This window comes from Poecile atricapillus, chromosome 1 (genome assembly GCF_030490865.1).
Source record: "Poecile atricapillus isolate bPoeAtr1 chromosome 1, bPoeAtr1.hap1, whole genome shotgun sequence".
Lineage (NCBI taxonomy): Eukaryota > Metazoa > Chordata > Aves > Passeriformes > Paridae > Poecile > Poecile atricapillus.
The window spans coordinates 5,309,913-5,450,074 of record NC_081249.1 but is presented as its reverse complement, the minus strand read 5'-3'; the positions used below and the strand labels follow the sequence as shown (position 1 = coordinate 5,450,074).

Genomic DNA, 140,162 nt, shown 5'->3' with positions numbered 1-140,162 from the left:
GGCTACCTGGGATAGTGGGAGGTGTCCCTGCCCATGGCAGGGGGGTGGGATGAGATGATCTCCAAGGTTCATTCCAACCCCTTAACATTCTGACATTCTGTGCTTCTCTGGCCCTTATAGGACAAGACTGAAAGACCTGAGAGTCTGATAACTTTTCCTACACCTTCACACTGAATACCAGGGAAAAAAGGATCTTCTGAAGTGAATTACTTCAGACAATCAGAAAAACATATAGGCTAGAAGTTAGTTTTGAAGACTGAGGAGGTTTTGAAACATTTTCTAAAATGAAAGAGAAGCATCAAGACCCTCCCTCTTCTCTTCCCCCCAGCATTTCTGGGCTGCAGTGTGGTAAATTTATGTAAGTGCTTATGGGACTTGGCTGTCTGCCACAGCAGGGGCACAAATTCAGTGACCCAGGAGTTCCCCCCACCTCTGTGCTTTGTATGTGCCTCTGACACACAAAACGGTGATGGCCCTCAGAGCTTGTAAAAATGCTTCTGTTAATCCATTAATAAATTCTGCTTAGTGACCACAATGCAGGGTCTTAAAAGCTTTGGGTTTTCAGAAGGAGGTTGTGTCCTGGGCTCAGACAACAGGAGGCAGCCAAATCTGCAAGAGCCAAAGGTCATTGGTTTTTGCAGAGCCCCAGCATTCCTATATTGACTGCCAGGGAAAAGCTCCCTTGATTCATGGAGATTTCTACAAACTTAAATGGCACTGGTTATATTTTGGGGTTTGCTCCTCTATGAGAAATAACCAGGTACTAGAGAGTGCCAGAATGGTGTAGAGAGGAAAGAGAAACTAAGAAAATTACATTTCTTTTTAAAGACAGGGTAAATGGGGAAGATGGAAATCAGACACTTTGCCATTGCTTAAAATGCCTTTGAAACAGACAAGAAAACTGGAGGTCAGTAATACCAAACCAAAAAGAGCCTCTTTGGAAAAACATTCAGATCCACTGGAGTCATAAGCTAAGCAAGGTAATAGTATTTTACATATTAATACAATGAATATTTATCACATTCATTACACACATAAAATGTATTTAAATATAAAACATACATGTGTGTGTGTAATTAATCATATTTCGCTAAGGAGACTGTGTTAGAGAACTTTGTTTTCTCAGGAAAGCCACAAAGGAATTAAAATCCAGAAAAAACAAATGCTTTTAACTGTGTGTTTTCATATGAAAGACAATAAACTCCAAACACAACTTTTTTTCATCTTTAGTTAAAGGTAGAGCCTTTTTTGGTTTTTTTTGGTCTTTGTAGTGGCCTTTGCATGTGTGCCCTTCCCTGCCAGACTAATCTGTCTGCTGCCTTTCTGCCATTCTACAAAGATAATGCATATTCTTGATCCCTCTTTTTTGAAAAGCCCTTAGGAAAACATGACTCAAAGGAGGAATAAAAAGCTGCAGCAAAGGACTCAATTTCTAGGTAATTTCTTCTAAATCCTGCTCTCAGTTTATTACCCTGACAAAGAGTCTCTCAGCTGCAGAGCAGAGCCCAACCTCCCGCAGGGGATATACCGAGGATTATCTACCCTGAAATGAAAGTCTGTTGACCTAGGGAAAACATTTCACTAAATAACAGCAGTTGTGAATTGAAGGGACCTGTGGGGCATTAGACACGGTGTAAAAGCAATTTGAACAGAGTAAAGAAAATAAGTGGAAACGGTTTGGGGTAGGAAGGATAGGTAAGGCATGCAAATGAATGCATTTTTGGGGTGGGTAAATGAAAACACACTCGATTTTCCACTGCTGCCTGGCAACTGCAGAGGGATTCCAGCCCAGAGTCCCACAGCTTGCAAAGGCTTCACCCAGAGGTGGCCCCACCACACTTGCTGCTGTCCAGCAGGACTCACAGGTCCTGGGATGCTCCCTGCACCTCCACCAGCATCTCCCCACCTGCATCACCTGCTGCACCACCCTGCATCCCAGACTCCCGTGGCTGTGCCTCTGGATAACCTGCCTTGGCCAGGAGGCTGTTCTCAGGGAAATTAGGTAGTCAGCAATGCTTGAGCTATAGCAAATTAAAATTAACAAAAAGAAAAAAAAAATCATTCCATTTCTAATCTTGATCTGATCTTCCCAGCCCACAGCCCGGCAGAAACGCAGACCTATTGGCAACTTTGGCTAAAGTGACTTTAATGTTAACAAACCAAAGAGTTGGGATGGTGCCTGATGCTCTCTCTTTGGTTCATTAAGAGCAGGAGCAAATAATTGCTGGCATCCCACCTGGCCCTGGGCCACAGGAATAAAAGCATTTTTGCTGTTCTGGGGAGAGTTATGTAGATCCTGTTGCCCTTTTGTCCTGTGTTCCAGTGATATTCTGGCAATTTTTATTAAACCACCCTCTCCTCCCCTGCCCAGAGTAAATTGGTTGCTTTCTCCAGGGTAAAGGAGAGTTTCTGAAGGGTGGCATCACAGAGGGGAGAATGGCAGGGGATCTCCTAGACTCAGTCTGCACGCCCATAAACTTTTTTTTAAAATCCTACATAAAACAAAAGGTGATGTGAAATATGTCATTGGACTGGGGAATATCTCTGGCAGGAAAATTTTTTAGTTGTTGAATAACAATCTGAGGCAGTGATGGAATTGCTGCAGCCTAAGACATACAAAATGAGAGTAGAAATAAAGACCTTGACTATTTTATGGAGTTTCTGCAAATCCAGGGCTCAGCTGTGCTAGGCAATGTGAGTTACAGTGGTGGCAAAAGCTCTTAGAAGTGACCAGTGATGCTCACACTCCTCAGATTTTGGGGAGCTTCCAAGAACCCTTTATTTTTTTCAAACCAGATTTTATTTTCCCAGCTACAGCAGACCTGTGAGTAATAAACCCCTCCATGTGCTAGGTGGATACCAGAGATTTAACAATCTCCAGTCATTGCTGCCCCTTGATCAGAGCTTTTGTAAAAAAAAAAAGCCATTTGAGAAAAGGGTGAGATTGTGGTGTTTCTACACCTCCCTGGCAAGGCTGGTGTAAGAGATGCTTTTGTGCCCCACTTGTCCAGATTAAGGCCATATTATTGACCCCATGCAACAGTTTGTACATCCATTGAATTCCCCAGTTCGAAGGAATAGCTATAAATCTTATATTTCGGCTCCAGGTGATGCAGTGGGACACCTGCCCCATGAGCTTGTGCCATGGCACAGCCATGGGGAGTGGAGCAGTGGGAAAGGAAGGGTTTGGGAATGGCAGGACCCTGCCAGGGCAGGGCAGGGCAGCTCCCCAGGGATGGTGCAGACCCCTGGGTGCTCCTCCAGCCCTGCTCTCTCCGAGCTTGTTGCTGTCCTTGCTGCACCTCCTCACATTCGGGACGGTTTCCATGACTCAGCCAGGGATGAGTTGGAAAAGGGATGTCATCAGTTTGATCTAGTTAAAAATAATTTATCTGCTGCTTTCTCTCTATGCTGTCTCGTCATCCCTTCCCCCTCCCCTTTTTTTTCTCTTGTTTTTTTCTTTTTTTTTCTTGAGGAGAACTATTAGCATATGTTTTGGAAGGTAAATCGTCCCCTGAGTTAAATTAGCACCTGATCAAATGCGTGCAAAGTGCTAATTGAGCTTTGCAAGCAAACCCGACTGAAAACGAGCTTGTGAGACTCCAGCAAGCAGGCATGAGAACTGAGGCCATCCCAAAGGCAGGGGAGCGTTCTCAGCCAGCTGCCTGCAGGATTGCTCAGGGACAGAATCCAGAGCATTTCAGCCCGGACAGTGAGAGAACACGGCCGGCATCTCTAACCTGGGCAGCTCCTTTGGCCCCGCTGTCCACTTCCAGGGGACAAACCTCTTCTTGCAGGGAGAAGCAGCTCCATCCGTCTGGTCCCAGGTGTCAGACACGTGTATTCCTCGTGGTCTGTGCACTCAGGGAGTGTTTCCTCCAGGGATAATGCTGGTTCTTGCACCCTCCCGTTCCTGGTGGGCTGGGACTATCCCCAGCACTGCAGCAGGAGCTGTGGGGAGGACACAGGGCAAGGCAGCACAGCCACTTCCCAGCCTGGAGCCCACTGGGATGCCTCAAAAATAACAGAGGACACTGCCAGGACCCTCCAGCTCTTGGCTTCTGGCAGAACTACACGTCTGCATTTATTTTAAAAAGATATCAGATGGTTTGAGGGAACTGCTGTGGTTTTCTGGGAGGAAAGGTATGGAAGCTTTTGTTCCTTGGACAGTGCAGGCAGGAGAAGAAAATGGAGCCATAGATTTAGGGGCCATTGAGGACAGCAGAGATGCTCCAGGAAACAGAAGAGATGAAGGTTGTTGCTCCCAGAGGGGTGGGACAGCCAATGGGGCTGGCTGAGCCCTTTGCTTGGGAAAGAGGAGCAGGAGATATCCACTAGTGCAGCAAGTGGGTTTTGCTGATATGGAAAGTGCTGAAAAACTGCTGTTTCCTTTCTGTCCCCTGGGCTCCTTCTAAAAAACTGTGACTTTATCCTAAAGAGGGGGAAAAAAAAAAAAAGGCAAGAAATCTTGGGAATTTTCAATCAAATAACAGTTTTAAAATGGTGATTAGACAGCAAAGCCTCCTCATGAATACCTGTGGCTGTACAGGGGAGCTGCTCTCAGTGCCACCCTTACAGCAGCCAGTCAATATGACAGCATTGATACTTGTGGTTTGTTGTTTTTTTTTAAGCCATCCCTTCTCCTAATTTGATATAATTGCTTTGATAATTAACCAAACGACGACATTACTACTTCTCCCCCCTCCAAGCAATCTCCACCTCTGTGCAGGAAGCATGCTAATTTGCCAGGGAGCTAGCTACACAGCATTTGCATGTTTTTTCCATCTAATTTGGTAGCCTTGGTGCTTAAAGCAGGTGTGATGCTAATAAGGCAACTTGAGCAATCAGCCCAGGCAGAGATTTGTGGATTGCACAAGGATTTGTCTGGAGTGTCTTTCCATGTCTGCTGCTCAGACTAAATATAGCTGGAAGGGGGGAAGGAGGGAACCTGAGTAATATGGGCTAGGAGGAAGGCTGTGGCGTTTGCTTTTCCTGAAAGCCTTTGAACAGAGGGTACCTGTCCCTCAACTCAGCCTGAACATCTTTGTGTTCAAGGAATGACTGGACGTGGCATTCAGTGCCATGGCTGATAGGGTGGTGTTCAGTCAAAGCTTGGACTCTGTCTCAGAGGTCTTTTCCAGCCTCACTGATTCTGTGATTCTGTGATTTTCCTCTATGGCCATGCTCAAGAGTGATGTTTCCAGAGAAATGGAGGGTCCCTGTCCCTGTCTCCTCCTGCCTTTGGTGCTGAGCAAAGCACACAGAGCAATAGGGGCAGTGGCAGAATAAGGCTGGGAGTTTTGGCACCTGCAGTCTGTGTTTCTCCTGGGCCCCACAGACATTACTCTTTAACTCCTTGAACCCCTGATGTGCAGCACAGAGGTCTTGCAGGAGTTTCCAGCATGTGGAGCTCAGTCCTGCTCTGCTCTGGCAGCGTGGGGAGGTTCCCCAGGCTCAGCCTTGTCGCCATGGCACAAGGTTGTTCCTCAGCTTCCTCCAGCCTGGGAGCACCTCGTCCCTCCCTGTGCCCCCCCCTTCACCCCTCTCCTCCCTTCTGAGCTGTTCAGCCCCATGGATGAGTGATCCATGCTCTGGGATGGATGTGGAGTCTCCCAGGGGAGGGATGTGTGCAGCTTCCCTGGCTGAGGGCCTGGGTTCAGGACCTTCCACCCATCCCATTAACAAGAGCATCCTTTGGGCAGGCAGGGATGTCAGGGCTGTCTGGGAAAATTAAAATCACTTCAGTCTTAGCTGTCACATCAGCTCTTGCTTTGCCTTCTCACTTTTCCTACTTGGCTCCTGTTGGCACTGGAGCGCTTGAAGTTAGAGAGGCATTGCAGAAGTTTTCCAGAATCAAGACTTTATTTTGCTGTGGGTGGGAACTGCATTTCTCAAGACAAAGAATTTGATTTTCCCCATCATCTCTATTACATTTGGTTTGTTGTTGTTCATACAGTTATTTATACTGTTACTATTACTACTGCTACTGCTTTTTACTATTACTATTATTAGTTTATTCCAGCCAAGCTGGGCTATGAGTTGAGAAAGCACTCAAGGATATCTCCTGTGTGCCTGTTGTCACCCCAGGAGCTACAGATGGAGAACTCTGGGTTTGGGGAGGAAAGGGCCTGTATCAAGACACAGAAATTACTCTTGAAGGTGGTCCTGTTTTAGGTGGTTTAGATGTTCCTGACCACTGATGGTGGTGGGGACATCTGAGTCAGTTGCCCAGATGACCTCTGTGATTCCAGTACTGATGAGGTGGATCAATCCCTGGACCTGGATCCCACCTTGCACTGCCGTGTTTGCCATCTGGAGCTGCACATGGATTGCACTGTACATCAGCATTAGCAGAGAAAATCTGAGGAACTGGCTGCTTCCAGACACCCTCTGGGAAAAAACATCTCTTTTCTAAATCAGAAAATGCTCCCACCCTGTACAGAGATGTGGAGTAGAGGGTCACTCTCCCTCTTGTCTCCCTGTTCTCTTTTGGGACAGAGCAACAACCCCAAATCAGCTAGGAAGGGACCTTTTCCCATGGAGTTCCTGGCTCTGTGGAGAGCAGGAATAACTGGGTATTTCATGGAAAACTCCTTCCCTTCCTGCTTCCTCCTGGGGTGTGCTGGACCGGGGTGTCACAGCCACCACATCCCACACTGCCAGCCCTGCAGACACTCCCACTGCTCCCAGGACTGTTCCAAGGTTAAATCCTGCTTGACTTAAATTTCCTTCCACTGCAAACATTTCCTTGAATTAATAGTGTCTCAACAATAGATAATCAAAACATTTGCCTGTATTTTATTGTTAAATAAAGCAGGTGAGAGTCAAAAGCAGATAGAAAACAGATTATGATTAATGAAAGAGGGTGCTGGGGAGTTTTTTTTGACTTTCAACAGATGGAAAAACAATTAATTTTTGGTCTGATTTTGTTATTTTGATTTATTCTTCATGGGAATCCTTAGAAAGGCTTCCAGCAACTTGTGGCCCCAGTCAAAACTGGGAAGGAGGCCACAGCCCAGCACAGTGCAGGAGGGCCAGCAGGGCTCTCTGGGGAGGAGGAGAGTGGATGGGATGTGTCAGACAGTTGAAGCAATGCAGGAACCTTCATTTGTTTCAAATACCTTCTCTAAACAAGTCAGAGGATTGTGGGCAGGGACACAATTAAAAGGAATCTCTCTCTCTCTCTCTCTCTCTCTCTCTCTTTTCAAATCCTAAGGATTTTTACCTCCATCTGCCCAAATGTCACCTGGAAAGTTTTGTCTCAGCAAAGGGCAGGCAGAAACTGTGTCAGAGTGCTGGGCCCTGGAATTCTGGCCCCACTCCAGCAGCACATCAGCACCCAGCCTGCCTGAGACTCCACAGGCACACAGCGAGTGTGGCCCATCCTTGGCTCAATACTGGGAGCTGCCAGGCTCCATTTGAAGTCATACACATGCTTAGGGCAGGTGGAGGTGCCCAGCATTTCACTCAGAAACCCCAAATGCACATTTTTTGCCCTGATTTCGGTGGGGAATAAGCCACCTGAACATTTCTGAGCACAGGTGCTTTTAAATGGGAAATAGTTTTTTCCAGGTTGTCCCAGCCAGACACTGTCAGCCAGTGGAGTGGGAGCAAGAGAAAACAGAGCAGAGGCTGCCTGCCTTCTCAAAAAATTTGTCTGGCTCTAACTTCTGCCCTTCTTCAGAGAAAAGACGAGCCCTGATTTTAGTCTGCCTAAACTCACTGACCTTCACTGAGCTGACCTTGCCCATGACCCTGAGCCAGAGGAATCTCCAGGCTCTCCCACGTCATATTTGTGCCCATAAACACCTGCATTAAATGACCTGTGTCAAATACAAAGTGACAGCAACGTGGTTTGCTCAGCACTGACCCGTGGCCATGTACTGCACCCTTCTAAAGAGGGAGGTAGCATTCAGCAGGCAAAAACACCTGTGGATTGCTCTGGGAGAGCTTTGCAGTGCCAAGCCTGGATGGCCAGGGATGGAAACACCCTGGTTGCCCCTGCATGTGCAGTTCAAGAAGCAGCATCTGCTCCCAGCTCCCGATGGCTGGTGACAGGAGCTGGGCTCGTGCCCCCGAGCCAGGGTCAGCACTGTTTTTCTTTCCCAAAGAGCAGGAGCTGGCTGGTGAGTTGTCACAGATTTGCAGTACCAGGAATTAGGGGCATTTTTTAATATGAACACAGTGTTATCTCATTATGTGTGCTGTCAGGGCACCGCAGCGTGAGGGAAGCCATGGAAACATCTCTGCCCTCAGGGCAAGGCGATTTTCTAACTGGGACAAGAGAAGAGTTGTCCTGGGCCCAAGCCAGGCACAAGGGATTGCTGGCTAAGGGAGAAGCTTTAGTCCTCTAAAGTCTCTCCAAAATCCCATTGGCAAGGCTGGGTTATACCATGGAGAAGGAAACATCCTCATTTTCAGATGAGCAGCAGCACCCAAAGCTGCACAAAGCACAGGCAATGGCCACTTGGCACATGCCTCACATTCCACTCTGCCTCACTCAGACCTTCAGCCTGGCCCAAGGTACCTTCCCAAGAACCAGAGAGATTTCTTACACTTGGCCTAGACTGGTGTGATCCTCACCTCAGGGTCACTGAACCTTTGCAGTCCTTTGTAAGGCACCTCAAGGGTTGTACCTGAAACCTGCAGAGCACGGCTCAAAGCAGGAACAGAACCTTCAGCCTGTCCACTGGGAGATTCCTACCAAGACCTAAGGCTGCCCTGGGGAAACTCAATAACTAAACTCCTGCCTATGCTAAAGCCACAATGCAGATATATTACTTGTGTTGCTTTAAAAAAAGAAAATACTTTATCCTTTTAAATTTAAATGCAGGGATGTATCTTTCCCTATCAGTGAAAAGCACCCAACTGTCTATTTTAGCTGGCAGACTTGCTGCCAGAAAGGAAATGAGAATATTATCCCTAATGAGTCTTCTCATAATGGTAATTTTCCAAAAAGAGGTACCAATTCTAGGTTTGTGTCAACAGTCCCACATCTGCAAGACTTGGAATAAACCTTCCAAGCCTGTTACAGTATGCAAGCTCACTGCTCCACAGTCGATGTGGTAATGTCTTGTCAGAGCAGCAGTTCCTGTTTCAATACTGATATAGATCCTTCCCTTGTGTGTACAAACACAGCTAAGTCCTCGCTGTGCCCTGGTCTCCTCTAAAGCTACCAGTCTAACCCACATTTCTCTTCCCCACTTAGCTCTTGGTCCTTTGCCACATTCAGGCTGCCCCCAGGGATGGCATCCTGCCTCATTTCTGGGACGCCCCTCATTTTAAGTCATTTGACCACTGTCTGCCAAAGCCATTTGAGGGAATCAAAGCCTGGCCTCTGTGGGAAGCACAAACCCACAATGTTCCCCTACATCTGCAAGAGAGCCAAAGCATCCACCTGCCTCCTTCTGGATCTTGGCAGAATACAGCCCTGATCAAATATCCCTCTGGCTTTCAGGCTTTGAAGAACCAAGACTGATCTCTTTTTAAGCCTGTCTCCAGGAACGGCTGGGATGTGTCAAAAAATCCTTGCACCATGTGGCAGGTGAGGTGATGTGCTGATTTTGGCTAGGGTAGAGTTAATTTTCATCACAGTGGCTGGTTTGGGCTTCCATTGGCTTTTATTTGCCAGCTGAAGCTAAACCACAAAAAGTGAAAAATCAAGAATGAAAGTCTGCAAACTACTTCCACTGTTTTCAATTCGTGTTTGGTAAGATTTTTACAAAACCATCTCTGTGCCTAGCATTTGCACAAAAAGGCTGTGCTTAGCTGAATGCCTCACTGGTTCAGCTGGTCAAGGTTTGATCCTTTTCTCCATTTCTTAAGTGTATGTGTGTTAAAAAATTAAGAAATTCTTGGGGGATACTGAGAAATTTGGAGGTCCTATATAACCCTGTGTGGAGAAGGATGTCTGAAATATGGCAGAACTGTCATTATAAAGGATGCAGCTGAAAAGGCAGGATTTTTGAAGTAGAAATTCCACCCTTGGAATACACACATGCCATTGACTTCTTTATCTCAGTGTGCAAAGACCCTGGCAATCTAACCCACATTGTCCCCTCACTCTGCCTTGGTTTCCCAGGAGTTTTGTCTCCAGGTCATCACTCAGAAAATGTTGAGCCAGCCTCAGACCAAAGAGGGAAAGCACCTTTCCTATGGGAACCTCTGCTTTAAACTTCCAAGGAAAAACAGATTCAAGAAAAAAGTGGAAGCCCAGGGTCAGGCTCTCCATGGGAACAGGAGTCACAGAGCAAGGGGCTGCACAATGGCCCAGGGGTTCCAGACCCACCCTTGCCAACATTGCTCTGGCATACCTGGCTGTGCGTTTGGAAAATGCTCTCAGGCCTTGTTGGGATTCTTGGGGCTGCCCCACGCAGGGCCAGGAGCTGGGCTGTGAGGATTCCTGTGGGTCCCTTCCAGCTCAGAGCAGTCTGTCATCAATGCAGCAGCGAATTTCTTGTGCTTTGTCAGGAGCCTGTAAAACGAGTGAAGCAAAGCTGAAGGGCTTTAGAGATTCTGTCAGACAAGTTGAGGCCAAGTCTCAAGCAAACCTGAGCCCATGCCTTTCACTTGGAAAGCTCAGGGTAACCTTAGACTCTGATGGAGCTTAACACCACAGAGGCATTAAAAGTACAAATCCACCAGGATGCCTTAAGACCCTTCCAGGACCAAAGACTGTGTCCAAGACCATTTCCAAGTCAAGATTTGTTTCTCTGCTGTAGGAAACAATGCTGCAATGTGAATAAAAATGCAATAAAGTTCAACACCAGATCTGGTAAGCGAAGAAGAGCGATTTATTTTTAAACAAAATGAAAGTCACTCCCTCATACTGTCATAACCCTAAGCACTGAGGAGTTTGTATCCATGAGATCTGGTGATGATTCCTCATGCTGGCATTGGGGACCAGGAGCAGTGGCTGCCCAGTCCTCACCAAGTCTCCTGAGTGACACTGTCCAGGTTCAGAGATAGTGTTTTTCACTCATCAGGCAATGATGAGTCTCTCCATCCTGCCACACCTCCCCGTGAGTCATCAGAATTTTGTCTCCTGAGTCCTTTCTCTCCTGATCTGGGTGTTCTGAGGAGCTGTCCTTAGCTGTACTTCTCAAAGACCTGCCAGTCCAGGTGCCACCAACATCTGCCATCCCTCCTGTCCCCCTCCTGCCAGTTACTCCTTTGGCAGTTTTACATACCAATATTCCCATTTATTCTCCTTTCATACCAATCTTCACATTTCTCTCACAACTTCCTCTACCACCACAATGGCTGTGCATGAGTCTGTGCTTGTGCACACCTCTCATCTGAACTCCAGGATGCTACCATGAGGGTACTCACTCAACCCAGAAGGAAGGTTTCAAGGCACTCAGATGAGGAGCAAAGTCATCCATCAGGTCTTCTGAACTCAGGTCTTCCTGAGTGCCAGGTGGATGCTTTGGATAAGATTTATCCACTCATCAGATGTAGATTAATTATCTCCTCCTGAGCTCCCTGGCCCCAGGACAGAGCCCATCCTGGTAGCAATACCTCCCTTCCTGCTGGAGATGGCTTAGAATGGTTTAGCTGGAGTGTGTCCAGGAGCAGCTACTCCTGCCCAGGGAGAAAAGGACAGCAAGCTCAGACTGAGATGTTTACCCTAGGCCTTCAAGTTTGGAGAGCTGAGCCCTTGCAGCCTGGAGAAGAGTAATTAATAGTGGTGGGTAATGCATGGATAGTGGGGCTTGCCATTCACAACCTAATCCCAAATCCTTTCTGACCTGCTCAATGCATGAGAATTTGAGCTTCCCCACACTTCCTACAAACTTCCTAAAAGCATGAGCAAGCTGAAAGCAGGATTAATCCTCTGCTCCCTGCATTTTCATCTCCAAGCATCCCTTTCCTGCTGGGATGCTGGCAAGGCCCTTGAGCTGATCTGCAGCCCCCCTCTAGAGCAGCAGAGTTTGGGTCCTTTGATCTTTCATCCTACTGATCTAAGTTTGCTCAAGAGTGGTCAGGAAGTGTTTTGCATTCTAGAGAGCACTGAGGCTTGGGAAGAAAATCTTCTGTGAGCTGTGCTGGGCAGGACAGGCTTCCAAGTTGCTGTTCATGACAGGAGGGGACTGGATGGAGTGGAGCAGGAGGTTCTTTCCCCACTGACATTCCCAGGTGCACCAGTAGGGCAGGCCAGCAGCTTGGCAGCCTCCACATTACCTGTTCCACTGGTGTGCAACCTTCTGGTTCTTCCCTGGGGTTTTGTTTCTTAAAAAAGCAAAGGGAAACTCACATAACTGCTGGGGGAGTTCTGTTGCCAAGCCAGATCCAACTGCAAGCAAAATAAATGTGCAGGCAGGGTCCAAGGGAAGCCCCAGACACCTGCCAGCGTGTTGGTGGCAGCTGGAAAATTTGTGGGCTCTGAAGTGTTGCAGGAGACCTTGATAACTCCATACCTCTCTGATGCATGTGAGTGCATTGGTTAACTCAGTAACAGGTGTCCAAATGTCCCAGCTTGCTGGGAATAGGCTTTGTCACCCTCCCTCTCCTCGTAAATCCTATTCTCAGCATGCTGGCAATAAATAACCCCCTTGTCATGCACCGTGGGCACACCAAGGGCTCAAACAGGGCCATCCTTTGGGAGGGAGGGTTATTTTCAGCTGTGATTTTAGCTGGAAAGGGGAAGCTCTGGGTGGAGTTGCGACATTTTGCAAGGCTCAGATGAATTGTAGGTGCCTGCTGGTGCCCACAGTGCTCCCGGCCATGGTGGTGTCACTGTGTCCATACAACCAAGGGTAAAGTGACAGTTTGATTAATGCCAGCAGTCTGGCTGGACATAGATGATTTGTAGGGTGCTTTTCAACCCAAACCACTCTGTGAGTCTATGATGCTGTTGCTTCTTTGGCACTCCCCCTGCACGTGTGCAGCACAGAGACCAGAGCCTTCCTTTGCACACACCAGATGTGTCTGTTCACTGCCCTCCCAGCTCAGAACTGACTCTTTTGGAAAGCATTGCTGCCAAATTGACCTGGCTGAGCAGCTGCCCCAGGGGTGCAACATCTGGAGTTAATCCCACAGGTGAGCAGGAGCGAGCTGCTGGAGGCAGCTGGGAGCTGGCTGAAGAAGGGACGTGACACAGAGTGAGAGCTGGAGTCACCTTGGATACAGACCAGTGCCAGGGACTAGTGGATGGACCAAAAGGCAGTGGCCTTTAGGGGGAAGACACTGGCCAGAAGAGAGATGGATTCAAAGGGAACCCAGTAAAAAAATCCTCTGGGTTTCTCTGGAGTGGGGAAAGTTGGTGCTTTGCTGTGGAGCAGATAACTCATATTTGTAACAAAACCCAACCAACCACCAAAAAAAGTGGCTGTTGTTCCCTCTCTTCATGTTCTCCCTGCAGGAGCCCAGCTAATGCCCTGGAGATGCCCCAGGTAGTGTTCCTGGGCCCCCAGCCCAAAGCCAGGCTCTGGTCCCTCCCTTTGGGGTGAGTAGGGGGTTTCCACTGAGGCACACCCTCATCTCCTCCCCTGAGGCCTCTTCTCCACCACCTCATGCTGGGGATAGTCTGGGGCTTTCCCAAGGACTCTTTGGCTCTCTAGCTACAGGGACTTTCCCCAGGAGATTTTTCTCCACAACAGGACAAGTGTGCATTTTGTCCACCCTCTGTGAGCAGATGCTGCCAAGGAGTTCTAACAAGAGTAAGAACACCCACAGGGCACCCACCCATCAGGCCCAAAATACCACAGGAGCCTCCTCCAGGCACAGATCCTGGCACACAGCCCTCACCCCTTGAGTATTCCCAGCTGATGTCAGTGCCAGTGTCCTGTGGTTGCTTATCTCAGAATCCTGGGATGGTTTGGAAGGGAACTTAAGGAACATCTCACTCCAACCCCATCCCACATGCAGGGACACCTCCCACTGTCCCAGGTGCTCCCAGCCCCAATGTCCAGCCTGGCCTTGGGCACTGCCAGGGATCCAGAGGCAGCCCCAGCTGCTCTGGGCACCCTGTGCCAGGGCCTGCCCACCCTCACAGAGAATTTCTTCTTAATATCTGATCTAAACCTACTCTCTTTTAGTTTGAATCACTGCCCCTTGTCCTTGCTCTTGCAAATGTTCCTTCCTCATGTACCTTCTCTTCTGCCCCTCCTCTGTCTTCTTCAATCTTGTCACGCTTAAACTTTGGTCCCCACTATCAAGGGGCTCAATAATTCCCTCTCCCTGTCCCAGCCCTGCCTGTGCAAGGCTCATGAAGCCACCTGAGCTCATGTAATCTGTCTGCCCAGGGCCACCCAAGCAGCTTTTGCACCCAAAACATCCAGTCTTAAAGCAATCCCATGGCCTAAAAGAGTTTTCTGCCAGGTTTCTGTGCTCTGTATGTCTGCAGTGCACTTTTTAACATAAAGAATCATACCAAATTTTCATGCTTAGCTCATAACAAGAAGTAATAACAGTTTAACTGTATCCTACCCACCTCTTTACCCCTCTGTAATGTCCAGACTTCCATCTTCTCTTTCTTTAAGGTTTATCAGAGAAGGGAACTTAACAGACAAGTGGTTAAACCAGATTGCTGCTGCTGTTGCATGGTCTCCCAACCCTGTTCCCATTCACTGGCAGACACATGAGTGCTGGCAGCACCTGTGAGCCCAGGGAAGGGCTGCAGCACAGGCACTGAGCAGGAAAATGTTGGCAGAAAGTCTGGGAAATGTGGCTGCTGCCACTGTCCTCCCCTGCAGACCAGCCACAGCAGTGGAAGGGGGGAATGTCAAACCTGCCATAACAACCTCAGTCAAGGCTCATCTCTCAAAGTCCCCACTGATTGTAGATTGGCTTCAGAGCTCAAAATCTCCTCTAATTTTTCCAGCTGTGCTAGTGGATATAATGAAAAATATTCCCTCTGTCTACGACCCTTTGACCTGGCTGTGTCCTGAGACATTGCAGCTGCAGCAAAATATGCCAGAGACCTCTGTGCCTGGTTCTGTTCCAAGGTAAGGAGAGCATTTCACCTCAGAGGCCTGAGAAACGTGAGTTCACATCTGATTTATTGGGGGACTTTATTCTGTGGTGCAAGAAACCCCTCTCTGACCCAAGTGCTGTGGTGGTCACAGGGAAAAGGGTTTTTTTGGCACAGTGACTGCTCACCTCAGTGATTCCTGTCACCACATTACCCCTGCTGCAAACCCCTCCTTCAAGGGCTGGCAAGAGAAACTCTGAGCAAATGAAATCACAAGTGCTGTGGGTATGAGTTTTTCCTTCCATTTATGCTGTCTTACTCCAAAACATGCAGGTAAAATTCTGTCAGACTCTTCTGTCTTATTTTAATTACTTTTTTGGTTGGTTGGTTTTCTTTTGTTTTTTGGGGGGGGATTTTTAATTCTTTGATACGGGGGGGATTTTTCATCTCTTGGTTTAATTAATGCATTTTCAGCTGCTTCCAAACATGGAAGTCACGGAGTGAGGCAACCTCCTGCAATTTGCCAGGCACAAATGTGAATGAGAAGCTCAAAATGCCAGTTCAGTCCCCCTCAGTGGCTGACTCTGAGCATCAGTTGGTGGGAGGGAGAGCAGCACAGTGCAGCTGCACCAGGACCACAGCTGAATTCTGCTACACTCCACTGGAAAGACTTTACAAGCATTTCAGGTGCTACAGTGGCTCCTGCACTTCATCTTATCAAAGGAGAAAAAAAAAATATATATATAGACTCTAATCTGTGTTTTGGTTTGGATTTTTTTTAAAGTTTGTGTTAGTGAAGCACAAAGGAGTTGATCTGTAGGTAATATTTTAGCTGGAGACTTTGTATGAGTTATCTGCCAGTCCTCCAGAAGAGAGGTGGAGTGTGGCTGCACTGTTTTTTGACAAGGGAGATGGAAATATTGTTATAGCCAACTTCTCCAGCCCACCCATTGATACCAATTCTTGTTTGAGCCTTCTATGCATCCCATCTTACTCTGTGCTGCCTTTTTTATTAGGCTGAAATGATAGGGAGATAAAATGATAGGGCATTAGCAGTGCCTGGAAGAGAAAAGCCAGCCTGGCAGGTTTGCAAGTCAGCTCTGCTGTGTGCTGCTAGAGAAACTACAGCCCAGCAAAAAATTGTGAACAATTGCTTTCCTCTAAAAAATCCTTTCCCAGACTCTGCTGAACCACCCTGCCACAGATAATTAAGTTCATCGTATTCCATTTTCCCTGTGCTGATGTGACAGGGTATTTGTTTTGCATTAAATTCAGGTGAGCCTTTGAGCTGACAGGTTGAAAATCAATGAGAAGCAGAAATCACCTCAGGGGAAGCCAAATTGCTACGGGGCTGAATGAGCCTGCTGGGCTTCCTGGTTTCAGTCCCATGGACAGGGTCATAGATCCTCACAGGGGAAATAATGACATATCCAGAGACTGAAACAAAGCTATGTATAGCTTTTCTTACCCCCATGGCCTGCTGAAGCACATAAATAAGTCAGGCTTTTTGCATTACTGTTTTGTGAAGGGTTTAGAAGTAGTTCATAAATTATTGGAGAAGAAAGGTCAGGCTCTTGAAGAATGCTTTGGAAAATCAGCATCCTTGGGAGGGATTTGACACGCTTTGTTTACAGTGTGAGAGAGTTCAACATGCAAATCCTCCGAAAAGCCCAAGGAGCCTTCCAGCAAAACCAGCGGAGACAAGGCTAGACATTCCAAATAGTTCCCTTTAAGTAAAAACAAACAACAATAACAACAAAACCAGCAGGAAATTAAACCCCAGACCTTCTTTAGTCAGCACTGAGAACTATGAAGCAGACTTGCAAAGGCCTTTACAGCTCAGCTCTGAAATTATCTTAATATCAACATCATCAGAGGCAAATGTTGCTCTGTGCAAGACTCAGCTGGGTGTCCTGGGCTCATGCAAGGGACAAGGGGGGGATAAAAGGGACCTCTTTGACCCTCAGTGGCCTGCAAAACACTTTGGGGGGCCTATTCCCCTGGGCTCCCCCTTGTTTCCTCTTTGGTGACTCAGTGGCAGGGTGATCCTGCATGTCCCATCCTCCAGCAGGGAAGAAAAGGGCATCAGAGGTGGGAGCCAGGCTTTGGCTCTGAGATTTCCCCAGCAGATGGAAAGAAAAGGGAAACAAAAAGTTGTTGAAATAAGCAGTGTGGAAGGCAGACAGCAATGCATTAAATCCTGCAGCGAGGGGCTGACATCAGCCTGAGTGGGTGGAAAACGGAGACAGAGCAGACAATGGTGCTGCTCTGCTCCCTCTGAGCGCCTCGTCAAAGAAAAGAGAGAAAAGAAAACTGGAATAATTGTTGTTGAGGGTCGGGGAGGGGGGCGGAAAAGAAAGGAAAAGAGGAAACCCCGGCATTCTCCGGAGGAACAGACAGGAGATGCTCGGCAAGAGCGGAGTGTGACCTCTCCAAGGCGAGGGGCTGCTGCCACCTCCCGGGAGCGGAGCGGAGCCGGAGCCGGTCCTGCCGAGCAGGAGAGCATCGGGAATGGACCGAGATGCGAGACCAGAGCTGGTTCCTGGGAACAACGCAGGAATTCTTGGATGAGTGTGTAAATATCCTCGGGTGAAGCATCTCAGAGCGCATTATTTAGGAGATAAAACTGTTCCTGTGCAAGGGCTGTGTTGGGCACTACAGGATCTGTGTACACCAAAATGCACAAGTGCAGACCTTCACTGATGTCCTGAAGGCAGAGCAGACTCTGAATTAAGCAATGCTCCTTTCCCCCCGATCAGAGGGTAATGACATGATCGACCAGCTGTGAGATTTTAACAGAGAAAGCACCACAAGCAAATCCTGGAAATTGCCTTTCTCCTGACTGGCAGCTGAGCTGCTGTTTCCTCTGGGACACAGCAGCCCACGCCAGGCAATGCCACACTGTCCATGAGCCCCTCCAGAGCTCTGTGCTGAACCCACCCCATGCACGGCCTCCCCACCTCTGGACCCCTCCACAGAGCAACCCTCAGCCATCCCAAACAGCTCCAGAGAGACATCACAGCCCCCTCTGGAAGCAATGAGTGCTTCAAGGAGGCTCCAGGGCCTTGTGGATCAGCCTCTGCCTATACCCCAGGGCAGCAGGGTCTCACCCTCCCCAAGCAGACAGACAATTTTCTCTCTCGGAGGAGTTCAGGGCCCTCGTGCTGTGTGGTAGATCTCTGCAAGTCAGCTGGAGGATGAACTTGGAGGCAGAGACAAGTCTCCTGAGCTTTGGTCGACTTGCGTCACTCCATCATCTCGCCTCAGCCTCTCTGCCTGGGATTTCATTTTTATTCCACTTGTGCTGCTCTCTCAGAAGGGCCACAAACATCTGTGCCTGTCCCAAGCTCTCATTTTTCATTAAAAGGGCCAGTTAATTGCAAGTGAAGCCCCAGTCGTGTATCCAGGCTCCAGCCCTGATCTGTGGGTCCTGGATGGACCCTGACTGCCTTTCCCCTGGGAAAAGCCCCACAGCCACATCAGGAGCTGGGCAATGAGGCAGGCACCTGCTCTTCCCGTGTGAGCTGCTGCCTTCCCAAGCCAGTCCTGACAAGAGGACACAGCAGAGGGACAAAGTCCAAGTTAGGGGGGACAGAGCCCACGTCATTCTCCTCTGGCTGCATCTCCCAGACTAATGTGCCCAGCACTGCAGCAATAAACTGCAGAGATGTGCCCAGTGTTCTTTTGAGAAAATTCTGAGGTTTCTTGAAATGTGTTTGGAGCTTTTTTTTTTTTTTTTTTTTTTTGCCAAGAGAGGCAGCTACTGCTGTTTTAATTCTTAGAGACCTGAATGGCAGAGCCCAAATCCTGATGATGATGCCAAGGAGATGAGGGGTTATGGAGATTGCACGTAGCAGAATTTGCTTTGGGTGAAAAATGCTGGTGAACTTTCAGGCTACTCCCAGTTTTTATGCAGCACTGGCTAACTTGTAAATCAATCAGAAAGCAAGGAATGCCAGAGTTGTGCAACTCTGGTTGGGTCCATGTGCCTGCTTGCCTTGTGCTCTGGGTCCCATCTCGCTGGGGAGATGTTGAAACCTGGTGAGAAGGGAGCCCTGCAGAGTGCCAGAGCACAGGAAAGGCTGCCACCCCGTGGGGACACAGCTTTGCCAGGCCATTCCTCCCTGTTTCCAGGGCTGTCCTTCTGCCAGGATACAGGGGACAACATTCCAAAACTAAAGGATCAGTGTGGGAAGGATTCAGCATCCCTTAACTGCCCGATTCCTTGCAGAGAGGGCTGTGTGAGCTCTGGGTGCCTTCTCCAGAGCAGGATGAGGAGAAGCCTCCTTATCCCCCTGCCAAGAAAGGTGACCCAAATGCTCAGGGACAGCTTCCTGGCTGGTGGCTGCAGGTTGGATCCTGCCAGTTCTTGCTCCTGGATTTTTCTTGGATGAAGCAGGATCCTGACAGAGGTGCCCTGCCCAAGCAGGGCAGTGCCAAGGAGGGCAGGGGACAGGTGCAGCACCAGAAGCTGCTGCTGTCCCCCATGTCCCCCACTGCCACCCTCTCTGAGTCACTGAGGCCCAAGGGAAGGAGGGGAATTACTTGGAGAAGGCTGCATGTCCCTGGACCACCATCTGCTGCATCCTCCTGAGATCCCTCTCATACTTCCTCTGGAGGAGAAGCTAAAGTCATTTCTGCTTTGCTGTAGGGAAGCAAGATGATCAGTCTGGATGGAAATGGAGGGTAGATAATTAAAAAACACACTGCAAAAAGGATGAATAGTCACCCTGAGCAGAAGCCCCTGGTAAAAGTCCATGCTTCACAAACTGCCCAGACACTTGGAAAGTTCCCTGTGGGCAGGGTCCTTTGCTGCCTTTCCCCCCACCATAAAACTACCGACTAATTCACAACCAAAAAACCCCCAAGAAATTTTGTTAATCCTTAAAGAGTCTTATTAACACCTTATTAACAGATGAATTTGCAAAGAAAATTGTGGCGAAGAGCTCCTTCCTGAAACCACCATAGGTTATGAATAACAAGAATTTCTTTAAATGACAATTAATCTCAGCAAAGGCAAACAAGAATTTTTGCAGAGAAGAGCAGGAAGAGGACTATCCTGTACAGATGTGACTGGGAAGACTTCTGGCTGACAGAAGTGAAATATTTTGAGTGACACACAGACATTAGTGGCAGTGCTCAGGCTGTTCTGCAAGTGGATGAATCTTTTGGGGTCAGAGGGGCTCTGGGTTTGAGGACAGGCTGGGGAGCCTTCAGTGACATTCCCAGGCCCACACAAAACACCACCAGACACTCCAGTGTCCTTGCACAGAGGCTTTCAGAGCTGCTTATGGTTTTAATTAGCTGATGGATTGCAAAAGGCTTTAAAATCATCCCTTCTCAGAGCAGGGAGACAGTCATGGTCTGGTGTCCCCAAAAGTGAGGGGCAGCATGGGTCCTGAGCTGCTGCCCCCTCTGCGTGGCTCTTTGCTTGCCTCAAACCTGCCCTGATTTCCTGTCAAAACTCTCTCTTTCTGCCAGCCAGGCACAAAAAGGAGTCCACAAATGGCTCAAATGTCATTTCATGGCCCTGACAGACACACAGGATGCTCAGGCACCTGCAGGTAACATCTTCTGCACACAGATCACGCACAAAATATGTTTCCCTGTTTTTACACCTCTGAGAGGTTTGAGTGGGGGTCAAATGTCTGGAATTTGATGGGTTTTTTCCTCCTGGCTTTACTGGGTTCCTGTCAGGAAGGAGAGAGATGTCAGCACATGGCAGGGATGTTCTGGCAAGAAGATGCATCTGAAGCGAAAGCAGCAGAGGCTGGGGACCTGTTAGCACCAGGCAAAGAAACGAGGCAGCTTCAGTTCAAATGCCCTTTCCATGCCTGCAGCTACAGCTCCCTCCTGGAATGAAATTGCCCTTTCCCAAAGTGCACTCATTCACACCTTTCCCCCAGAGAGGAAAACACAATTTCCCCCAGAGAGGCTGCACAATTTGTGGAAGAAAGCTCTGAGATTGCCCAGTAATTAATCTCAGTAAAAAATTGGTTTAAAAGACTGTCAGACGCTGAGGGGATTTATTGCTTTCTAATTACCAGACAGTAATCTCCCTCCTTTGCCCCCTTTCTCCTGCATGTGCAGCACTTTCCCTCTCCTGCAGCCTTGTCCCACTCCCAGCCTCTGCCACAGGTGCTGTGATGCTGGTCCCAGCAATGACCCCTCAGGGGATGCAGGTGGGGCACTGGGATGAGCCCTGGGCACACTCACTTTCTCTGGATAAGAGGTGATGCCTCTATTCCTGAACTCCCAGCCCTCCCTGAGTTTTAGCTGGGATATGGCAGAAGCAAGTGGCTTTTAAATTTAAATAGTCTCAGAGCTTCTGTGTTTATGGCTCATATTAATATTTAAGCCCACGCCTTGAGAATTCAAAAGAAAAAAACCTACAACGAACAAACAACTGCATTTATTTCCTCTGTTTCTCACAGCTAATCAGCATCAAAGAGGAGGAGGTTGGTGGGCTCAGCTTTTTGGCAGAGCAAAAGCTGTTTGAGATGATTATACCTATGTGGCAAATGATGGGGATGTGGGGGCCTTTGCTGAACACCCTGGAAATCCACATCTGTGTGGAAAGTTGAGTAGAGCATGAGTGCTGAAACCTTTAGTCTTGGGTATTCAGGTGTACACAGGCACTGGAGCTGTGGATTTCATGCGTGGCAACTGCAGGGAGAGCTCGGACCTTCACCCCACCCACCTTGACATCAAACAACTTCAATAATTTATTTCAGATTAAATCTGTCATGTGGTTCCATGGACGTGAGGTCTGAACTGCTGCTTGTGCTGACCCAATGATCTGAAGGAATGGTGTGGTGGTCAGGCTGCTGAATTTTGTTCTTTCTCTGATCCTTTGGGTTTTGCTTGCACAAGGGATAGCGGGAACGTGAAAGAAAGGGCGAGTCATCCTCACAAAACGTACTTGCAGAGGTGGAAAACACATCCTCCCGGTGGTGCTGGGCACCACACTGACCTTCAAAAGCCTCACAAAGGAACAAATAAAGCCCCCAACACCGGTTGCATGTTTCCTATATCACTTTATTGACCGCCACTGACCACGTTCTCAGGTTGAGCGCCAGATACCAGCGGGAGAGGTGGAGCTAGCCGAGGGTTACAGGGAGGGAGCAAGGGAAACTGTGTGTCACACACAGGCTGGGGAGAGCTGGCTGGGGGTGAGAAGCCTCTGCACTGCGGTGAGCCCCCCTCTCTCCCCCCACAAGGGCCTACAAAGACAGTGGAAAGACGTGCTTGTCCTCCTGCCAGTTGTCCCGAAGGGAAATGACAGGGCAGAGGTGTGAACAGAGACACAACACTTTGCTGAAAAGGAAGAAAATACACGTTGCAACCCCCCGAAGGTGAGATAGTATTAATTATTATCATTATCATTATTTCTCCTGCGGCAGGTTCGTCACATGGATGCGGGGTCTTGAGTGTGGGGCTTGGCTCTGTTGCTGTTTGAGAGTAACCAGTTTAACTCTGAGTGGGGTGCAGCAATTCTGCAGGGCTTTTCCCCTGCTCCAAGCCTCGCCTCAAGGCTTGGTGCACCAGGAGCCAGCGTTACTCACGCACTCCTTCCTACCTGATGGTGGATATGGCTACAGCACCGGACGAAGACCCTTTCAGCAAGTACAGCAGCATGGCAGCATTGCCATCCCCACAAGGTTTAAGCTTCCAAGTCCACCAGCCACTCACCCAGCCCCTCGTTCCATCCAAGGGGAAAGGGGGAAAACAAAAAAAAAAAAAAAAAAAAAAAGAAAACAAAAAAAAACAAGAGAGGAAACAAAGTGGGAGAGGAACCAACAGAAGAAACCCCTCTAGATATTCACTGATATCTACGCAAAGGCTCTGGGAGTGAGACCTGCAGGTGGTGGCAGCCTGCACAGCGCGGTGGCCGGCGGGCTTAGGAGGAGGGAGCGGAGGTGGGCTTCTCCTCGCGGGACACGGGGATGGGCCTCTCGCTGTGGCTGGCGTCCATGTTGGAGGGGACCTTGGGGCCCGAGAAGGTCAGCATGCCATCGTTGGACAGGGAGCAGGTGATGGCAGCCTGGTCCACGTTGGCGGGCAGGCGGTACCGGCGGTGGAACTCCCGGGAGATGTAGCCATGGTCGTCCTGAGAGGCAGTGGGGAAAGGGGGGAAGGCGTGTCAGAAACCCGCCGGCACCGCGCCGTGCCTCCCTTTGTCCGGCTCCCTCGGAGCAGGAGATCCACAATCTCCCTGGCGGATCGTGACACTGCTCTGCCAGGACTGCCGGGCACGCCTCTGCTGGGTTTAGTTTTACAGGTTTGTAGGGGCAGGTGTCCCCCCCTGACACTTGTGACGCTGCAAGAGCTGAGCAGAGCAGCAGGGAGTGATTTTGGCCATAGGTTTGATCCCAGGATGGGATCTGATTTGGACCTCTGATTTCCAAGGATGATTGGAGACAAAGTCTGGAGGCCTGGGAAGGTAAAAGCAAGGCAGACGTGTGCACCCATATATTTATTTACTAGGCTGCAATGCTGTGTCAGCCAAAGTACACAATCCTGGCCCCCTTATTTTTCTGGCCAAAAGGATGAGAAATGCAATTATTTTTTTAAAGTTGGCCATGAGAATAATAGCTATATTAAAAAATACATACTGTTTCCAGGCTAGAGCTTTGTCTGGCCAAAAATGTGTATGAGAAGAATTAAACCCCTGCTGGTATAATTCACTTTTCGACCCCCACAGATATTTCCATGACATCCGTGTTAAAAGTTTCCAAGCCTGAGGCACTTGGTTGGTTTTCCTTTGTTTTGTTTGCTCTTGCTTTTCTCTCCCAGATTGGCATATGAAAACTCTGTTTTCACTAAGGATTCTGGCTTATGAAAACTCAGCCATGCTTCAGCAGCGCCAGATGATGTTCTGTGTCTGGCCCAGTGTTATTAGTGAACAATGGACATCGTCATCTGACGGTTATGGAAGATGATGATTGAAAATAAACAAAAGAGGGGTGGATTAGCTTGTTATTGTCAGATATCAGGTGGGGGCTCTATGGGAACAGGCCATGCCAATAATGACAATTCATAATTAACTCCTTCTTCTGATAAATTCTTTTTTTTTTCCTTCAGCTGAGAACCATTGGAAAGAAGGAAAACGGAGCTGGACTCCCCAGTTGCTCCATCATCACCGTCACTTCCACTTACCTGCCTTTCACTGTGCTTGCCATGGATTTCCACAAAGTCATCAATAATCTTCACACTCAGGTCTTCGGGAGAGAAGTGTTTTACATCCAGCATGATTGTGAACTTGTCCCGATCAGACCTCACCTGAAACGAGCATTGTCACACAGTGAGGCCCGAGCTCCGGGTGTGGAGGCAGCGCCATCACCACAGATTAGAGGTGGTCTGGCACTTTGTCCTTCTGTGGCTATGGGCCTCAGCAGGTGCCTTCTTCCCATTTTGGGGACCCAGGGACATTGAGAGGCCGTGGGAGGTGTCAGGGTCACCGGGAGGCTGTGGGAGGTGTCTGCACCTTGGCTATTGCTTTGGGGACAGTTGTTTCTCCTTGCTGCTACTCTTGTGCCAGGGACCTTTTAGCACTCAGTGACCTGCCAGACAGACCAGGCACAGAGGGGGGATGGAAACCAGTGTAAGACTCGCTGGTAGCACATGTTTTGTGCTTTCAGTGGTTTAGTTTTGTTGTGGTTGTAGCTTTGGGAGGAAAACAATAAGAGAGGGCTACAGAAAGCACCTGAATTTCAGATCACGGCCCTCACAGCTACACATTCCCCTACAGTTCCCTTCAGAAAATTGCTCCAGGGTCCTTTAGTGAAGGACTGCTAAAACCACCAAGCTCCCAAGGTGGAGGAGAAGGTGGAGAAAGCTCCCACTAGCCAGGGTGCTCTCCCATGTCGAGCTGCCCTCACAGGCACTTACTCTGGGAGCAACCTTGCTCTTCTTCACTACACAGGTGGCAGGCACAGAGCAGCAAACCCAGCCTTCTTGTGTTGGAAATAACCCTCAAAAGGAGCCAAAAAGGTTCCTGTTTCTCAAAGGGAAGCTTTGTTCCCAGCAAGGGCGAGGGTTTCCCTTTGTGCCCGAGAAGGGGTGGGTGGGCTGTGCCTGGCAGTGGGATCGGAGTCTTCCTCATCCCCTCTCGTGGGGCCATAGCAGTGTGTGATGTGGGTGGAGAGGAGCAGCTGGAGGCATAAGGAGGGAGAGGAAGGAAAAGGAGAGGAAATCAAAGGGCCCTTACCTCTGAAATGCCCGACTCCAGCACGCTGCGGAAGAGGGACTGCCTGTAGTAGGGGCTGATAGTGGACGAGAACAAAGGCAGGAGGTCATACTCAAGGAGACCCTCTCCAAAAAACTGGTCAAACAAACGGCTTGGAATGAGGGGTCCCAGAGCACGCTTGAACCAGGGGTGCTGGATGGTAATGTCCATGCTGCTGCTGCTGCTGCTGCTGCTGCTGCTGCTGCTGCTGAGACCTGTGGCTGCAAGGGGAGAGCAGAAGGGGCAGTGCCGCTGCTGGGGAGACGGCGGTGCCTTGGCTGGACTGCACGGTGCAGCCCCAGGGAAGCTCCCCCTATATATACCGGCCTCGCAGAATGAAGGCATTAGCAGGATTCCTCTGGAAAGACATGATCTCATGATGGAGGCAACGCGGTCAGCAGAAATGCGGAGACTGACCTGGAAATGACAGTCTGGTTGGAATCGGTGCCAGATGTCCTGGAGGGATGATGCCAGGCAGCAGGCTGTGAGGCATGGGGTGCCCAGGGGTGCTGGCATGCCCCTTGTGGAATCGAGCAGGCTGAACAGGACACCCTGGTGGGCATCTCAAAGAGGCTTGTGAAAGAGATCTGCTCCGTGGGTCTTCATAACCTGACCTTGGGTTTCATTAATTTGCTTCTTTTCTTCCCCTCCTTGAAGCAGAAACTCAACATTTCTTCCAAATAAATGAAACAGCTTTTTTCCAAGCAAGGAAAAAGGGTCTGATTCAGGTTGAAGAAGGGGAAAGTTTTTTCTAACATGCTACAAAGTGCTCCTGCCACTCAAGAGGGGCCTGATGCCCCTGGCACAGGGATCGTGGCAGGACTATCAGGGAAGCAGAACTAACAAATGATGCAGAGCATCGTTTTTTGTCTGACAAAACAAAAACTTTTAACAAAAAATACTTTGGCAAAAGAAAGAAAGAAAAATAAGCTTGGTCTCTGACCGTAACATCAGTCCCAAAGCTGCTCTTGAGAGTGTCCTTGTTTTGATTTAGGAGTGATGTGGGAGATCCATTTATCTCATGGTGTCACAGCACAGATCCTGCTTAACATGCATTTCTGGTTATAGCTGTTTTTCATTTCTGTTTCACTTAAAGCCTCCTTTAAGGGGTCATCTGGCACCCTGGGCTGCCGGGCAATGGGCACCGTGCCCGCCGCCAGAGCCGCAGGCTCTGCCAGAGAGCTGAGGTGGCTGGGCAGTGAAAGGGCAGCCAGGCTGCCCAGCTCCACAGCAAGGCTCACAGGCTGTGGCCACAGCTGAATCCCTATTCCCATCACACCCAGAGATGCAGGGATTGTGTTCCAGGAGCCTCTGAGCAGCAGAGGCACCCATGTTGGGAGTCGTGCACTTCAGATATGAGGGGCTGAATCATCTTCTCACATTGTCAGGGACTAAAGAAACCAAGGGTGGCTGAGATCCTGCCCTGTTCTTGGGGAGAAACCAGATCATTCCAGGCCAGAGGAGCTAAACTGAGAAAAGCACTGAGGCTTTTCTATCACTGAGTGATATTCAGCTGAGAATGGCCTGGCATCCAGGCACCATGTGGTCTTGGAAAATCCTCGGACTTGGAGGAATTGTAGGAACCAGAAGACCCTGTTACAGAGGCTTTCCTTCATGAAAAGCAAAAACTTCAGCAGAAAAACACCCAAAACCACAGTAAAGACTGCAAAGAAGACAGACAAAAGCTTAGGTTCCACCTTACGTAGCTCCAGCAAGAAAAGGCCCCATCATCTGGCCTTGGCTCTCAGGCATGAAGGATTTTCTAAAATCAGGTGTCGAAAAGAGATCAATCCCTCCTCAAGGGAATGGAGGGGAAAAAACACAAGAGAGAGACCTAACCCCTCATTTATTCCCATTATACCAAATCTGTCATTTTGTTTGAGAAATTAAGGGAAAGCAAATGAGTCATAAAGCACTACCAAGATTTTTCTTCAAGAACTCTGTGAGATTTGTCCTGGCGGAGAAAAAAAAAAATCTCTCCTCAGCCAGCCAGTTCCAGAGACCTGCTAACCTGCATTTAGCCAACTGGCAGCAATGAGCTGATGCAGAATGCATCACCTGATGGGCAGGATAAGAGGAAAAGTGAGAGGAGACACACAGGAACAAGTTCAAATCCCAAAGCACTCACTGGAACACACAAAGCAAGTTATTTATTTGACTGGTAGAGGAACTGTGGGAATGCTGTTCACACAGAAAGTGAGAGAAATTTGGGCAGACATGATGACAAATGGTGACAGGCCATTTGGGCCCCAGGTGAGGGGTGAATGCCATCCCTGAAGTGTGTTGGGAACATCCTCTTTGTGTTTCCCAAGCCAGGGGTTATGGCAGGAGCAGAGGGAGCAATGCACACAATGGCAGAATCCTCTCTGGGCATCCTTCAGTCCTTACAAAACTGCCAAACCCTTCAGCTCTGACCTTCAGCGTGTTCCCCAGATTATTCCCTGGATTACTGAGGCCAGGAGGAAGGAGGGAGCTCAGGTTGCTCTAAGCCAGATCCAACCAGGCTTTGAACACTGCCAGGGATGGGGCAACTTCTCTGGGCACCCTGTGCCAGTGGGAAACATCCAGGTAAACCAGAGCACTCTGTATGTTCACTGAGATGAAAGGAATTGGCTCTTCAGAGAAGAATGAGAAATATTTCTTCAACTGAATTTTATCTGAAGTTATGTATACTACCACACACTCGAATAATTGAAAAGCGGCAGCCAACTTTGTGGTTTTATGGCTTTACTTTCTTCTGGATGCACATTTTCATGGCTTTCCCTAGAATTATCATATCCATATGTCTTGGACAGACATTTTTGTCTTTTGCGGGCAAAAATATTTCACTGAAATGTAAATTTTATTTACAGGGGTTTTTTTCTGATGCAGACTTCACACTGCCTGCATGCCTCTGGGGAAAAAAACAATCTCCTGAGATGCATCACATGTGACTTCCAATGGTCTAAAACTTCTGTGTCCTGTTCATATGAGTTGTCCATACTGCCTGTCCAGTCAGTGGAGGGACAGATGCCTCCAGATCCCATCATCATGTGGGTGGGTAGGAAAGGTGAAAGGAGACCCCTTTCAGCAGTGTCTCTGTCTCAGGAGGGAGCTGAGGAGGCAATTGTAATTCTAATCTCTTTCTGGACAAGCAAAGCTGGTGAGATGAATCCCATCCAGTGGGAATCTGGTATGAGAAGAGAAAGTGATCATTTTGCATCAGTTCAGCAGGCCAGACCTCACAAGACACGCAACATTTGAGCATCATTATCACCTGCTGAGCAAAAGCAGTGAGATTTGTTGGTGGAAATTGAATGGAAGAAAATTAATGAATATGGTCATGAGCACATCCAAGAGCAATGCATCAAAGGCAGTTTTTTCCAAAGCTTCACTGCAAGTTTAGAATCTGAGTCAAACTGAGAAAGTCCTCCAGAAAGTTCTACTTACCTTTGAAATAATCCCTTCCTAAACTATGATGTGTAATTGCCAGCATGTGAGTGAGACATTTGGTAAAGGATATTGCCCAGGACAAACTGAAGGAACCCCAGACCACGTTCCTGAGTAAAGCTGCCCTCAGCAAACAAGCACAGACCCTGCTTGTGTTTAGATGCTCTGAGTTTGTCTGCATGACTGACACCCAGGTCCCATTTCCAGGTGAGCCCAGGGCTGTCTCCAACCCCTTTGCCAAGCTCAGGGTGAAGAAAAAAAGCAAATATTGAAGCAGAGGAGTCACCAGTCAGGTGTAGTGACTAATCAGCAGTGACTGTGGAGGGTTTGTAGGAGATTCTGAAGTGCTGATAGAACGGGGGTTCCTGTTCCCAATTGGTTTGTTGCAGCCCCAGGAGAGCCAAGAAAGGCAGACTCTGCTCTGATCTGCATTTCCACTCAAGTCAGGTGTACCCTGTCACCCTGCAGAGGATGCAACTCATGGAAAACAGGAATTCATCCCTGATGAATTTTTCTTTCAAACACACATATCAACCCCCAAAATACAACTATACTCATTTAAAAGGTCCTCAGTGTTTGTACCAGCTGTTTAGTGATAAGGGATTGAGCAACCTGTGGCAATATTTGATGATAAAATTGTTGCAGCATGCCGGTCAGACTGTTTCCACTTCATAGAAATCTATGAGTTACAAAAACAAGATCATGAGAGGGACAAGAAGCTAGAGTAAATAATAATGATTTTTTTGCAAGTTTTCCTCCTGTCACTCTTGCTGTGGTGGAAAATACCACCTAACGTGTGTAAGAAAGCTGGTGAGCAGGGAAAAGAAACAAAAGACCATGTTTTTCTTACTCTTGAATAGACCAAGCTTTGGAAAGGATGCACGAAGTCAGTATGAAGTCATAGAAGTCAGAATGCAAGCAGTCAAGCAGAAAGGGCAAGCTCACTCCTGGTTATCAGTTTTGGATGCTAAGCTTAGTAAAACTTAGTAAAAGCTTTCCCTAGAAATGATGACAGAACATTTGTTTCTTTCTTTCTTTTTCAGAGAAGAGCCTTTTCTTTATAAGACTCATTTCCTGTTCCTCATGACCAGGAGCTTCGAGCCTTTCCACCATGGCAGGCCTGGGATGCTGATGGAGGAAGGAGCAGGTGATTATAACAGCAGTGATACTCATTTTCCTCCCCACCACACAGGAAAAATCCTGTCCATTTTCCTCCATGGAAAGCAGGAAAGCAGTGATTCTGATGAGTTCTGAATGCTGTGGATATCTTGCTGAAATTTATAAAGGATGGGAGGAGGGCTGGCCACATTATCAGTGCAGTTTGCACGATGCTTATCTGGGCTTGGGGCTGCAGGGGAATGCAGTGGGAGGTCTGGGATGAGAAATGGCAGGTGCTGTTTTTAAAAAAAATTAGATTAATTAGTGATTCTTATTAAAAGCAAAGAACACTTGAAAATAACTCTTGGGGGATAGCTCACAGCAAAAAAGAAGCCAGTTAGTGGGAGGGTCACTACATGCTGAGCACCTTTGAAAAAACAAACAAACAGCCACCAAACTGGGCTTGCTTTCCTTTTAAAGAGAGACCAGCACATCCCTAGAGAACCCTGCAAATTCTCATTTCTCTCAAACAGCCCTGAGCTGCCCAGCTGGGAGCAGGTGAGCAGCCCCTGTCCTCCAGACTCTTGGCTGAGCTTGTCCTGATGCAAAGCACCACAAATCTCCCTTCTCTTGCCTCTGCAGCTCCTGCTTAATGAATGGTCAACCCTGTACCCCAAGTTTTGTCCCAGGAGGTCCCCACTCATGCTGACAATGCTTCTGTCCCACAGGGACTGTGGCTGCAAAGTTGCTGAACACCAGAGCCAGGGAGGGAACAATCACAGTGGGGACAAGTCATGGAGGGGACATTTTTAGTTTTCTGACAAAGAAATCTTCACCTCACCATTTTTAAGGCGTAATCCTCTGTTTTATTGCTGCCCTTTGTGATTCTTTTTTTACTCCAACATCTCCTTTTTGCCAGTTTTGGAGGGATGGGGCAATTTTCATTTTACAGTATACAGCAATCCACAGTCAGCTTTACAATTCAGCTGTACACTGGAAAAGTTAAACATCCACTCTACTTATCCTAAGACTGATATTTATTTTATCTAAAGAATTTATATAATATCAACAGTCTGCCTTGGTGCAGCCAAAGAGGCTTAAAAAATTACTAGCAATCCCTTTTTTCCACATCAGAGCCCACATCCTAAACACTGAACAAATCCCATCAGTGTTTAGGGCACATAATATCATTGTTGTCAAATCAATGGTGAATTTACGTGCTGCTAATCCTTGGCACTTAGTCAAACAAGCTCAGCAAGTTTTAGCAGCACAATGCATTTTATGTTTTCATCAATGGATTTGCATAGGGAATGAGGGATGCTCTTTGCTTCCCAGCGTGCAGCAGCTCCCAGAGAGTGGGAGATGTGGAGAGAGCATCTCACACACACCCAGAGAGCAGGAGAACAGGACAGGAGCAGGTTTGGAAGTTTACAGCTGCTAAGCAGTGATGCTTCTCCCCATCTGTAGATCTCAGGTGAGTATTATCCTGTAAAACGATTTGGCAGAGGCACAATTTCAGCCCTTTTCACTCCCCTGGTCCTTTCTTGATGTAAAACCATCTTGCTTGCAACTCCACAGAGCTTTCTGCTGAGAGTTCCCCTGCCTTGCAGCCAGATCTCATCTCCCTTAGCTTTCCATGGCCCCTTGTGCTGCTGTGTGAAATATTCCCTTGGCTCTGGAAATTTGACCCATTTTTATTTTCAGACCAGAGAGTTTGAGAGTGTATGGTTGTTTTGTAACGTGATGTTTACTCCTCTAAAGCAAATAATTATGGCAAGTGATGCAACACCTTGAGGAACTAAAATCTTGGCTATTTTTCAGAAGAAATGAGAAGTTATGTCCATTCTTGGTTTGGTGTGAACCTTAAAAATTAAAAAAAAAAATAAAAAAATAAAGATATCTCTTCAGATAAAGACGTCTTCAAAAATAAATCACAACTTGCTACAACTTTGAATTCATAGATTAATTTTCTTTTTCTTCCAGTGTTCTTGACTGTTTACATGTGGGTTATTTCTTCTCAGTCCACATGAGCATTCCTGCACTGAGCAGATTGCAGAGCCCATTGCAGGGTGATCATACAGAATTTTCTTCTCCTAATGATTGATACCCAGCCTTTGCACTGGGAAAGTATGGAATACAGGCAGGAGTGGGTAGCCAGGAAGAAGAGTGAATAGCCAGAAAGAAAAGTGCCTTTATCTGCTGATGCAGGAGAAGTGGTGCTGATGTCGTGGGGAAGGAGAGGCAGGAGGAGGAGGAGGAGGAGGTCTGGAGGAAAGAAGATTGGAAGAGAAGATAGCATGGAAAGAGAGTGGTCTGATCAGGACAAGCAGCTCAGTAAAAGGCATTCTGCAAACCCTGTAGCCCCTTGGTGATTGTGCAGTGACAGCCCAGTCCTGGTCAGAGTCTGACTCTCTGTCTGAGCAGGGCTTGGAGGGAGGCATTAAACATTGAATGCAGACATCATTGCATGAATCATGAAGCCATCCAGGAAAGCTCCAGAAACTGCCTGACTGCAGGTGATGTGCAGTAGCTGTTCAGTGCTCAGGTGCAGTGTGGGACTGGGAATTGAGCTGTTTGTCAGTGCAGATGCTTGCAGAGATGGTGGACAGGGCAAGAAGGCAGTATCAGATCTATCAGGGACACTGATGAAGGGGGTTTGGACAGGCAAGGCTTGTTATTGACCCAGGCTAGAGAGGTATTAAGAGAGGCTAGGGAGGTATTGAGAGACCTGCTGGTACTACAGACACTGAAACCAACTCAATTCTCCACTAGCTTCTGTGTGTACCAAGGCTACCTGTATAATTCTAAAAGTTCTTTAAACTTAAACTAGAAAACCTGCAGTGATTGAACAGCACACATCCAGAGACTGCCCCAGGGAGCATGTCCTTTCACAGGAGTGAATCTCTCTGAACCTCCAACAGGTGCAGCACCACAGGATCTGCAGCTCTCCCCGTGCTGAGGAGAAACACAAAATAATTACAGCTTTTATCTGGCTCGCAGGGACCCACTCTGTTCATCCAGCAGCCGAACTGAGAGCAAAAAAAAAAGCCAACTCTTGATAGGATAATGATCCTTGTCCCTCACGCCTCAATGCCAGATGAGTCTGTTAGGGTGGCAGCTGTCTGGTGACTTGGAGAATTTATTTTTACAGTAGCTCAGTGATGGGAGCCCCGGGAAGAAAAAAGAAAAAACAAAAAACCAAACAACACCCCTTGGCAGAGAAAAGACCCTAATGAACCATTTGTCTAAGCTGCTCCCAAATCCTCTTGCTGGATTTGTGTGCACTCATGTGAGGATGAGCATTAGCAGGAGGGTGGTGGAGGTTAGTGGAGGAAAGATTAGCGGCGAGCAGAACGCTGAGCCCGGCTCTCGTGCGTCACTGCGCCCAGGCCTGACCCAGCAGCGCTCCTCAGCTGCTGCACACCACAGCTTCGTGGCTGCTTTGCATCCCCAGAGCACGGGAAAGAGTCACAATGAGCCAAAATTCCCCCTGACGTCTCTTCAAGAGCTTGTGAGGCAAATGGAGCACACGGGCCAGACTGGAGCACGCTCCGGGGGAGAAGACGCAAGCTAAGGGATAATGAAACTGGAGAGCAGCACATTTCCCAGGCTTTAACCCACAGCAAAGTGCTGTGCTCAGGCACAGCAGATGGGATCATTGGTGCTGCTGACGCCACACCAATGGCCATGGCTCTACTGTGTATAATTAAGGTTCAATGATAAAGATCGTCACAGCATCTGCAGTCTGAAACATCTCCTCTTTTCAATTTCCTTATTTTTTTATTTATTTTTTTTTCTTTCCCAGATGTTTTATGCATTTTATCAAAAGGTCAGAGCTGAAGGACCAAATGCAGTGAGAGAAAACAAGCAAACAGAAAAATCCCCGCTGCAGCTGATGAGTAAAAGAATTTTTGTGTTCGTTCTGGGAAAAGTGGTGCAGTAGAGGGGAGTTGCAATTGTGGGTGCAATAACAGAAGGGAATTTCAGAACAATCATTTTTAAATGCAAGGCCCCAAATCTAAACTCGCAGCATGCAAACATAAAAGTATTTGAATAACATTTCTCACTCCCTAGGCTGACACAGAGACCTCTAGATCACAGAGGGGCTTTTCAGTGACCCAAAGAGGGTGCTCTCAGTTAGAAAGGTTTAAATAATGCACTTTATGATAAGCTGTGGATGGAGGAGAATGGTTCTGGAGCCTTCTCATAGCCTGCAGGCAGATGAGCAAATAAAACTGCAGTCCTTGGCCCAAGGCTTGGCGTTCTTTCTCCACCTAGAGCACAACAGGAGGAATGTTCTGCAGCCACACAGAGAGATCTGAGAGGTAACTGTCCTTCAATGATAACCATTGTTTTGCCACTGATCGAGTGTGTTTGACCTTCCTTTCTACCTCCGAAGTATCGTCCTGCTCTCACTCTGACTCTCTCGTTTTACTCACCAGGATATCTGTGTATTTCCATGCTGTGCAGTGATTAAAACCTGCCAGTGATGTTCAGTCTTCCTCTGGGTCTGTGTTGCTTCATAGACCTGTTCCAGGGTTCCTAAAAGAACTGGTGCTTCTAAAGAGCTGCCTGCTCCTCCCAATCCATCATTCTCTGAAGGGCATGAAGATTTCACTGCTTCTGTGTCCCTGTTGTGCCCATCCTCTTCCAGTCCCAGCCTGGCAGGAAGCTGGCTCCTGCCCCAGGGATGACCCAAGCATAAGGGGGATGAGAGAAGGAGGGCAGACATTAAACCATCCCTGTGGTAACAAAATGTGCTCCTGGGGGCTCCATCAGCTCAGCACCTCTCGAGGGTGGGCACTGCTTCCCAGGTGGGAGGAGACATTTCTCACCTGCAAGGAGACACTCACACTTTGGTGATGATTACCCTGGAAAGGGGCAAAGGGGACCCAGGCATGACCACATTGGCTGTAGTACTGGGCCTACTCAAAAGGTGTGTAAAGAAAGCATCCACAGAGGGCAAAGGGACGTTTCCCTGTGGGAAAAGTATTCCTGAGAGTTTCACAACTCACTCTGACACACAGCACCCTTCTTCTGGCCCTTCCAACCCATAGCACTGAACTCAGCCAGTCCCTGTGCACTGTTTCTCCTCTCATGCACGACCTTCTTGTGGAATTCGGGGGAGTTCTTTATTTTCTGAAAAGAGTTTCAAGAGGCTGTAACTGTGATGGAGCCAGTCCTTCAGCCACTGTGCACTGCTGCAGCTGTGACACCTTATTTGCAAAGCCTCTGCCCTGATCCAGGGGGATGGGTTATCTTGACCTTCAAAGATGCACTTTGGTTGAAGAAATAAAAAGTCAGCCAACAGAATATCTGCTGTGATCAATAAAAAATCAAAAAATACTGGCATGTATCTTTAAGAAAATGAGGACAGCCTTCCCAAAAACTGCATCTGTCCCTCTGGGATTCCCAGAACCTGAGAATTCCAGACCATGTGAGAAGAGCAGCCCTTGTAAGGACATGTGATAAATGTCTTCACGTTGCCCTTCTCCAGTGAATGTTATTCCAAGGGTTTGGACATGGCTGCTCCATGGCTTACAGCATTTGGCAAGGGCTTTTTATCCCCATAAACTGTAGCGCAGGCAATTTTTCCAGTGGGTTCACAGCATATCAGATGTAATGTGCAGCCCTCAGTTGAGATCACAATATGCTCTACATCAATTTAACATCTATTCCCAGAGGTTGCCACACTGCAGAGTTGGTTTTTCCTTTACAAAGCACTCAGGCAAAACATGCTCCGGGGTCTGAAAATCTGCAGGGCTCTGGAAGGGGTTCAGTGGGGTCGTTGTTACCATTCCCAGGCACGTGTAAAAGGCTTTTCCAAACCTCTGAAAAGCACCAACACCCAAAGTGCCAACAAGGTGACCTGAATTAGTCAGGAATCTCATCCATCCCAGCGACTTGCTCTGTCATTCCCTACATAAGGGACAAACATAGGTGCCTCGTTCTCACCCTTTAAATCACATCTGATTTTCAAAGTGTTCATCTCCCAGCTCATTTTGGTCTATAGACAATTAGATTTTCCCAAGCAGCCCCCAGGAAATCAGCCATATTCTTCTAATTCCTGGCACAAACAGGCAAGAGGCAGGGAAAACCGCATTATTGATGAAACAAAAGAAGGTGCAAAAAAAAGAGCTGAGGTTTCACAGGTGCTGCTACCTTGTTTCACACCTCTTTAGCTTATCTCGAAGACAGCAGCACTCTTTGGAGGTAAGCACTGGTTTTAACGAGCCCCTGCAGGGTGACTTCTCAACCTGAGCTTATTCCCTAAACCCTTCCAACTGCAATGCCAAGTTCAGCTCCAGAGCAAAGCCCTGTGACCCTCAGTCTAAACGCCCTACATTGTACAGAATCCAGAGCTGAAAGGTACAGCCTGAGCTCTCCTCAGCCTCCTGCATGCACAGCCAGGGAGCCTCGTGTCCTCCCACATGTGGCATGTTCTGACCTTTGCACCAAGTGCTCCACTAGCCCAAAAGTGGCGCACACACACACACACACACACACACACACGCACACACACCCTGCAGCTGGATCTGTGCTGCAGATGGCACTCTGTGCTCCACAGGGATAGACTAGGGATGGGGAATCACCAGGGAAAATGAACAGAGCAGCAAACTTTGCTTTCCAGACCTTTAGCTGGATGTAGGAGTGCTCAGGACCAGACACACAATATTTGCCACATCAAAACAGAGTGAGGAATGCCAGCCTGTAGGATTTGACCTTGTTAGTCCAGCTGTTTAGTAGAATGTGTAATTAGACAGCAGCAGTAGGGGAGCCTGCACTGACATACCTGCTCAATACCCAAGCACTGCTAAGAGGACACTTTTTGCAGCCATGATTTCAGGACCACTTCTGGTCTAGAAACACAGCAAAATTCCCATGACATTCCAGTGAAGACAAATGCTTAGGAAAGCAGTTTATATGGGGGGAAAAAAACAAGCAGGCTCTTTTGTAGGCATTGGCATACTGATTAAAGTGCCATGGATCTTGCCTTAGGGTGCTCACTGCAGCTGCTCATTTGTTGAGAGAGACAAAGGGCACAGAGAGCCTCTGTAGAAAAGGGTTGAGATGGGCATGTGCTGCTGCTCTGTCACTGCAGAGATGGAAGTGGCTGGGTTTAATGACTGCCACAGAGGCAGACCAGCAATCCCTCTTCACCTCATGGAGGTGATTCCCCCATCCACAGAAACACAGAACGGTTTGGGTTGGAAGGGACCTTAAAGATCATCTTGTTCCAACCCCCTGCCATGGGCAGAGATACCTTCCACTAGACCAGGCTGCTCAAAGTCCCATCCAGCCTGAACACTTGGCCTTGAACACTTTGAAGGATGGGGCAGCCATGTAAATGTAAATCTTTTCTGGGCAACCTGTGCCAGGGCCTCACCACCCTCACATAAATAATTTCTTCCTAATATCTAATCTAAATCCCTCCTCTTTTAGTTTAAAACCAATCCACCTTGTCCTATCACTGTCTGCTCATAAACAAAATCAGACTCCATCCTTTTTATGAGCTCACTTTAAATACTGGAAGGCCACAATAAGTTCTCCCCAGAACTTTCTCCAGGTTGAACAAGCCCAGCTCTCTCAGACTGTTTCTACAGCAAAAGTGCTCCTGTCCCTGCATCATCTTTGTGGCCTCCTCTGGACCTGCTCCAACAGGTCCCCAGCTTTCTTTTGCCAAGGACCCCAAATCTGGATCCAGCACTGGAGGGGATCTTGTGAGGGCAGAGTAGAGTGGGAGAATCACCTCCCTTGGCCTGCTGGACACCCCTTCTTTAGCAGCCCAGGACATGGGGGGCTCTTTGGCTGCCAGTACACATGGCCAGCTCATGTCCAGCAGCATCCCCAAGTCTTTCTCCACGGAGCTGCTCTCAATGAATTCTTCTTCCAGTCTGGAATTGCCTGACCCAGGTGCAGCACTTTGCACTTGGCCTTGTTGAACCCCCTGAGGTTCTTGTAGTTTCACTTCCCAAGCTTGCTCAGGTCCCTCTGCATGGCCCTGTCCTTCCATGGTGTCACCATGGTGTCACTGCTCAGCTTCCCATCCCCTGTGAATGTGCTGAGGGTGAGCTGGATCCACTGTCTGTGTCACTGGGGCAGCCAGGCAAGAGCCCCGGGGCCAAGGCAGAGCCCTGAGGGACACCCCTCGTCCCCGTCCTGCAGCCGGACATGGAGCCACTGCCCACAACTCCCTGGCTGCATCCAGTCAAGATCCACTTCAAGGTGGTGAACAACCTGGTTACACACCACAGATGCCACTTCCTTCAAAAGAACTTCTTTTACACCAGGCTTCCAAAAACTGTAGTTAATGCACACACTTCTTGGGCCAGCAACTGTTCAATTTTTTTTTAATAATGTCTAATGTTCTGTGTCAGGTGAGGGTACAGCCAGACACTTCCAGCCCTCTGGTTAACAACATCTTCCCTAGAGGTGTGTCAGGCCCATGGAGAGATCACAGTCAGGGGCAAGGACTCAGGTGGATCCTGGGAGCCCCTTGCTGCAGGCTCCCTCCAGTCTAACTGCATCTTCAGTGCTTTTATCTCTTGTTTTGTTAAGGACAGTAAAGAAACAAAATTCAGGCCCTTTTTGGGTAGATGAGACCTGGAAAAATCACTGGGACCTGTGAGACCAGCTCACTGAGATTGCAACACCACAGTTCTTTAGTCCCCTGACCTCTGTGGGGTGATCCTGGCCCCCCTTTGGAATCTCTCTGGGATCAGGTTGGAGGGTGTCTGCAGTCTGGGAGCAGCGAGGTGTGGGCAGCTGAGGTGAGGGACCCCCAGGTCCCTTGGCAGCTGCCAGCCCAGAGCCAGCAGCTGCCCAGGCTCCTCCACAGGGTCCCTGGGGAGGCTTTTGGCCATTCAGTACAAGAGGCAAAATGGGCCAGAGAACTGAAATCAGCAGTGCACATCTGAGCCCAGCGAGTGCCAGGGGCTGCAGGAAAGCTGTTCCAGGTGCAGTGGTAAAAAAACCTTTCAGCAGCATTAATGAATGCCCAGGGAGACTGTTTAATTTGGGCTAAATGGTTGAGCTGTGTCTTCAGCTGCCTTGCCCTAGCACAGTTCAGGTTCCTTCTTTGTGACACTGTCACCTTCCAGCTCTCTCATACCAACAAAGTTAACAGGAACTAGTGCTCTTGCTTGTGGTTGTTTCAAACAGATTTTAATCTTGTGGGAAAACTGCTGTCTAGTATTACTCCAGCATTCAGTATTGCTCTGCTCTGAAATCTAACTCCACAGCTGAGCTCCTGGGAAACTCCCTTTGTCTTTTGCTAATGCAGAGTAAAGTAGATCCTTCCCAGGACCCAGGTTGTGCAAAACCCAAAGAAGATTTCAGCAGCCATCCAGTGCTGCATGGGTTTCCTGTAACAGATTTACACCCCAAGTGTCACTTCCTGAGCTGGTGTTACTTCAGTTAGAGCTGCTTCACAGAGCAGCATTCACCATTGCTGTGAATATTATCAGTCTTGGGCCCTGCTTTGCAAAAACACACTTCTTCACTTCTTGCTAAGCTCCAGGGAAACACTTTAAGACTATATAGCTTAGCAACAACATTGACTTCTTTTTTTTTTTCCCCCTAAGCCTCATTGCTTCCTCAGTCAGGTGGCAGCAAAATCTGTTGTTGCAGTGACTGGCCTGAAATTAAGAGTTAAAACAACAATGGGAAGAATTCACACGAGGCACCGCAGCTCCTGAGCTGCGTCAGAGGCAGCAGCTTTGATGCCTGTGCTTCCACAGGGCTGACTAAACAGATCGATTAGATCTGCATCAGCCATCCTGCGAGTCATAATTGGAAAATAGTGTTTTCACAGGATTAGAGCTCTCCTTGCTTTGAAAATAAGCAGCTTGATTTCGGGTAAAATTTTCCAAGGCACCTCTGAGGTGCAGAGAGCAGAGCCTGACTTCAGCTCAGGTCATCAGCGGCTTACCTGGCTCTAGAGGGTGATGCTGGCAGCGCAGAAATGAGCTTGGGCTCAGGCTTCACCTCAGGCTGCCCCTCTGAACCTGTTTGCTGGCAGGTTTCCACTCCTTTTGCAGGTGTAACTCCTCCTCTGCCTCTTCACCTGTGGTCACTAAGGCCACAAACACAGCCCCATGTGCAAGTTTGTCTGCTGTGCGTGTTGTACATCTGTGTGTTCACATCAGACAGGGACAGTCTGAGCAGCACTGACCCCCACCAGCACTGGCCACCACTGCTCACACTGGGAATGATTTGTGCCGTCAGGAAAATTAATCCACGAACACCAGAGGTCTATGTCCAAAAAGGAGACAAAGGAGTCCTTTATTCAAATAAAGGGAGAGGCCATGGGGCATTCCCCTGGGGTCTCTCAAATTTTTGGAGGACACAGCCTCCTTTTTATCCTATTTTCCCGGCCACATGTGCCTCTCTGTTTCCCTGTTGGGTGAGGTACTTGAGAGGTACAGACTACCCGGAATGCCTGATATCTATGATTCCCCTCTAATGTATAACTCTCCCTCTTAATTTTTAATTCTTATGGAATTTGGTTTTTTCCCCCCATTGTTTCTTTCATCTTTCAATATCCCATTTCATTTACCAGCAATCCTACAGTCTGTTTGTAAAGGCAAATATCTTTTTTTCCATTCATCAATCAGTGGAGTCTTTCCCAGAGTTTCTTTTATCTCTCAGTGCCAGTTTTATCTACCAGCAGATCCACAGCTTGTTGGTAAAGACAAACCCATCATTCCTCTCAGTGTGAAGGCAGGATGAGCACACCACAGCATGGATACCAGGACAGTGCAGCTGTGCAGGGCAGAGGGAAGCCCTGGGAGCTGAACAAAACCCCATGGCAAATCTGCAGTGTCCTTGCCCATTTCTGGCTCCCTGGAGAGGCAGGAGGGGTTCCAAGCAGTGTCCATGTTGCTCACTGGCTTCCAGAGGGGCTGCTGGGTGTCTCAGGATGCTGCTGGGTGTCTCAGGATGCTGCTGGGTGTCTCAGGATGCTGCTGAGAGCCAGGAGAGCAGGGCTCACACACCACAGCCGCCCTTACCCAGGCACTCCACACAAAGCAATAAATATATATGTTATAAATGAAATAGAGCCAAATTTATCAATAATAATTTTATTGAAAAATTTGTAAACTTTAGTTATGGAAACAATCACAATCATTGTCAGTGTCTGTTACCTCTGTCTCTCTCTTCTTTGCCTCCTTTGGGCTCTGTTCTCTGTGGATATAACTTTCTCTAGTCTCCCAGCCTTTTTTGGGCTGAATTTTCTGTAGATACAGCTTTTCTATAGTTTCCCAGCCTTCTCTGGGCTGAATTCTTCTGGGATCCTCCCTCGTGGGGAGTTCCACTTATCTCAATTCTCATTATTCGAAGTAAACTCTCAAGCTCGTTAGAATCTTGTTTCTCGTGTTTATTGAAGGATCCTTACAAAACTTAACAGGTCTCTCCAGGCTGGTTACAAGGTTAATCTTTGCAATCTGGTACATTTCTTTCTTCTGATGGTACAAACAAGGCCTTGTGGCTCACTTCATGTCTGATACACAAAATGGCCCCGAACTACGCAGTTCTTTAATCTTTATACCTCTTTTTATCCAATTAACAATAGACACGTATATTATTTTTCTTAATGACCCAATGACCCATCACCTCTGTGATGCACTGCGGCATTTTCTATCCAATCACTAACTACTACTCAAAAACCTCTAGGAGAAGAACATGAAGAAGAAAGAAAAAGGACAAGAGACAACACCCTAAATCCTCCATCTTGTCTCCTGTTCTCTAAACTACTTTTTCACTCAGTGATTTAAGAAACTTTTTAATCTACACACCTACCTTTCTTATCTAACTTTAGCATTTGTTTTCATGTATCACTATGAAAACATGCTCATGAATTTCATATTATATGAAATTCAGTGTTTTCTTGAATCTTAGAACTAAACACTAAAAACAAGGGCACACAGTCTGTATTTCAGACTCCAACGAGTGTCGAGCCCAGGATCGACACTGGGTGAACTCTGAATCAGCTTCTGTTGCGCTGATTCCCCCAAGTTCACGTTTGTTCTTTGGACGAGTGGGTTTTTATACAGTTTCTGCAGCTTGAGGCTGTACAGTTTTTTCTCTTAGGGTTTGTTGCATATTCATATTTACTGTAGATTTGTTAACTAGATTTTCGAGAAGGGAGTAAATGTTTGAGTGGCTTTACAGGAACTGGGTATTGAAATGCATGGTCCTGAGAATCAGATCAGTTCGGTATCAGGTGAAAATCACTGAGGTTAGTACGCTGATCTTCCTTGGGTGGGTCTTGTTCTCTTTGGTGCCATTTTGTTCTTTTCCAAATGACTCTTCTCCTCTGGCTTTTGGCTGTCCTCTTGCAACTTCTTGCTATGTATGTGTGTTTGATACTTGTAACTAGTTTTTATTTCTTCTTACTGCTTATATACATATACAATAAAACACGAATTATACATATATTACACAAGGGACTCCTGTTTTCACCCCAAGGGGATTCCCATTCCCTCTCAGGGCCTCTCTGTAACCATCCCATTTCTCTGTCTGCAGCAGGAGATGTCACCCCACAACTCAGGCTGGTCTGGGAACGCTTTCCTAAGGGCTGCCATGCCAGCAGCTTTTCCCAAGTTATCCCTCCCTCTCCCCTTGAGTGAATCCCACTCCTGGGTCCCCTCACAAGCATCTTCTGTTCCCCCAGGATCCCCAGAGCTCCAAGATGACACAGCAGGTGCCCCTGGCATCGCCCAACGTCTGTACTGAGGGGAATGTAGGCAGCACAACCCCTGGCACCTTGTTCCACATGCTAGCAAGAGAGATGGAGGCATAAAATTCCTTGTGGGATGCACATTCCGAGGGTCCCTGCTGCTCAGAGGGTTCCTGGTGGGGACAGGGCAGCAGCAGCTGCACTGGGGAGAGTCCACACTGTAGAAACCATCCGGCTGAAGCAAATCTCCTGCTTCTGGGGGTCACTCACAACCCTGCTCTGGGCTCTGCTGTCCCCTTAATGCCCATCCCGAGCATCTCATGCCAACAGCAGGGTCCCGGTGGGAAACGCTGCCCTGGGTAATGCCCAGCTCAGCTCCTGCCAAGGATTTGCAGCACTGCGGGCTCCGAGCCCTTCCAGCCAGATGCCACCGGAGGGAGCCTCAGGAAAGGGAATGGAAAGCTCCTGCATGGGTCTGAAACGGGAGCTTCCACTGCCGGCCGTGATTTGCTGTGGGGCTCACGGAAAGCAGCAGCTCTGCTGTCAGGAGGGGCCCTCCACACACCTCAGGCCGCTTCTTTACTCAACCACAGGGCAGAGCGATGCAGAAAAGCTTCAGAGCCCCCTGGAGTAGCTGAGTACCGGAGCCACAGCCTCTTCACCTGCACTTCCTACCCTGGCCTGGCCCAGGACATCTCCCAGTGGATTTGGGGCAGGCTTGTCTGAGCCGGGGGAGCAGCAATGAGCCTGCTGTGGGTGTATTGTGCCTTGCCTTTCTGCAGGCTGTTATGACTGGGCTCTTTCCCTAAACAAAGAATTTTCTGTATATTTCAGGATAAGTCTGGCAAGAACCCTTTTTTTGTGAAACTGGAATTATGAGCAAAGTTCAACTGCAGACAGCAAAGGGAATGTGCAGGAGGTTTATCTCCCTTTCCTACAACAACTTTCTCTGATACCCCTGCTCTGGTTCTCTGGCAGAAACACCTGCTATTTTTAGATGTAATATTTGCTGATAAAAAAGCTCCACTGTGAGGGTACAGTCCCATGACGGGCTTGAGCTGAACAACTTGGCTGCTACAGAAAGGGAGAAGCCTTCTGTCTTTCTCTTTCTACCCCATCCTTCCTGATGTCCCTCCCTCCTCCCGCTGTGTGCTCCCATCTGTGCAGTGCAGTTTCATTTCCCTGCCCTGATTGCAAGAGAAAATGATTCAGCTTATTAACTTGGCCATTTGAGCCAGTTCAAGGCGCTCACGATGCAGCCAGGCAAGTGTGGGAGATGGAACAAAAAAAGAGCTGGGAGGGGTGGAGGGAAAGCTGCCCCTTGCACCCAGGCTGAGCTCATGTGAGCCAAGGTCCTGCTGCACCAGGAAACCACAACCAAATGGAGAGAGGCTGAAAACAAACAAAATTATGGGATGGGCATAGCAGATCTGCAAGATGCTTTGCAAAGAGCTTACATAGGCTCAGGGGGCACTGGACAAGTCATTGGTGGAGAGACGAAATAAGATATTTCCACCAAACTCACTCCTTTCAATGCCTTGGTGTCCTCTTGGTCCTCAAAGTACCCAAGGGCAGCAAGAAAGCAATAGCAGGAGAATTTTTCAAAGAATACTCAGAAAGGTCAAAAGGCATCAGCTGCTCCTACGAAATGCTTCATCCAAACTGCCCACGACAGCCCAGAGAGGAATTTCCCTCAAAGGAGCAGCTGTGTTTGCTTATGAGATGGACTTTGATTATTTTCCAGTGAATCCTCTTGGCCCTCGGAGTGTGGAGATGGATCAGGGACAGCCCTGGAGCAGCACTTCAGAAGGCTGGGAGAGGAGTTCTGAGACAGGAGAGCCAGGATTGCATTCACAGGGGCAGACAGTGAAAGCTGAAGAAAAGAGGTTTTTCTTCTTTTCATGGCAAATAGGGATGCCATCCCCCCATGGCCACAGCACAGTGACGCTGCCCAGTTGCCCACATTTGGGCAAAGCACAGGGATCAGCAGAGGGAGAGGCCAAGGGATGGGGTTCACCTTGAAAAAACACCTACATGGTTTTAGAGCTCTCCTGCCAGGCTGGTATCGCTACAGTCTCTACTGACATCTTCTCTTCTGGGCCAGGCTAGCACATATCCTAAATGAAACTTGGAATTCCTGCCTAGCAAGGGGGGCTGGAAGGCTACAGGGAGGCAGAAGAAAGGGAGAAAACAAGTGATTTACACCCAGGTAAGGTGAGTGTTAACAATGGGGGGGGGGGGGAACCCAACAAAAAACAAGAAGTGGTTCTAGAGGAGCCAGAAGTGAAGCTGCAGCTGTGGGAACCAGATGTTCCCTGTGCACTGAGGCATGAAGGAGGGGAGGCCACTACTGAGTGCAGAATATTCCCCTTTCTGTACCCTGCCAAGGCACTCCACCCTCACTGCCAGCTAAGAGGTCCAGCTGCCTGTTGTGTGAGCAAGAAGACTGCATCTGCAGCCTGGTGAACCCTCCATCTGAACCAACAAGGCTATCCCTAAATTCTTACCCTGATTCTGCTCATCTCCTGTCCACCTTGATGTTTGGAAATTCCCTGCTCCCTATGTCTCCTCTGTAAAGTGGGGAGGATGGCATTTTTGGTTCGTCGCTTGCCTGGGCAAGGAGAGAGGGCTTTTTACAAACAGCAACTGCCATAATGATGGCCTTGACCCCAGACTGCACAGAAGCTTGCTGGATGAAAGTTTAATCACATCAAATATTGTGCTGAACTTAAAAGCCCTGCAACTTTATTAATTTTCCTGGTTTGCAATTGTAAAGCTTTAACAGCAACAGATAATAAATCAGCAGTGTCCTAATCAGGGGTTGGATCTCAAAGCCTCTCCAAGGAAAAGCTTCCCTAAGACACACAAATCCCTCAGCCACGCTCTGCAGTGTCTGCACTGCACTCCAAGGCTCTGACTCAGCGTTTCCTCTCCTTTTCCCTTCCACACATCCAACCCCAGGGACTGCCCTTGGTGCCAGGCTGGTCCAAAACACCTTCAGTCACAGCATCTGAGCAGTGCCCTCACAGCAGTGGCAGGGTCAGGGATCAGCTGAGGGTGGCCTGGGCACCTCAGACAGGGTCTGTCCCCCTGTGCTTGGTGGCAGAGTCCTTCACACCAGCGCATGGTGACCCAAGAGATGAAACAAAGCCACAGCCACTCCTCCCCAGACCCATATGGAAGCTACGGCTCCAAAGACCTCACCATTCTCTCTGCTCTGCTGTGCAGACTTCCCTGGGTTGCTATAATTAAGTATCTTATCAAAGATCTGCTTATATAACCATGGTGATTAGTGAAGTATAGGCATGCAAGTAGAGTAGATGAGGTTGCCAGCTACAGCTCTGTTCTAATGTACACGGACTGCCTTCTCAGATTAATTTTTTGACATTACATCTTAAATTGGTTCTTTTTCCTCACAGTTGTGCCTTGTTCCAAGAGGTGTCAAGCAGAGCTGGCAAAATTGTTCAAAGGGCTTGCTGGCTGTGGGTCAGTAATTATCTCTGCATATGCAGTGTTAGCAAAATCCCTTTAACCTGAGAAACCAAGTCCTGTGCACTGGCCTGGAACTCCAGGTACCTCTTTAGCACATAGTTCTAAGCACTGGCAAAAAGAAAATGCTATTTTCCAGTGAATACTTTAAGTACTTCATGTACAGACCCCCTAGATGAGTTTCTGTGATTGTTTTAATCTTTTTTTCTGTATCCATGCACTGCTTTCTTTTGCTTCAAAATTATTTTTTTTTCTGCCTTTCCTCCTAGTTCTGCCTCTCAAAACCAGCTGTTTCCCTCCTCATTTTTCCTCTCAGCCCTTTTATCTCCAAACCAGATCTGGGTGTGACCATTTTGTCCTGGGTTGATACCCAGTGATGACAGTGTGCCTTAAGTAGGCAGAGCAAAGCAGAGGAGAGGTTGTGGCAGCATTTAACTCAATAGATCTGAACAATTTGGGGCAGGGAATAACCTGCAGTAAATCATTAACCTGAGATTTATAGACAGCTACTAAAAAAGAAAAAAAAGGAAACATGGAAAAAGACTGGCTGCTGCTACCATGCCAGGCAGAGATCCCCTCCCCTGACTCACACCACCATACAACCCAGCGTGTTTCAAATACTGGAAACGTGTTTTGATTGCCCAGTAAAAATGTATTTTGACATATTTCAGCTGAAGGATTTAACAAAAACATTGGAGCAAAAATCAGTGCAGGTTTGTTGGAAGGAGCAGGGAGCAGCAGGGAGCAGGTGAGCTTTACATCCCTAAAGAGCACAGAAAGAACATGGCAGGACATGAAGCAGTGTCAGGAGGACTGTCCCTGTCCTGAGAGAGGTCACAGCTCAAACCAAATCAGGAACTGCAGGAGCTGTAGGGTTGGATGGGGCTTGGAGCGGAACCTGGTCTAGAGAAAGGTGTCCTTGCCCATGGCAGGGGCTTGGAACAGATTATCTTTAAGGTCCCTTCCACCCCAAACTATTCCATAGTTCTGTGAACGGTCCAACTGGAGCTGTGAGCTCTTGTAGAGTGTATTTGTTACTGCTTCAGGAAAAAGCATCTGAGATGAATTTCACTTGTCTCACACTGAGTTCTCAGTCTTGTTTTCTGAATCAGCAGAACGAGGAAGTTTATTTCCTGATGTGGTTTTCTGTGATACACCATATTGGAATCTTCCACATGCATTGCTACTCCATTGCAAAAATTTCAGTTCACTGGGCTCAGACTTGAAGCTTTTGGCCCATGAAACCTCCCAAAACAACGATCAGAAAAAATTTGGTTTTACTCTTCACTGTGCTTCTAACTCAAAAGTGCACTTTACCATTTTTAATTTTTTTTTTAATTTAAAAACGTGCACGCCCGCCTTCGACCGAATCCCTTTACTCCAGCATTTGGAAGCCACGAGCCCCCGAACAGCTCCATTCCCTCAGACCCCGCCGGGGGCGGGACTCGAACCCGCGCCCTTCAGGTTCCACCCCCCCCCCCCCCCGGCCCCGCCCCGCCGCCCCTGAGCGGGCGCCGCGGCGACCCCGCGTGGGGCGCGCGCCCCGCCTCCTCTTCCCCCCCCTCCCCTCTTCCCTCAGCGCGGCGTTTCCGGCGCGGTCGCAGTGACGCGGCGGCGGCGCCGGGGCGGTCCGGCGGGCGGGCGGGCGGTGGGAGATGGCGGAGTACCTGGCCTCCATCTTCGGCACCGAGAAGGACAAGTGAGTGGCCCCATTCCCCCGCTTCCCGCGCCGATCCCGCGGCTCCGGTACCCCCGGGAGGGAGGGGGGAAACTCGAGGGGAGGCCGGAGGCCCGTAAGCGGGTTGCGCGGGGACGCGGCCTGTTCCGATCGCGGCGGTCAGCCCTGCCTCCCTTCTCCCTGCCCCTCCTTCCCTGCGGGGGGACCCCCGGCCCGTTTCGCCCATTTCTTCCACTCCCGCCTCGGGGGCGCCGCCCGGGACCACGTCTCCCGCCTTTCCCATCCCGCTGGAACGCGGCGGGAAGAGGGAAGCGAGAGGCGGCCGCGCTCCCCGTCCCCCCCCTCCCCACCCCCCCCCCGTCATTGCCTCCCTCAGGCCCTTCCCCTCCCCCCCCCACCCCAGGAGCGCGCGCCCGGCGGCGCGTGGGTCTCGCGCGTTCCCGCGCGCGCGCCCGGCGGCCCCGCCCACGCGCTTCCCCTTCCCCCCCCTCCCGGGCCGGGGCCGTTCTCGGGCACTCCCTCCCCCACTTCTTCCTCCTCTTTCTCTTCCTCCTCTCCCAACCCTTCCCTTCCCTCCCCTCCCTCGGCCGCCATGAGGGTGTGCCCGCGCCTCGTGGCGCCCTGCCGCCCTCCCCCGTCCTCCCTCCGCCCTCCCCCCTTCCCCCCGCGGCTGCGCCTTCCTGTCGGGGCCGCTGGGTGCCGGAGCTTCCCGCCGCCTCCTGCCAGAAAGCGCCTCCTCCTCCTCCTGTTCCCCTTTTGTTCGTGTCCCTGAGCCTCGCAGCAGCCTGAGAGCTCCCGCTCTGCTGCAAGGACAGCGACTGGTTATTTCTCCCCCCTCCCCAGGGTGCGGAGGATTTCCCCGACTGCTGCATCCTGATCCTACAGGCTTCTGCCTGCAGCCTTCCACGCGTCCGGGAACGCCTCTAGTTTCTCTGGTTGTTGGAAGCACACACACAAAACCCTCCTAACGAAAATTTGGTCACCATCGGCCTGACCAAACCGGCGTGTTTTTCCACTCGTAAAAATGAAAAGGGGGCATCGATGTGCTGCTGGACTAAATTACTCTTGTCAGCCCCTGGCCGTGGGGCTTCTGCTCTGCTCTGTAGTGCTGCCATTCCAGGAAAGCAGTGTCGGCAGCCTCTCTTTTGAGCTCTGTTACTGTAGCATCCTTTCACACAAAGGAGATACATAGGAATTTAATGCATTGCAGTTTCAGAGTTTTAATCAGGCATGAAATTCCTGTGCAGCTCTTGTTTTCTGTTAAAAAAGCAAACGGAACCTTCCAGAAGGTGCTGAAGTTGGAGGCACTATTGGAAATTTTGTAGTTAGGTGTTTCTTTTTGTTTCAGGTTAGAGTTCAGAAAAGACAGTAAGTATTTTATAATGCTAAGTGTTTGTTTTCAAAAACATAATGAAGAGTGAGCATGTTGCAATTTTACACTAGAATGCTTTGCTAGAGATCAGATGTGCTTTAGTACTTTAATAATTCTCCCCTCCATGAGTTCATGTTGGTTACACAGGATTGTGGAAAACAATTGGTGTTAAATATGGGAATAATAATTTTTCTTCCAGGAGAATTCTAATATTTCACTTACCCATATATAGCCCATAATAGTTTACTTGCCCTTCAGAATTTTGCATTTGCCTGTCAAGGTAACTAAACTCCTTGTGGTTTTCTTTGATCATTCTATGTGAGTTACACCTTTTTGTGGGAGTTTCAGTAGCATTTCTAAACCCAGATCATTCGAGAAAAGCTTGTGGTTTAAAACAGAAAGCAGCTTACTCTTAAAATCATTAATTATATTAATGGAAATGGCTTAACTTAATGAATTTATTTTGTTTATGTGTATTCTTTCTGTAACATGATTTTCTCTTCCCTGAATTATTTCGGTTACTGTGTTGGTCACAGCCTGAGTTACCCTTAGAGTATAACTTAAACAGGTGGTTTATAAAACATGAGAGAGGTGCAACTGTGTCAGTTTCAAAGCAGATTTTATTGTCTGGACCGGGGCTGCATCAACTCAGCCACAGAGCTCCCAGGGTAAATTTTCAGACCGTTTTTCTCGTTATTTTCCATCCTATCACCCACTGAAACTGATGTAAAGACAAGAATGGAGAAACGGAAGAGTAAAACAGAGATCGCTTCTGTGCGGTGGATCATGAAACCACTTTGGGGGAAATTGGTCAGACACTGGCTGTAAATTAGGGGTAAAAGGAATGAATATGGACAGGTTTGTTGGAATGCTTTCCTGTATAGTTTTGATGTGGGTTTTTTTTCTGTGTTACTTCTCCACATCAAGATAAAGACATTTAGGGCATATGCTTTATTGCAAATTAATGTTTTCTGTGCCAGTATGTAACTACCTTATTAATTTTTTTCTTGCAGAGTCAACTGCTCATTTTATTTCAAAATTGGAGCATGTCGCCATGGAGACAGATGTTCTCGGTTGCACAACAAACCAACATTTAGCCAGGTTTGTTTCCCTTTTTTCTTTTTCATGTGGAAGTATATTCTGGCTTCTTTAAAACATAGATTCTCAGATACAAGTGAATAATTACCAAGCTCCAGATTAACTAGTTCAGTTTTAGCCCCAGTTTATCTGGGTCTTTGCTTTTTTGGGGGTATTCCATTTACTTCTCCCAGCATTTCTAATTATCTCCTGTCACCCTTAATGGCTGCAGGAAGCGATCCTGTTGTAAGCTTGCCTGTAGTAGAGACCAACCAGTGCTAACTTTCAGGTGAGTGTGCCTTCTCAGTGGTGTTCAGGCACTTAAACCATCCCAGAGTTTTTAAATCACAGAAAATGGCAGCGAATTCCACCTGTCCCAAAGGTGGGAACCTCAATCTTTTATACATATAATAGAAGAAAATTAATTAATCAATAAAAGTGACTCATCTGTCATTACATTTGCTCTCTGACCCAGGCTCTTAAGCTTCAAGAGTAACTTGTGTACTTCTTTGACTGTGGAAGAAATGGTTTATTGAAAACAACTTGCCTGGTTGCTGAGGGTGAATTGTCAATTGGCATGACAGATTATTTAATCTTTGGCTCAGTGAATATTGTTTAGAGACATGATGTGTGACTGCATGTCTGCCAAAGATAAATTTGAAAAGGTGCAGGGAGTGACAGGGTTTTCATTATTGTTATTATGAGCTGTACACAATTCAGAAATTACATTCCTGGAGAAACATGTTTTTCACTCTTTCTATCAATGCTGATTGTCAAGGTACACACATGAATTTCTTTGGGAGTTTTGTTCATGAGCAATAGTGCCTTTGAAAGTTACTGCATTTTTAACTACAGCAGCTTCAACTGCAGTGGTTTTAACTAGAGAGAAAAAGTTCATAAAACAGCAGAGTCTTCTGCAAAGTTCATTTAATCTGCTTAGGAGCCGAGTTGATGGGAAATGTGGGCTGATGTTGGTTTGGGAGTACAATCAATATGATGGGTTCAGAGCTATGATCAAGTTAAACCATGAGTGGGCAGGGGGACTTCTAGGGGAGAATGTCAAGGTTACTGGAGGATAGGGACTTGTGATACTTAAGCAAGAAAAAACACTCTTTGCTTCTGGGATTTTACATTTTTTTAATGCAGATATTGTATTTCAAAAGAGTATTGTCCATTTTCAAAACTATCCCATGTTGCTGACCTACATGGAACACAAGTTGAAGTGCAGTTGGTTATTTAGAGACCTAAATTCAGGTCATTGGCTACAAAAAAATATTTCTAAAGCAGACAGCTTCCAGAGTAGTTGTCTTTTAAGTTAGAAAACCCCAAAAACCTAACAAAAAACCCTATGACACTTACATCTTATTTTTTTTATCAATAAAAGTTTGTGTAAAACTAGAGTTTTCTGTCAGAGCGGCCTTTAGCTTTGCTTTAGACTCTGGTTAGCAACACCAGCTGAAGTGGGTTAGCAGGGCACATCCCATTCATCCAGGGATGTCTGGGACTGCACAGCCTCGTACCTGGCAGCTGTGCTGTGACATCTCCCAGGTCCTGGCAGTGTGTGGGGTCTGCAGAAACCTTTATTTGTGTGCAGGTTGACAATCAGCAGTGATAGAAAATAGAGCAGAGATCTTGCAAAGGGGAAGTTACTGGCACAATGTTTTAACCTTGTGCAGCTCTTGCTGGTGCAGCTACTTCACAGAAGAGCTGTGTTAGGAAAGGTCACACAATCCAGGGTGATCAAATTACCCCCAGTCAGCAGAAACACGCTAACGAGATGCCCCTTTCTGGCACTCTCTAGTTTTAGGCTAAAGCATAGATAGTTGAAACCTGGGCCACGGAAGCACAAAGCTTTGGTTGGTATGGCTGGACCCTAAATAAAACAAGTGTGTGATTTTAAATGTGATGTTACAACTGTATTTTTTTTACATGTTAAATAGATAGCGTATGTAGGTGTGACATTGCTGGTCCTGTGACTTCTTTAAGCTCTGAATTATTTTTGTGACTAATAATAATAATAATAATGTCTAAGCTAAAGTTACTTGGGGATTGCCATTCTTACTGACTAACATTGAGCTTGTATTTTAAGTAATCAGATCTCAATTTTTGAGCTACTTACAGTGATATGGACGTTTGGAATTTTTTTGTAATATTAGTTTACTAACTTAAACATGGTTTGTTTTTTCAGACAACTTGATTTTAAGAAGAACGGTACAAATGTAAGGTTTCAAGTCTGCCTGGGCTAATTCTTCAAGTAAAAAGCAGAAGGGCTAAAAGGATATTGTCCTTGTTTGAAGGATCGGAAACATGTGAACCTATGATGCTATTATATTATTTAAACAGAAATTCCACCAAGAAAATCCTGATGCACAAAACGAGATGTAGCAGTTGCCTAAAGGCCTTGTGGTCTGGTGTAGCATTTTGGACACTGTGGCATTATGTATTACATGCTGTGCACATAACACTTATTTTTTTCCCCCCTAGACTTGCAGTAGCGAATCTGGTCTCGAAAGTTTAGGCATCTCTAGAATACCTCGTGTGACTTTTTAGGTTACTGGGCCTCACACCTCCCATTTTGAGGATAGCTGTTGAGACAAACGCAGCTCTTTCTTGGTGGTTAATTAAAACTGTTTTCATAATATGATGGTCTGGATGCAATTTTGGAAGATACTCTGCAAATACAAAAGGAAGTCTTAAGGATAAAATATGACTTTTAGCTGTTTGCAAACAAGTTGTCTCTTTGCAATTGTCTATTATATGCACAGCAGCCAGTAGAATTCCCCTTTTTATTTTTTTTCCCCGCAGACCATCTTGATTCAAAACATCTATCGTAACCCCCAAAACAGTGCACAGACGGCTGACGGCTCACACTGTAAGTCCCACAGTTGGAGAAATTTTTTTAAAGAATGGTGTTAAAGAGCCCACTCCTAATTATGAGAAAATAATGTTGGCTTCTGAGCTGCTGACATAAAGCTGTTGCAAACAGGACAAGTGACGGAACTCTTCTTGCGCACAGATCAAGAATTTGTGGAATGTGTGCAACTCTGAATGCAGAAAGGACTGCACAAATTGGACTTGATGCAGATTCCCTTTTGTGTTGCAAAGTGAAACTTGGTTACTTGGTAACACTGCATTCCTTTGAAAGGGTTAAGCTGCAGACATTTCTCAAATTCTTGATTTAACACCCAAAAAAAAAAAAAAAAAATAGGTCTATATGTGATGTACGGTAAGTCCCAAAACTGGGTTTTCTTTCATCTTAACTTTTTTAGGAAAATGGAGATTTCATGTTGTGCTCTAATTATTGTATTACTTCCTTTCCTGGGATTTTGCTGCTAAGAAGCCATTCAGTAATAACAAATTCAAATTATTATGCTTGTAATGTGACTGCTGTGTTTATATACCACCTATTTTCAGAGCTGTCTGAAATCATGCAAAACCCCTCTACAGTAATACTGGGGAATGGAGTGAAATTAAGAATACAATAATGGAGTATCATGAGATCTCTATTACTTTACAGTGTTAGGTTGATATAGAAAGGTCACCAGCTAAGTGCAAGTTCTCCTGCTTGGGAGAGAATAACCACCTCTCTTTCAGCACAGACTCGGCTAAAGCGACCCTAAAGGAAACCAGTTTCTTGTTAAAATTATTTTCCATAATATAAAGTTGTTGCGTTTTGTATTTCAGACCATTGCCCTCTTGAACATTTACCGTAACCCTCAAAACTCTTCCCAGTCTGCTGACGGTTTGCGCTGTAAGTTCATACAAGTTCCTTCACTGGTTCCCTGGGCTTGATTGTCAGAGCTCAGTGTCGACTTAAGCTGGTCTGCCATTTTAGTTTAACAGATCAAACTGACCACATTTCCTTACATGTGTTCAAAAAAAAAACACAAACAAAAAATAAACCCAACAAACTTTGTCCCACTACCTTCCTTCCTACTCCCAAAACTGAGGGGAATCTGAATACCAAATACTAAATCAAAAAGGGTTGAAATTGTACTTCCCCTGTGAAGCGGTGTTGGTTGCACTGCTTTCTTCTGTCACCTCCCTGCCAGTTGCCTGCATCCTAGGAATGGTTTTCTGTATGTCTTGTGCCATCCATTAGGTTCTACTGTCGAAAAGAGCAGGACAATGACACATTGACTTCATCCAGAACAAATGTCCTGCTCTGTAAATGTTAAGAGAACTTTAACTGAAACTTTTCAGACTGCATGCATAAATTTGTCCTAGGTTAATGCAGCTTCCATTTAGGGAATGTACTTTGGAAGAACACACCATGACTGACTAACCCCTTCTGCAGCTGTCCTTTTTGGATGGGTGCATGTTTAAAATTCTTTCCATGCTTTGGAAATTCAAATTCCAATGCCATTTGGCATATTTACCTAAGACAAGTATTTTTATTAAAGTACTTTTGAGGAGGGGAAGGCATTTGGGTATGGTCATGAAGTAATTTAATGACTCCTCCTGAGATACAAATGGGCATAAACAAACACACCTCCTGTGAGACTGGCAGCACTTAATGCCCAGGATTGTTGATCGGCGATTAACTGATTTATCATTGTAATTGAATCATCACTATTAGAGTAAGATTTAAAAAAAAAAAAAAAGTTGTAGAACTAAAAAAGGGTCGGTGTTCTTTTCTAACTAATATTTATTGTTGAAGTGAGTATTGACTGTGTGGTAATAAAGCTTTGTTTGGCTACTTTTTTTTTTTTTTTTTTTTTTTTGACTGTTGGTTTATAGACTAGTTCAGATTAGTTACCAGCATTTGATTAGAAGTGCTTTGTGAATCAGCCACTAACTTGAAAGTCAACACTGTCTCTCTTGCTTCTAAAAGGAATAATGGCTCGATTATGCAATTTGTGTTTTTGTCCCACAATCAAGCTGGACATGTAAATGAGCTGTGTCATTTTGTTGAGATGCTTGACCAGTTCCATTGGTTTGTAGGCTCTCTCCTTGCAGCTGCTTAGTAGTTAACGCTGTTTCAGTAGACCAAAACATTTCCAGCTGGGTGTTTCCACTCTGTCCCTGAACTCTAAATGCGCTGGTAACTAATTTGCACAGAGTTACAGCAGTTTGGTCTGTGGAGCTGTTTAGATTTACAGCTGCAAGAGTCCTGTACAGATCCTCCAGTGCTGTAAATGCTGGTATCCAACTCTAGTTTGTCATGACAAGCAAGTAGCTGTGTGCCAGAGCCTGACTGTACCTCCTGGGGTAGAGCTGGAGCTCTGCAAGCAGTAGGTTTGCTGAAACTCCTGGCTCCTTGGTTTCTGATATTTGTCCCTACTTAAATATTGCATGTATTTTAAATGGTTAACTTGGGTAGCTATTTAATGCCTTGTCATTGTTGCTTAACTGTCTTCCTTTCTATTGCCGTCGTAGAGGATTAACCTTAGTTTGGAACAGCAATAGTTTTCCTGAGTATTTGAATTAGTAATTGGGCTTCTCATGGTTCAGATACCAGTAGCCCTGGAAAATGGATGTTTGTAAAGCCTGTGCATATGTATGCTTCCCACTTTAGAAGGTCATTGAAATAGTCATTAACTAACTGTTGCCTGTGATATCCTAATTGGACCAAAAAAAAGTTTTTAACACTTGTCCCTCTGGTAAAAAGTAGTTGTTCCCACTGAGGCTCACAGGGCCTGTCTGATACCTTTAAAAACAAAACCAAAAAATCCTTAGGTGTTAGTAAGCTGTTATCAGTGGTGTTGGCAGAACCTTGGGAATATAGTTAAGTATTAAGCTGCCTGGAATTACTGGTTTAATGTTTGATATTCCTTAATTTGCTATAACCATGGAGGAGAAGAAATTTCTTAAAAGCAAACATGTCTCAAATGCAGAAACGTTGTTAGCCTAAGCTATAAACCAAATGCCCCTTAGCCTCTTGTGGAGGTGAGCTGGATGGAAGAGCAGGAACTGCAGTTCCAGAGAGTGTGGCTGGTTAATATTAGAACCTTTGAAGAAAAACATAAAGTTTATCCAAGTGGTAATGCTAGCCAAAAATTTTTTCATAATAGCCTTAAAATGAATGAACTCAGCTTTATTGGCTCAGTTTCTTGTCTTTCACATTCTGTGAATTAAACCAATCTGGTTTGTAATTTTAAACACTAGCATATTTTTCTAGCATAAAATGCAGGGTTTGTTGTAAAACTGCTCCTCTTGATCCTAATAAACCACTTAACTGCTGAAGAGCTGATCTAATGGCTTTAATGTATACAAGCTTGTTTCAAGTGCTGTAGACTGGAAGAAATAAATGAAACTCATTTTTATACTTTTAATGGTTTGAAAAATAAGCCACACTTATGTTGGGTTTTGTAGCAGCAGGCAAGCAGCACTCATTTATGAAGTCCAGCTTATAGCATGAAAATAATCTTGATTTGAGGCTGGCTTGTCTTGCACTGAAAGGTGTTCTGCAGGACTGCAGAAAAATGAAGTGACACTCAAACTAGAAAATGGTGCTCTGTTGCAAAGCATTGAGGGCACTGAGAAAAGTGTGTCATTTCAATAATTGTTTTCAGCAAATTTAAAACAAGATTCTGGGCTATTTTACATTGTGAGCTCTCAAATTCTAGTGGATATGCTGGAGAAGTGGCCATAAATTTCTGCCTTTAGGAAGAGGAATATGATAAATTGTCAATATTTTAAAGTATGGAATTGTAACAAAGCACTTGCCTTCTGTTTAGGTAAAATTGTTGGTAGTTAGAGAGTGGGACTGTACATTAAATTTTAAGTGATATTTCAAAGTAATTCTTTTCCCCTTTAAATTTGTGGCATACAAGCTTGGCTCTGATTAAAACTTGCTTTGATTTGATCATATCAATGTAATGTTTTGACAGATACTTTGGGGACTCAAAGCTCTTCACAGATCCTTATTTTGCAACATTCCTGTTAGTTAGCTCCATGCTATATGATGTCTCTTATGCTCCAGACGGCCTCTCTAGATTGTTTTGTAGTTTGATCAAAATCTCCTATTCCTTACTGGCAGGCTCTAATCGATCTGACTCTTTGACTTTTGCAGGTGCTGTGAGCGATGTTGAGATGCAGGAACATTATGATGAGTTCTTTGAGGTATGTAAAGGTGCATTGCAATGTCACTGCATTTGTCACCACAGATAAGTTAAATGGATGTAGTGGATAGCACAGTTAGATGGATTGATGGAAAAAAACCACTTATTTCCTCAGGTGTTCGTTTAAAGCATACAGCTTTGTATTAAATATTTCCTGATGTAACCATTGGTTTGTTTGGCCTTAATTTTACTGCTTGAAATAGACTTTGTTTAACATCAGCAGCTTAAGTGATGTAGCATTTTGATTGTATAATCTAATTTTTTTCTAAATTTAAAGTATTCTTAATTATTTATATGGAAACAAGTACCTGAAGCTAGCATCAGGGTTTCTGTGTTGTGTTTTCAGTGCATTCTGTGTATTCTGTATATGCTGTGCGTGTTTTCCATAGGTTTTTATTGTATATTGGTAGTGCTCTGCTTACAGATGGCCAAGCAAGTACTAACTTTAAACCCAAAAATGTAAAAAAAAAATGAAGTGGTCTTGCTTTTTTCCAAGGAAGGTTTTTTTTTAATATTTAATTAGAGTTAGATGCAATATTTCTGTGCTTACAAATAATGTGCTGCAAACTTCTGCTGGGTTGCTTTGTGCTTAGGAGGTCTTCACAGAAATGGAGGAGAAATACGGCGAAGTTGAGGAGATGAACGTTTGTGATAACCTTGGAGATCATTTAGTTGGAAATGTATACGTAAAGGTAGGACAAAGAGATGCTCATGTAATCAGGAGGGGGGTGGTATTTACTGATTTAGAATTTTAAAAGCTACTGTGTGATTGTAGATTTTATTTTGCTAGGAAAACTCTTCAGTGTATAAGCTCCTCTCCAACTTCACAGTTTAAAGTAGAGTAAAAATGTTAAAGAAATCCAAAAGAAGTTCTAATGAATTTTGAGAAAATTTCTTGATAGTTCAAATTATGTAATTTTCAGAAAGATTTACACTTTGATTTTCTTTTACATAAACAATCACTGTTGCTGGACTGTTCAGTTTGTCAGGATTAATTTGGGATCTGTCTTAGTATCATGCTGCCCTTTAAGCACATCAGTATGAGAGAGGTTTATATGCCACAGGTGCATTAATTTTCCAACTTTTTAGTTAAACACAATATCTGTGACCAGGTTGGATTTGGCAGTAGCTGGGTGGTTCAAGGTGCAAACTGGAGCACTTAGGTTTAACCTTTAAAAGTCATTGGTTTCTCTTGAATAACAAGTACAGAGTTGTCACCTGCAGAAATTCTACTGTGTGTTCACAGTGTGGAGGTGGTGTGTGAGAGTTCCTTTGAATATTTTGGCTGTACATTGCCTCAGCTGGAAAGTATTTTCACACCTAAAATTCTTGACTGTAGGTCATAATCAGAAAAAAACATTGTTTAAAAAAAAAATCAGCTGTGAAAAGGCATTTCAAATTTAAGTTTTACATTCATCGTAAAACAGGATCTGATTTTTGTAAATTCTCATTTAAATTAATGCGACCTCCAGTTTTTATATAAATTTCTCTTAAATGTTTGAAAAAATGCATTACATCAGGACTTTTGGTGTTCCAGAAAGTGTTTATAAGCATTCTCTTGGTTTAAAGCTGTACTAAGAAAATACAATATCTTCGTATCTTCTATTGACTAACTTTCCCACTTGAAAGACGAAACAGAGCATAATGAAGAGGAAAATCAATGTTTTGATTAGCCCTTGAGTCCCAGCTAATGAAAAGCTGGCATATTTACCCTTAATTTGATGGACTGTCCAAGAAATCTCGGGTAGCATCTTGGTTTCATTACTAGTCCTGAGCCTCAGATATCACACAACTGATTTGATAGGAATCTTCTCTGTTCCAGTTGCTTCACTGAAAATGTTAATTGTGCTTTCAGTTCCGCCGTGAAGAAGATGCAGAAAAGGCGGTGATCGACCTGAACAATCGCTGGTTTAATGGGCAGCCCATCCATGCCGAGCTCTCCCCTGTGACTGACTTCAGAGAGGCCTGTTGCCGTCAATACGAGATGGGGTAAAGCAGGGGCTTCCTCTTGCCTCCACAGCTGGGAGGTGTTTGCACAGCAGGGAGGGTGCTTGGGGGTGGATTTGACGTAGCTGAGTGCAGGAAGAACACAGGTACCAGTAGTGTGTAGGACCTGCAGTGAACTCTCCTGACTTTTGCCATCTTTTGGGGATTTTCTCCTAGAAGTGAGGTGTTAGAGGTCAACAGAGGTTAGCAGATAGTGTTGAGCTGGAAGTTCTAACTGTGCCTCTTGAATTCTGTTTCAGAGAGTGTACACGAGGAGGTTTCTGCAACTTTATGCATTTGAAGCCCATTTCTCGAGAGTTAAGGCGCGAGTTGTATGGCCGGCGTCGTAAAAAGTAAGTTTATTGTTAAACACTACTAAAACAAGTGATTTAAGGATCAGTTGCTGAAAAATCTGAAGGCAAATCTTTAAACTTGTGCCAAATCCTCTTGCTTTTTCTGACACGCTTCTGGCACATGCCAAAGGGCATCAAGTGGCCAGTTTGGAATAAGGGAGTAGGGCTCTAAAAATGCAGTGCTTCTTGCTCTGCAGCGCTGAGGATTCTGAAGGTGTGGAAGGCTCAAGGAGAAGACTCAGAGTTACTGAGTACATAGGCCCTACCTGTTCAGATCTCCAAACTGTAAAGTGTACAAGATGGATGTTATTTGGGAGAAGTTGCTTTATGCTTCTTCCTGTTTCATTCTCATTTAAATATGTTTGCTCATGGCCTTTGTTAGATGCAGGCTACCTTGCCAATGGGTATTTTGGCAGCTTTCAGCATTATGTGCAGTCAGGCATATCTATAGATCAAACTCAGGACCCAACCTTACTTGCTTTTAACTGTTAATGGTGGAATGTTGCAATCTGTATTCATTTCTTACTGTTAATACCAGCCAGTCATTGTATGGAGCTCGCTTTTAGCTTTACAGTGTGTCCCTTCTTGATAGGAATTCCCAGTAGGAGAAAGAAGTGATTTTGCTTAATGGAAAAAAAAATTTGATAAATACATTTTATTATATATTAAATTATTCATTTAGTGAGGTACCTCGTAGAAAGGCTTTTACCACTGCTTGTTACTATGGTGGTTCACTTGGAACTGGATTCAATCTGCTTGCATTTAAGACTTTGCTATTTGGGATAGGCATATAAAATTTTTGATCTGGCTTATATATAGAGTATGATTTTTGTAGATTTCTATCAGTCAGAAGGAGCCTGGTATTGTGAATGTGTTTTTCCTATAAACATCTCTTAATTGGCAGTGTTTCAGAATCTGCGAGGATGAATTTAACTTTGAAAAACACAGATTGTGCTGCTTAGCCACACGTATTTGTGTCTAAGTAATTTTTTCAGATATTTGAATGCTTTATGAAAAGACCAAGTGTGCTTTTTATATTAACCTTTTGGTCACTGTTACAAATCTGGAACTCCCAGATGTAGTAACTCTGATTGACAGTAGCTGTGGTAGCAATATGTTCTGTCTGGGTGGTTTTAGCTCCCTTCCTGAATTTATCAACTTAAGAGCCAGGGTAGAAGATTTGCCAGTGCTGATGTCCTGGGGGAGGGTAGAAATCATGTAGAGGGAACAGCAAGAGAGAATAGGGTTGTAATTGCTAATTAATGCAATTGATTTAATATGAGTGGACTTAGAAGCAGCTGTAGGCTTTCGGTGTGTGTTGCTAAGAGCTATTCCTGTCTGCCAAAGCAGGTGTCCCCTTCTCCTGCTTTATATAACAGCACTGTAGCCATGCCTTTCCTTAGGGTTTGCACATCCATTGGAACAGATGACTGCAGGGAACAGCCAATTCTTGTACCTGTTTGTGCTGACTCCCCAGTATGAAATTCGGGCAGTTTGTAAATACACTGGGTTTGCAGCCCAAGTGCCAATTAACCAATCCTTCTAATGACACGCTGCCTTTCTTCTCCCTCATCACTCCCATTCTTAATTATGTGTTCCTCTGTGTGGTGCTGCCTGGGATGAAACAATAAAATGTCCAAACTTTCTTTGAAGGCATAGATCCAGGTCGAGGTCCCGTGAACGCCGGTCTAGATCCAGAGATCGCGGCCGTGGCGGTGGAGGAGGAGGAGGAGGAGGCCGTGAGCGTGACAGGAGGCGGTCAAGAGATCGTGAACGATCCGGTCGATTCTGAGCCATGCCATTTTTACTGTATGTCTGCTAGAAAGTGTTGTAGTTTGACCAAACAAGTTCATAATGACATTTTTTTTAAAGATGGGCTTCTGAATAAAAAATTTGTAGTGATACAGTATTCTTTGTGTAACTTGTTTCTTGTGGGGGGAGTCTTTTTAACTGTCATTCCTCTATCTTGACAAATACCTGGATTAAGTCTGCCTGAGGGAAAGGTGGTAAATGTATTGGAGGAGCGCCAGTTTTGGTTTGGGTTTTTTTTTATTTTATTTTATTCGGGTATAATTTGAACTGTTGATGAAAATGTGTGTGTATATAATATAAAATATTATATACATAGTAAAAATAATATACTGCTTAAGAAACAGTTACTCACATAAGTTTCCCTTTTCTGCTAATGCTGTCTGCTTACTTAGGTTAGTTTAGGCACATTTAAGAGGAAGGCTGTGCGAAATGCATTTATTTACTGAGTAGAAACGCTTAGTTACAAAAATGTATGTTTGTTTGTTACCAGAAGTCTGTGCTCTGTCTATCAATGTGACTGTGGCATTTACAATAAATCCAATTTCTTGGTGTAAAATCTAAAGCCTATTTTCTAAGCACTCCGGAGTAGTTGAGTTGCTACTCCTGGCTGCCTATTTTCTAAGCACTCTGGCATAGTTGAGTGGCTGCTCCTGGATATGCCAGAGTTCATAGTTCAGGTTTTTATAATTCTTGACTAAATTCCTTTCTTTAGCTGGAAAGAAAGTTGCCTAGTGCAGTGTGGAAAAAATATTTTTATTGCAATGACTCATAATAGGCAGGTGAGGGTTTTGTGAAAAAAACCCACCAAAATTAAGCTCCATGCAGCATGATAGAGAAGTGCTGTTGAAGGAAATGCAAGGTCCTAAATACAAGGATCAATTTTCTTAACAGATTTTTTTTTTTCTAAGCTATGCTCTCTCACCTGTCATTTATTGAAAAGCATTTTGTTAGCATTCAAGGTCATAGAAAACTGATTGGATGCTAGTGGAAAATAAATCTTTTTTCCACCTTTCTGATGGTCTGGAGTGTGATGAAAACTAATGGACAGATGGCAGTTCCTTCACAAATACTTTTTTTTTCTTTTGAGCTTGAATTGCACAATCACTGAATATCATAGGTTGTGTCCCAAAGTGTTAAAGCTCCAGTGGAAATATTGGAATATCCTGAGACAGTTTGTACAATGGTTGACTTGCAGTTTCACCTCATTCGTGTCTGCTTTTATTCAAACTGTAAAGTAGCAAGAACTTTGAGTCATCAATCATATTTCTGCAAAATAGAACTTTATTACACAAAGCTACGCAATAAAACACAGCTTTCCAGTTGGGGAGAGAATTTGCTAGAGCTTCCTTAGTTCTGAGCCAGATAACTTCCTAAATGATAAATCTGCTCCTTGGTGATTCTTCTAAAAAAAATGGAAATAGGATACGGATGCATCACATAGTCAGATGATTAACAAACCAGCTTCTTTCTGCCTCTTAAGTATAAAACCATTTTTCTCACTGGAACTTAAAATGAGTTTTTCTAAATTAATCTGCTTTGCTTCTTAAACTAAATTCTTGCACCAGTTCAATTTGAATTTTTTTGTTCCCACTGGATGGTTTGGCCAACCAGACTTTGGAACTTGGTGTGCCAGGACCCTTTTTGAAGAAATATTACTCAAGCAGTGAAGCCCATCTCCACATGATGTTTTGTTGTAAGTACATAAATGATGCTTTACTGGAAGAAATTGAGCAGTGCCTGGCATTAAATTGAGCTGAAATGTATTTCTTCTGGGCATTAGGAATTTCATATTGATAATCTAGTTCTTAGAGTTTACAGGATATTTACCCAGTTCCATATTTCTCTTAAATGAGATTCAGGATTATTGGTGAGCTAATTTCAATCTCAAACTACAAAAGGTGAGGATAGTTTTTGGTTTTTAAACAGTATCTAATACAATGTGGATGCTATTTAAAAGGTTTAAGATTTGCTCTATAAAGCTAGTTTAAAAGTTAGTTGTTCTATAAAGTTAGTTTAAAACAAGTACAAATGCGTCCCTGTAATGGCTTTAAATGGATCTAAATCCTGTTTCACTGCAGGTATATTTTTGCATGAACAGACAGTGGAAGGTTGCTTTTTGTCTCTCCACCAATACAATTTTACTTAAGAAAGCATTCAAGAATTTAACCAAATGTATAATTTTATGATCTGATTGCACAGCTGCCCAGAAATTCCCCATGTAACTGGAATATGTCAGAATGGGCACTGAAAGCAGCAGATTTTACTGGAGACTCTAATGGGTGCCTAGTGACAGCATTCAGCATATAAACTCAGCTCATGACATGTCTTGTTAGGTTCACCTTTTGGGATTGTGCTACCAGTAAAATTCATCAAATTTGAAATTTAAACTGCACCAACATTTAACATGGTTAAACATTTACATCTGATAGACCCAAGTGTTGGCTCACCAATACAAACCAAGTGGAAATCCTACCTCCCCCTTCCCTTGTTGCCCCCAATGTCTTTTAAGATTTGTTTTTTTCCTCCTCAAGGTTCCTACTTCTCAAATATTTCATTGTTGACTCTTGTTGAACAGTGGATCATAATCTATGGAATTCCTTTACCTCAAATAAGTGACAGCATACAGGATTTTCTGAAGTCTGAGTCAATTAGGTTGAAACTGTTAATCCCAAGTGGCTTTCTCTTCTTTGTATTTGGCTCTTATTCTGTGAAAATGCTGCTTGTCCATGAATATGATGTATGTTGAGACTGTAAAACCAAATGGAGAAAACTTGTTCAAAATAAAGCCTTTTTTTATAAGAATCTGACAAAAATTATCCCTTTCCTTTAGATTGGATGCCGCTCTCTAAATATCTAATGAGGACACAGACTAAAGTTTCAAATTCTTAGCTCTTAAGCTATTTTTTGAGCAATTCTTTGCCTTCTGTTTCTCAGAGCTGGTGAAGCATGTCTTCAGCTAAAATAATCCCAGCCTCTCCATATTTACAAGATCAAGTTGAATTTTAAGAGTGCAACTTGGGGTTAGGAGTTGGGGGGGTTGGTTTGGGTTCTTTTCATTGAAATTTTAATAAATTTGGTAAGGTTAGGAGGAACGTGCAAATTTCTGTTGTGGTGGTCTGCAGAGGACAAGAAAGCTCATTTTTACAGAAGTAATGTGCTTAAATGAAAAAATAGGTTATCAAAGGGGGTCATGACTTTTTAAAGATGATTCCTCCTGGTGTTGTGCCATCCAGGCTGCAAAATTTTGGGTGTTGTACATCAGCACCTTAAACTACATCTGTTGTCTTTAATATATTAAAAATGAAACTGCTTTCATAGCAGCTGGGGAGGGTGTGGGTAAATAATTTAATTCTCCAGCCACTGCTACACTGCAGATTCCCTAAAAACAGTCCTGGCCAGGAAAAGTTCCAGCTGAGAAGCAGAACTGGGTTGGTGTTTTTAGCTGGTAAGGAAGTAATGGCTGAGTGTCAAGGCTGTCACAGGAGAAAATATTTGCAGCTGTATTTATCACTTACTGCAAGGCTGAAGCTGAGCTGTGTTACTGTACCGTCTTACCCTGGAGCAAATGGATTTCAGTTTTAAAAAAAATTACATCTAGATGTCTGTAGAGCAAGTTAATGCATCTTCACGTTGAATTGATACATGATGCTTTCTGAAGCCATCCAGAAGTATTTCTGAATTCATCCAATAAGCTCTTTTTTGCTAATCATAGAATAATTTGAGTTGGAAGGAACCTGAATGACCTGCCTTGGGCAGGGATGCTTTCCACTAGACCAGGTTGTTCAGAGCCCTTTCCAGGTCTTGAACACCCAGGGGCAGGGAGTGCACAACTGTTCTGGGCAGCCCGTGTTGCACTGTCAGTGGTGAGAGTGTCTCCAAATTGTTTTTATTGTTTTGTAATTTTCATTGTGTTAAATGCACTTGTATGAAAAATTCAGCATATTCCCTCAGCTCTGTAGACAGTCCCTCCGTTATCAGCACTGTGCTCATCAGCCAAAAAACCTCTGATCCCCTGTTTCCATGTTTTATTTTTTACAAAATTACAACCTTAGCAAGAAGAGCCACGAGCGAGAGAACAGCACAGCCCCACTCTGCAGTCCTGTGGTTCAGCAGCAGCAGCACCGCTTTAGAAGGTTCCTGTTTCCCTGCTGGTGTTTTCTGCCAGGAATGGCGTTAATTCAACTGATCTCAAGTTTCAACTGTAAATTGGATGTGTGGGATCGGGTGGAAGAGCCCAGGTCAGCTGCCAGCAGCCCGGCTCCGGTAGCCAGCGGCTCGTTTGAGGTATCAAAGGCGGGAGGGGGCAGGGTGTGCTTATCTCTGACTGTTCAGATGCAAATGCCGACTTCTTGGTGCTCTGATAAGCATCGGGTACTTTTGCGTAATTTGTGTTGTTTAGGTGTTCGCTTTCCACCAAGGCTGTTTTTACAGGACAACTGATGAAGTGGTGGGATGTGAGTGAGGGGTGGGCAGCAGCCTGTGTGTGTGGCTGCCCCTTTGATCCAAGCGCCCTGACAGCATTCTTCGAGCTGTTCCCACTAGGCAGAGACAATTGCTGTGATCCAGCTGCTCCTCTGGGACAAACCCGTGTGTTAATGACAAAGGTCTGCAGAAGAGTTTTCCCAAGCACTGCAGGCCTCTTCCAGATCTGCACTTCTGCGAGGGCACATGCAGTTAAGGCTGGAGGAAAAGAAAAAGTTTCTTCTCTGGCTGAGCAGTGAGACAAAGTGGGGACAAAGGCAGCAGGGAGCAATGGAGTCTTCCTCCTCCTTGTTTTTCAGGGAAAAGCCTTTAGTCTGCCAGGCTGAGGCCTCCTCTGCTTTTGCCAGCACCTGGCTTCATTTCAAGTCTTGCTACCTATTCAGCTGAATATTGGATGTGTTTCAGATCCTTCTCACCGTCTTCCTGGAGCTGTCTGGGATTCTGGCCAGGCAGAGGGAGGGAGGGAGCTGCTCCCACTGCAGGCTCTGCACCAGCCTGTTCCTGGGTCTGGGAGCTCTGGGAAGAGCCAAGGAAAGCGACTGCTCCTCCCTTCTCTACCACCCATTTTCCTTGAGAGCTAGTATTGCTCCTGTCCCAGAGAGAAATGAGAACCTCACAGATCAAAACAGTCCTGCATCTTCCATCCTTTTTCCTTCCTCTTCAGTGACCAGGCAAAATGTTCACTCTTGTGTTGTAGGAAAAGAATCCTGGAGAAGGGAGGTGATAAAGGGGCTCTAGGCAGGACATGAAGAACTGATTTCTGGACAAAACACCAGTGGAGAGTGAGCAGCCAGCCCTTACTGCCTTGGGGATTGCATGCAACATTAATTATTGCAGTGCTGGACTGGAGATGGGTGAGGAAAATTCCAAAGTCTGACAGACCAAAATCTGACCAAGTAACAGTCTCATTAATGTCTGGGCCATTTTTGCCTTCTGCAAGAGATTGACTCGTTATATTTTACCCTTTCATGTGACCACAACAAAAATACATTTAATTGCCTTCCTTGCTCAGTTTCCAAGGAGGACAGCTTTTGGTCTTTTGGACAATCCTGGAATCCTCAAGCACACGTGTGGTGGCAGCTGTTACACCTCACTGAAAAAGCACCTTCAGCAAAGGGAATAGATCTGCAGTCCAGAGCAAGCAGCAAATTATATTCTTTCTCCTTGTAGTACTTGTAGCTGATTTGAGCAAGGTTTCTGACAGTCTGTCTTCTCTGACAGCTTCCCTTCTTTCAGACTTTACTCCTGGCCTGTATTTCCCTCTACAACTTCTTGTGTCACATGTGGGCCACGTTATTCCAGGTGGGACAAGGTACCTCCCCACAGCACATGGGTGCTGGGAGTGCCATGTGTCCTGCAGGCTGGATCCTGTTTGCTTAACCCTGTATAATGTTTGCTTTTTACACAACAGCAGGGCCTTGTTGACTCACATTGAGCCTTCCTGGCACTGTAGTCATCCCTTCCACTCCACACAATTACTGTCCAGGTAATGGCCACTCAAGCAGATTATTCCTTCTGCCTGGCTGCAAAATTTAGCACTTGCCCTTATCGGCCACCTTCCTATTTTACTTTCTCTTCTGATTTCTCCAGTCTGCCAGAGATCATTTTGAAGTATGATTCTGTCCAAATTGTGGCTTATCCCATTCAGTTAAAATGAGTGATTCTTTTTGGGCTGTGTTTTCTTCCCTTTGCATAAAAACATTGCCATGAACTTATGCAACAGGCTTATGCTGTCCCTTCCCAAAAGGGTTCTGGGTACCACCAAAATTCCATTGGCGCTTTTGGTGATTTCAGTTGCTGCTCACAAAAAGCCTCCTCCACTTGATCTCCTCCTTCAGTGATGTTACCACAACAGCATTTACCTTTTTCTCCCCCTTTCTTTGATCACTGACTGTGCTTCTCCAAGGGGTTCCTTTCCTTGACCTTTCAGCTTTCAGCATGTCTGCTAGTCACTGGTACCAGAAGCATCATTCTCTGCTTGCCATTCCTAAACAAGTTGTTTATTTCCATGTTAATATTTCAGCTGGTGTCACTTCACTGCTAGGCTGATCAGATCATAATTTTGCTTTTATACCAACCCTCACTGCAGCTCCTCTTGTCCCTTGTGAGAGAAAGAGCCTAAATCATAGCCAGATCTCAGGAAATGGATTAAGTGGTTCTCCTCATGAAATTGGTGCTGATTTATGGGAATTATTCTCAAGGCTGGGATGAAAAGTAATCTGTGTCCCACTGATTGTGCTAAGCCCTAATGGAGCTAATTAGTGGTGTGTATTCATTCCCAGCCACCATGATTGATTTTAATGGCTTTAAATGTCAGTGGCACAGTCTGGGTTGGTGTTGCTGTGGAGATCTTTTAAATCAGTTTATTATGTATACCAAAACTCCCTTGTAGTGGAGAGGGACTTTCCAGAAGAGCATGTAGTGACAGAACAATGGGGAATGGCCTTAAGCTGGAAGAGGGCAGGGTTAGATTGGATGTTAGGAAGAAATTCTTCCCTGTGAGGGTGGGCAGGCCCTGGCACAGGGTGCCCAGGGAAGCTGTGGCTGCCCCATCCCTGGAAGTGTTCAAGGTCAGGATGTTTGGGGCTCTGAGCAACCTGGAATAGTGGAAGCTGTCCCTGCATGTGGAAGGGAGGTTTGAACTAAGATGTTCTTTAAGGTCCCTTCCAGCCCAAACCATTCTTCACCTGGCTGCTGCCTTGGCGAAGGAAATTGAATCTTGAGTGCGGAGCTGTGCTGCAATTACAAATCCCTCTAATTTGCCTCACACATTATGTTCAGATAGTTTCCAACACACTTGGCGCTGTCACTTGGTCTTACAAGTTTCCTCTGAGGTGTCTGTCTTACATCTCTCAGGATCTGGCACATCCATCTGTGCTGACGATTCCATACCTCGACACCCATCTGTCTGAAGTTGCAGTGGTTGCTGCAAGGCTGGCACTTCTTCAGACAGAACAGCTGACTCAGGGCCTCTTCCCCAGTCCCTCCTGACAGGCACGAAAGGTATGGATATCCCTCCTCAGCTACGACTGCAGTTTGTCAGTGCTTGTACTCCTGTTCCAAATACTCATCCATTTTTGCATAGCTTCACCTCATGTATGCCCTGGCATCTCGTGGTTTTCTGAGACCCAAATCAAAGGCCAGGCCTTCTTCACATCACCAGTTTCACATTCTGCATCGCTCCTGTGCCATCCCATAATTTATCTGCTACCAGATGCAAGCCACAATCTTACTCTGCATGTTTTCCCAACTGATGTTTTTACCAGTGGGGCTAATGGTTGTGCAAATGTCACTTTATAGCATCTTTCAGATGTAATTAACTAAGCAAACTATGATTTAGAGTAAATAATTGTTCTGTTTAAGAACACTATTTTCTACTAAACTCTTCTGTAGTAAAATTAGAATGTGGAGGGTAAGGAAAAAAGAGAGTTATTTCAATCAGAAATTGTATTTTGACAATCCTTGTGGGTCCCATCCAACTCAGAATTTTCTGTGACTGTGATTCTGTGGATGTTTCTCTGCAAGTTGTGAATTTTTAACAATATAGCGAGACAGCTGCTTCAGTGTCTCTATTTATGGCAAATACAAAATATCTGGCTCTTCTCTTGATTTGTTTTTAGTTGCTTAGTGCTTTTCCTGCATTTTTTTCATAAATTTCACCCCACATTCTAGTCATGGTCCATTTTCTTACCAGACAGATGGACCCTTGACTTTTTAACACTGAAACTGGTCCCTCAGCTTTAGACCAGTCACATCCAGGTGGGAAGTCTTTTCTGTCACTTTTACTTGATTCAAGCATCCTCTTTCTCATTTTTCCTATTTCTACAGCGTGCAATACTCTCCATTTAGCTCTATATACTATATAATATATGTGCAGATGGAGACATCCAGCTGTCCCAACTCCTTCAATGGCCTGAAACACATGGAACACTTCGGGGTGAATCTCATGTCCCAAAATAAACTACCTGGAACTGCTTTTCTCTGTATTGGTACTTTTTATAGATACAGAAGAAATTGCTGCTTGGACTTCCCAGAGCCACAGTCTGTGCTCCTGAGGAACTTCTCTCTAGTAAGGCCTTTCAGTATCTTCTGCTTTCAGGCAAGGATTTCTGTGGTGTTTTTTGTTTTTAACTTTCTGCATAATCTAGAGCAACATTTTAAGAACTGCTGTGAGATAATTTGCATGGAGTGTATTAAATTCACCTGCACGCTGTGTTCTACATCATCAAGCCGTGTTCACAACAGTGAGGATGCAGCTGTTGTGACACTGAGCTGTTTCCCAGGTGAATTGTCACATTCTCAGGCACCATCAGAATGGCCTTAGGCTGAAGGAGGGTTTGAATACGTATTAGGAAGAAATTCTTTACTGTGAGGGTGGTGAGGACCTGGCACAGGTTTCCTGAAGCTGTGGCTGCCCCATCCCTGGAAGTGTCTAAGACCAGGTTGGATGTGGCTCTGATCATCCTGGTCTAGTGGCAGGTGTCCCTGCCCACGACAGGGTGTTAGAACATGATGGTCATTAAGGTCCCTTCCAACCCAAACCATTCCACGATTACCAGGCTCCCTGCCCTGAGATGGGCATTTCTAGGGCTATCTGCCCCTCTCCCTCCTGTTGCTGGTCTGGGCAAGCTGAGATGCCTGGGCAATGCCTGCACAACCCCAAGGCCTTTTTAGGGAGAGCACCTGACGGCTGCCCCAGCCATGAAGCCCCTCTCAGACCCCTCAGATGCAGTGGGTGTTCTACCCCCAAACCAGAGAAGCGGCCACTGCCACAGGAGCCACTGGCAGCCACATGTGTGTCCCCACTATGGCCACTGCCCATGGGGACATGAGTAAAACATCTTCAAACCTGGCAGAGCCCTTTCTCCAGGGTCCCAGGATTAGGCTGGAAAACACCTCTGAGATCATAAAGTCCAACCTTTGACTGATCTCCACCATGTCAACTAGACCATGGCACTGACACATGCAGCCTCTTCGGGGACCGTGACCCCACCACGCCCCTCGGCAGCCCATTCCAATGTCTAATTACCTGTTCTGTGAAGAACCTCTTCCTAATGTCCAACGTGAACCTCTCCTGGTGCAGCTTGAGGCCATTTTCTCTTGTCCTGTTGCTGTTTAGGGGAGAAGAGGCTGACCCCCCACCTGGCTACAACGTGTCAGGCAGTTGTAGAGATTGATAAGGTCATCCCTGCACCTCCTTTCCTCCGGGTTAAACAAACCCCCATCTCCCTCAGCTGCTCCAGACTCTTCTCCACATCCTTTACCCTGGTCTGGACATGCTCCATCACCTGGATGTCCTTCCTGAACTGAAGCCACCAGAAATGGGCACAGTCTCTGGAGGCCCTGTAAGGGCCCTGTAAAGGCCAGGTAAGCCCTGGGTGTTTCTCCCTGGCTCTCCTTCAGTGATCTGGCCGGACATCCTCGGACATCCTCGGACATCCCTGAACATCTCAGATATTGCTGGGCGTCCCCGGACTTCCCTGGACTTCTCTGGACATCCCCGGACATCCCCGGGCATCCCCGGACCTCCCCGGACATCTCTGAACATCTCTGGACATCCCCGGACATCCCGTACATCCCCGGACATCCTCGGACATCCCCGGACATCTCCGGACATCCCGGACATCCCCGGACATCTCTGGACCTCCCCGGACATCTCTGGACATCCCGGACATCCCGGACATCTCTGGACATCCCCGGACATCCCGGACATCCTCGGACATCTCTGGACATCCCCGGACATCCCGGACATCTCTGGACATCCCCGGACATCTCCGGGCGCTCCGGCCCCGCGCACCGCGCTCCCATTGGCTGGCTCGGACTCGCCGACGCCCCCGCGTTGACCAATCAGCGCTCGCCTCGCCGGTCTCGCCCCACCGAGTGGGCGTGGCCGTGGGCGTGGCCAGAGGGGGCGGAGCCGGCGGCTCGCGGGCTCCTCTTAAACCCCGCGCATCCTCCGCACCTTCATCCTCCTCCTCCTCATCACCGTCCTCCTCATCATCATCGTCCTCATCCTCCTCACAGTGTCCATCGCCGCCATCCCCACAGCGGCCGTGTCCTGGCAGCGTCCGGATCGCGCGGGTGAGGAGGGCTGGGCGGGGGCCGCCGCATCCCGGTGGCCGCGCGTTGCATCATCCGCGGGATGGGGTGGGGAGAGCTGCGGCCGGCCGTGCCCCACGTCCCCGAGGGGATGGAGGGCTGCGGACTGGAGCGGGCTGCCCGCAGGGGCTGCGGAGTGTGGCTGGGTGAAGGTGTTCCAGAAGCGTCTGGATGCGGTCCCGTGCCATGTGCTCCGGGACGGCTCCGCTTGCGCGGGGAGCTCGGAGCAGATGTGGCACCGTGGTCCCCTCCGTGCCGCACAGCTGGGCTGCTGCTTCGCTTTTGCGATGCTGGGAAGAGGCAGCTGCGGCTCAGGGGAGCCCCGGAGCCGCCCCCGGGCTCTGCTGCGGATGCCCAGAACGGGCCGGAGGGTGCCTGGGAGCGCCTCCTCTGAGCCCGGGGCAGAGATGGGCTCTCTGCTTTTCCTACAGCTTCACAAGATGATTTTGTGCCTTTTGGGTTTCACGCGGGGTTTGGCACCGCCGCTCCAGCTGGTCTCGGCTCGCTGCCCATTGTTCTCCTGGGTGCCGTGAGGTTCTCCCGCGAGCTTTTTTTTGGCTGATGCACTGGACCATGAAGCTTATGTTCTACATTTGATTCCATTTACTACCCCTCGCCAGCTGAGAGGGATCTGAACTTGACTAGGACCTGAGGGAGCTGTTCAGTAGCAGGGTTAATAATGCTCCCGGTGACTCGAAGCAGCCCCAAGTTGAAAGACGAGTGATTCTTCTGTTCCAGGTTGAGTATCTAGTCTGCTGTGTATCTCTGTAATCCTAAAGCCTTTGGCCATGGAGGTTTTGGAGCGCTGGGCCCGGTTCCAGCAGAGTTGCTCACTGTGTTTACCCTTGCCAGGAGTCTGTTTGCTGATTTGAGGCGTCAGAGCTCCGTGTTCTGCAACGCTTGCGCTGTGGAAAGGCGGAAAAACACAGAACGTGGGGACAGAGAAACGTGGGGTTGTGAGAGTGAAAAGGCATTTCCTGAGAAACTGCGACCTGCTCAGAACCTGGCATTTTTCTTCTCTAGGGAGATCAGCACTGATGAAGTGTGGTTTAGGTGCCCAGTACTGGGGTGTTTACACTCAGCATCCTTTTCCATACTAGCTGGTGGCTCCTGGTATCCTGCCATCCCCTCTGTGTGGGAGTTACCAGCTTTCCTGAGGCCAGGGACTGCTTCTAACGAGGGTGGTGGCAGCCAGGAGCACGAGTGTCCCATGTCCTGGAGTGTGCAGGCTCAGGGATGTCACTGGCAGCACGGCAGCCTGCCAGGGTGGCTGCCATGGGCTGGCCTCTGGCTACTGGCCTGTGGCCTGTGTGTGAACACAGGAACCGGGCACACAGCAGTGCTGTGCTCCTGGCTGCTCTGGGGATCCTGCTGAAAGCTCCACGGGTGCAGTCACAGTGGTGGCAGCTGGTCTTTCCCACAAAACACTTGTCAGCCAAAAAGCTGCCTTCCTGCCCAGCTCTCTGCCAGCCTTTATCAGAGGTGCCTGGGCTAACAAAAGTTGAGAAGCCTTGCAAGAGGCACCAGAATTCTGAGGAAGGGGTTCTGTGCTTCTGCCTGTCTTACAGACCTGGTCAGAAATTGAGCAGCTCCCTCTTTTTGTCATGCTGGGAAACTTGTCTAATATCTGAGCTTCTGTCTCCCTCCCTGGAATCCTCCTCTCCCTGGGCTTGGCGAGCTGGGCAGATGAGGAGCACTGCTGCAGTGTTGGTCCATCTCTGTGTGCTAAGGAGGGGGAATTAGAAACAGGGAAAGAAATACTGAAAGCTTCTGGCTGCAAGAGGTAAAAACACAGCTAAAGCATTCTCCAGTCTTTTCTCTAATGCTGCTGTGCTCCTGAAGACATCAGTCTTCCCTCAGAAGGCTGAGTCCAGGCAGGGTTGGAGTGAACTCAGGTAATGGAGCTGTCAGACACCTGTGGGAGGGCTGCAGGCACAGCTTCCCTCCTTGGGGGCACAGCAAAATGAACACTCCCCTGTTCTCCCTGGCTGGTTTCTAAAATAACAATTACCACAGCAGTGGAAGTTGCTTTTCTGCCAGGGTTTAATCTTTTCAATGTTACAGAGGTGAGGGCATTAAAGAACTTCTCTTTTCATTTCAGAAAGTTATGAGTGTGCCAGTCTGGCTTTTAAAGAGGGATCATCAAGAGGACATGCATGTCCTCACCTGCTCTGTAGGAGAAAATGGAAATAAGACTTTGGATTCTTGAAGGATCTCTTCCTAGAGCCAAAGTTAATTTATTCCCCTGTTACTTCAGGTCACTTGATATCTCCTGACACAGGAGGGATGACTGCTCCTGAGGAAGTAGCAAGGACACACACACACACACTCTCACAGAAAAACCACAGCAGCAAAACAACCCGAACGTTTGACCTTCTCCTTAATCTGTTACAGCTATGGTGTTTCCAAAGGCTGGATGGGTGCTGCTGCATCTGGTTATCCACAAAGATCCTGCAGCTCTGTGGTACTCAGGCTGAGCAGAACAACTGTTCTCCAGTGGTTTATTTGTACCTGCTTCACATCAACTTTCCCTTTCTCAGGCTGCAGCATAATGGAATTCTGTATCTGGTTCCTCCCTGAGCAGTCACCCCTGGGGCCATCTCCCTCTGATTCAGCTCTCACTCCTGCCTTTTAGACAGCTCTCTGTGCTCCAGGCAGACTCCAGTTAATGTGGTTGTTGCACATGGGATGTTTAAATAGTTGAGTACATTAGTGCTGATATCACACACTCTGCACAGCCACAGAAACTGTAGCTCCTGACTCATCTGTGCAGTGAGTTCAGCTCAGGCTGCTCAGGGATTAATTTCACTCACTGGCCTTCTCTAGGAGCTGGAAAATAATTCAGATCTTGGGTTCCCTGTGGAGATGGATCCAGGGGTGTGAGCCTTGCCCATGAGACTTTCTGGATCTTGTACCTCTGAGTCCCACTCCCCTTCATGACTTAGGTTTAAGTGGCTTTGTAAATTGTCTTTCTGATTATTTATTTTTTTCCATGTGTTATCTGCAGATATAATGGCAGGAGCTAGTCAGGCTTTTCTAGTTAGACTCTACCCACACTCCCAACTAGTTTTGGCAGTGTTCCCCTTTACAGGAAAATTAAATTCAGGCTGCCAGAATTTTTTTCCTAAAGATGGGCAGCTCTTCCTGCAGCTTTTCTCCCTTGGCCTCTGCTGAGCAGTGTTGAGCTGCAGCTACAGAAGCAGAGTTGCCATCCTCCAGTGCTGCCTCTCCAGAAAAAAAGGCAATTTTGGGCCTGCAGGGAGGATCAGGGTGGGGATTTGGATGTCCTAGACCACCTCTGCCCCTCATTTTGCTGAGGTTGTGTCACCTTGGGCTGCAAGCAATGAATTATGTTGCTGAAGGTCAGTATTTGGTGACCTTTTTGTCACCATTTGTTGTTGTTTAGCTTTTTGACCATCTCCTTGTTTTTGCTCAGAGCTGAAGCCCCATTATTGAAGCTTTGATCAAACATCAAGTACTGCCATTATAAAATATGAGAGAATTTCACAGCTTATTTGAGGGCAATAAATAAGCTTTTTCTCAGCTTTTGCTGTTCAAGAAGTAATGAGAGTTGCTGTTAGTATATTATTAATATTTTTGCCTTACCATAAAGGAAATCAGATGCTATTGCCTTGCCAAGTCCAGAGGGAATCCTCCAAAAAGCAGCTTTTTAAGAGCCACATTAATTTTTTTTCCTGCCATTAATATGAAGAACAAATACTGTAAACCTCTTAATTTTTTGTTTTACTGCAGCGAATTTCTCCCTCTTTCATCTCAGTTTTTGGATGCTCTTGAAAGACACCAAGAGCTTTAAAACTGAGTGTTTTAAAGCTTTTACAGGTTTTGTGCTCCTATTTTATAATAACTTGGAAGCAGAATGAAATTTGCATTTTCCTGTCTCTAAACCCTTGCTGCTTTTCTCCTGCATTTTGAAATTATTTGATCCTTTGGCAGCAGGGCCCCCTTTTCAGCTGGACTTTGTCAATATTGTCAGTGTTACCTGTGGCAGAGGCAGCCACTGTCTGTGTCCAGTGTTTCATGCCAGCTCTCTCAGGGAGCATATGCCTCATAGGAAACCTTGAAATTCCTCCAGTAATTTTCCTTTACAAAAAAAACCAAACAGTGATACTCTGGACTGTGAACCAGACTATCCTAGAAAGAGAAATGAAGGCTGGGTTTCTCTGGAACTGGAAGTAAGCTGATTTCTGGTGGCAAAGGCAGGTTGGTGTTAGATTTTGTGTATTTATGGGATCTTTGCTTTTTCTGACTGCTGTTCCTCATTCTAACCCTGGTCAGTAGTCTATGACAGGTTATAGTCCATCCTGGCTCTTGGGCATGTATTAACCTGATTAAATAGAATTCTATCATTTTGGTGGCGTGGAAATCTTTTTATCTGGAAGGAAAATTATTTCAAGTCCTAGTCTGGAAAGTTGATCTTTTCAGAGGTTTTTTTTTCCCCTAGAGGAGAGCAGTTTAAATGCTTTGGGCATTTTCTTCAAGGCAGCATGCAGGAGGGGCACTGGTGTGCCTGAGGCAGCAGTGGTTAGTGGCCCGTGTTAACTTTGCAGCATCAAACACTAAAGGTCACTGATGCTGTGATCCAGATTTTTTTTCTCCAGCTTTCTCACCAGACCATCAGCTCTGTGAGATCTTAAATATGTGTTTTGTGTGCATCTGTCAGGAGGATGAGGCCAGGGACCCTTTCCAGAACAGTTCAGTAATGGAAAGAGCTGAACCTTGCTGCAAAACAGTGATGAAGAAAACAAATATTGTGGGGGGGGAAAAAAACCCCTCATGCTTTCCAAGATTTCAGCCAGATTTTTGTCTTTAATTGATAGGAAACAGCCAGGCTCTGTGAACAACTGGTAGGAGAAATGAAGTTACTATTTTGTATTTACTAATTTCTGGAGCAAAAAGCTGCTAGAAGCATGGGCCATTTGCTGTGTGTGTTTTGTGCAGCATCACTGTAGCTGTGAGTGCAACACTAATTAATTTTGGGTAGGAACATGTGAGATTTTGTTCTCCTCAAGGGTGGAGAGGCCCCTGTTCCTGGATAAAACTTTTTCCAAAGTTGTGTGCAGGGTCTTTTGGGGACATCACCATGAAACCCTTTCACCTTTGGTGTCTCTAGGACTGTATTTCCTGTCAACTGAAGTATTTCCTATTATTTCCTGTGTCTTTCAAGCTCCTGGAGTTGCAGAAGGTCTGCTAAAAGATGTTTTGTGCTTACTTTCTGGTTCTGAGCTGTGGAGGAAAGGGCAGAGGGAAGATTAGGTAATGCAGGAAGGGCAGAGTCAGGGGACCCTCCATCAGTCTTGCACAATACCTCTGTTGCATGATTTATTTTTAATCCTGCTTATAGAAGTAATCTTGTTTTGCAGCTTCTTTTTTTCCCTATGAAAAAGATGTGTTTTGCCACTGTGAGTTTCCTGACAGTTTGCTGGTTTTTTTTCTTCCTCTAACTTGTATGATCTGCAGCTTTGAAGAGGATTCCATTCTTGTGACCCACAGCAGTCGTTCTCCTGAAGAAAATCGAGTTTCCTGTACCACCACCCCCACCAAAATCCATGGAGAAGTTTGTGTCAGAAAGGCCTGTGTCTAAGGTACTCACAGGTCTTTGGGGAATACTGTTTGCCCATCTTTCCATCACCAGCATCTGGGAGAGCCCTGCCTGTTTCCAGGGAGATTTCTAGTTTGTTTGGCTGAAATTCTGTTGAGGCAAGAGGTTAATAAGTAAAAATAAATAAAATAAACTAAAGGGATTGATGCTGGGCATACTGGAGTGAAAGTTCTGAACAAGGGGAGAAACTTCCAGTTTTATCAGAAGCTCTTTGGCTGGAGAACTTTTCAGGGAAGGGCCAAGACCAAGAGGCTTCAAGGCCAGGTTGGATGGGGCTCTGAGCTGCTGTGGAGGAAGGTGCTGTTGAAAACTTTCTGGAAGAGATCTCTGTGACCACCAGCAGCAGTGCAGAGTCTCCTGGCACAGTTTTCTAATCAGACACCAAGCAGTCTTACTGTATTCCAGCCTGCTTGGAACGGGGAGGTTTCATTTCTGAGAGCTTTTGGTGTGGGAGGGGTGTCTGCCATGAGAATAGTCCTGGTTTGTTTTTGTATCTGTGGAGGTTTGTGACAGTGAGCACATGTGTGTTTAAATTACCTTTGTGCAGAGCACTCGTGGTGAGCCTTTGCTCCCAAACTCGCAGTGCAAGATTCTCATGTTGGTGATAAGGATTTGGCAAATCAAGATGATGCTGAAACACTTCCCCATCCTCACAGTACTACGAAAACATCAACTACTTTTTTTTTTCTTCTTTTTGTTTTTCTTTCCTCTTCCTTCTCCCTCCCCCAAGAATGAAATCCCTACTCTTCCTTCCCAGAAGAAGCCAGATACAAACTCATGCCCTCATGCACCTGCCAATTATCTTGTCCCTGGTGGGGTGGACACTGAGAAATGCAAGGCTAACGAGAAGGAAAGGCACTGGATCCGTCCTGATACACCCAGCAAATGCACCTGGAAACTTGGGAAACCCCTCTCTGCCTCCCCCCATCATCATGCCACCCTGTAAGTGTTATCTTATTTCCTGATTAATCCATGTTTTGGATCAAGGACTTGATCTTGTGAGTTTGTACCCAATGGATATTCCTTTGAGCTAAAATAACCAGCCTGATAAGAGAGAAGGAGAAAGCTGGTTGAAATAAAAAGCAATAAATGCTGTGTGGTTGTTGTGTGACCCTTCTGTGAATCCACTGACTTTGTTTGTGTTTGTACCAGGCCAGAGCCTCCGAAGATCCTGCCAAACATCCTGAATAAAGTTGGCAATACACCTTTGGTGCGGATCAACAAGATTGGGAAGCACTTTGGGCTCAAGTGTGAACTCTGTGAGTTGCTGCAGGCAGAGAACCAAATAACAAATGCTGTTTAAGTAGCTTGGGTAGCTCAGGTTAGTAGTGTCCTGTAACCTGGCCACAGGAGTGCAGGTAATTGGCAGGAAATGATGAGGAAAAATTCCTGGTTTTCCTTGGCAGATTTTCTGCTTTTCAGGATTTGGTCATCTAAACCATCTTTCAGTTTGTACCTCATGAGAACAATTCCTGCAGCTTTTCCACTTCTGTACAAAACGCTAAATGTTTTTCATAGAAAATATTATTTTTAAATTTAAAGAAGTTGTGTGAGGTTTTTGACTGCTTCTCCTATTCAGAGTATTCGTCATTGTGTGCAAAATTCAGCTCTGCAGTTATCACTAAAGATCACTGAAAGTGACTGAAGGGGTGAAACTGTCGGTGAATCTTTTTTTTGTTTGTTTGGGTTTTTAAACCCAGCCATACTGTAGATATTAGGAGGCTCTGATCAGAGTCCTGAAGGGTGGTGAAGGGATTGATGCTGGGAGAACTGGAGTGAAAATTCAGGCTGAGCATGGCGAGAAACTTCAGTTTAATCAGAACTTTATTGGCTGGAGAACTTACCAGGAAAGGGCAAGACCAGGTTTTAAAGCCAGGTTGGATGGGGCTTGGAGCAACCTGTTCTGGTGGAAGGGTGCCCAGGACAGGGAGTGGAGCTGGATGAGCTTTGAAATCCCTGCCAGCCCTGCTGTTGTGTGTTTGCAGTGGCCAAGTGCGAGTACTTCAACGCCGGGGGCAGCGTGAAGGACCGCATCAGCCTCAGGATGGTGGAGGATGCTGAGAAGGCTGGGATCCTGAAACCTGGGGACACCATCATAGAGCCAACCTCTGGCAACACAGGTAGGGGATGGAGAGAGCAAAGTGTGGGGGAAATGCTGTGGGGGTTTTCCTGGAAAAGGCAGGTTTGGGGTGGCAGCCTGTGCAAGGGAGAAAGGGAATCTCTTCCTGCCTGCGTGGTGCAGGGAGCAGTGCCTCTTCCATCTCACAGGTTCTGATAAATTGCAGAGCCTCTTTGCTTTAAAATAAAAGAAGTGCTAGGCCAGACTCACAAGAGTCTTTAGGAATTCAAGTCTGACTGAAATTATTGTGAAAAACTCACACCATAAGACTGGTGTGAATCTGGATCTTCCCCTTCATTCTGTTGGAGAAGTCCCATAGTTCCTCTGTCAGGTTTGAGGAACAGCCCTTTCCATGGTGATGCAGCTGAGATGGGAGATGAGCTGCATCCTTACAGCACTGCCTGACAGAGCCCCTGCACACCTGGATTGTCAGCAGATTCCACCTGGGTCCACCTTTCCTCTTTGGAGGGCTGGAGGAAGGAACAGTCCCTTAAGTCAGGGGCCAGGGCAGAGCATCTGATGATCTGAGCAGTCTGGAGTTAACTCTGGGCTCCTGTGGCAAAGCTGTAATTGTGTGAAGCTGCTCTACTCATGGGGAGTCAAACACACCAGGAATGTTCCCCTTCAAGTCAAATATAAAATACACAATGTAGGTAAAGAGAAATAGTTAAATATCTAATACACTGCCTCCTCTGAGGAGGTTCATGGGGTGAGCTACAAGCTGCCCTTTTCCCTGATGTGTTCAGTGTCTGGTCCTGTTCCTGAATTCTTCTCTGGACTTCACCCTCTGCTGTTTTGTGACAGACACAGGGCAGGCAGATCTTTATTCTGCTGTTCCTGGAGGGCCTGGGGGATGAGCTGATCTGTGACCAGCTCCCCAGCCTGCAGCAGAAAAGGAGAAATCCCATCCATTGCTGTTTGCTCAGCAGCTGCTCTGGGAGGGAATCAGGGGGTTCTGGGGGCATTCAGGGCAGCTGAAGCCTTTGTGAGTGTGGCTGAACCTCCTGCCTGAACAATGGCATGGAGTGGAAAATATCCTTGTGTGTTGCATTCCTCCAGTATCCAAGGTCTTACCATGACACCCCTCTCTCTGGGTCAGTACCTGATAAATGATTCTCATTGCCACAGCATCCAAAAAGGCAGAACTGAAGGAGACACAGGACAATTACTTCAGAAAGCTGATTTTTTTTTTTTTTTTTGTCACATAAGAGCAAAGACCAGGGCACACAGTAACCTGAGAAAATTGGTTTTTGCTCTCTACTGCTCAGAGCTACTGAGTATGTTGAATGTGAGAGATAATGTGTTATATTTTTATCCTCTCTGCATCCCAGTTCTCCCTCAGCCAAAGTCCTATTTTGATGTTTGCTGCATTTCCAGGTCAGTAGCAGAAAGTACAAAGTATTAGAGTTCAGGTCTCAAAATTATTTCTTCATCAGACCATGATGCAGATCTGGATGACTTTAGCCTTTGGCTTTTATGAGGCTGCTGCTGTCTTATTTATTTGTGTATTTGGGCATCCATATTTATCTATAATATACTGAGAAAACTTTCCCTTATATTAAACTTTCCCAATATATTAAACACTGCTTGAGTTGTTTGGGGTGTGAGTTATGCTTCTTTTACAGCAAGAATTAAAAGATTATTCAGGTGGGGTTTTTCTCTCCCCTATGCAACCCACACAGAAACAGAGCCAGTTTTGAACAAGCAAGCCTCTGTGTAGGGTGAGCTGCATGTGTTGGTGCCCAGAAGAGCAGGGGAGCTGCAGCCTGACCTCTCACACCTCTGAGCCAACCTGATCAGCTCAGCCTGTCCAGCAGAGGTGATCTGATAGCAGGTGTAAGCTTCTCTTCCACAGGGACAGCACCCCTGAGCTCAGCTCGTCAGGTGCAGCCAGGGACCAGGCAGGAATCAGGCTGGAGGTGCAGATTTTCAGGGTGCTTCACTGTGGTAGCAAGCTGACACAGTGGATTCGAACCTCAACCACCAACAGCATCTAAATAATTTATTTTTAGACAGGACTTCAGTGCATTGCAAATAGGGATTTATGCAGAAGTGAGTCAATAGAGGTTCTATGGAACTTTTGGCAGAATCCAAGTGATTCCTCTAGGTCCTCTGGCTTAAAGCACTGTTCCTTTCCCAAATTACTTCTGGACAAATGAAGTGGGTGAGACAGGAGGAAGGTGATGTGCATGTGGTAAAGCTTTGTTAAAGTTTCCCCACCCTTGTCTAAACTTTCTCTGGGCTGTGAACCTCCAACAAGTATCAGCATCTGTAAACCCTACAGGCAGAAACATTCCCTTTGCCACCCCTCTAGAGACACTCCACTCAAGCCTCTGGTGAAGATCTGATGAAAGCCAGGGCATGCCAAAGCTGGCACTGTGGGTTTTGTGCTTTGCTGCTGCTCACTGAGTGCTCTGCGTGCCTTTGCTTGCAGGGATCGGGCTGGCCTTGGCGGCGGCAGTGAAGGGTTACCGCTGCATCATCGTCATGCCAGAGAAAATGAGCATGGAGAAGGTCAGAGCTGCCTCTGTTTTCAAAAATTTAAAGATAAACGTGTTTGCACTCGCAGAGTTCCCGGTGCAGATGAGTGCTGGGGCTTCAGCAACAAAGGTGCAGGCTCTTGGCCAGGGAAAGCTGTGCTGAGGCGCTGTTGCCAGTGCCCAGAGAAATCCAGGCTGGCTAGCCATGGAGAGAAAATGTCTTTAAGACCCATCCCCACAGCACTGCCACTTTGAAAACTCCCATTATTGTCTTAAATACAGATGTCAGGACAACCCGAGGTTTGCCTGGCACGTAGAAGTGGTTACCTGTGCCCCAGGTTAGCTGTCCCTCACTGAGCAGAGGGCGAAGGAAGACAGTGCTGAAGCTTTGAACAGTCTGCAAGTATTCTGGCCTCGGGGCTGAGTGTGAAGGGAGCCTGTTGAGGGTGTTTCGGGGTTTTGTGACCACCTTTATTTGGTGCAGGTGGATGTCCTGAGAGCTCTGGGTGCTGAGATTGTGAGGACCCCAACTACGGCCAGATTTGATTCTCCTGAATCTCACGTGGGAGTGGCCTGGAGATTGAAGAATGAAATCCCCAATGCACACATCCTGGACCAGGTAAGAGCCAAGGTGCCAGAGGTGCACGTGTAGCATGGAGGAGGCTCTGTGGTGTTCTGGGTTGTCTGTTCAACACTCTCCATGTGTCTCTGGAGGAGAAGATGCCCCAAATCTGGAGCTGGAGCTGAGCAGTCACCACATTGTAGGAAAGGAAATTATGACAGTCACTAGAGAGCAGCAATGAGCTGGTGTTTGTCAGAACTACAGCACTTAGTGTATTTCCACTGAGTTGGCAATCCTGTGAAGAAGAATGGACACAGAGCTCATGCTGCTAAGAGTGCTGTCCCACTGACAGGACTAATTTTGGCATGGGAGGGTGCTGGCACTTTAGGACTGCACTTAAATTAGGTCACTTAGGAGGCCTAGTTCCAGATAACACACAATGCAACATTCTGCAGAGAGTATGTTTAGGTGTTGTGGGGCTTGGGGATTGTTCAAAATGTTTTTGAACTCCCTCAAAATGTGATTTTTGTGTTTCTGATCTATTTTGTGGCTGATCTGTCTTTCAATTTAGTACCGCAATGCCAGCAACCCCCTGACGCACTACGACACCACAGCTGAGGAGATCCTGCAGCAGTGTGATGGTAGGTCTGCTCTACTGCTAAACCCCTTCAAAGAGCCCCTGGTAGTGCCCTGTTGTTGTGTACTTGGAGAATGAGACCTCAGCTGAGGAAAACATGGATTTTGATGAAGCAAACCCCATGCACGTGCTGTGTGTTGTTAGAGAGTTACCTTATTTCAGTAGTCACAGTAATGATGATTCTTTTTTTTTCCCTTAAAGAGGAATTCTTTGGTTTTTAGATTTCTCTGCCTGTGAGCAGGTGGAGAAAGCAGTGGTGTTTAAGTTGCCTTAAAAAATACCCCCAGAGGTAGACTGGTATGGAATAGGGTCATTCTTTGATCACAAAACCAGAAATAGGCGTTGTAACATTCCCAGAGCAAATACTCCTGGATTCCTGGTACTGGAAGCATCTTCACTTAGCAGTCCTCAGGAGCACAAAGTGCTGTGTCTCAGCTGTCACCAGCAGGACCCTCTGGCTCTGCAGGGCTCTCTCAGTGTTGGCTCTGAGCAGCTGAGCACCAGAAGGGGCTGAGCTGTGGCAGCAGAGCTTCAGCTGGGCTCATTCCTCAGCTCTGGAGCTGGTTTGAGAGCTGTTGGATGTTGTGATGCTGCAGCCACATGGGCTTTTCCACAGGGGACAGAAGGGGGTCATACAGAAGGCTCCAGACCTGCCTTATTAAACAGTTTCTGATTGGGCCCTCTGATGAGAAAATCAGCAATTAAATTAATTCACATTAAGGCAAAGACCACGTGAAAGGTTCTTCTCCCTCCTAAAACTCGAGCTGTTGAGAGGATTTGGCTTGTCTTTCTGTGGCAAACTTTGAGTTAAAGTCAGTATGCTTTTACAAGCTGCTATCCCACAAACTGAGGGTCCAGATGAGTTCCAGATTTAGGCTTCTTGTTTCTATTTACTTCTCCTTTCAGCCCAGGCACAGTTCAGTTACCCCTGTTTGGTAGGGTGTTATTCTTTTGGCTGGTAAGCAATTGATTTTGTGAGTGAATTGGTGATCTTTTAAAAATCCATTTTTTTTTTTTTTTTTAATTAACAAAGCTGTCATGTGGATGCACCAGAGAAGCTGCAGGTGGTGACACAGGGATGAACTATCATATCCACAGTCACTCTGAGTGCTAGTGACCAAAACTGTCTTTTTGATACAAAAATGAGGGAGTAGTTGTGTTAACATTTCTCTCCAGGGATGCCTACCCCATGCTCTTGGCACTCACTCAGTTAATTAACAAACATAATGGGCTGCTCAGTTTAACTTAGAGAATGGATTATCTGTATCAGCAAATACAGTAACAGGAAAACTGCAGCTGTCAGCTCTGTGGGCCACCTCCAGCTGTGTCCAAAGTGCCACAGATTGGTGCCTTGCCAGGCCTTTGGGTGGACATTTCAAAACCCTTGTGGGAGAAAATGATGATTGAGCAATGCATTTTCAAGGCAGGTCTCACAACAGCCCCTGGGAAGCAAAGAGCCCTTTTCAGCCATTTTGTGCATTTTTGTTGAAGAAAGTCCATCCTTAGGTGTAAGTGAGCTTTCAATCCATAATTCTGTTGGAGATTTCACACTTCTGTCGCAACACCCTTAAACAGGAAAGGTGGACATGGTGGTGGCCACGGCTGGCACAGGAGGTACCATCACTGGCATCTCCAGGAAGCTGAAGGAGAAGTGTCCAGGGTGCAAAGTAAGTGAGAAGTCCACTGTTTCTCTCTCTAGTGTCTCCTCAAGCTGCTTGGCACATCCCACTCCTTTGCAAGCCTGCCCTGGGTCTCTGGGAAGCTCCTGGGTGTTCTCAGTTAAAAGGTAGTTCTGGCTACATCAGAGTGTCTGAAATCATTGTGCTCTGGTCCCACTGGTGACCAGAGTTGAGGTTTGGCTCAGCAGATAACCATTGACCCTCAGATCCCTCAACAGGGTGCTTTGGAGACTTCCCTCTCTGGTGTGTGCTCTGCAGCCCTGAGTTTCCTCCCTGGCTGTCCCTTCCCCAGCTGCTCTGGAGCTGCTGAGGTTTTTCCCCGTGGAATTGTCTCTGCACACACCAACTTGTGTGTTTTCCTGTGTGATGTGTTAGATTTCCTCACAGAACTTGGAATCCTGCTTCAAGCATGAGAATTTTCCTACACAAGCAGGGAGTGGTAAAGAAAACAAAACGGATCTGCCTGCACTTGGCACAAAATGAGTTGTCTGTAATGATGCCTGGCATGATGTGAATGAGGGCAGCCTTGTCAGAGAAACCCTGCTTTCTGTTTAAACCAAGCAAAACCTGTGTAGAACAAGTGGTGCCATCAGTGTCCACAGCCTGAGGAGGTGGGATGGGTTTCCAAGGGGGCCAGAAGCAGCAGAGCATTTTGCACCCAGGGGAGGTGAATGCTGCCAGGAGGAATTGCACAGGAGAGCAGGTTGGCTGTGTGCCACCAGCAGCTGTGACAAGGCCAGTGCTCACAGGGGCTGTGCTCTCCAAAGCTGTGTGTCTTGGTGGCCTGAGTGGAAACTGCTTCTCCAGATTATAGGTGTGGATCCTGAAGGCTCCATCCTTGCTGAACCAGAAGAACTGAACAAGACTGACAAGACAATGTATGAAGTGGAAGGAATTGGATATGATTTTGTCCCCACAGTGTTGGATAGATCTGTAAGTCATGCTGCTTGTTTTGCTGCCCTTTGTCCTCTGCTGGGATGCAGGACTGAGATTAAAGACAGAGGAAAAATTTGGGGAAGTACTTCTTCAAGCTGAAATGGAAGGGGTAGCAGACAGAACTATTCCTGTTCTTTCCATCAGCATAAACAGCCCTTGAAAGGCTTCTGAACTGGCCACATTAGTTTTACAATGCCAGGTCAAAATGCAAGTAGATAAAATTTTTAAAGCACATTTATTTTTGTGCTTAAAAAAATTCCAAAACACACCCAAAAAGCCAATCATGAAACACACACAATAAAAACAGACGCACAACAAAGAACACCAACTTACCAATCACAAAAAACCCACAAAGCTACAAAACAAAACCTTCCAGCCGAGCATCCCAGGCCCTCCTGGACAAAGTGGTTAAGACTGTTCTGTGCAGAGCCTGTGTCTCTAGGAAGCCTTCCAAGAGGGGAGGAAGCTGATGCTGTCTGAGGCTCACTCACAGCAGCCTACTCTCACAGGAAGGTTCCAATAAGGAGCCTTTTGTGCTGATGTGATCATCTTACCTTGGCAAAAAAACCCCACTTGGCATTTGGAGGAGGATGGAAACCCCGGGCTCAGCAGGGAAGCTGTTCCCTCCAAGAGCCAGGGCTGAATTCACACCGGTTGTGTAGTTCCCCTGTCCCTCCTCATTTAAACAGAGCCTTGTTTCTGTCTCCTGCCCCTCCCCAGACAGTGGACCAGTGGTACAAGAGCAATGATGAGGAGTCATTTGCCTTAGCACGGATGATGATCCGCGAGGAGGGGCTGCTGTGTGGTAAGAGCAGGCGGGAATCCTCTGCCTTTCTCCGAGGAGTCTGTGGGAGGCTGAAATCTCGTGCAGATCAGAGACCTCTTTCCACTTCAGAGCTTATCCTCCTCGCTCTGGGCTCCTCTGCTTTTTCTCCTCCTCTCTTTTGATGGCCTTCATTTCGTGGTTTGACTGTTTTGGCCCTGCTGTGTGTCCTGGCAGGTGGCAGCTCGGGCAGTGCCATGTCTGTGGCTGTGAAGGCAGCCAAGGAGCTGAAGGAGGGTCAGCGCTGTGTTGTCATCTGCCCTGACTCCATCAGGAACTACATGTAAGGACCTGCAGAGGTTTTTCCTCTGGGAGAGGGGTGAGGGAGTCCCTCAGACCCTCTAACACCCAGTTATCCCAGCAAGGAGTGTCTTTGGGGCACAAGTTCTGAGCTGCCTCAAAGGGGTCTGACATGGAGCAGGGAGGATCTTTCCCCTTTTGAAGCTGAGCTCTGATTTCAGTAGATAATCATCACTGGTTAGCACTTTTCACAAGACAGGCTTTGCATTCACTGTGTTATTTGTGGGAGATCACTGGTTATCCCATTCCTGGGAGGGTTCCCACAGCAGGATCCAGCAGTCCTGCAGCAGCAGCAGCCGCATCAGGGGGAGTTTGCAGGTGGAAGTGCCAGGGCTTTGAGCTGTGCTGAGAAGTTTTTCTCCAGCCACACTGAAACACACACCAAAACATGGTATTTTTATGTGAATTTCCTGACTTCTCCTGCATCCATCTCAATATTAGACAAATAGAAGCTGCAGACAGACACATCTTCATTCCAGGCTGTGCCTCTATCGTATTCCAAGGGGCTGATGCAGTTGGAATTTTGCTTCCTATGGGATTCCTTTTTCTTCCCATGAGTATTTCTTCTCCATGTCCCTGGCTGCTAAGCTTGGATGGCAGATGATGGTCTATTTCCAATCACACTGTAGCTGTTGGTGACAGTGAGCTGTGAACAGTTGCCTCTGTTTGCTGTCAGATGTTCAACCCCTGCAAATGAGCTTTTCACTTCCTGGTGCTCTGCAGGTCCAAGTTCTTGAGTGACAAATGGATGATTCAGAAAGGGTTCATGAAAGAGGAAGACTTTGGCAACAAACCTTGGTAAGCCAATCAGATCCAATTGGATTTCCATCGGTCTATTCAATTGAGTTTATGGCAATTGCTAATTTAAAGCAATTTAAATTATTTTCATTTCAATTTACACTTCTCCTTTGATTTAGCTGATCTTCCATGCTATTGTCTTGATGTATAATTGCAGCTGTTAATCAAATCTGCTTTAATTAACAATTAACTTTAATTGACATCCTTCCTTGAGTTGTATGGCAGCAGAACAAAATTTGGTATTTAATGACTGGTTTTTTAAATGAAAAGCATTATGTCTGGAATTAAAAAAAAAAGAAGGAAATATGCAAAGAATCCTTCCAAAATCAGAGTTCATGAGTGCAAAGCACTGCAAATCTGGATAGGTAGAAGGGAATCTTTCCCAAATTGTTGTCTATTATGACTGTAAATACGGATGGGTCTTTGAGTAGGAGCACAAAATTTTCTCTGTGAGAGATAAATAATGAAATTGGGGAGATTAGTGCTCTCTATTGACTGTCTGTAACCATAGAAAGCAGATGAAATGAGGAAAAGGGTTTTGATTTTCAAACCTTCTCACACTTCAGTGACTTTCTAATATTGGGAATAACACCTGAGGGCCCTGAAGCTTTATTGAATCTGGCTGAATCCTGACTCTTCCTTGCAGCCTTTTGTCATTCCTGTGGTGCTGGAGGCCACTGTGCATGAAGGACTGGTTCTGTGTGCTCCATAAGACTTGCATGGGTTTGTTTCTCATTCCATCCCCAGGTGGTGGAACATCAGTGTTCAGGAACTGAGGCTCTCTGCCCCCCTGACTGTGCTTCCAACTGTTACCTGTGCAAAGACTGTGGAAATTCTCCGGGAGAAGGGATTCGACCAGGTACCAGTTGTTGATGAATCTGGGTATGTCCACATATATCACTCTTCATCCATATGTATCACTTCCCTCAGCAGGTCCTCAGGGATGTCTTTTACATGTCTTGCTGGAAATACAATGTCTTCTCACTCATCCTTCTTAATTTATTAACACAGCTCAGAAATGTTGCCTTGAACACACCAATGCTGGACTTTGTGTTTTCATGCCAGGATTGTCGTGTCCTTCACATGTTTCTAATGATTAATGTGACATACTTACTCATTGTGTCTCTGCAGGATAATTTAATTTCTTTTAATAATACCAGTTTAACTTAAAAAAGCAAAAAATTCCTATTTAAAACAGCCAACCCCAATAGTGCCCACCTCTATCAGAGCTTTCACAGAGCTTCTTCAGCACCCTGTGTTGTAGTGCAGAGCTGCAGTGACCCCAATAAACCAGGGTGTCCCCAGGAAGCTGGAATGTGCCTTGTCACCCTGCAGGTCTCCTGCAGTCAGGCTGAGTATTGAAGAGTTGCAGAGTGGTGCTGACCTGAGGGATGAATTGTTGTAGATCCTCACAGGGAGAAGGGAAATGAGCCAAACTGGGGTGAGCTTGTCTCTGGCTGTCACACCTTTCAAAAGGACAGATGGGAGTGTGAAAAAATGAAGTAGTCTGTGCTTTCCAAAAGCTCTCTGAGATTGCAGGTAGCTCTCTCCAGTTGCAAGGACATGAAAATGTCCTGGTGCTCAGAAGGACCCGCAGCACCTGCTGCCCTGTGTGTGGGTCTCCAGAACCTCTGAGAACTGCACTCTGTCTCCTGCAGACACACAGAATCCGAGAATACCATTGATAATGCTGCATTATTACCATGAAGTAGCTGAACTGACTCCTCCAGGCTGACTGGAGTGGAGGTTTTTTTCTACAGAACACCTGAGTCTTTTGTGTTGTTTATCCCTATCTTGTCTCTCCTTCCCCAGGGTGATTCTGGGCATGGTTACCCTGGGTAACATGCTTTCCTCACTGCTTGTTGGAAAAGTTAAGCCTTCTGATGAAGTCAGAAAAGTAATCTACAAGCAATTTCAACAGGTAGGCAGGTATATTCTGCAAGTACTAGAAAAAGTGTGCTAACACTACCCAGGCTGGGTGAGGTTTATCTGGGACCATGCCAGCAGCTGTTATTGAGCACAGAATTTTCTTTTAAAAACATGGAATGCTTGGCTGATAGTTTTCATCAGGATTTAAGTTCCAGCACTGTCCCAAAGTGGATTAAGTGCTGTGTTCTGGAAGTGTGTTTAATGCTCCCGTTCAACCTGTGAGCCACTCAAGGGTGCTGGTTCTTTATGGACAAATGTAAATTTATTTTTTCCTCCCCAGACAGATAATCCAGCATCATGGGGAAATGTGGTGCGTAACACAACTGCTTAGCTCCTGTTCTCCCTCACCTGGACACCTTGAGAGGTTCTGGGGCTGGTGCTGTGTGATGGTTTCTGTGGCTGCTCTGGTGTTGGCTGCATCAGCCAATTCTCTGCACTTCTGAGGTGGCTCTTGCCATGGGCAGCTTAAAGGCTTCTTCAGTAAAGAACAGCTTAAACCATTTATTTTCTCTTTATTTCTGATATTTTCTTGGTGGAGGCTGGAAGGGGAGTGACACAAGCTGAAGTGAAACAAGTGGTACTGCTGACTGTTAACTAAAAATGGTTATTTTCCATTTGAATTGATGGGTTAATGGAGAAACGTAGTGGAATTCACAAGACCTCAGAAATATTGTGGCTTTTGCTTCTCTTACCACTTTAGACAAGCTGATTTGACATGTTTACGAGTGAAATTGGTAAAATGAATCAACTGTGGCACCAAAATAACTTCTGGTATCCTACATTGGATACCACAGCATGCATCAAGTAAGAGGCTTGGCCTGTAAACCAGGGCAAAGGCACATTTTGAAAAGATGGATCTTTTGGCTTTTTTACATTGCTCAGAGAGGTTGTGGATTTCTCATGTATGGAAGTGTCCAAGGCCAGGCTGAATGAGGCTCTGAGCAACTTGAGATAGTGGGAGGTGTCTCTGCCCATGGCAGGGGGTTGGAACTGGATGATCCTTAAGGTCCCTTCCACCCAAAACTATCCTGTGATTTTATAACATGGGCAGCCTGCTTTGGTGGGATCTCCACAATTATTTTATGATAATCTCTTAGAATGGAAGCAGAATGGTTAGAGCTTTTTTCAAAGTCTCTGGTACAATTGTGCTCTGGGGATTTGAAACACCAGTCACAGGATAATTTGCCAACCCAAACAAGTGCCAGTGGAGGGAGTAGCCATCCCTTTGGAGTCAGATGTTAGTTCCAGTGGTTTGGGTTCCCAGTCATGTGTAGTGTAGTACTCACTGCCTCAAGACCTAGTAGGCTTAAAAACAAAGCCTAAATGTGGGAAAACCCATGGGCAGAGTGTTTTAAGAAGCTTGAACAAGCAGTAGTGAGACTGGTGAGAACTCTGTGGGGGCTCTGTTAGATTCCCACTGAGCATCTCTAGGCAGGTTTGTGCCTCCATGCTTGTCTCAGTGCTGCTTGTCCTGCCCAGTCCCTGAAGACAGATTTGGGACTGATGGGTGACTCCATGTGGCAGCAGATCCAGATTTCCCACCTCCTTCCTTTCCTGGCCCCCAAGTTTAAGGATTGGTTCCTCAGTCTGGATACACAGGCTGCTGGGAATGCTCTGACTCCCAGCAGGGAGACAGAGCTCTGTGTTCTAGTGCAGCCCAACTGTTCATGCTGTGGGCATTTATTTCTTACTGAGAGGCTTTTTGAATCTGCAGTGCAAAACTCTGCTGTGAATTCCTTCATTAAAAGTATGTCAGATGGTGGGTGCTGGGGAAAGTCACCTGGTTAATGGAGCTCTGGCTGCTGCTTCATCTCTCAACTCATGTTTGAACAATTTTAGGCATTTTTAAAATGATTGCAGCAGGTGATTGCTGAAGTGTTTTGCAAATATCTGTATTTTTTCAGAGCTGAAACAGGGTGGTTTCTTGTTCACTCTTAGCAAAGTCAAATTTCACAAAAAAATGAATTATTAAATCTCAGTTCCTTGATTTGCCCCTAAATCCAGTGTTAGCTGAGCAATCTTTCACCCTTGTGTTTTTGGTTTTTTGGCTTGTTTGGGCTTTTCTGCCTTTGAAGATCATATTCACTTCACAATGATTTGCAGTCTGATTTGTTCACTTTTTCAGTCTTTTTGGAATAAAATCACCAAATATAAAGGCTTTTATGGTAACTTCTTTTGTTGAGACACATGGAAAACTTGACCTTCTTTGATTATTAACATTTTTCAGATCTTCATTACATTCATTCTGTTTACAGAATCAGAAGGAATAAGTATGTACTTTACGTAGTGCTTTGTTTTTCTGGAAATTAGAAACAAAGAAAACTGATCTTTTAAGCTGGCCTTGATTTGTTGGTGTTTTCTCATGCCTCAGGTGGGAGCATTACACAAATGCTGACGTATTGATTTTAGTTCTGTATGAAGCGTATGGGGATTATTAACTACTAAACATAGAAAAGATTGTTTTATTCAAGTTTTGTAACTCTCTCCTCAGATCAACCTGAGAGACAACTTGGGGAAACTCTCTCACATCCTGGAAATAGACCACTTTGCTCTGGTGGTTCATGAGCAAATTCAATGTGAGTACAAAGTCCTGCACCTTGTGAGAGCAAATCTTTGAGTGGCAACAAGAAGCAAGTTCAAGTGTGAATGTGTGAAGTGAGCTCTGAAGAAGAAAAATCCTTATTCTGTGTCTAACTTCGTGCTGCTAAGCCAAATTTCCATCCCTGGAAGTGCTCAAGGCCAGGCTGGACAGGGCTTGGAGCAACCTGGTCTAGTGGAAGGTGTCCCTGCCTGTGGCAGGGGTGGAACAAGATGATTTTAAGGTCCCTTCCTTCCCAAACCATTCTAGGATTAGTAAGACTAAATAAATCTTCAAATCTGAGGTATACCACTCTAATATGTGAATAATATTTTGTCCTGTTTAATCTTCCTAATAGCAGACAACTTTGCAAAGTTACAAACACTGAGAAATGAGAGTCAGAATAAGTCATGTCAGATAAATTTATCTTTAGCTTCTCAATTATAACTGGAAGAAGAGGAGCCATCAAATTTGGGGCTGTTCCTGATAATCTCCATAAGGATGTGCTCTTGGCTCTGAGTTGACTATTTATAAACCTGGAATCTCACTGGAAGCTTGCAGTGAAACTGAGATTGAGTAAACAAAAAGCCCAGGACAGTATAGAATTAGACTAAACCTCTCAGTACAGAGAGACTTTAGGAACTGGAATTTAGACAATTGATAAAGGGCCAGAGGTCATGTGGCCACTTGGTTCTCAGGTCAAGGCTTAGGCTCACTAAGAATCAATGAGAAAATCACTTGAACCTGTGCTCTCAATGCTGCAAAGGTGGTATGGTTAGTACGTTTTTTGGATATGAGTGGGGTATTGTGGTTTTTATACTGATTCTGTATTTGACAGGGATGCAAGGAAGATGGTGGTGTCACGTTTCCTCCTCAAAATGCCATTCAGGTGCCCCCTGGTTCCAATGGGGTTATGCCACTTGCAGCTGTTTCAAGTAATTAATGTTTGAGGAAAATACATTTATAACAAGAGGGCCTGGTTTCAGTTTTTGTGTCAAGACAAAGAAATCCAGTGCATCCTTATCCTTCTTTCCATAAAGTTTCAGTGTCCCTTTTGATGAGGAGCTTTTCTGAGCTGAAAATCCTTGTCACTTGCTCTGTGACTCTTGCCCAAGGTGCTTTTTGTGTTCCTCCTCCACAGCTCTGGGCTCGTGGAGCTGGGATGGCTCAGCCCCCGACCTTACAAACACTGCTCTAAAACCAAGCAGGAGGGGGTGTGTTTGTGCCTCCTGGAACCAGAACTCCCTTTTTTCTCTGTGCAGATCACATGAATGGCTCCTCCAGCAAGAGGCAGATGGTGTTTGGCATCGTGACAGCCATCGACCTCCTGAACTTTGTGACCGCACGGGAGCGGGAGAGGAAATCCAACTAAAGCCAAGCAGCAACGTGGAGCCTCTTCAATATTTTGCAATCTCAAACAAAGAATCAGTTTATGTCTTAAGAAGAATGGGTTTCTTTCTTTTTTTTTTTGGTTGGGTTGTTTTTTGTTTGTTTTTTAATTCTGAAGAGAAGCAGTCAGCTAGCCTGGTGTCAGCTATCCAGCCAATGTGTCTTGCTGTATTGCCCAGATTCTGGGACTTGTTTCTTAATCAGGTTAAGCAATATTTCTTATCAAGACAATTTATTTTTTTACCTATATATATATATATGTGTGTAAAAAATATTGCCTAAATTAACTGGTTTGTTCCTTGTTATGTCTAAAGGCTGGCTTTCCAAAATGTTGTTTCAGAATCATAAAATGTGTTGAAATAAAGAGTTACTGAAGCATAGGCCCAAGAGAGCTCTGGAAAGTTCTGGAATTTTTATTGTCCCACCCATTCAAGGGTGTTAAGTTAGGTATTACCTGTGTGGAGACAAAATTGGGACTGGGGGGGCATAGGGAGAAGAAAGGAGGGTTTCCTTTTTGGTGGCATCATTGTAAAACAAGAGAAAATCCTCAGGGCTGAAGCTGAGACTTGCTGCAACCATCTGCTCTGAGGAAAAGCTGGTCTGAGTAGAAGCATGGCAGTGAAGTGACAAACATAAACCAGTGACACTGTTTTACACAGTGCACCAGCTTCCCTGCCATGACAGACCTATTCTTTTTCCAGTGGTATCCTGATAAGTAAGCACAAGTGGAAAGATTTAAAAGGTGAGATCAAGTGTCTTGCCTGAAGGTTTTTTTCAAATCATGCTGTTTCATCTCTTACCTTCCTCTTCCCTCCCCATCCTTTTATTTATCTCAGTGTGCCTTTTTTGTGCCAAAGAAGAGCCAAAGATAATCTGTCAAGAGCTGTGAACTCTTCCAAGTCTTGTTCAGGTATTTCTACCCTGTAGTGCCTTATTGTAGGAGAAAAGCCCTGCACTGCCTACCCCTTCAGATTAGAGCTATTGCTGAAGGAAAGTGAGCCCATCCTTACCTTAAACTGTGGTTTGCCATTAAACTCATACACTTCTTTAAGATTTAAGACAACTTTTCCCAAGGCTCTGGAAAAAAACTATCAATCTATGCATGTGCAACTTCAATAGTAGTTGAAAGGTTCTAAAAGGTGATAAATTTCTTTCTGAAAAGTGACATTGTAGATGTCACTGCTGCTAGATTTTGGCATTATTTTGAATATTTACTTTACTGGCTCTTATCTGATTTTCTTTTCCCCATTTTCCATCCATTCGAGGTGCTTGAGTAGCTAAGGTTTGTCCTTTTTCCTTGTAAAAACTCCGTGTCATGACCTAACTGAATTCAGCAAGAAATACAAAAATGGCAGAAGGAGGTTCTCAAAGCTGCTTTTCAGAGAGGAGTTAAAGGTGGGACAGCAAATTAGTCAGTTATAAAGAAGTGTAAAGATTTGAATCTGTTTTTTTAGTTCACTGCTCATGCATTAATCCCTGTAGTGCCATGAAAACTGGCAGTATTGTGGACTGACACATTGGAGGTGGTTAGAAATGGTGGGGAACATGGGATGGGAGTCTAAAGCGTTCCAAGTAAGCCAAAGGATCCGAAGGAATTCACCTGCTCCCCTGGGGTTTGCTAAGAGCAGGAGCTGTCTCCAGTTCTGCACTGGCACAGGGAGGAAAAAGTCTTTCATATTCAGGGCAGCAACTTGGTGAGACCATGAAATGGGGTAAATAAATGGAGTTGCTGCACAACTGAAGAACTTTCCAGAGCTCTTTCCCATGGCAGGGATGAAGGCAGCAAAGAGAAGGGGACAGGGAATCCAGCAGGGCTGAAATTCCTATGCAAAAGCTTGTAAATGTGATGCCTTTTTGCATGTCTGAGAACCTCATTGCTGGCCTGGTCCTGGTTAGTTGTGGTAGGGCTGATTAAAACTGGGCTTATCTGTTTCAAATGCTCTGAAAGCACAGAAAGACACTGCAGTTTGTTCAGTCTTCCACCTGAAGCTGAAGGCCAGAGCCTGAACAGAACTGTATTTTTTTTTTCTGAAGTGAGTGCCTGCATCTTCTGTTTACCTTTGCTGCTTATGCAAGCGCTGACTAAACCTGAAAACTATTTTGCACATGGATATTTTTATCAACAATTTATGCTGTATTTGCTTGTCACTGTAAGAGATTATAGGTCCTAATGTTGGCTGCGCAAAAATACTTTTTATTTTCTCACCTGAAGACAGCTATTCAGTAAAATTGGTACAATATTTTGCAAGCAGTTACCAGACAGTGACTTAAGGTTTATTTTCATGTTGTCATGTCTAATGTTATTTCCCATTTCTTGTACAAGCTGTGGCTGACTCCAGAACTCTGGCTAGCAGCTTAGCTCCTCTAAGCAGCCAGACCAGCCTCATCTGCCCACCAAGATCATTTCTGAAAACTTTTGCTTGCTGTTATAAATCTCACTCAAGGCTCACTGTCTGAAGTTTCCTGACATTGCCCCTGTTATCCAACAGCTTTTCTTACTGTGTCGTGTCAACTAAGGGAAAGGGAAGATTTCTTATGCTTCAAGGAGCTGAGAAAAATCAACACTATGAGCTGTATTTATTGCACAGATATTCATGAATGTACAACACAAAGAGTTCAATAAAAGCTGTTTGATTGTGGAACGACTCTGGGTTGTTTTTTTAATGCCAGTTCAAGCTTGTAAGCGTGTTAGACTGTAAGAAACAGGTGCAGAAGACCCCTGGCTGTCAGTGTGAGTGTTTCTGTGTCTCCAGAGCGAGGCCAGTCCTGCCAGCACGAGCTCCTTGCCCTCCTGCTGCTGTTCATGCTGCTCCCCACACACACAGTGCTCTGTCCTCAGCTTCATCTCCTTACCCCAATCCAGCAGCGTGGGCTGACTTCATCTTGCACATCCTTCTTGTGTGACACCTGAAATGCTGCTATGGCTGGCAGCAAGTGCAGACCCCTGCCTTCCCCTTCCCTTTTGGCAGCCCCCTCGAAGGGGGCAAAGGGGATCCTTATGCCACAGCCTGAGGGGCAGAAGGCCAGCATCACCCCTGTGCACTGAGAGGTTTATTTTCATGTTGTCATGTCCAATGTTCCAGCAAAAGGCCAAAGGCTGCCCAAGCACAGAGAGCTGCAGGAAGTGTGAGGGATCAAGTTCCACCTTCCAGCAGGCTGAGCACAGAGCTGGACAGGTTAAGAAATACCCTGGTGAGGTACCTCAGGCCCTAAACCAGGCCTCTGCTTTCAGCCAGGGCAGCTGTTGAGGGATCAGGGCTCCTCAGCACCTCATCAGCAGCAGCCCCCAGGCTGGAGCAGAGAGCAGGGTGCTGCCCAAACCCCATTTTTGCAAGACCTTCTGACAAATGAGTCACAGCCTAATGACAGCCCTGAGACCCAGCTGTCCCCAGCTGAGGAGCTGCCCCTCCTCATCACCAGCAGGAAAATTACTGGGTACAATCAGCTGTGCTGGCTCTGCAGATAAAGGGAGGACTTCAGTCCAGGAAGCGGCCTTATGAAAGCAATAAATTCCCTTGAGGGAGAACAAAAAAAAAAAAAAGAAAAAAAAAGCACAACCACCAACCCACACTCGTGTTGCTGATGGAAGTGCTGCTACCTTTTGTCACGTGCTGGAGGATGGTGGGTGAGGGCAGAGCCCACAGGACCTGACTCGTGGAGGGCACTAAGAGCAGCCAGCTCACCTGCCACCACCCTGTCCCATGGAAAAAAACACCTCTAGTTAGAGTAAAAGCCAAGTGCTGTTTACCCTGCAGGTCTCACTGCTCTTTCAGGAGCTAAAAGCATGCCATAGTTTCTCTCACACCTGCCAAATCCCAGGCTTGGGGAGGTCACTGCCTCCTCCAGTGGCAGGCAGCTGGGTTTGTGTGCCCAGAAAAACAGGGCAAGGGGCCCGTGGGCACCACCTGGCCCTGTGTTCCCTGTCACAGCCACTGCCTGTCCCGGGGGAAGCTGGAGAGCTGGCAATGTCCTGATCCACGGCGAGACCCTCCTGGAGGCAGCAGGAAGGAGCTGATGTGCCCCGTGGGACAAGCAGAGCAGGTGTGACCTGTGAAGGGTGGGAAATGTGCTGTGCTCGGAGCTGCTCGTGCCTTGTGCTCCTTCCAGGCCTGCTCCTCCCGGGGTCTCTGGAGCATGGCTCTCCCCACAGCCCCCAGCAGCAGAACAAAGGAAGCTCCTCAGATGTGCTGAATACTCCGTGGGTTGTGCTGAAGCCTTTCTGGGGCTACCTAAAAACAGACACCAGACAAAATTAAGGTAAAAAGCAGTTCTATTCATTGAAGGGCCTTCAGGTACATTTAGGGCAGACAAATTCCCCCAGGGGCTGCACCCAAAACTGGACGATGGGTCATGGGTTTTCACACTTCTATAAGTTTGGTCCATTTTGGGGGTGAATCTTCCAATTCCAGCTGCAGGTAATGAAGTAATTTACCCCAAGTTTGCTGCCCCAACTCACTTTTGTTTACACTTCTCAGGCCCTGAGGCAGTGAGGTGTCCTTGATTCCCAGGCCTGGAGAGGAATTGTGTTGTCTGATCAAAATGAGAAAGCAGCAGCTAACACTTGATGTGGAGTTTAAAGTTATACACCAAAGAATTTCAGGATTACAAATACATGAAAAATAAAAAAGCTAAAATCCTAAGGCACCACTACAAGCAAATGGTGAGCTCTCCTGAAACAGATGGGTGTGAAGGGCTGCTCCAACGCAGTAACAAAAATGTAACTTTTCTAACCTATTCCTGCCTTGGCCTGTGGCAGCTGGAATCGTGTTTCAGCTGGCATCATTTTGTTCTGCAGTAACACTTCTACACTAAGTGCGTTGAACAGGTAAAAAAAATAAATATTTTTAACAGCAAGTGAGAGCCTCCCTTTTCCCCAGTTTACCCACATTATTCAGATAGCAGGTACCATCAGCACTACTTCAACTCACAGGCCAATTCAGCTCAACCAGAAGCAGTTTTAACCTCATGCCGTGGCAGCAAGATTTTTTTTCTGCTGGCCAAAAATAAGCCAAGAATGAAGGAAAGCCTGTTTTGCCCTGAATTATTTTCTAGCCCTCCCAAAACATTGCTAACCCTTCTCCTGACATCTTCTCAAGCCCTCATGTGGAGCTTCAACTGCTTTGATTAAGCCTTTTGAATATTAAATTACATGGGAGGGGAAAACATGGATTTTTCTTCCCACTTGGTACAGCAGAATCAGGAACATTTTAAAACCAGGTTGTGCCTTCTAGGGAACACAAAAATCACTGGTGGGGCATGACTATGGTCACAAGAGGTCTTTCCTCCCAAGTGCCCAAAAGTAAAACCTGAGTGCTGCATCCCCACAGGGGTCACAGAATCACAGAATGGTTTGGGTTGGAAGGGACCTTAAAGACCATCTCATTCCACCCCCTGCCATGGGCAGGGACACCTTCCACTATCCCAGGTTTATGAAGGCCCTGTCCAGCCTGACCTTGGACATTTCCAGGGATCCAGGATTCTCTGGGCTGTGCCAGGGCCTGCCCACCCTCACAGGGAAGATGAGGTGAAAACTATAAAACTCCCTCTGCAAGGAGTCTTTTTGTTGGTGTTTTAAAAGCAGAGTCCCTCTCCCCAGGCACGGATTTTTGTGTCACACCTTCTTGTGAAAGCCCAGAAACACCTCAGTGTTCCACCTCCCCCCATTTTTTTGGCTGGCTGATTGCTCTCTCCAGTTGTTGCTTCCCAGCCTGAGGATGCTGATGTTTAGCCAGTGGAATCCTGCAGGACATGATTAAATTAAGTGCTGCAAAGCAACTGCTCAGGTAGAGGATGGGGCAGTGCAAGCCTGCTGGGGAATGAGCACCTGTGCCCTGTGCTGTCTTGTGTTTTTTAAACTTAGAAACGCCAGTGCTGCAGAACAGCAAGGTAAAATTAGATTTTATGATGTGTGCAGGCTGTGAAATACCTGGTGTTCCTGGTGTTCCTGTGTGTTCCTTCTGCATGGCAAAGATTCCAGTGCAGACCCCAGCCCAGCTCCTCCTCTACCCTTAACCCAGGCACAGGCAAAGCAGGAAAACCCATCTCAAAATACCTGCTGTCCTCAAAAAAATCAATTGTGTGTGTGACTGTAGGGCTGGTGATACTGAAGAGCCTGAGTGCACAGCAGCTCTGGGGATGGTGGTGGTGGGAAAATATCATGGTTTAAACCCAGCCAGCAACACAGCCTGAGCATTCTGGTCAGATGCAGCAAACAGCTGTAACCTTGCCTTCCCCCCCCCCCAGAAAAAGGGACTTTTTCCTTTCAAAGCCCCCAAACTTGCCACTTAAACCTCTTTTTTTAAAGAAAGTATTTAATTAAAAAAATTATGTCTCTAAAGGAAGCATTTTATTTCAAAATTGTCTTCTGTCCCTCCAATACCCATCTAAATCTTGTTTCCTTTCAGGTTGAAAATATCCCCCTTTCTTGTTTGGTCACTGAAGGGATGAATGTTATTTTTGAGCACACACTGCTGAGGAGACAACCAGGAAGGGGTGGCTGGGTTATTCTGTAACTGCAATGCCCAGAAAACACAATTCTTGCTGGGGTTGGGATTATTTGCAGCCTCTTCACAGGAGAGCTGCATGTTCTCTGTCACATCAGATAGCCCAGAAGAGTTTTCTGTGATGGATTACCTCTGGCAATGTTTTCCAGAGAGTTCATTTATTGCAAAAAGACCAAAGGTAAAGTCATCCCTGTGCTAACACCTACACCAGTCTTGTCTTCAAAGATGTAATTCCAAAATAAGCATTCTGAAAAATCCTTACTCTTGCCTGATCATGTCAGCAGTGGTGAAGTTTCCTTCACCACAGTGTTTTGAGGAGCACGGCCCCAGCATGGAGCAGGCAGCTCTGTGCGCTACCGTGGGGAAAAGAGGGACTGAAATTCTCGTGTGCTCTTCCTCTTCAAGCAAAATCTTCATCCATGTAATTTCCTGATCTCCAGCTGGTGCTTGGGAATCACCATGGAGCAGAAGCTGCTCAGTGCTCTCAGCTGATTTAATAGTGAAGCAGTTGCACGAGAAGGAGGCAGAGGTTTAGGGCTGGAGGTGGTGCAGAGACTAACCCTAGGATCCCAGAGGACACAGAAGGTCCCCACCAGACAGCACCTAACACAATATGTCATTTCTGTCACTACTTCTGCCTGATTGAGCAAGGCCCACGTCGACACAGATGAGCTGGCTTTAAGTTCCAGCACAGGACACGAAACCAAAACAGCAGCGAAATTCTACAACCAGCACCAAATTGCTGGGGGAAGGGTTCAGAGCACTCCTGAAGATAAGTATGTAATTAAAACAAACAATAAATTGCTTATCTTTTCCTTTCTAGCCCAGTCACCTCCCCTCGCAGAGCAATCAGGTGCTGGGCACAGCGAGGTGTGGGGCAGGACCCAATCGCGTCCCTCCCGGAGCCCGCAGGTGTCCCCTGCCACCAGCACATATTAACTGGGGCTGAGCCTCAGCTCACACACTTGGCTGACGGGCTGCAGGGGTGAGTATTGGCTCATCTGTTACCTCCCAGCAGACTCCCTGGGAAATGGAGACCCTCAGTGCCGTGGGGAGATTTGGAATTTGGCAGCCCCTGCTCCCCATCCCGTGCAAAGGCTGATCCTCACTTGGGGAGTAGCTGCGCTCTCAGTAAGCCCTGAGTAAATCAGGCAAGCAGGGAGGATTTGGCTTCACACTACGAGGCCAGTGGGGTGGTGGAGAGGGTCCTCTGGAGAGCTTCTGCAACTCTATCCCTGGAGGTTTTCAAGATCTAAGGAGGTCAAAGCCCTGAGCAGTCTGGGCTGAATGAAGTGGTGCCCCAGCTCTGAGCAGGAGGCTGGACTGGGGCCTCCTGAGGTCCCTTCCAGCCTGGGTCACTCCATCATTCTGTTAAGCTGATGTTACATTTGTCTTGCTCAATGGCAGCAATGCTATTTCTTTAGAATGAGGCAAGAAAAAGGCATTTTGCTTCTCATGGAGCGAGCTTGCATGTACCTCTTTCTGCCTTGCTGAGTTCATCTAATTCTTCCCTCACTTTACTTAATGAACATCTTAATTTTCTTCCCCTTGAAGTTATCAGAGCAGTGTGATAACCTGATAACTGCAATCTCCTATCTGCAGAGTGCTCTGTAAACATTAGCCTGTGCTCCTTGTCATATATTTTCATTAAGTGGCAGCAGCTGGGTATTATTATTCCTGGTCTCTTGGCCTGCTTCCCAGTTCCAGTGGAGATTTCCATTTATCCTTTGCCCAGTCTTGTGCCCTCTCAAGATTCTCCATTCAGCAGCAAGTAACGGGGCTGCGGCAGGACACCTGCAGTGGGTCAGGTGTATCTGCTGGCTGACCAGATCATACCTGAGGCTTCAGCCAGGGACTGGGAGGAGTATTGGGACACAGGTAAGAGTTTTGGTAATCCAGAGAGGATGTATCTTCTCTTTGTGATCTAAAACTGCACTGCAGGCACTGAGGGGAGATGTTTGCACTGGGCATTGCTCCTCTCAGCCATCCTTGGCTACAGCCAGGCTGTCCATGGCTGTTCTTTCTCCTCACACTCCACCCAGCCCATGCTGCTGGATGTGACTGAGGCTGGCAGCAAGGGATCAGTTCAACCAGTGCTGTGTTAAACCCTCCAAAAGTCCCAGATTCTTCCCATCCTTTGGTGCCGTTTCAGGCCATCTGCCCTCTCGTTTTGGGGGTTCTACACGTCAGGCAGTTTTTAAAGTTACCTTCAGAGCCACTGTGGGGTTTTTTGTTGTATATTAATGTAAATACGAATCCAGACTCTGGGCACAGAAATGCAGTGATTTGAGAGAGTTTTTTAAGTGGAAGGAGGACATCCATGCCATTCCTGCAGCTCCAGGAATTACCCAGCCCTTGAGGAGACACATGAGGAATTCTCCAGCAGAGAGGAATGTAGATGCACAACTAGTCAAAGGCCAGCTCTTGTTTCTTTGTTCCCTGGGTGTCTAGAAATCATGTCTGTATTCACTTTGGGTGAGAGAACAAATGAAAACCCCATTCTTAACTTATTTTTGTGTCAGATGTCAGGGAAGCTGAACACAGTGAGGAGAATGCAACCTTATTTTAGAAGGTGGCAGCCAGTAGTGCTCTTCCTTCCATGAAGCCCTCCTGCACCAGGGCTGGAGGGGAGAGAGAGCTTGTGTGGTGAGGGCCTGAAGCCCCAATAATTTCACCCTCCTGCCTTGTCCCTTTCCACCCCACCACAATTATAGTAGAGATGGGCATCACCAGAAAAAGGGAGAAAAAAAATATACTCATAAAGTGTATTTTGCCAGCATTTTGAACTGGTGAGTTCAATTGTGAAAGCATGCTGATCACCTCTGATATACTGCAGGTTATCTCTTCTTTACCTACAGGTGACTTTTGCTCCTTCCCAGCTAATTCAATAGGTAAACACAGATTTGCTTTGGGAGATACACTCAAGGCCAACATAAATCCTGGCTTGCAAAGGAAATGAGCCATATTTTTCCCTTTAATCCCTCCCAATGAGGAGCAGGTTTGTCAGTGGTGGGGAAGAGCAGCAGGTTTGATGGGAAAGCTTTTACTGGCTGCAGGATCCAAGGCTTTTTGGAGGGATTGCCCTGCACCCTCATGGTTTCCTGCTGCTCTCTGAGGCTGGGGGTGGTGTCTCTGGAGAAGGAAAGGTGGCTGAGGGCCTGGTGTGGGTGTGGACCAGAGTTCTCTGTCTGCTTTAGCTGTGGGGCCAGGCTGCAGCACGAGGTTGTTGACCTCCATCTTCGGAGATGATGTGGGGCCTCTGGATAAGGAGAAGGTTCAGCCATGGGCTGTTCCATCCCTCTGATGTGGCTGGAGTAACAGTGTGGTGTGTTTCTGTGTTCCAGGGACAGCCCAGCCCTCAGGGACCAAACCCCAGCCCCATCCTCCAGCGTGGAAACCACCAGGGAATTACAGCACGGACCTGGGGCTGTCCTGCCACGCTGCTGCAAGGAAACTCCCACCAGGAGGGTGAAACGAGCAGGCAAGCAGGAGGAGGATGGCAGAAATGGTAATTAAGGCTGCCCTTGGGCTCATATGTCAAGCCACAAATAATTCAGATAATCAGGACTCAGCCACAACAGCGTGCTGGCCACTGTGAGTCACAGCTACTGCAGGGAGCCCAGAGACTGAGGAGGAGCAGGGCTGTGGCTTTATGGCCTGGGGGGAAGATGATTCTCTCCAACTAAACTGGATTTCCCAAGGCCCCTCCACGTGGCAGCAGGTTCCCAAGGCCCTACTGCAGCAAGTTCTCTGTGTTCAGAAACGGGATGTTTCTCTTTTGAGTCACTGGTTTGCTTCTGTCAGACGGCAAAACGACGTCTCTGTTCTCAATCTGAAGCTAAATGCAGAAGGAATGTCCAACACCTTGTCTTGGACCATTTCTGCTACAGCAAAGGTAATGAGAGGGTTAGGCTTGCTCTAATTGCAAAATGCACCACCACAGAGGTGTAGGGAGACAGGGCAGACTAAGCAGCTTAACAGCAGCTTCCATCACCAGTCAAAGTGAGACACAAATCTCCGTGACCCTACGGAGTTCTGAGGTCCTTTTATTCACCAATGGTTGAATCAAGGCAAATTTATTCTGTGAACAAGCCAGAAAAGGAACTTACAGATACCAAAAATCGTGGTTTTTCTTCATGTGGTTTGTTTCCTTAGCACAGATGAGTGTTGGATGGATTGCAGAGAGGTCACACCAGACCTGAATGTAACCCTTGTTTCTGGTATTGGACAGTAGCAGATGCTGAAAATAAACATTAAGCCCAGACTCCTCCTTTTGTATATGCACCACCAATACAGAGAGAACAGCATGGAAAATTGCCTTTCTACAGGGCACTGATGCCATCAGGGCTTGTGTGCTTAAAATCTGCTACTGAACTCAGCCTTTTCAAACTTGTTTAACCCTTTTCTCATTCCATTTTTTTATCTGCTCTGCCCCTGTAGTTGTTCCTGATAATTCCATTCTGCCTTATTATTTACTGCTCATTATTTGATGCACCTTCTCCAACTTCTTCAGGATTTACAGCCTGCTCTCAGCAGCAGCCTCTTGTCTCATTTCCAGCCTGATGAATCCTCCTCTCTTTAAGCTGCTTTACTGTGGGAGTTGCTCAGTACTCCTGGGCACCTTTGCTGCCCTTTGCTGTTTCATTTTTGTTGGGTTTTTTTTCTCAATTTTAATACACTTGGATGCCAGAGCAGAGGTGACCTCTAAGTCCCACCATCACCATAAAAGTATTTTCCAATTATTGCTGGATGGATTTAACTGCAGGTTCTTCACTGCTAGGGTGAAAAAAAAGAAGCTGTTCTTGACCATATAATTAAATTTGGAGCATAAAACATTTTAGGGGAGGTGATGGTTTTGAGATGGGCAAGAAGATGTACTGGAGAGGATGCCCAGGTGATGTATGGGATCTAGCACACCACTCAAAAGTGCAATTTTGTCATGAAATCATGGAACTATTGCTCAGGTTGGAAAAGACTGTTATGATCATTAGGTTCAACCATGAACCCACCACCAGCATGTTCACCACCACTCTGTGTCCTCAAGTGCCGTATCCACACGAGTTTTGAACACTTCCAGGGATGGTGACTGCATCACTTCTCTGGGAATTCCATTCAAACGCTTGATAACCCTTTCTGTGAAATTCCTAATGTTTAATCTCCCCTGGGGAAACTTGAGTCCACTTCCTCTTGTCACACCACTTGCTCTCTAGGAGAAGGGACTGACACTCACCTTGCTACAACATCCCTTCATTTGTTCATCTCCTTCCAACCTCCTTCCATCACTACAACCTCCTATCCACCTAGATCCATGTGGTTGAAATGCCAGCAGGATGCTCCAAGCAGCCTGGCCACCCTGCCTTCACACCCAAATGCCATTTTTTTCCCCCCTTCTGCAACTATTTTTCTCCCAGGTGCCTATGTGATCTCTATTTCCACCACACAGGAGCTGAGTAAGAAGTGTCCCCTCATGAATGGCAATGGTGCAGGAATTCAGGACAGCTCATGGACCCTCCCCAACTTGCCCAGTAAGTGCACATGGACAGCCACAACGCCTGCCAGCAAGTCTCCACACTCCTGTATTCCCTTGTAAGTAACTCCTTGGTGCTGCTTGTTTCAGGGTGCAGTTCAGTGCCTTTTCCTGGAGGTGAAGTACTGTTGTTACACCAGGATAGTCATGGCCAGAAGCCAGTTGTTGTGTTAATGATGGTTTATTTTCCAGATGGCAAAACCAGCTTAGTAGCTCCTCTCCAAGATGGCCTTTTTCACTCCCTTTTATTTTGCAGAAAGATGTGGCTGGCTCGAGTTTCAGCTCTGTGTTTTCCAGAGCATCTGCTTGTTTGGGGCATCTTATTTTAGATGGCTGAGAGACCTTCACAAAAATGGATTACCAGGGCCTGGGCTTTTAGATCAGTGCCAAATGGCCACAGTACAGAGAAAAGTGTTCTGAGCTCTTCTTGCCCTCACAGCAGCAGGTTCCCTCCCCAGGTGACGTGAGGGCCCAGACTAGACTTGACAAGAGGTGCTTTAATGACTCTGCAAACCAGACACAGACAAGCTACTAAAGATAAGGCTGTCCCATAAATGTCAGGGGAACTGCAGGCAAGTCCCTGCAGTGCAGAGATGTAAAACAGGAATCCAGCTGCAGCGAGTGAGGAACTGGAGCCAATGGGAGATGCAGCACTGCTCTGCATGGTCATGTCTGACCACATGCCAGGTGGAACAAGGCCAGGGCACAGCCACCAGCATGTGGGTAGCCCAGGGCAGCCTCTGGGTCTGGCCCATGAAGGAGGGAGGAGTGGAATGCAGAGCCCTGGAGCTGATCCAGCATGCTGTTCATCCAGGCACTCGCTCAGTGCACCCTGCAGCTGGTGCCTGAGGATAGAATCAGCTCTTTTCAGTCAAATTAATTTTTTTTCCCCCTCAATTATCATTCTGAGAAGGATAGCATTCTTGGTTTTTAACAACTTAGCATCAGGGTGCCATGGTGGTGCCAGTGGCTGGGCCCATCCCATCCCCAGACAGGAGATGGAGAGACATTTCCCAAACCTGGGCATCAAACAGTGCTCTGGGAACAGAGTCTGGCTGAGGAGCCCACACAGCACTGCTGGGGCAGGAGCTGAAACATAACCCACGCTGTAGCAGGGGAGAAAATACCCTGGGACACACCACACCTTTGCAGCACTGCATGGAGGGAGAAATGCTTTGGTTTCCCTGCTCTGGGTAAACCACAGATGGCAGCCAATGCAGCAAAAAATCTCTGGACTTGCTGAGATTCCCAGGTGAAATCTGATTGAGTATTTGGGGGTAGAAGCAGAAGGAGGAGATAAGATGTTATTTTAATAATATTTAGGAATATTAAAGATTTTATAATATTTAAGAATATTAAATATTTAATTTTTTTGAGAGATCAGAGTTCTGATATCCCTTGAGCTGATTCTGGCCCACTACAACCTCAGCAGGAATCCTTTGCTTTGCCAGGACTGGTTTTCCCCTGGACATCTTAAGGAGTAGCAAGCCATGACTAAAAGCTGTAATCTTAGGGAAAAACCATCCCTGTCCACTGTGCTGAACCGGTATCAGCATCTGCAGGATGCAATCCAGATGTGTAAAGCAGTAACACAGGTCACTCTCAGGAGAGCCTGGCTCTAGTTAAATGTTACTTGAAGGAGCTGGAGCCTCCTCATGCCATGGCTCAGCCCCACTGAAACCCCTGAGCATTCCAGTAGCTTTTGGAGCAGATGGGCACTGGCTGCAGCAGTGGGGGAAGCTCATTCACTGCGTTACTGCCTCACATTTGCCAGCACTCAATGGAGCCTGCGATGTCTGCAGCACATCCCATCATTTCTGGGCTTGAGATGCAAGCAGAGGCTGGATCCTCTGAGTAGTAAGGACCTTCACTAAACCCCTGTAGTCCTGAATTGCAGGAAGTGTTTCTATCACGCTTGCAAAACCTGGAGGGAGGGGTTTGAGGTCTCTAAGTAAGCCAGCAGTCACTCCGGCACCACACGGGCTTCCTGCCAGCACACAGCCACCTGCCTGGCCTGACAGGGACAGGAGAGCCCCAGTCCAGGGGTCAAAGGATGATAGGAGCTGAGGGCTGTGCAAAGCAGAGCTGAGCAGTGAGGGAACGTGAGTGAGCAGTGAGTGTCACCCCACTGGCAAAGAGATGTGCTTGCCTTGTGACCAGGGGCAATAGGATGCGGCCCAAATAAACACAGCCCTCCCCAGTCTGCTCCTTCTGTCTGTGAAAAAGCTCCAGGGTGTGAGTTCCCTGGCAAGGTGTGTTGGGCAAACAGGTCTTTTTCATCCTGGTTGCAGTTGCTGTGATGTGGTTCTTGGCTTCTGCTGGAGTCTGACAGCGACTGGCAAATCCAGGCAGCTGGATTTCACTGATCACAGAGCTGGGTTTAACTCTTTGCAAAACACCCCCCAGAACCCTCTGTGGCTTCGGCTTCTCTGAGGGCTTGGAGCCATCCTTGCAAGTTTGGGAGTCCTGGCCAGCAACTCTTGGCCCAGAGGCATCTGGAAATGTGGGGAGCAGAGATGGGGCTGGGTAGGATGGGGGAAAGAGGAAGAGCCTTGTGCTGTGTCTCCTGGTTTTCTCAACCACTGCATAAAATCCTAAGGCTTGCCAGCATCTTCTCGTTCACTCTAGACCTGGCCTAAGGCCTTGCAGAGCAAGGCTTCTCAGAACAACACTGAAAATTAATTAGCTTACTTTTTATGTAAAAGAGCTAATAACTCATGATGGAAAACAGTAACTAACTCCTGGTTAACTAGCTGCTGATGGGGCACACCCATTTTCTCTTGGAGCTGGGGTGTCTTTTGGTTGCCTTGGATAAAGTTGGTAAAATCTCACTCACTCAGATTTCCTCTTGGTTTATGCTGCAGAACAATAGCTTTGATTTGACTTTTTTTTTCTTTTTATCCCCTGCATTATTTCAGGACAGAAGAAAAGAAGATCTTGCCCAATATCCTCAAGAAAATTGGCTGCACCCCAATGGTCCGGATTAACAAGATTGGGAAGCCCTATGGGCTCAAGTGTGAGCTCTGTGAGTGCCCCCTTCCCACCAGGTTTTTGCATGCCACAAGGTGAGGGTGAGGGGTGGTGCTGGAGAGAGGCTTCAGGAGAGGCTCCTAGAGAGGAGGCACAGATAGGGAGGGACAGATGTGGCTCGTGTTGGGCTCTCCTGCTTATTAGGCAGTAATTTCTTGGACCAAACAAGGAGGTTTCAAGCAGCAATGAGCAGGGGGGTAATGGTAGTGAAGCATCTCTCCTCCCAGATAACAGCAGCATAAGCTCAGAGCAGAGCTGGCCTAAATTTGGGGATGGACCTAAGTCCTCTCCCTAAGGAGATGTTAACACAGCACTGCTGCTGTCTCCTGTGAGGGTCTCCTACAATCACAAGTATGATAAAATCAGATCTGTGCATGTGGACTTTTCATCTCCTTTCCTGCAACTCCTAACCCTAATAATTGATTTCATCCAGACTGGGCAGAAAGGCAGATTCTCAGGGTCACAAAGTGCCATGAGTGTCACATGAGCAAGGAGAGGCTTGCTGAGCACTCATCCTCAATGGAATGGCACAGCAGAACCTTGCAGTGCTGTGGGGCAGCTGGGAACGCACAGGGCAGCCACACCCCACTGAGCACAGGAGCACGTGGAGCGAGCTGGGCTTTCCCAGCAGATCCCTTCCCGGGATCTGGGATCTTTGGGACACCAACCCTGCAAACTCCACACCGCACTGCCTCACAGTGAGAGCTGAGGGGACCCTAGGAGACCGTGGCAGGGAGCTGGTGGAGGTGGGAGGACAGATGTGCAGTGCCCGGTGCACCTCTGCGGCAGCCTGTCCCTTGGAGGATGTCTGGCTGGTGCTTTGGGTGCTGGGAAAGGCGGGCTGATCCCATTTTCTGGGATGGTGTCTCCCTCCCCTGGCACAGGAGGGGAAGGAGAGCAGAAGAGGCAGAGCAGCCACACGCTCCTGTCTGAGCGAGGTGTCAGCACAGAGCCTCTTCCCCAGCAAACGCAGGAATTCCTGCAGCACAGCTGCCTCAAGGCAGGCTACAGCTGGATGGGATTGCCTGGTGTTGCCTTGTGCAGCTGGAGTTGTGGCACTTTGCATTATAAAATGTAATGATGAGCACAAGATTTCTGTACCCACCCAGGCTGCTCAGGTATTGGGCTGATTTCTCAGCCTCAGGTAGCTGTCCCTGCTAGGATTATGTGAATGACCCCTGGAAATCCCCATTTCTCCCTGTTGTCTGTAAAGCAGAGCTCAGTAGCACCAGTTTAGATGCAGATTTTCATCAAAGCCTTGGTAAGAAGAATCCTGTGGTGTGGAGGCCCCAGTGAGGACTGAGATGTGCCTTGCAGTTTGAACGTGCCTTGGAAGGTTACTTGGTTTGTTGTTAGCTCAGTGAAAAAAAAAATGTAATTTTGTCTGACAGTTGAAAATGTTCTTTCTATTGTTTGGGATTTTTTATGGCACCTCAGGACTACAGATCACCCCTGAAAAAGGGGACCTATTTAGATATCTGTGAAAAACCTCAATACCTCAGGATAGACAGGGAGACCTTGCTGCTAAACCCTGCCACAAAAGAGCCCTCAAGGCACAGTAACAGGGAGTGCTGTGCCAGTGTGGGACTTCCCCGCCTTGCAATGATTATGTCCAGCTGATTTTAAACCCATCCTGGGCTGACCAGGTTGACTTCAAACCCATCCAGGGTGAAGGAAACGTGGGGGGAAGGATTCTGTGCAGGTTATGCCGGTGGATAATCCCAGAAAAGCAGATGGTGGATGCATTCCCCTGAGCAAAGGACAGTCCTGCAGAGGAGGAATAGGTGTCCTAAAACTGCAGTGAGGCCTTGGGGAGCAAGGAGCTGCTGCCTGATGGAGTCTCCCCTTTCTTTCCCTTCCCAGTGGCAAAATGTGAGTACTTCAATGCAGGGGGCAGCGTGAAGGACCGCATCAGTCTCAGGATGGTGGAGGATGCAGAGAGAGCTGGGATTATCAAACCAGGAGACACCCTGATTGAACCCACTTCAGGAAACACAGGTGGGAAGGGCAGGGATGCTCCCTCTGCCTGGGTACTGGGCAGGGTGGAATTTCTGAGGAGCAGGATTTGAGGAGGTCTTGCACTTGGAGTTACAAGGTTGGCTCCATTCTCCCCTCAGCTCCACTCCTGGTGGCCATGGGCTTCCTGGGATGCTGAGGTGCCTCCTTGCTGAAATTCCTGAGTGTCCTGCAAGGGTCCCACACCTGCACAGGTGTGCCTGGAAGGTCTCTTTGTGGCAAGGCAGACAGCAGCAGCAACTTTGGCAGCCCTGCGTGTTTTCAGGCTGGGAAGCTTTTAAATCCTCAGAGGTTCCCAGAGACCATTCCCCTGATGGGCTGGAAGAGCATTCCTGGGATTTTTGCCCTTGCTGCTGTCATTTGTCACCCCACCACATTGTGTCAGCCCAGCCACCCCCAGACGTGGAGCCAAGGGGATCTGTGCTCCCACATGGATCACGCTGGCTCCCTGCCTGCCTGGGGCAGCTGGAATGGCACCAGGCTCCCTGCAGCCCCTGGCAGGGACATGCTGCTCCTTCCTGCTGCCTCACCTTCCTGCTCTAGCTGGGAGCAGCTGGCTCCATCCATCACCCCGGTGAAACTGGAGCAGAGGTGCCCTTTGCCTGCCGGCCACGGGGTGACGTGCAGTGTCCTCTGTGCCTGTCCCCCCACTACTGACAGTGCTTGAGGGGGAAGGGAAGGCACTCCTGAAGCAAAATCTCCTCTCTCCTGTGTTTCCAAAACCACGGGAAGATGCCTGAGCCTCGGAGAGGGGAGAAAAGCCTCCCCTGCCCTGCCATTCTCTCAGTGACACGCTGGTAGACCCCTGGGAGCAGGAGCGATGCTGCAGCTCCACTTGCCTGTCAGCACATCCTCCAACACTCCCTGGTGCTCCCAGCACATCCCAGGAGGCTCGTGGAGGATGTCCTCACCTGTGGTTTGTCAGTGCCCATTTCATGGTTCCATTCAGGAGAGAGGAATGTAGGAAGTGGCACGCGTTGGTCGCTCTTGCCAAATGCTGTTGTCAACCAATTCCCTTTGCTCCCCTCCATGCAGGAATTGGGCTGGCACTGGTGGCTGCATTGAAGGGTTACCGCTGCATCATCGTCTTGCCAGAGAAAATGAGTGTGGAGAAGGTCAGAGCTCTGTATGGTTTTACCCCACAGCCAGGGAACATCTCCTTCCTCTCTCTCTCTCTCTCTCTCTCTGCCTCTCCCTTCCTGGAGCCTTCTCCTTCAAAGGCCAACGAGCCTTGCACACCCACTGCCACAGCTGCTATTCACAAAGTTGCCTCTTGAGGGGAAAAAAAAGCAGCCTGTGACAGCCTGGTGTCTGTGTGTTGTCAGAAGTGCAGCTGGGTGGTGGGATAGCCAAACACAGTGTGTGGCTGCAGAGGATCTGCTGCATGTGAAAGCACAGCAGGAGAGGCAGGCAGGTGCCAGGGCTATCCTGCCAGTCCTGCTCACTTGCCCTCTGACATCTCACAGGTCACTTGGCCTCACTGGTGTTTATGGTTTTCTTTAACCTGGAGACACTTAGAGCTGCCTGAGCTGCTTTCTCCAGGTGGTGTCTCAAGTCAGCTTGCACGAGAGCTGATGATCAGGTGAACACACTGTCCTGGAGATGACAGAAATCCCTCAGTGGTGGGCCAAGAGCCTCACAGACAGCTCAGCTGAACTCATGCCACTGAAGCCAGACCTGGACCCTGACCTGGCTCAGGAATGAGCCCTTCTCCAAAGTGTCACCCTCATTTCAACCTGAATCTCACTTAAGCTCAGTCTGGATCAGATGCCACCTCCAGCTGCCATGAGCTTCACCTCCAGGGGTCCCAACGCTCCCCCTCTCCCACTGACAGCCACATCTCTCAGAGGAGACATCCTAGGGCTGATTTACTTCTTATGCATTCTTTGGTGAGAGAAGAGAAGGGACCTTGAGCAAAACCGGCTTTCTGATCTTCCTTTTGCATGCTGGGGCTCCAGCCCCAGCACACAGGAGACACTGTTCCGTGTCCAGCTCCCTCTGCCCTTTTCCCCAGGCACCATGGAGCAGCACACTGTCACCTCCCTCCACCCTGTCCCCAGCCTGCCCTCCAAGTAGGACAGGGCAAGAGGCCAGGCTTGAATCCATTTGCCAGCTTCAGGCGGGAGGCCCTGGGGTGCTAGGAGCATGTCAGAGATAGCACAGTCCAGAATTGGACATTGTATCTCCAAATGATAAATGTCTCCCACATGCAAAGCTGCTCTGGCATCTGGCACTGCCCTGAGCCCGCAGCTTCGGGTTACCCTCCCTGTGTGGGATTAGCTGTGTTGCATCTCCTCTTTTCCCTCCCAAAGGTCGATATTCTGAAGGCACTGGGTGCTGAAATCGTGAGGACCCCGTGCACCCGCTTTGATGCCCCCGAGTCCAACATCCGAGTTGCTTGGAAGCTGAAAAGTGAAATCCCAAACTCTCACATCCTGGATCAGGTAAAGGCTGTCCCTCCACTGACACTCTTTCCCAAGAGAGTTTATAAGGTGTTCTCCAAGTGTGCCTTGTTTGGGGGCTTCATTCAAACTGGCACCAGAGGCAGATTTTGTCAGTGTTTTATGGCATTTGAAACTTAATCGCTCCTCTGCAAAGTACAGGGGGACAGAAACAAAATAAGGGACACTTCCAAACCTGTGACAATTCTGCTAAAGCCCAGATGTGGGCAAGGCTGCGTTTTCTTGCACAATTCAAAGACTCCTCAAATTGCTTCAGGTTTAACTTTGACCTGAATAAAACCCACTTTTTAAGCCTAGCTAGCAGCCTCTGTTCTGCCTCAAAAATAAACGTCATTCTGTAAAGGGCAAACCCTGGTGACTCATGCCAGGGGCTCCTGCAGTGCTGGGTCTTGGACAGGAGGGCACTTGGTCTGATCCCTGAGTAAGGAGCCCCTGGAGTGCAGGAAAGTCAGACTCCTTCCTTCTAAGAAAAAAGAGGCTCAGAGACTGAATGAGCTTTTCAGGAGCAGCCTGGTCCATGGGTGTGAATGTGGGGGTGCACAGATACCAGTGCTGCAAAACCCCTCTGTGCATGAGAGCTGATGATCAGGACAGCGTCTCCAGCCCACAGTTCCCAACCTCTGAACCATCCCCACACCTAATGGTCACCAAGTGCTGGAGACTGAGTGTTTGTGGGCACATTTAACCTTCCAGCGTGGAAAAAAAACCCCAAGTGGGCTTGGAAATCTGTCCCAAAGGGACAAACAGGAGGAATACCTGTGACCTGCTCTGGTGGGGTGGCAGTTTCCCCCTCGGCAGGGAGAGGAGGGGGCAGCTGCATGCTTTGGGTACAGCTGTGTCAGGAGGTGTTGCTGGTTTGGTGTTTGACCTGCTCTTCACACGGTAACTGCTGCTGTTCTCTGTTGGAATAAACAGTACCGAAATCCGAGCAACCCCCTGGCTCATTACGACACCACGGCCGAGGAGATCCTGGAGCAGTGTGAAGGTCTGTGCTGTTACCTCTACGTGCAGAGGGCTGTAACCCTCTCTGAGAGGTTTAATTTACATCATTTATTGACCTGCATGTCTAGAAACAGCTCAAAGGGCCTCTGTAGGGGCAGGCAGTATTATCTTAATAACACTGACACGCGGGGTGTAGCAACCTCTCCTAATCCACTCCAGATACACCTCAGCCTGCAGGGCTTCCCGGCTGTCCCCTCCCATTGCAAAAGCCTGGGGGAGGAGACCAGAGGCTTAAGAAATTCAGGCTGTACCTAAAGGAGGGGGAACATGTCTCTTGGTGGCCACAGCACCTCTGTGACCTGCCAGCTGGGCACACAAGATGTCCCACGGGGCCTTGCAGGGGAAAATAAATCCACCAGGGCATGGCAGGCTGCATCTGATCCAGCACACTTATTTGCAAATCAAAACAGACTGAAACCTCACAAACTAGTGACGTGGGAAGTGAGGGCTGGGGGATGATAAAGGGCTATCCCAGTCCATGTGTGTGCAGATAGAAGTGAAGTTTATTGCCGGTTCTGGGAGCCCTGTAAAACGTGAACAGGACAGGAGGATTTTAACTGGAGAGCTGTTATCACAGCAGTAAAGCAGTCAGGTATCAACAGGAACAAGAGCCCCAGCTTTCCCTCCACCACAGTGGTAGCATTTGCTCCAGCTGGCTGCCAGCTGTGGATTGCAGCTCCTCCTTTCCCAATGCAGCAGCAGCGTCAGGTTTTGAAGGCCAGACTCCAATTCTGCTCCTACCAGTCCTAAATCTGTATAATTGCTGTGATGCCAGTGGGGCTGCATCTGACAGAGACAGGTGCTGGGGCAGAGCTCAGCCCTCCCTCCATTGTGGATTCCAACACAGGCTGAAAAGTTGTGCCTGTTAATGATACTCACACGTGTGATTTGCTTTGATATGCTGTGGTTTGAAAGGGATGGATGTGCTGAGATATTCCTTCCCCCTAAAGCCACAGAATCACAGAATATCCTGAGCTGGAGAGGACCCACAATGATCATCAAAGTCCAACTTCTGGTCCTGCACAGGACACCTAAAAAGTCACACCTTGTGTGTGAGGGTGTTGTCCAAACTCTATCATTCTCTACAACTCCCTGAAAAGTGGCTGCAGTCAGGTGGGGGTTGGTCTCTTTCTCCAAGCAACCACTGACAGTATGAGAGGACACAACCTTAAGCTTCACCAAGGGAAATAGAGGTTGGATATTAGGAAAGAGGTTTTACAGAAAGGGTGATAAATATTGGAATGGTTTTCCCAGGGAGGTGGTGGAGTCACCATCCCTTACATGTATTTAAATAAAGACTGGATGTGGCACTGGGTGCCATGGTCCAGTTGTGGTGTTAGGGCTGGGTTGGACTTGATGATCTTGAAGTTCTCTTCCAACCTGGTGATTCTGTGATTCCTCACATGGGGTTCTGGTGGACACAGGCTCTGCATCTGCACAGGGGTCTGAATAAAGGGGAGATGGTGCTGGGGGCTGTGCTGACTCCTTGCAAGCCTCTCTCCCCCCTGATCTGCAGGCAAGGTCCACATGGTGGTGATTGGGTCTGGCACAGGAGGCACCATCACTGGTGTGGCCAGGAAGCTGAAGGAGAAATGCCCGGAATGCAAGGTAAGGCAGGACTGCCAGGAATCACAGCATGGTTTGGGTTGGAAGGGACATTAAGGGTCACCCTGTTCCACCCTGCCATTGGCAGGGACACCTTCCACCAGACCAGGCTGCTCAGAGCTGGCCTTGAACACTTCCAGGGATGGGGCACCCACAACTTCTCTGGCCAACCCGTGCCAGGGCCTCACCACCCTTACAATAAGGAATTTTTTCCTAATATCCAGTGTAAATCTACCCTCCTTCAGCTCAAAGCCATTCCCCCTTGTCCTGTCACTTCATGTCGTTTCCTGCCTAACCCCAAGGCTCACCTGAGGGAGTTGCTGTCTGCACCTATTTATTTGTTCACAGCAATCGTGGCTTTTGTTAGAAGCAATTTGATGATGTTTAGGTTGATCTAGACCCATCCAAGTGCCTTAAGAGACCAAAGTTTCAGCAGCCCCCCTAAAATCTCCCCCTGCCTGGTGCCTTGTCCTGTGCAGGACACTCTGGGGGGCACAGACTGCAAATGCTTCTCCTCTGCCACTGCAAAACCCTCTGTGCTTTAGGGTTGACATCTGTCACAATGCTCATCCCGCAGAGCTCATGCTTTGAGGCAGACTGGAGGCGTGACAGTCGCTGCCTCTCTGGTCTGGCCAGTGTGTGAGTGATCCCTGATCCACCAGGGAGGTGTGGACCCACCACTGGAGCACTGGCACGTGAAGTCACCTCCCTGGCAGTGGGCAGCTGAATGTGGGGCAGTGTCACCATCCCCTCTCAAGCTGCATGTTGAGGAGGCACCTGAGCCCAGACACCAAGCTGTAAATAACCAGGGAGGTGTCACCATCAGCCAGCACAACTAGATCCAGAAAGGATGTCTGTATCCACAGGTTGGAGCTCACTGGCTGGCTTCACCTAGAATAGATTAAGGAGCTCTGGCACTGTCCTAAGGGTTGGGCTTTGGAAGTGGCAGGCTCTGCCAAAGGGGTGATGACAAACACCTTGAGAGTGATAACATTTTAAGCCACCAGTCACTTCTGCAACAGCTGAAGCCACCTAGGATCTATTTTAAAAGACAGTGAAAAACAGCACCCTTTTATCCTGGAAGCTCTCCATGCTGCCAGTGATTAGGAATATTAATGAGTGTCACGGGAAGGAAACATTGCAGGTAAGGGTAAGAGTAACTTTTCCTTTGGGTTTTGTGTTTGGCTGTTTCTGAATTCCCACTTTGGCTTGACAAAATGTCTTTCCCTCAAAGATCATTGGCGTGGACCCTGACGGCTCCATCGTTGCTCTTCCCAGTGAGATGAACACGACCAACACCACAACCATCGAGGTGGAGGGCATTGGGCACGACTTCATCCCCACTGTCCTGGACAGATCAGTGAGTAACCCTGGGAAGAGGGGCCTCTGCCTGATCTCTGCTTTGCATCCAGCCTGCTCCCCAGGCCAGAGGTGTGGTGGCCCTGACATATCTTCCCAGTGCAGAACTGTTGTGGGGGGATTGGGACACCCAGTTACTTTCTGAGTAACTCAGATTATAACTGACCCACAAGGAGAAGGCAAATAGAGTGAAAAGCAGGCATATAACACAGTGTGAGTCTCCTCTGTTCAGCCTCACTGTTTTTCAGTGTGTCCTTTCCACTGTGATCACACAGAGGTCTGGGCTGAGGCTGCTCCTCATCATGCTGCTGTTTCCTGAGCCTTCTCTGCCTCAGGCACCCCACACAGAGAGCAGAAATCCTGCACCATGCACAGGCTGGATGACAAGATCCAAGCCCTGTAAGACAGCAGACCATGAAACTTGTAGCTCTTCTTGTCAAGTTCCCTCTCTGCCACAAAGCTTTAAATCCCTAACATAGGCTGCCTGTGTTCACCTGGCCTCATTCTAGAAAGTTCCCTCACAGCCCTAGACCCCAGATTCCTTCTGCTTCCAGGTGTTGACTACATCCCTGCTGTCAGCACATGGCTGTAGAGCTGTCACCTTAATACAGACTGATCCTTGTAGCTGGATCTCATTCTGGCAAAATCTCCACCATTAATGTACTCTGGCCTGAGACATCATAAATACTCTTCCACATCCTAACTCTGGACCTGTCAGGCATCCCTAACTCTCCAAGGAAAGGGTGCTGGCTGGAAAGGTGTGGGTGTCTGCAAGCAAGAACCCACCCTCCAGACCATGTGTGTTCTGACAAATGCTTTCAACAAGTGTGGAGGGCAGCTCAGGGCTGCCAGATGTTGTGGGCATCAGCACCATGGTGTGCTTCAGAGGGTCAGGGCAGCCTGAAATGACATTGCCAAGACTCATCCTCCTTGCTTTCCTTCCAGGTGGTCGATCAGTGGTACAAATGTAATGACAGAGACTCATTCCTCATGTCCCGCAGGCTGATCAGAGAGGAGGGGTTATTGTGTGGTAAGCAGAATGCAGCCACAACAGTTTTGTTCTCTTAACAAACCTTCTGAAACTCATCCTTTTGGGACCAAAACGCTCCAGGGTGAGTGCTCTCTGCATTTGGTGTCTGCTGGGTCAGCAGGGCTGAAAGGCTGAGCCTGGGGCTGTGCAGAGGTCACTGCAGACTCCAGAGGTGTGTCCCTCAGTCTGGTCTGGGGTCTGACTCATGGGCCACAGTAATTATAGAAGCAATAATTCTCTCCTTACTGGAGCACTTTTGCAGTGGAACTGGATCTTCAGGCAGTGTAGAGTTACACAGGCTGAAGGGAGGATTAGTGGGGCTCAGGGCAGGACAGGTGGGCTCTGCCAACAGCTCTGTGAGGCCGTGCTCGGTGTCACTGCCACGCCAGAGGTGCCAGGTTTGGACCAGGAAGGTTTGAAAGCAAAGAAAGTGTGAGATGTTCTTACTGAGTATTTCTCCCTGTGCCAACAAGCTGTAAGTGATCCCACTGGCTTCCCAAAATGAACAGGTGCCCTCAGACAGACCCTGCCTGTACCCTAAGAGCCTCCACAGAGCATCAGTGTTGTTTTCAGCCTTCCCTGACACCAAGCAAACAGACACAGGTTTGCATCCAGGACCAGACACTACGTAGGCTTGTAGTTACAGCTGATAAAAGCCCTGAGCACTCATATCCAAGGAGTTTTGGAAAAGATCAGGCTATATATATGTAATGAAACACTTAAATGTTGATTTAACCTAGCAGGCACAGAGTCACTGTGTTTCAACAGAAACCACTTGTTTGAACTCAGTCATAATTTGTGAACAGCTTCATGTTCCCTGAACTGCATTTTTCAGGGCCGTTCCTCGTTTGTTTGAAAAATGTGACCCAGGGATAATTAACCTGCTGTAAAATACGTGCTGCCTTGAATGCAAGTGTGTAATTGGCACACAGATAGTGGAATGTGTTTGACTTCCAGCACTCAGACTGGTGGTGGAAGAATTGCCTCTGTAAAGCAGGGACCTGCTTTCCCTACGTGCAGCAAACCACATGCGTGCACACAGACACGGGGAGCGTTCAAGTCTGCCCATCACGTTGGCCTGGTATTCCAAGCATGAATGTAATGTTTATGGTTTTTTCAGTCTTTACAGTGCATTTAAAACCAATCTTTGGCTGCCAAGTGTGTCAGCCAGAAGCTCTAGAACTGGCATGGTCTTCTGCTCATGCGAAGGGAGGGTGTGGTGTGGGCAGCGTGTTCTGAATGTCCCTGCATGGGACCTTTCAGCCCTCAGTCTGCCCACAAGAAGTGGTTCACAGAGTTCATGAGGTGACTTAATGCTGCCTCAAAAGCCCAGGAGCCACCATATGAACACGTCCCATCAGTCCCTACCTCTGCCTGGCCCTAAAGCCTACAAGGCTTTGGGATAGATTGTCCTCCCATCCCAGCATCCCAAACCCATGAGGTGCCACCTCTGCACCTCAGCTGGGGCAGCCTGTGCTCCCCACACCAGGACAGTGGCCCTGCACCCCGGTCAGCCCTGACACTTGTGTCCCTCTCCTTGGTGCCCATGCAGGTGGCAGCTCGGGCAGTGCCATGTCCGTGGCTGTGAGAGCTGCCAAGGAGCTGAAGGAGGGTCAGCGCTGCGTTGTCATCCTGCCCGACTCCATCCGGAACTACATGTGAGTGTCCTGCTCCCTCCCCTGCTTTCCAGCATCAGTGGGGGAGCTCCCGTGGCCTTCTGTGGCAGGAGCTGAACCCAGGAGCTTGGGGTTCTGGAGAACCACCCCAATAAATCTGATAGCAAGGCTATCACGGAGTGAGCCCAGAGCTGGGAGTCTCCCTCGGGCAGATCACAGGAAAAAAGCAAAATAAACAACAGGGAGAAACAGCACACCACTGTGGCAATCACCAGGGGATTGGGGCACTTGGGGTTTATTTCCTCTTGTCACTGACTTACTGCACGGAGCAGGACTCAGCCAAGCTACGCTTTCTGAGTGTGCATGCCTAAAGTTAGGAAGGCAAATAGCTGGCGTGCTTCGAAGAGTTACTGAGCACCCAATGCTCCTGTTGACCTTAAAAGGGGCTGAGAGCAGCCAGCTGCAAAAATCATGAGAGCCCCGGGGGCAGTGCTGTGGTCTGGTGCATGAAACAAAGCACGACTTCTTCTGGAAGCCTCACAGACTCGCTCTTTGTTGGTGATTTCTAGGTCCAAATTTGTGAATGATAAGTGGATGATAAGTAATGGGTTCCTAAATGATGTCCAGGAGCACAAGCCTTGGTAAGAGAACTTCTGCTGGGATAAACTGTGCTAAGGGAATCAGCTTTCTGAGTCTGGAAATCATTATCTTCAAAAGAAAATGTTCCCTTTTAGTGTTTAGAAAAAACACAGTAAAGTCCAGACCCCTCTGGGGAGACTGCAATGTCAGCTCCTCTTTTGGGTGGTTATATCTCAGCTTTCCAATCAAAGTCTATAAAGAAGCCATTTCTGTCCCAAAGTAGCTGATCCACTCCCATGTGGCAGCCCAGGCCACCTAAACCCTCTGAAAAGCTCTCTCTACTCCACATCTGATGTCAAAGGACCATCAGACTGCTGGGGAGGGTGGGTCCCTGTTGTAGCAAGCCCCTTTCAAACAGCTCTGCAGCTCATTTCAGGCAGGGGACAGGGAATTTTCACCTTCCAGAGCTGCTGGCCAGAAATGATGGCCATCTCTGCTGTCCCTTGGACACCATGGGGCAAGAGTCTCCTCAAGGCAGGGAGTCACAGGCAAACTGCTGATGTGTGGCTGGGCAAATGCCAGTTGTTTGGAAAAAAACAACAAGAAAAAAGCTCTTGGTCCCACCCTAAGGACAGCAGGTATTACTGGTGTCACCTTCCCCTTTACCAAAAGTTACTGTAAAATATTTCCTGAAAACTTAATATATTTCCAGGCTTCTTGTGTCTGGTTAGAGCTGCTTTTGGCCCTTCCAGGCTCCAGCATTGCCCTGCCCTTTCTGCAAGGACTCAGGGCTGAGATGTTTGGGAGCTGCTTGTGTTCCCCCACAAACAAGCTCAGCTTGTCCCTCATAAGTCACACGAGCATCTCTGCCAGGCTCTCTCCTGCAGGAGCTGCAAATGCTGCCTTGTGAGGACCAAGGATACTGAACAAAGGAGTAAAACTGGTAGGTCACCCATTTATGAGCTTGAAGTGAAGACCTCAATAGCTTCCTTGGATTCAGGACAGCTCAGCACCTTGCCAGCTGCTGGTCTCATCCCTGCCTCTGGAGCTGCATGAACACGGGGCGTAGGGAAAGCTTGGCTTCAACAAGATCTGGCCATGGTGGCATTTCTGCTTTGGGTGTAGGAGTGGGGCTGGCTTTTCAGGCAGACAGACTATCCCTCATCTCCTCTGGCCTTGTCCCCCTGCTCAAGGCCACAGCTGTGCAGCAGTCACAGCTCGGCGCTGCCATTTGTCTTTCAACAGGTGGTGGAACATCAAGGTGCAGAAACTGAACCTCTCGGCCCCTCTCATTCTCCTCCCAGAAGTCAGCTGTCAAAAGGCAATTGAGATTCTCCAGGAGAAGGGATATGACCAAGCTCCTGTTGTTGCTGAGTCAGGGTAACTATTTCTGCTCACTACAGAGATGGGCATTCATACAGAAAAATCAGTCATGATGAAGTTAAAGTCCCATTTATTCATTCAGAGTTGAGGCTCTTGTGTTGGACTGATGCATAATTTTAAAAAGATCATCTGCCTCCTTGTGAAGATTCATCAATAAAACTCCTGTAAAAGATCCAGTCAAAGCCCAGTCCAGTGTCCACTGGACTTGGAAGACGCTGGATCAGTGCACAGGCAAGGGGAACCCAGGGGAGTGAGAGCTGGGGGAAACCCACACAAATAAGCAGCTGGAGAGCCCACGGGTTTTCCTTCTCCCAGCTGCTAAGTCCTGGGCTGCAACAGCAGATTTTAACTACTGTGAAACCAACAGCTTGGTGAGGACAAAGGCTTCCTTGTTCTGCTCAAGTGAGGAGAAACCTGCTGCCTCCCACTGACTGCAGCAACAATTCAGTCACTGACTTCAACCTGAGCAGTTCAGCCCCTACGTTAGATGTGTGTTCTACCTCAGCTCTGACCACCTGGAAAACTCCCTGTTCCCTTACAGGCTTATTTTGGGAATGGTGACCCTCAGCAACACCCTCAGCTCCGTGCTGGCTGGAAACGCGGAGTTCTCAGACCCTGTCACCAAGGTCACCTACGACCAGTTCTCAAAGGTACCACTGAGGCTGGGCTGGTGTCAGCCTCTGTCTGGGGACAGGGAGAGAGGGAGAGGTGCATCACCACCACCCTGGGGTGTGAGAGGAGCTGGGAGAAGAGGTCGGTGAGAAGGCAGAGATGTGAAGGCAGAGAGGAGTGGGGAGGGCAGTGGTGATATCTTGGAGATGAGAGTAAGAACAAGCACCTGTAAAAACTCTGCTGACCCAGCAGGGTTCAGATATGGGAGCTTTTCACAGCAGGAGCCAAGCACTGACAGGGGATTTCATCCAGCACCCTCCAATATCAGAGCTCAGCCATTGTCAGGTGAAGTAAAATGTCAAATGTAACATTTTGTCCCGTTTAGATCGGCCTGGAGGACAGCCTGGGGAAGCTTTCCTGCATCCTGGAGAACGACCACTTTGCAATTGTTGTACTTGAGCAGATGCAGTGTAGGTATCTGCAGAAACTCTCCACGGGCTTGGCACAAGTGTTTGGGAGGGGAAAGGGAAATTCTCAAGCAGATTGTGGCAGGTGTCAGTGCAGCTGCTGCACCTGTGCAGCCCCTGAGCCTTTGCATGAGGGGTTTCTGCTCTGCAAAGCCCTGGAACTGCCCACTCTTCACCTGTGTCTCTTCTTGACACCACAGAGATGAGGGGAGAGGGGCAAAGCAAGCAAGGGGGACACTAGGGATCTCTGTTGTAGACTTCTGTAGCCCAGGGGCAAGGTCAGAAGGAACATTTGGCCACATTAGGTAAAGCCTGGGTGGAATTCAGACACCTAAGTTGAGAAAGCTGAGAAAAATTGGGTTGGGCCATGAGCAAGCCCCGTGGCACGGGTCATCAGGGCACTGATGTGTGGCCTGGGGCAGCTGTGTGTCTCTTACCTGGACCGTGGCTGGGAGTAGGGATGCTGTGCCAGTCTGGGAGCACCATTAAAGCAGGTTTGGTTTGTTCTCAGTCCACTGCACAGCCACCCTGGTGCAGCAAACCAACCTAGCAGAGTTGCCTGCAGCAGCAGCACAGCAGCATCAGGATTGCTGACACATCAGTGGCAGTAGGGATCACCCCCTGTGCCTCCTCTGACCCAAAAAAAGCTGCTCAGCACACCTGACCTGACACACCTTTCTGGTACAGTCACACCAAAAGACTTCTGGGAGTACAGATTTGACCTTGGCTGGGAAAAGTGAGCAACACAAAAAAGCAGTCAGAAGAGGCATGTTTAGGTCTTGTGAATTAGAGCTGAAGGGTGTAATTATGCTGATTTCATGGGATTTTACACACTGAGTGTGCAAAACATCCCTTGGGTGAGCAGTGGGTGATATTGCCAGCATGGGGCTGCCTGCTCCACTCAGGGCCTCCAAAACCCACCATGCCCAAACATCCCAAACCTTCCATCTCCAGGCCCTGCTTCCCCTGAGCCCACCAGCTCTGAAGCTTGCAACTCCATCCATGTTCCCACAACAGGTTGCAGACAAAAATCTGCCACTCAAAACTGCCTTTGATGCACATTTCCAATTCAATCACCAAAATTAATGCCAGGCAGAATCTCCTTTCTCAGCTATGTTGTCATAAAATAAGGAATATCTCTTTTATAACACGTTTTGATATAAATTAAATGGCATCAGCAAATTAAATGGCACCTAACAAAAAATATCAGCCAGCTGTCTGCAGCACCTCTTGCTCTGATTTTCAAACAACACCCACTTGCTTTTCCAGAGCTGCTGTTTTAATGCTGTCTCAGTTACCCCCTTATTTATTACTTTCTTCCCACACCTTTGGAGCTTGGATTTTATCTTGTGTTTGCACTCTGGTGGCTAGTTTTATTTTTATTTAAGAAAACATCAGACAGTTAAAACAATTATTGAAGTGCTGTTTCATTAATGTGGTGTAGGATGTTATGAGAACAGAGTAGAAAAGTGCTTGACTGCTGCTTTCAGAGAGTCTCATTACTTTGCTCTGAAAAGTTTTGTGGTGATCAGAGCAGGACTGGAACAGAATTTGGCTAAAAACAACTGGGAAATTAAGTTTCCTGCTTTGGCAAAGGTGCGTTATTTGCAGCGAAAGCCTCTCTGGTGTGATTTCAGTAACCTGACTGAGGCTCCATCAGTCATTTCTGTGGAGGTAGAGCTCAGACAGGTGCTGTCCCTGTTAAGGGTTTCTTTTAATAAATGAACAGCAGCCTCTGCACAGCTGGAAGGTGGTGAGGGGGCTGGTGGGGGTGGGGGTGGTGGTTTATTTTATTTTTTTGCCACTAAGCTGGAACTTTCTGTGCTCCCAGTCAGTGGAAACGGCAGCTCCTTCATGAAGCAGATGGTGTTAGGCGTGGTCACAGCCATGGACCTCCTCACCTTTGTCAACAGGAACGACAAGAAGTAGCAGAGCAGCTCGGCTGGCCCCGCTCCTCCAGCAGGTCCAGGTGTGCCCCCGAGCCCAAACCACCTGGTCAAGGGAGCCTCTGGCTCAATCCAGCCAATAGTTTCTCGAAATGCCTAGGTGAAAATTGTGATGTATTGTATTTGTCTGCCAAATGCCACCCACGGTATCACTAAAGAGGAGATAACTAAAGAAACTGTGTTTAATAGCCATGTGTGGTCACATGGAGCTTCCTGGGGCTGGGCAGGGAATGTGGGAAGGTGAGGATGGGAAGGGGATGGTTGCTCCTGCCCAGATTTTAGCAGGAGGAGGTTTGGTGTGTTGGCCAGCTGCAGGTACCTGCACACTGCCCGTGTTGCAGCTGCTGGGAGCTTTCCTGAGCCCATTTCAGCCACAGGAGCAGCAGGGCTGGGGGCAGGTCACATCACTGCTGCAGCCTCCTGCCCCTCTCTGCCCAGCCAGGCAGGGCTGCAGGCACCCCCAGGAGCCATTCCTCCTCATCCCTGGCTGTGTTTGGTTCCAAGAAGGCAGCAGGAGAGGTGTGACAAGGAGGGAGGAATGGGTGGGACATAGAGCCCCAGAATGTGAAAGGTGTCAGCAGGAAGGGTGGGAAGGAAAAGCTGAGGGCTGAGATGAGCAGAGGGGATGAGGTGCTGGTGGTGAATGGTCACCTGGGCTTTGGAAAGCACCTTCCTCACCTCTGGGGGAGCTGGTGGCACTGGGTACCCCATGCATGGTCCCATGTGAGGGGACAGTGAAGCGAACCCAAACAAGAAGCAAAGACTCATTCACAGAACAGGAACTGGGAGAGGGGCTGTGGCTTCATCCCTGAATATGCATCCTGAGAGCTCCTTATCAAGGGGTGCAGGGGTAGGCAAGGTTTGGTCCTCATTTTACTGTCAGACCATTGTGTTCCAGGAACTGATAATGAAGGTCAGAAGAGTCATTTGCCATGGTTACCAAAAACATAAATGAAAGCAAATGTCAAAAGTGGGCTGTGGGACCAAACTGAAGTGCCATTGAAACCCAGCTTGGGGGAGTTGCTCTCAAAAGACCCAGAGAAGTTAACAATCTTTCTGTAAATTTCAGAAGCTGGTCCAAGATGGCAACAACCAATTTCAATTTCAGGTTGCTGCTAAGTGGCTACTCCATATTCCAAATCTAATCTAGTTTGTACAAGACTTTTATTAAATTATAGAAAGCTGAAGTATTTACATTTAGGAAAAGTGTCTCTACTGTCTGTTGTTTCCTGAGTGACAAGAGCTATTATCAGATTTTCTGAGAGTTTTTGCTTGAGCAATAACCATATTTGTCCAGAAAAACAAAAAGTGATTAGATCAGCCCTCATGGTATCCTATTTGTTTTAGCAATTCTGTTGCAAAGTGAGGCATGTTAATCCATGCATGTATTCCAAACTCACATGAGTAAATCTGAAAGTGCCCCACAACTCCATGAAGCCCAGAACTGAGTCTGGACCAGGCTGGCTGTTATGGATTAACCCAAATCCCAGTGCTTCCAGCAGCAGCAGGAGGGCTGCAGGGCAGTGGCTGCCAGCTGCAGACAGACTCCAGGACACGCAGATGCTCTCCAGCAGAGGTGAAGTAACCACTGAGTATTAACCTCGAATATTTACAACTTCTTCTGTATGTTAACTATGAGTGTGGGAGCTAATAAAGTTGGGTGTGAGCCCCAGATATTTCAGGACTGCTCCACCCGGGCTGGAGCCAGGCTCACCAAGGTGCTCCCAGGGCCTTCCCCTGTCCCTGGGGGCTCTCTGCAGGCACATCCAGCAGTGGCATTGCCCTGCCCAGGGATGTCGGTGTTGTGTCTCCTGATGTTTGCCTGAGGATGTCCCACAGGGCACGGCCCCATCACCACCCCAGAGGGCTGGGCTAGGAGTGAGAGGGACTGGCTGGTGCCATCCTGGCCACCGTGTCTCTGGTGTGGAAAAGGCCTCAGGAAGCAAGGAAGGAGCTTTTATTCGACTTGTGTGCAGAAATGCCTGCAGGACCTAAAAACATGTGCCCAAACACAGCATCAGTGGCAGGAGCAGCGTGTCTGAGTGTCCCTCCCACACATCCCCTGGGCCTGTCCTCTGACAGTGATGACCCCCTCTGAATAAATGGTCCTTTCAGTTCCTTTTCCCTCCCTTGCCACTGAGACCCTGTCAATATTTTATGCCTCCAGTCAGAGGCAGCTGCCCAGCTTGGCACAGCTCGGTGCTCTTGAGCTAGCTCTGTGGGGGTTCTGGACCAGAGGGATGGGGGTTTCCAGGCTCCAGGAGCCATGAGAGGGAAGCAGGAGGTGATGAAGGCCAGGCAGCATCCCAGCCCACTGTCCTGAGTGCAGTGCCCAGCTCCAGTGCTCCCTCGACCTGCAGCTCCAGCCCGGGCTCTTCTCCCAACACCTCCTACTCCAAGGGGTGAACGAGTGTGTGCTCCCAAAACCCTCAGTGCTTTCCAGTCCCACCTGCCCCAAGATGCCTCTGCTCTTCATCCCTCTGTTCTGCAAGGCTGGGGGCGCATTTCCAGCGAGTCCATGACACCAGGGCAAGACATTTCCACACCAGGGACCAAATGGCCCAGGGAGGAAGAAGCTCAGGCTGTCCGTGCTGCTCAGGGCACATGAAACTCGTGCACCCCTCCTCTGCTGAGATCCATGGCCTTGGCTCCCTGCAGCTTAATCCAGGGGAGAACAAACCCCAAGTGCTTTAAATGGTGCACATCAAGTGTGTGGCACAGGAGGGCTGCCCTGTCCCGGGAAGGTGCGTGGAGACAAGGACGTGTGCTCTGAGAAGGTCCATGCCCACCACTGGCTCCTGCATTTTGGGGTGCATCACCCCAGAGCTGGCTGCATTTCAGCTGTGCTGCCTTGCTAGAGCCTTTAACTCATTTTGCCCTTGCTGTGGACCCCGGTATCCCTGTCCCCAGCAGTCTGTGAAGCCCAAGGGGCTGCTGATGCTTCGGGAACTCTGGTGAAGTTGGGGCAGAGTGGCATGGGGAGTGAGGACAGACCTGCAGACACTGGACACGCCGGATTAGCCTGAGCTCAGACTGAACCAACACCACGAGCAAGATAAGCATCTTGCTGGCCCTGCCCAGCACCTTGGAGGCTTCCCCGCCTCCCCTTTACCCCCGCCAGGGTTTCACCGTGCAGCCGCATAAATAGAGGTGCCGGGCGCGCTGTGGGGCAGGAGCGGGGACCGCAGCCCAGAGCCCGTCCCACCTGCCCGGCCACCCTGCAGGTAACCCGGGAACCTCGGGCACTGGGAACGGGCCAGGGCCAGCCTGGATCCCCAGAAGGGAGGGGGAGGATGGAGGTTTCCCCAGGAAATAGCGGGAGGCTGTTGATGCTGCTCAGTGCCAGACCCATGGCGCGGTTCTGCTGGAAATTGGCTCTGCCAAAGGTGCCCAGTTTCACTGCTGGGTGGGGTCAGATGTTTTGGCAATGGATGGGACTGAAGCTGATGTGGCTGAAGCTGGGGCAGCCAGGAGGGAGCTCTTGGCTTGGGGAAGGGAGATCCTTTCCAGCAGCAGCTTTTCCATGGGGAGCATGTCTGGGTTCTGTGCCAGTCCTCTGGGAACAGCAGTAAAATAACCACTGGATTAAAATGTGTGAATGAAAGGAAGGGGCAGAACAGTGAACTCCAGCAAAGATAAAGCAAGTCTAAGTAACTTAAACTAGCAAAAGCTTGCTTTAAAACCAGAAAACCTTGAAAGTATTATTATTTTTTTAAAATTATAATGGACAGAGTCCGTGCTTTCAAGTTTTTTCTTTATGGTTATGCAATTTGCAAATGTTTTTGTTGAAGAGATGTTAAGAAATTGTGAGTAGCTGCATGCCTGCAAGAGTAGGAAATTGGGGCTATCAAAGGGTGATGATATAAATGTAATCAAAGCATTGGGGCAATGGGAGAAGAGACCAGACCTGGAAGGACCCAATGCAGGAAGGAAGAAGGTGTATTGAATACAGCAGGACCTAAGGTCACTCAGACAGAGGGAAGGGATCCAAAAATGCACTTAAAGGAAAAACTGAATCTTGAAAAGATGAAAAAAAAAAGTCCTCAGCCTTTAAACAGGAGAAGGATTCAGCCTGGGCTGCCAGGTGCTGCACATCCAAGGTGTGAGTGGAGAAGGAGGAGGGAGCAGGCACAGGGAGGGAATTTCACACCAGGACTGACTCTGAAAACAGGCTGGCCAAAGAAATGGAGAAGGCAAAGAGCAGAGTCCCACAGGAATGCCCAACACTGGAAACATCTTCCTTAAGATAAAAAAGGTTTTGCTAGTAGAAACGAAGATGGAGTGACCCCCCTTGGCTTCCTTTGAAGGAGTGAGGTGGCTGGAAAAGGCAGGCAGTGAGTGGCACAGCAGGACAGGCTGGGAGCTGACACCCAGACCTGGTGCCTGGAGCAGCCACAGGACAAGCCACCAAAGCAGAGAGTGCTTCTTCACACCCTTCTTCTGTCCAGGCCTGAATGCCTTCTAGGATCAATTAATTAGTGATTTAAATGTCAATTATTAGCATCAACATGAGGGTGAACAAGGCCCATTCGCTTACTGAGCCAAAGCTCGGTGGGTGCTGCAGTGTGGGCTTAGCCTGGGTGCCCCAGGGTGGAGGACACCGTGGTGGAGCCAGGATGGGCTTTTGGGGATGAGAAATTCTGGTTTTGGCGCCGGGCAGCCGTGGGTGATCCAAACTCCAGCCACGAGCTTGTCAAGGACACAGGGCCGCGAGTGCCCAGGCCCGGTGTGACACCGCTCCCGTTTCCCCCATTTCCCCTCAGAATCATGGCTCTCCCCGGCGCCCTTCGCCTGTGGCTCGCCTGTCTCCTGCTCTGCAGCGCGGCCCCCAAACCCACCTGTGACCCCAGTGCCTGCGGCCCGTGTCCCGAGGGGGACCCTGAGGGGACAGCCAGCCCCGCTGCTGGGGGCTGCTGCCCGCCGTGCCCCCCGCCCTGCCCCTGCCCGCCCTACCTGCACGATGACTGCGACATGCAGGGCTTCTCCAGCGTCCCCGCCGGCCGCTCCTTCTACATCGACTTCGGCCGCAAGCTGTGCACCTGCGGGCCCGGCGGGGACATCGCCTGCACGCCGCTCTGCCCCAGCCCCGGGCCCGCCTGCCTCGCCCTGGGCAGCCCGCGGGCCGACGGCTGTCCCCAGTGTGTGTGCTACGACCAGGAGGAGATGGCCGTGCCCGCCGGCACCGTCACCATCCGCGGCTCGCAGAGCTGCAGCTGCCCCGAGCAGGGCGGACAGCTGCGCTGCACATCGGGCAGCCCCCGCTGAGGCTCCCGGCCCGGCTGCAGGAGAGCACCGCAGCCTCGCCGGCAGCAGAAGGCTTCCTGAGCTGGGGGGTGTCCTCGCTGAGAGGTTTCCAAGCGTCCTGGAGGATTTTGGGGGTTGTTGTGGGGAGGGGGAGATGCCAGGTTCTCTGGCGAGGTGTCTGGAGGGGTGAGCTTGCTTGGTTGTGAGGCTTGTTCCACAGGGCTTAAGCTGACTGCTGCTAGCGTGTAACTGGAGCAAACGCAGCTATTTATTTATTTGGAAGATGATTCTGCTTTTGTATGTGTTTGTGTTTATATAGGCTGTTTATATTAAACTCGCTCCTCCCAGGAGCATGGCTTTTTCTTCCTCTAATTCCATCGGGTTCCAAGTGGTGGGAACAAGATCAGAGGGCTGGCTGGCTGATGGGTTTTTTCTCTCCAATCTCTTCATGGGGTTGGAATAGGGGGGTTAGCACAGATCTGTATTCTTAGGAGGCAAACCCCTCTCCTGTGTCCATCCTCCAGAGCAAAGCCGTGACTCACATGAGGATGGCGGCAGTCAAGGCTCAGTCCTTCACAGCCCCCTTGATCTCACCCAGGGCTGACCCCATGGTCAGTCCCAGTTTGGCAGGAATGCCCCAAAGTGTGACTTTGTCTTCTGGATACGGACATAGGATACAGGAGAACCGCATCTTCTGAGTGCTTTGACATGTATAAACATGCACACACATAAATGAATGTATCTATGTATAAAACCTGTGTATATCTATGTATAAAACCCACAGCTTCATCAGGCTGTGCTATTAACACATGGTAATTGTTTAAGGATTGAATAAAGTCAGTGTTACCAATGAACTTTTGAGGGCTTTACTGATAAGGACACATGTATCTTCCCCTTGTGCTAGCTAGTGGTACTGAGGCCACACAAGGCTCTCTCCAACCACCTTGGCTCCAGGCACAATTAAACATGTCCCTCAGATTGTTTCAATTTTCTTCTCTCCTGCTCTGATGCTGTTTGACTGCAAAAAAAAAACAAAAACAAACAACCAGTGAGCAGGTGGGATTCAGGTGGAGGGTCAGGAAAAGGCTGGAGGAAGCCAGTGAATTTGGCTTTTGGGATGCAGCAGGGGTCTCAATCAACTGGGGAAGGGACCTTAAGAATCACCCTGTTCCAACTCCCCTGCCACGGACAGGGACACCATCCACTGTCCTGGGTTCCTCAGAGCTCCATCCAGCCTGGCCTTGGACACTTCCAAGGATAGGGCAGCCACAGCTTCTCTGGGCAACCTGTGCCAGGGCCTCACCACCCTCATAGTGAAGAATTTTTTTCCATATATCTAAGCTAAATTTCCCTTCTTTCAGTTTGAAACCATTCCCCCTTGTCCTTGGAAATTGTCTCTCCATGTTTTTTGTAGGCCCCTTCAGGTACTGGAAGGCCACAAGGAGGTCACCCCAAAGCCTTCTCTTCCCTGATCTGAACAATCCCAATTCTCTCAGCCTTTCAGCTGCTCCATGTTTCTGTTGCAGGGAAGGGGGGTTTGACCTGACAACACTTCACCCTCTGCTCTTCCCCATTCGGTGTAAAAATCTCAGTTTTTAGTAAGATTAAAGCTTGCTGTCCACCTGACAGACACCAGACATCCCACGCCACCATGACCACCAGCAGCACAAGAAATTCTTCCCATTACAGGTTTCTAATTACCTGCTGTCCAGGTATTTACAAATTGCTGAAAGAATCCACATCCTGCATGTCCTTGCAAGGTGAGGGTGTTTGAGTCCATGGGGTTGGCTCTCTTTTGTGTCTGCCAAGAATTTAAAGAGATCAGGACGAGTGTGCGAGCGCAGTGATGGGTTTTGCAAGCACAGGGATCATTCAGAGGGAGTCATGAGGGAGTTGGAAAGACTCCTCACTGCCTGGGGAGGGTGGTGGGCTGCTGGGGTTGTTTATCCTTTGTCACACATCTTATCTGTCTCACTGCTGGCTGCTTTGTGTGACTGATAACCTTGGAGCAGGGGGGAATGACCGACAGATGGGCAGCCCCTGCATAATATTGGGTTTGTCTTCCCTACACAGTGTCAGCACGGGAACAATGAAAGAGTTATTGTTTAAATATCTCTGCAAAAAGGTCCCTGTCGGCTCCTTTGCAAGCTGCTCCTTGGAGGTGGTGCAGAGTTTCTTTGCTCTGCCCCCTCCTCTGATGTGAAGATACCTTCTGTCTCCAGCATCTCTGTCTGCATTTCATCACATTGAAGGCACTAGGTGCATTATTTTACTTTTACCATGAACAGCACAGGGAGAAAATTAAAAACTCACAATGATCAGTCAGAATTTTTTCACTTAAATTTAATGTCCTGGGGTTTGGCATGCTTTGTTTGAATGGGTGTTGTCCTGGATTCTCCAGTATTAATCCCTCATGTGCTTATCTGCAATTTGGACACAGAATGGCTGGTAGTATTTGTATTTTTCCAGATCAGATTTTCCCCAGTCTGGGCAGGGGTGTAGTTTTGTGGCTACTCCTTCACATGGTCACTGTCAGTGCATCAGAGCCAGGCACGTGTTTGCAGGGAAGGACTGTAAATGTTTCTCAAGAGCAGAGCAACACACAAACTGATGTGCATCCCTAAATGGGCCCTGAGAACTGAAACCAAAGCTGAAATTTGCAGCTCCTAGCAAGAACTCCTTTTGCATGTAGAGTGATCAGGTTTTGGGGGGTTGTTTGTAAAAGCTCATTACTGATGTTTAGTTAGTTGTGGAAGGGACAGGGCCTTTCCTCATCCTGTTAATCATAAAATGACTGATTTAAATAGAGCCGTGCTTCAGCCCTCAGTCCTTTTATGAGCCCTCTCAGTTCCTGCCTCATGAGGCTGTAAAACATTAAAATATTCATGAATGAAAGCCCATCAGGAGGCTTCCTTTGGGTACAACTATGTCAAGAAGTTGAAGTGTTTGCCCAAGTCCTTCTACCTTTTCCAACACCCTGCCAGAAGTGAATTCCTCAGGTGTGGTTCACCAGCTTTAGCACCCCAGACTACATTTGCACAGCCCAGGTGTGGGGGGCTGGCTGGCTGCCATTTGGTTTTTTCCTAGTTATTATGTCTTAAACAATCAGAAATCTTGATCCATGGCAGGTTCTGCACTGATGATTGCTGATCAGGATAAGAACAGAAGTTTCCTCAAGGACTCCCTAATTTAATTAGAATTAACTCAGTGTCACACATTACCAGTGTTGGTAATGGACTGATTACATCCCCCTAGAAATAGTTTTTCTTTAAAACTAGGGGGAAGGGAGAGAGGTAACGTTTGACACTTTTGAATGTGTTCATTATAGGAGATTTTAAGCTGCCCTGACATGCCAAAGTTGCAATGCATTTATTAACCAGCAAATGGCACAAGGATGGGAGCTACACACACACAATTGTATTTGGGTTTTTATAATTCTCAACAATAATTTAATAGGGAGGAGTTCTGCATGTTTCCCTAAAGTGTGCACATTTTGTGATGCAGAATATTGAAATATGCATTTCTAAGCCTAAGACCTTTTACTTGTGCAACACATTATAAAAAGCTTCTAAGTTGCAAAAATGACATTCAGTCATTTGGGAAAATAATATACAAGTTGTTTTAAGGCCAAAGTGATTTCAGTGGGACAATGGCCTCAAGCTGTGCCAGGGGAGGTTCAAGTTGGACATCAGGAAAAACTTCTTCATTGAAAGGCTTCTCAAGTATTGGAAAGGACTGCCCAGGGAGGTTTGGAGTCCCTGGAGGTGTCCAAGGAATCTGGATGTGGCACTCAGAGCTCTGGGCTGGGTGATGAGGTGGGGTTTGGTGAAAGGTTGGGCTCTGTGATCTTGGAGACCTTTTTAATGTAATTGATTCTGTGATTCTGTTCTATGATTTAGCTTCAACATTGTACATCTACACTAAAAACAGCTTTTTAAAATCATTCTGATATTGCATCCATAGCAGCACCCACAACTCAGTTCTCCAAGGCTGTTGTGCTTTTTCCAGCAGCTGGCTTTGAATCCTGGAGTGATTTGCAGAGTCATTATTCATGGCTATTCACAGTTCAGAAGTTCAAGAGACACAAAAAAAGTCCAGGGTATGTAATCAAGGATTAATTGTTGCCAGTTTCCAGAGAAAGGAAGGAAAAAAAAAAAGGAAAAAAGGATAAGAATACAAACCCAGTTGTTTGAAAGCAGAATGGAGAATCTTAGAGGGAAATTATTGTTCCTGTAGCTGCTGAAAGTGTCCCTGTGTGTACAAGTGAGTCAGGAATCTCGTTTCCCCCCAGCATCTGAAAAGCTGGGAGAGCAGCATAGGCATTACCTAACAAATGCCAACCCAGTTCCTCAAAATCTTCGGAATTTTGCCATTCTGAGTTTCATTTGATGATGATGATGCTTAAGATTTTCAAGAGCTTTCAGGTCTCCAGCCAACTACAGTACTGAGTTAAGAAACTTAATCAGAATCAGCTGTGCAAAATAGTCCTCTTGTGTATTAAAAAAAAAATAAAAAAACAACAGAAATATTCTCTCTCCTTCCTGGCCTTAATTGGGATCCTGCCTGTGGAACCGTATATACTGCTAAGTATCTTAGAAAAATCAGTACCTGCACAGTAATTGAATTTGTAATTATTGTAATTGCACTTATCAGTAAGTCCTCTTGTTTTTCCTGTGTGCCAGCCCCTACTGAGAGCAAGGAGTCTAAATCTTAAAGACCAAACAGGGCCATGAACTGAGCTGTGCAGAAACATGAGGAAACAGAATTTGATGAATGTTAAGAAATTAAAGGAAGTGTCCACAGTTTGTGGCTCATAGTGAGAGGTTGCAGGAGAAGGGACACACACACCCGAGATAAAAGTGGCATAAAAGTCAATCACTGGTTTCTTAATCACAGAATAATTAAGGTTGGAAAAATCCTCTGAGACTGAGTCCCAGCTGTGCCCGATGCCCACCTTGTCCCCAGCCCAGAGCCCTGAGTGCCACGTCCAGGTGACACCTCCAGGGATGGGCACTGCAAAGCTCCCTGGGCAGCCCCTGCCAAGGCCTGAGCTCCCTTTCCATGGGCAAATTCCTGCTGCTGTCCACCCTGAGCCTCCCCTGGCCCAGCCTGAGGCCTGAGCTCTCCTCCTGTCCCTGTTCCCTGGCAGCAGAGCCCGACCCCCCCGGCTGTCCCCTCCTGCCAGGGACTTGTGCAGAGCCACAAGGGCCCCCTGAGCCTCCTTTGCTCCAGGCTGAGCCCCTTTCCCAGCTCCCTCAGCCCCTCCTGGGGCTCCAGACCCTTCCCAGCTCCGTTCCCTGCCCTGGACACGCTCCAGCCCCTCCAGGGCTCTCCTGCACCAGCCACAACTGGAGCCAGCCCAGCACAGAGGGACGATCACTACCCAGTATGATCTGCCTATTTCTTCACAACTCCTAAAAATCTAACTTGAAAAATTCTTGGAACTTAGCAAAAAATTATCTAAATTAATTTTTTATTAACACAGTCACATTTAGTATATGCATCAGTGTGTATTTAGGATTCAGGATCAACTTAACAAAAAATGTGCAAGGAATAATTTTCAGGAGTAGGTCCAAGGGACTCAGCTCCTGCTTTGTGCCAGTGGTGACACCAAAGTCCAACACAGAAGGTAAATACCCACAGATTTTCCCTGATTACTTCACAAGCCCTAGATCACACCTCAGTTGCATCAGGAAGACAAACCAAATTTCACCTGCAAAGGTCACATTGCTTTCAGATTTTAGGAGGGTATCTAAATGGTGATTTTTCATTTTGTGTTTTAAATATACCACAGATGTAATCTCACATACCTCACACACTCTGAACTTGCATGAATTTATATACAGATAAATAAATACCTAATATGTGTCCCAGCCATACTGTTGGGTTGTTTTTGCAGAATCCTCATTTCACACTGACTGTGTAGCTTATTTTCCTTTGTTTTAGCTTTGAGGATATTGCTCTGGTTTTTACAAAGAGAGTTATTTAGGAACAGCCCTAAGTTGCAGAATAAAGGACTTTGTAAACTGATGCTCCACAAAAGCAAACCAGCTCACCAGTTATTTACAATTAAACTTCTGATTCCTGTAATGGCTTCTTGAAGAGGGGATTTATCTCTCAGGGGAATCTGAAACCATCCAACTAAAAATACTCAATATGGGACCTAATTTAGTTGCTATAATCATATAACCACAGAATAGTTTGGGTTGGAATGGACCTTAAAGATCATCCAATTCCAACATCCCCTGGCATGGGCAGGGACAGTTTCCACTGTCCCAGGTTTCTCCAAGCCCTGTCCTGCCTGGCCTTGGACACTTCCAGGGATCCAGGGACAGCCACAGCTTCTCTGGGCAATCTGTGCCTGTGCCCCACTACCCTCACAAAGGATTTTTTCTCATATCTAATCTAACCCTGCTCTCTCTCAGTCTGAGAGAACACATTCCCCCGAGCGCTTTACAGGTGGGGGATTTTTTTGTTAGGTTGTTTATTCATTTCAGATTAAAGAAAAAATTGCTCCCTGGCAGCAGTGGAGTTAAAATTATTTCCAGTTATATCACCAGGAGTTACTGGCACTACTCTCAGACACTCTTCTAATGCCAGACAAGGAAATGATAAATACTCCTTTGTCTAGAACACAAACTACTCGGCTCTCCACAGATTAACCCTCTAACCACAAAATATTATCTATAATCAGCCCTCTTCCCTTCTGGAGGCACTCATGGGTGTCACCATGCCAGATGCTGGGGAAGAGATGGCAGGAATAAATAATGCTCCAGTACTCAGCAGAAGTAAATCCTGGAGTACCCACATCTGATTTCATCTCTGCTGAGCAGGACTCGCACGCTGGATATGAAAAGAGTTTGAGATTCTTGCTTGAGTAGAATCTTGTAATAAAGGAGCTGCTCATTTCCTGAAGATTGCTGATTTGGTAGAACATGGTAATTTTAGAGGTGTATTACAATCTGGCTAAACAAGTTAACACATGGGATTTGCAGAGAGGAAGTGTTTTCAAATAAGTCACTACCATATATGCTTGGAACCATTACTTGAAGTTTGATGTCCATGCCATTTTAATTAATTCAAAACAACAACAACAACCCCCCCCCCCCACCCAAAGTCACAAACATTATGGACTATTTGCCTGCTAATTCTTTCTTTCATCGAAGCTGCTCCTGCAATACAAAAGTGTAATAAAAATCCCCACACTGGTAAGAACGAGTAAACATTTTTCTTCATTTGCATAAACAAGAAACCCCGAACAAATACAAGGGCCAAGGACTTTCCCTGGCCAAGAACTGGTTAAATAGTTTGAAACTATGCTCAAGATTTCCTGAAAACATATTTGTCTTTCAGCCAAACAATACTGTTAAAGCAATGTAAATGCTTTGCTTCCAAAATGTGCTTTTTCTGTTCACAGAGAGCAGCAGTGTAAAAATAAATCATCCATGAAGCATATTCTCATTTTTAATTTCATCCCTTGATAGATCAGTTGCTTCAAAATCCCTTAACAACCAAGGAAAGAAAAGTCACAGGGTTCACATTTTAAAGATTGTCGATTGTACAGACCCAGTGCTGTTAATCCACGGGCAGGTTACGGCCGCTTCTGTCACGACCTGAAACACTGGATTTTATTAACAACCAACTATGAATCTTTATGGGCATCTACAAGGTTGGAAAAGCATTTCCCTGCCTTCTCACACCTTGCTTTTCTCTGGCAAAACCAACTGTGATCACTCAGCAGGTCCTAAAGAACTGTGCCACAGAAGAAGAATGGATTTTTTAAGTCCAGGTGACAGGAATGAACAAATTACCTGATTTGGGCAATCACCAAAAGCACATCAGTGCCATGGACCATCAGGTTACTGCAGGACTTGAAAATTAAACAACCCAGAAGGTCTTTGCAGGAGTTTAGCATGCCAAGGGCAGGGGAGGGGGGAAAGGGATCCAGGCTGAGTTTGAGTTTGGCAGAATGAAGCTGCTTTTGTCGCAGAGGGAAGAGCAAAGTGCGTCCAGCTGATGGTTGGATGGCCTGCACACCACACTAAATGTGCGTGTTCATGGATATGCTGTTTTCAGGAGGTGGTGAGAGTTTGAATTTATTATTAGGAAACCAAAACATTTCACTTAATTGTTTAACATGCGAGATTTTCATGAGGGAACGAAGGTTAGTTACATTTCCAACAGGATTTCAAAACTACATTTTGCCTATTCAACTCTAAGCCAAATGTAAGGCTGAAAGGTTGAAGAGACTAATCAAAGGAACAGAAGTCAGAAAGACAATAACAATACAGTACCTAAAAATGGGTAATTCACACATTTTTGACATTTGTGTCTTGCATAGACAAATAATACTTATTCATTCTTTTTCTCCCAAGACAACTCAACTTCAGAAAATAAAATGTTAAATCAACTTTAATTACAATTAAATGCATGTGTTCCAATTTTTTAAAACACATGGGTGTTCTGGATTTTTTAAGTGCAACTATCATCCCTTGGAAAGGCTTTGTTTTATCCCGTGGGCTGCCAAGTTCCTGAAGTCAGGAAGGTGGATTTCTGGTTCTTCCAGAAACAAATCCACGTTGTATTTCACAGAACACTCTGAGGTGGAAGGGACCCACAGCGAGTCCAGCTCCCCAGTGAATGGCTCTGGGTGTCACTGACCAGGAGCTGGGGCTTGAGCCACGTGTGCTATTCCCCTCCAACATCCATAAACCTAAAGCTACTTTGGAAGCACAAACTTTGGAACTGGGAACTGCAATTCCTCACAGCGCCTCTGGCTCCTGGCCGCGTTTTGAACATCAACAAAAAATATTTGTTGTTGCATCCCAGGTCACCATGAAATCCTGCCCTGCCAAGCCCTTCGTCCATACCCAGGTTTCCACTGGAAGAAGACCCAGGAATGCAGGCAAGGTAGAACTGGAGGGATCTCCAAAAGATTCCTGTCAGAAATCAGGTACCAGAAGGTAAATGCAGCCTGACATGGATCCGTATGGAGCTTCCCTGAGGTTGGCAGGACTCCACTGTGACACAATATCCAGATGTAGAAAACCTCCTGCAGAGCCAGAGTTGATCTGAGTATTTTCCAACGTGATTATTTATTTGTAACAGTCATTCAGAAACTTATTCTGATCGCTTTGGAATTGATTTACTGAACTGCAGTGCTTCCAAAGTTAAAAAAATAACCAACAGAAAATTGCCTTGCCTGTTCCAGGAATATTGAAAAAATTGGACTGAGAACCCTGTTTTGGGTTAGATTGAAGAAAAAAATTAAAAGTTTTAATAACTGTACTTGCAGAAGAATCACATTGATTCAAAAACCAAATTAGTTCTATTGCATATGAATATGACTTTAATTGGGGGCAGGGGGGGAATTCTACACGGACTTGAAGTTAGGTCCCCTATAAAGACTTTCTAACGAATGTAAACATGTACCTTTCCTGAATGGTGATGCTTTGCTGAAACCAGCAATCTTCCTTACACAGAAAGAAAAAAAAAAAGGACCTTACTTGTTTCTTGTTTTCTCTTCTTTTAAATCATGAGAAGAACAAGCACGTCCCTGCAGTTCACACCCACTACAGAATTCTCACTGAACTGAAAGAAAAGGTCTGAGTTTCATATGTTAAGCAATACTTTTACATTGGTGAAGCCTTTTCAGTTTTAGGAATTCACAACCCTATATTTTTTTTATGTTTCTAATCTGACAGTGAAATGATTCCATATTCCCCTTTCACAGTAAACTCTGTCAACTTCAGTCTCCAGGAATTGATAAAGTAGCTGAAGACAAGGTCATGTTTTGGAAGAAGAGAACTTCTGCTGCATGTAAGGTGGGGGGATTAATAATTTAAAAAAAAAAAAAAAAAAAAAAAAAAAAAGCAGCTAACTAGAAAATGGCTTCTTTCTGAAAAATAAACTTTCAGAAGTTTGCAAACCCTGAGGTCTTGTTGTTTCCAATAAAAACCCCAAACAAACCAACAAATATAACCTGCTATTGAATGGAGACGGTGGGGGTGATGAAGCACTCTTGAAGTTAAAAACAATTAAAAACAAAAATACAGAATCTGAGTTCCAGTAATCTAAGCTATCTTTTGTAGGGGGAGTAGGCTGAATGCTTCCAAAGGAGCAGGATTTGTACATGGTTTGTCTTTTAAAGTGTTTTGGGGTCAAACTG

General features: G+C 47.2%; 5 protein-coding genes across 13 annotated transcripts; 4 read left to right on the top strand and 1 right to left on the bottom strand.

Annotated features, from left to right (window-relative positions):
* Positions 1 to 22,718: 22,718 nt before the first annotated feature.
* Positions 22,719 to 25,322, bottom strand: CRYAA (crystallin alpha A). Its single transcript, XM_058854062.1, has 3 exons — positions 25,125 to 25,322; positions 24,074 to 24,196; positions 22,719 to 23,024 (listed from the first exon to the last, which is right to left on the bottom strand). The coding sequence occupies exons 1-3, from the start codon at positions 25,311 to 25,313 to the stop codon at positions 22,815 to 22,817; spliced, it is 522 nt and encodes a 173-aa protein (XP_058710045.1). The 5' UTR covers positions 25,314 to 25,322; the 3' UTR covers positions 22,719 to 22,814.
* A 22,095-nt stretch (positions 25,323 to 47,417) lies between these two features.
* Positions 47,418 to 61,279, top strand: U2AF1 (U2 small nuclear RNA auxiliary factor 1). 9 transcript variants are annotated; one of them, XM_058830422.1, is made up of 9 exons: positions 47,442 to 47,539; positions 48,362 to 48,886; positions 49,904 to 49,991; positions 53,652 to 53,718; positions 56,983 to 57,032; positions 57,625 to 57,723; positions 58,887 to 59,020; positions 59,278 to 59,370; positions 61,024 to 61,279. In XM_058830422.1, the coding sequence occupies exons 5-9, from the start codon at positions 57,003 to 57,005 to the stop codon at positions 61,160 to 61,162; spliced, it is 495 nt and encodes a 164-aa protein (XP_058686405.1). In that variant the 5' UTR covers positions 47,442 to 47,539; positions 48,362 to 48,886; positions 49,904 to 49,991; positions 53,652 to 53,718; positions 56,983 to 57,002; the 3' UTR covers positions 61,163 to 61,279. The 9 variants fall into 9 exon arrangements, with proteins under 9 accessions (XP_058686385.1, XP_058686396.1, XP_058686405.1 ...); XM_058830468.1 differs by lacking the exons at positions 47,442 to 47,539; positions 48,362 to 48,886; positions 53,652 to 53,718 and adding exons at positions 50,200 to 50,256; positions 52,156 to 52,186; positions 52,773 to 52,839 and having other exon boundaries at positions 48,902 to 49,991; XM_058830402.1 differs by lacking the exon at positions 48,362 to 48,886 and having other exon boundaries at positions 47,418 to 47,539.
* Positions 61,280 to 71,592: 10,313 nt separating this feature from the next.
* Positions 71,593 to 96,255, top strand: LOC131587726 (cystathionine beta-synthase-like protein). The gene is made up of 17 exons (XM_058855923.1): positions 71,593 to 71,745; positions 77,242 to 77,366; positions 78,114 to 78,325; positions 78,536 to 78,642; positions 79,369 to 79,503; positions 81,937 to 82,016; positions 82,467 to 82,601; positions 83,116 to 83,185; positions 84,757 to 84,848; positions 85,668 to 85,793; positions 86,517 to 86,601; positions 86,797 to 86,902; positions 87,643 to 87,717; positions 88,465 to 88,599; positions 89,530 to 89,638; positions 92,138 to 92,222; positions 93,487 to 96,255. The coding sequence occupies exons 2-17, from the start codon at positions 77,331 to 77,333 to the stop codon at positions 93,594 to 93,596; spliced, it is 1,698 nt and encodes a 565-aa protein (XP_058711906.1). The 5' UTR covers positions 71,593 to 71,745; positions 77,242 to 77,330; the 3' UTR covers positions 93,597 to 96,255.
* A 5,650-nt stretch (positions 96,256 to 101,905) lies between these two features.
* Positions 101,906 to 125,181, top strand: LOC131583828 (cystathionine beta-synthase-like). The gene is made up of 17 exons (XM_058848338.1): positions 101,906 to 101,994; positions 103,461 to 103,624; positions 105,560 to 105,702; positions 108,562 to 108,668; positions 110,537 to 110,671; positions 111,725 to 111,804; positions 113,002 to 113,133; positions 114,067 to 114,136; positions 115,670 to 115,761; positions 116,993 to 117,118; positions 118,063 to 118,147; positions 119,700 to 119,805; positions 120,333 to 120,404; positions 121,588 to 121,722; positions 122,267 to 122,375; positions 122,723 to 122,807; positions 124,636 to 125,181. The coding sequence occupies exons 2-17, from the start codon at positions 103,613 to 103,615 to the stop codon at positions 124,731 to 124,733; spliced, it is 1,587 nt and encodes a 528-aa protein (XP_058704321.1). The 5' UTR covers positions 101,906 to 101,994; positions 103,461 to 103,612; the 3' UTR covers positions 124,734 to 125,181.
* Positions 125,182 to 127,915: 2,734 nt separating this feature from the next.
* LOC131590596 (fibulin-2-like) lies at positions 127,916 to 130,810 on the top strand. The gene is made up of 2 exons (XM_058860808.1): positions 127,916 to 127,974; positions 129,514 to 130,810. The coding sequence occupies exon 2, from the start codon at positions 129,518 to 129,520 to the stop codon at positions 130,013 to 130,015; it is 498 nt and encodes a 165-aa protein (XP_058716791.1). The 5' UTR covers positions 127,916 to 127,974; positions 129,514 to 129,517; the 3' UTR covers positions 130,016 to 130,810.
* Positions 130,811 to 140,162: the final 9,352 nt, after the last annotated feature.

What these genes read in the sequence shown, in the direction of transcription:
- U2AF1 (XM_058830468.1), top strand. Translation starts at nt 49,837, where the DNA reads ATGCTTTATTGCAAATTAATGTTTTCTGTGCCAGTATGTAACTACCTT. An exon ending in GACGGCTGACGGCTCACACT is followed by an intron (nt 52,840 to 56,982) that starts GTAAGTCCCACA and finishes TGACTTTTGCAG; the next exon opens with GTGCTGTGAGCGATGTTGAG. An exon ending in TGCCGTCAATACGAGATGGG is followed by an intron (nt 59,021 to 59,277) that starts GTAAAGCAGGGG and finishes ATTCTGTTTCAG; the next exon opens with AGAGTGTACACGAGGAGGTT.
- CRYAA (XM_058854062.1), bottom strand. Translation starts at nt 25,313, where the DNA reads ATGGACATTACCATCCAGCACCCCTGGTTCAAGCGTGCTCTGGGACCC. An exon ending in TGGAGTCGGGCATTTCAGAG is followed by an intron (nt 24,197 to 25,124) that starts GTAAGGGCCCTT and finishes TGCTCGTTTCAG; the next exon opens with GTGAGGTCTGATCGGGACAA. An exon ending in GCAAGCACAGTGAAAGGCAG is followed by an intron (nt 23,025 to 24,073) that starts GTAAGTGGAAGT and finishes ACTGCCTCTCAG; the next exon opens with GACGACCATGGCTACATCTC.
- LOC131587726 (XM_058855923.1), top strand. Translation starts at nt 77,331, where the DNA reads ATGGAGAAGTTTGTGTCAGAAAGGCCTGTGTCTAAG. An exon ending in GACTCCATCAGGAACTACAT is followed by an intron (nt 86,903 to 87,642) that starts GTAAGGACCTGC and finishes GGTGCTCTGCAG; the next exon opens with GTCCAAGTTCTTGAGTGACA. An exon ending in TCTACAAGCAATTTCAACAG is followed by an intron (nt 89,639 to 92,137) that starts GTAGGCAGGTAT and finishes CTCTCTCCTCAG; the next exon opens with ATCAACCTGAGAGACAACTT.
- LOC131583828 (XM_058848338.1), top strand. An exon ending in TGGGCTCAAGTGTGAGCTCT is followed by an intron (nt 108,669 to 110,536) that starts GTGAGTGCCCCC and finishes TTCCCTTCCCAG; the next exon opens with TGGCAAAATGTGAGTACTTC. An exon ending in ACTCTCACATCCTGGATCAG is followed by an intron (nt 113,134 to 114,066) that starts GTAAAGGCTGTC and finishes TGGAATAAACAG; the next exon opens with TACCGAAATCCGAGCAACCC.
- LOC131590596 (XM_058860808.1), top strand. Translation starts at nt 129,518, where the DNA reads ATGGCTCTCCCCGGCGCCCTTCGCCTGTGGCTCGCCTGTCTCCTGCTC.